The following is a 129,324-nucleotide window of genomic DNA, read 5'->3' as shown; positions in this document are numbered from 1 at the left end:
CATTAGCTAAGAAAGATGGATGCTTTCTCTTTACTCAGTACCCTCGCAATGAAGTAACATGGGTGAGTTTTGAATCACAGCCAGACCTAACTCCCTCTTGCCAACCTGCTTTCTGGTGGGTTAATCCATTCGGCATGTTCCCAGGGTGTTTGTGAGCATCCTTTGCCTCTCTTGAGAAGAAAGTAGAACATACTGTGTTGTAAACACTAGTTTGAAGTTGGAGTTACCGTTCAACAAGCCTGCAGGCTTCTCTTGCCCTGTTATCTGTCTCCAGCAGGTTTTCTTCACATCAGATCACTGTGCTGCAGAGCACTGCTACCGGTACTGCCAAATGCGGCTGCTACTCCCAGAGGAGCTCTCAACAGCCACCCAGCTGCTGGTCCTGCTTCTGCATCAGCAGCATGTCAGGGCAGCAACACCCTAAAATCCTCAGGCAGGTAACAACCAGAGTCTCTCAGCACCACTGGTGTGCTCTGAGGAAGAGATTTCACAGGTTGATGCAACATTTCTAATTCTAAGGCTTCTTTTCTTATCCCTGAGGTTTGAATTGCTCCATGTAGCTATTTCACATCGGAAAAGTGAATCCAAAGGCCTTCTCAGCTGAGATTTCAAGTAAATAAATTGGCAGTTAGGAGAGAATAGTAAATGACCCTTGCTGGAGAAAATGTTGACTTTCTGTTGAGAAATTCAAAGCCAGAAGAAACAAAACAAGGTGGTGGTGAGAGAGAGGAAAGAGGAAAAAAAGTACCCAAGCCCAGTAAACAACTGCCAAACCTGAGAGCTTTTCATTTTATGATGAAAAATATTCCAGTTTCTTCCCATACTTTTGCTGTGAAAATGTTGCAAGGAAGTTGTATATGATCTTCTTCCCATCTTTTTTCAACAGACAGTTTGAAGGAGGTCTGGTACAGGCTGAACAATAGCTATACGTGTTTCCAAGCTGCCATTTGAAAGGTATTTGTACGCTTTGTATGAGAAAAGCCCCATTAGGAAGCCTTCAGAACGTATGCAAGGTAACTAAGCCTTCTCTAGACTTGTATTACCTTGAGTTTTGATGACAAAACGTGTTGAGCCTCAGTCTATTTAAGACACCGCTGCCATTACCTTCTCCAACACATCCAAGCGCGTTCTTCACCTGTTCTCTTTCCCTCTTGTGGGCCATTTGAAGTGTTTTGCCCTCACCTTGACAACTCATCTTCCACCCATTGCTCTGCACATGTTTCTTCACTCAGCTTTCTAGTAACACCTTTGCTGAAGCCTCTTGAGTAGTCACTTCTCACCTCTTCCTAAAGGGTCCTGTGGCCTAAGATACATCTCTGATCCCTTCTGCAAAGCTTTCTGCCATTCATTCTCCATACCTCCCTCTCCATGAGATTTGGCTTTCCAAGATTTTCTCTCAAATTCCTATGAACAAATCCAGCATTCCTCTGCTCCTCCACATACAGACATTATTGAATAGGAATCTACAAAGCCACACATGAAATATGCCCACTCATTCATGTTGCTGTCAGTCTTCTTGCCCCGTTTCAGAGAGCAGACTCTAAACTCCTTGGAACATCTGCCATGGCCTTTTCCTAACTTTAGAAGTTCCTTTTATCATGATAACAAACAAACCAACCAACAAAGAAAAGAAACAAACACCACTTCACCTAGGATGGAGATGAAATCCCCTTTTGGTTTGCAGCAGCAGCTGTTTAACAGTGAACAGCAAAGCTGCATCGCAGCAGGGAAGAACGACAGCAAAAAGCCTGTAGCTGGTTAAAACTACTTTGGAAGGAATTTATGGAGGTGAAATAAATTATCTTTCAAAATGCAAAAATGTAATGAAATTTCATGCTTTTAACTTGCTGGGACACCTTGGGGGGTGCAGGGAGGGATCACAGCTATGAGTCTTGTCAAAACCAAACAAATCAAACCAATCTGCAAACAAAACGTATGACATTTTTTAGTAACTTGGAAGAAATTGAGCACTCGCTCAAAATCCCACTGCTTCCCTCTGTGTATTGCCTGCTGCCACCCCAGCCTTGCTCACAGCCCCTCACCCAGGCAAGCCCTTCTCCCTCTGAAAGTGGGAAAGTGATGGATCCCAGTTAAAAGTCCATTTGCCACTCAACCTCCTTCACCCCTTCCCAGGAAACCTTGATTTTTCCTCTCCAGCACTGGCTTTGGAAGACATGAAGGCTGCACCCAAGGTTATATGAATGAATGGTGCCAGGTCCTTCCTCCGCAGCAAACGAATGATTACAAAGCAGTTGGACTAGAAGGGGAAGAAAAAAGGGTGCATTGCTGGCAACTCTCCTGATCTTATTTTTCCCCTCCCACCCTTTCCTTCTGAGCTATGTAAAACCATCAGGGTAGGCAGAGATTTCACTTAAATTAAGGTTAAATTAGGTTTACAAATAGCCCAGTGAATAGGGAAACGAGCTGCATATGCTGCACGTTAAAGTGTCACCGCCGTGCAGCCAGCCCGGTGCGGCTGGGTTCTGGAACGACGCCGGCTCCTGAAGATGAGGTGCAAAAGCAGCCAGTGTCAGTCAGGAGCCTGCTGGCAGGTTCCTTGGAGCTCGGCTACCGAAGTGCTGGTGGCTGCTGCCCCCCGACGGTCCCTCCCAGGCAGCCGCCTGCATCCCGACGGTCCCAGCGGCCAGGCTGGGGAACCGGAGCCCCGCAGAGGTGACCCTGAAGGAAACCATTGGTTTCGAAGTGTTCAAGTGCAGTCGTGGGCTAGAGGAGAAAGAAGGACATTAAAAATGTCAACTGGATGCTATTTCTTTATTCCCTTCACTGAGATTTATTTACTGTCTAAAGTTTTTCTTTGTTTTTCCAAATGCAGGCTTCATATGGCAGCTGAATATTAAGCTCTGGTTTTTAATACCTTGCAATAGGGGTACCTGTTGACAGTTGAAGCTGTAGCCCTGGAGACGAAAGCCCTCTGTCCACAAGGTGTAGTCTGTTCACACAGTATCAGAATGGTTTCGTTTGGAAGGGACCTTAAAGCTCATCCAGTTCCAGCCCCCTGCCATGGGCAGGGAAACTTCCTACTAGACCAGCTTGCTCAAAGCCCCATCCAACCTGACTAACTTCTTCCAAACACTGGCCAGCTCAGCTCACACTCTTTGTCTACCAACGCTCTGTATCAGCTCACAAGGTCAACCAGTCTCCATGGCCTGCCACATCTCCTTGCATGGGAGATGAAGAACAGGGCTGTTTTCCATTACTTCTTTTATTTACTATCCTTCAGGAATTACATGTGATGTGAAGGTTGCTTTTATCTCCATTTACATCTCTCTAGACGAGGGTTAAGGGAACTTGGATGTAGATTCTCTCATTATTTGCAATATGAGGGGTTGTCATCAGTACCCATGCAGAAGCTTTGCACCCTGAGGCAGGGCAAAAGCCAAGAGATAAGCAGCTGCCTATTACATGGGCAACATTTTCACTAGGAGATGTGCTGCTATCATCACTGATTTACAGAGGAGTGGGCAACACTAAGATGTTCTCTTAAGAGATGGTAGGATGAAGTCATTAGGTACTGATGAAATCATGGCCTCTCCACCTTTACAACCTGCTAGCCAATGGCCTGTGTTCCCTCAGAAACTCACAATGGGGCTAACTGGGCCTCACCACAAAACTGGGAACATTGGAAGACATGGAGCTAGTTGGGAGGAGGCAGAAGATGGACGAACACAGGTAGGATGGAAGAAAGTATGGGAAAGAGAAAGGGAAAAGGAATGGGAAAGGGAACACAAAAGGGAAAGGGAAAAAGAAAAAGGAGCCTACAGCTAGAAGGAAGGAAGAGTTGAAAGCTAGAGAGTGAGGAAAAGGAAACTAGACAAGACGGTTCGGGCTCACAGGCTGGGGGTCAGGACTGAAGAGTGTAGGGGACAGGAAAAAGAAAGGGGTAGGGATCGGAAACAAAGGAATAGCAGAGTCCACAGAGAGGGAACAGAAATATCAGCAGTAGGAGAGGCAAAACAGAGGTGCAGACAAGAGAAAAGTCCTCTGTGAGGCAAACAGCAAGGGAAGGGAGGGAACAGCTCAGAGAGGATATGTGAATGGAAGAGGGGGAGAGATGGAGAAAGCCATAGGGAGTATGTCTGAGAGCAGGAGGCTGAGGGAGTAAGACATTGTGCCTTTGGGACTTGGCTTGAAAAGACAGTTACGTCCCTTCGGCCTTGGGGATGAGGCATATGAGGAGGGACAGCACATAGGAAGACACAGCTGCCCCTGTCCGTGCTGTGGCTGTTGGCTGTCGCTGTTCAAAGGAACTGCACTCACTGTGAAGACTCTCAACAGCTCCACAAACAGCGGCTTTCACCAGCTGTCCTCTGAGCACACTGCCTGGTTGCAAGTAGCCAGCATGTGGGGAAGCTGGAGCAACCCAGGCAACAGAACTGACGCTTCTACTGAAAGCATCCTGAAAGCAAGCTGAACCACCACACAGTGCAGCATTGAGAAAGTCCTCACACCAAATTAGAGGGAACTGGCTTTTGCACTACTCCATAGAGCAGCAATGCTCCTTCAGCCACTGGGGCAAGTCTTAAAACCCAGTGGATGGTCCCTTTTTCAAGGGCACACAACACAGCAACCAAAGCTCTCTGTCTCCTACAGGGAGCACCAGAAACAGGAGACCCATGGCTCCCTCTTTTTCTCAAATTAACAAAAAAGATTTAGTTTTTCATCCAGGTCTGAGGAGGGCTCTTGTGTTAGCTGGGACCCTGCAGCTCCCAGCCATAGCCAGGAGTGACAAGACTAACCATAGCTCTGCCTATGGAGGTAACACACAGCTCTCTGGTGCTTATGGAACACCCCCAGGACTGAGTTTGCTTATTGCTAAGACAAAACCAGCCCCTCATGGCTTTCCTGTCCACTGGATGAAGCTACCAGGTTTGTCAGAGGTGACTGGGACTGAATTATATCTCTTCTTGCATCTCTTAAGAGCTAGTTTGAGTGTGGCTGATTAACTGCTTCAAAGAGCTGGAACCCCAACAGAGCACAGTGAAGGAACCATGTAGTTGTGAAAACACAGGTTAACACTAGGGAAAATCCTAGTCTCTGGTTACAAGGCTACTCCTAGTATACCCTCTCTGCAGCATCTGACAAAGTTAATACCTAGGGCTGGCAATGTGCACATGAAGAAATATGTAGATTATCCTTAAAAAATAAAACTCTTATAAGGCAGTCAAGTCAGAAACAATATTGGAAGCATTCCCTTTAATCCCTCTGCTTAGTAAGACTGTGGAGTCTCTGAGTAGAGATCTTTAAAAAGCAAGTTAACTATCTTTCAGCAAGGGATTAAACATAGTTAAACCTCTTAGGTGGGACCTTATGGGATCTGTGTGCGTACATGCACGTATGTGTAGATTAGGTTGTTTCTTTAAGTATTTCTCAAGCTTGTTCTTTATGATTATATCAGTTTTCCAAGTGGGAACAAAAGTTCCAGAGACACTAAAACTAGTGTTGTCACTCTCAGCCTCCTATGATCAGATTATCCAATGGGTCTGTCTCTGACACGCATTCTAAGAGCCCATCTGTGGTCCCTCATTATGGTATCTGCATCCCTGCTTACCTCAGGTCATGCAGCAAGTCATTGACTAGAGTGAAATCCTGACTAGGATCCCAGCAGCATGTTTGCTGGATCACAAGTGCCCAATGTATTTGTCTTCATTTAAAGTGCTTTTCTTCTACCCACTTGAATAATTTCCTTCCTTTGAAGGATATAAATCACATACCTACAAAGTAAGGAACTACTTAATTCTTTAAATTTATATTTATATTTAATTTTAATTTCATTTCAAAAAGGAGCTTGAATTTAACTCTCTAATGGCTGAGATGCGACTTGGCTTCCCTATATGAAGATGTTTTATGGCTTCAGTACCAGCTGGCCGGCAAACCATTGGTGTTACATTGGTGTGCTACTGTGGGTGAATACCCTTGCTGCAAGTTAACTTAATACTGCCTTCATTCATTTCACCTTAATTGAACTACGCTGCTCTCAGCCCCAAATGCACATGCACACACATTTAGACCTTGCCCTAAGTTAACTCAATCAGTTTAGCAGCTCCATTTCATTGCGTGCTACTCTCAGATGGAGGCAAGGTAACAGAAGTTTCTCTTTACTTCTCTAAGTCACACCACAATTTCCATTTTGATCCTGATCATATTGCTGATAAAGACTAGGGGGGAAATGCAGGAGTGGAGCCATTGCTGTTGACTTCGATAGCATCAATAGCAGCATTAAAGGTAATTTGTTAGCATGAAAAGGGATAATCTTTCTGTTTACTAAGTGTAGCTTCATAGCACAAACACCACCAGAAGCTTTACATGAACAGTGAAAAGGACCTAAAAGAAATTAATAGATCAAGAAAAATAAGTTAATATGTTCTAAACCACCTAGGACCTAATATCTGTTCCCTCGCACTACTTACCTTGTGTAGCAGTTGCATTCGTGAGGGGTGCTCCCTTCCATCTGTGCTTCACTCTGACACGTAATGGATTTGCAACAGCTCTGAATAACACAAGTCTAATGCTGAGACTTAAGTTTGAGAATTGAAATATGATGCAAAGATGCATGGCCATTACATCTAGAAGACAGGCAGTCACTGATAACTTCCAAAAGCCTTTGTAAAAGCAAACAAAACAAAGATCTACAGCCCAAGAATAATCCTTTGTGGCCAACAAAAATCACTTAAAACTGACAGAGACTGATTTGATCAATTTTAATGCAGATCTTGAACTCCATGCTCAGAAATATGACACAGCCATCAGACACTGCAACTCCCTCCCAGGCAGCGGACAAGGAACTTCATGTCAATTGAAGGAAAGGTTAGATGCACTGTGTATCTGGTGTGTGCTGGGGAGAGATGGGGGCACAAGACTTATATTAAAGGCTACAAGAAAAGCCCCATGGGGTCTATGTTTTTGACTTGACTGACAAGAACAGAAATGAGGGCATGGCATGGAAATCCTGATTATAAGCTGTATTTCAAAGGCACACAGTATTTGATGAGTAGCTGAGCTTAGAACTGAGGTTTGGACAGTTTCATAACCAGCTTTTGGTAAACACAGATCTCCCTCTCTGATTTCTAATATCCCAGGACCCCACTGCCTGGGGCTGGAAATGGCTGTGTAAAGTGAAAAGCCTTGGAGTCTTGGTCACGTCCAAACTCTGTCAAGGTCATGTTTCCTGCTTCCCATCCACACATAGCTGAAAAGAAAATCTAGCTTGAGAGGTTTGTCTTTTGAACAAAAGCCTCACCACAGTTGCCTGAGAAAGTACTTTGCATCTTAACTCAAACTCCCAATGTCCTTGATGCTGTAACTGATCTGGTCCCATTATTGAACATGGACATGGGAGCTGCTTTCACAAGGTCACTGAAGCCTTGGATCCCCAGAGCCGGCTGGCAGGCACATGAGACTTAGTTTGCAGGCTCTTCCACTGAGTGCTCTCATAAGCTCTGAAGCATTGCTCCGGTGTGGCGGAGCTACACAACTCAGCCAGACAGCTCTTCTCAACCTCAACAGCAAGGTAGAAGAACAAATCTGAGTCATGTGTAAGCCCACAATAAGTCAGTTCCACTGGTTGATACAGGTAAATAAGGATGCAGCATCTCTTTGCATGGTGTCCCATCTGTTCCCTAGTATTGCACATGTAGCATCCCATTCCCCATGCCTTTGAATCGCAGACCATCATAACAGAAGGAATAACTGTGAAGCTAAAGGCCACGGTGAAAACCATTTGCTTCTGGGGTACAGACAAAGCACTCCAGCCTCTCCACCACTGCACAGCAAACACTACAGTACTACAGACATCCTAAGTAACAGCCGTAGGAGAGAAGAGGAAGAGGTGTTCATACTCAAGGCACAAAGTACTTTATTCTTGGAAGAACCACAAAGACAAGAAACCAACCTACGAGCTATTAAGGAGGTGAAGCCTGGTGCAGACAGGAGCCGATGTAGTTCTTCATCCCTCCAGAGGATGTCATCGTAGAGCCATCAAAAAAAACGAGTTTTGCGACCCAAATCTGGAGACAGTGAATAAATGCCCAGTGCTCAGCCGCTCCCGGGACAATAGCCTCAGAGATTCCTGTTTACATCCCCAGAAGTAACCAACTTACCCTAGGCCAGCGTGCAACATGTGGAAGGACAGGAAAAGCGACAAAACTCATCATGATTTGAGAAACGTGCAACAGGTTAGCCTGGAAAACAAATAGGATGCATGCTCTAGTTGACTGGGCTGACCAAAGGCATAGGGTGTTCACATACCTGACAGCAGGGCCTTGCTTTCAACCTCTGTTGGTGTCCCTGAGCATGGATGAGTGCATGGAGGATGCATTGACACACAAGATGTATGTATACGGAGATTGTGTTCACAGCAGTAACAGACCTCTATGCAGCCATCGAGGAAAGAGGTGGTAGCAGGTCCACATGCCTGTTCACCCTGCTCACCCATTTCTGTGGCTTCTGTCACTAAAAGGTAACCTTCAGGTCTGTGTGTATTTGGCCCAGCAGCAAACCACAGCCAAGAGAAAGAGGCAGTGATGATGTTTGTGGCACATTTCTGTAGCAGCTTTTATCCCTAATGACCTTTGAGAGTCTAAAGCCACACTGGCTTTTCTACTGTTCTAATTCCAGCCTCTGCTGCCTTTGGTCCTTCACGTGGGACACAAGGACCACAAGCCTTTGTCACAAGTCTTGGTCTAAGAAGGCAGGAGATGATCACAAATGAAAATGCTGTACCAGTGACACAGGGCACTAAAAGAGAGTCTCTAAGCTACTGTGCAACCTTAGAAACTGCCACAGTTTAAAGTACAGCTGCTGCAACCCAAAGCACACACATTTTTCCCATCTCAGATGTCCATATGGATAATGACCTGGTGATTGCTATACTCACCTTGCCAAAGTATCATGAGATCCTCTAAGAAGAATAACTACCTAAAAGAAATCCTGCAGTTACTGGTAGCATCCAGGAAACTGGAAGCCAGGCTGTGCAGCTCAGCCCCTGTGCCAGACGCGGTGGGTTAAAAACAAACGAGCTAAACTACAGTGTATCAATTGGAAGCAAGTCTTCATCCCTTCCAAAGTATGAATTGGTAAATCCAAATCTGGGAGCTGACCCAGACTACATCCAGTGCTAAAGAATCACTTACCAGCCAGCTATGGAAGCTGTGTCTTAATCTCCTCTCTTCTTTGCTGCTATTTGTTTCTGGGGTTTTGGTTTTTTACACTGATTAAATTTCCTGCCAACCCACTTTCTCATTCAAACATGTTACAGAGGGAGCGGGGAGAAAGAGGAAATCGGGAACAAATAACAAGTAGCAAATGGTGTTAGAAAGCTTAGTGAAGAGTCTGATCTTTAGCCATGTGCATTTTAGCATGGCCCATTCCTACGCATCAGCAGCACTCTCTAAGGCAAAGGAGCCTCTACCACATAGAGAGAAAAAGTGCTTTTTTAGCTGTCTTTGTCTATAGAAACTCGCTAAAGAAACCATGCCACAGCCCTGGAGTTGGGAAGTTCCAAGGCTACTACATTTCTTCTCCTCTAAACCCCTTCATTTAACAATCCATGCCCAAACCTCTTACCCTGCATTATCTCCCTCTGCCCCTCAGTAACTGTACAGATGAAACCTTTCCCTCTGCTGCTGCTCAGTTGGCAACAAGAGCTCCAGGCTAGTGTCAGGCTCAGGAAATGCCCTGTGTGTGCCCTCTCTTGCTTAGAAAGTTGCAGACCTGGTAATTCTCAGTAACATCCCCCTGGCACTTGCAATGCACGGAGGCAGACATGGAAGAAAGCAGTCTGGAAAAAGCCATAGACCGTCACTCTCCCTGCTTTATAGGCTTGTTTTGTCCCCAGTGTTTACCTAGTGCCCATCTGTGCACAGACATAGCTCAGTGACACTGAATTCGCTTTCTCAGCACCCATATTGCTGATACTTATCACCACATCTTGACTTACTTTCAAGAGCACCACTGTAACAAAGGCATGTTGGAGGAACCCTTGCTTTGCTGTCATCAGGAGAACCAGCTACAGGCAGGATCACAGAATCATAGAATCACAGAATAGTTTGGGTTGGAAAGGACCTTAAGACCATCCAGTTCCAACCCCCCTGCCATGGGCAGTGACATCTCACACTAAACCATGTCACCCAAGGCTCTGTCCAACCTGGCCTTGAACACTGCCAGGGAGCATTCACAGCTTCCCTGGGCAGCCCATTCCAGTGCCTCAGCACCCTTACAGTAAAGAATTTCTTCCTTATACCCAACCTAAACCTCCCCTGTTTAACTTTTAACCCATTACCCCTTGTCCTATCACTACAGTCCCTAATGAAGAGTCCATCCCCAGCATCCCTATAGGCCCCCTTCAGATACTGGAAGGCTGCTATGAGGTCTCCACGCAGCCTTCTCTTCTCCAGGCTGAACAGCCCCAACTTTCTCAGCCTGTCTTCATACGGGAGGTGCTCCAGTCCCCTGATCATCCTTGTGGCCTCCTCTGGACTTCTTCCAACAGATCCATGTCCTTTTTATGTTGAGGACACCAGAACTGCACACAATACTCCAAGTGAGGTCTCATGAGAGCAGAATAAAGGGGCAGGATCACCTCCTTCGACCTGCTGGTCACGCTCCTTTTGATGCAGCCCAGGATACGGTTGCTTTCTGGGCTGCAAGTGCACACTGAAGCTGGCTCATGTTCATTTTCTCATCGACCAGCACCCCCAAGTCCTTCTCCGCAGGGCTGCTCTGAATCTCTTCTCTGCCCAGCCTGTAGCTGTGCCTGGGATTGCTCCAACCCAGGTGTAGGACCTTGCACTTGGCATGGTTAAACTTCATGAGGTTGGCATCTTCCCACCTCACAAGCGTGTCAAGGTCCCTCTGGATGGCATTCCTTCCCTCCAGTGCATCAATCGAACCACACAGCTTGGTGTCACCAGCAAACTTGCTGAGGACGCACTCAATCCCACTGTCCATGTCAGCAATGAAGATGTTAAACAAGACCGGTCCCAACACCGATCCCTGAGGGACACCACTCGTTACTGGTCTCCAGCTGGACATTGAGCCATTGACCACAACCCTTTGCGTGCGGCCATCCAGCCAGTTCTTTATCCACCAAGTGGTCCATCCATTGAATTGATGTCTCTCCAATTTAGAGACAAGGGTATCATGAGGGACAGTGTCAAACATTTTGCACAAATCCAGGTAGATGACATCAACTGCTCTACCCCTGTCCATCAGTTCTGTAGCCCCATCATAGAAGGCCACCAAATTGGTCAGGCAGGATTTCCCCTTAGTGAAGCCATGCTGGCTGTCACCAAGCACCTTGTTGTTTTTCATGTGCCTTAGCATGCCTTCCAGGAGAATGTGCTCCAAGATTTTGCCAGGCACAGAGGTGAGACCCAACTGGTCTGTAGTTCCCTGGGTCATCTGTTTTCCCCTTCTTGAAAATGGGGGTTATATTTCCCTTTTTCCAGTTGTCTGGAACTTCACCTGACTGCCATGATTTTTCAAATGTGATGGACGGTGGCTTAGCAACTTCATTCACCAGGATGGCCAGAAGCACTTGGAAAAAAGCACAGGGAGAATGACAACTCAGTCATCAAGATACCTCATAACTCCTCTGCTCCAGGTATCCCTTTAACAGAGGCCAGATGAGTTAAAAGGACAGCCTGTTGGGTTTACTCTGAAGTTAACACATAAAAGGGATCAGTTTCCCCAGTTTTTCCTGCCCTTTGCCTTAGAAATGTTCAAGACCCTCTTAAGAGGATCTGCTGAACCATTTTGGGTGCACTGGGTGTTGGCACACACATGCAACAGCCTTACCTACCTACAAGTCAACAGCACCATGGATGGGAAGATCCCAGTTAGACACAGAAAGATACTTGTACACCTAAAACAAATGCAGCTGAGACGCAAAATGTTGCTTCCAAGAAAAATCCAGTAACTTGGAAAACTTTACCAATAGGCTTGATGAAACCAGAAATTTATCATGAAAGTTCCCCAATATCTTCCCTTTTAGGGGGGTGTAAAAAAAATCAGTTTAATTTCCTCTGCTGAAATGGATGACCCAGTCGCCTTGGTCTTGAGTGTCATCTGAGACTACCCTGACTTTATGAGAACCTAAACTGTGACATAAGGTGGATTGGTCTCCTGAGCATCTCAGGTCCTTATGGGAAGCCAGGTAGCCTGAGACAGGACACCATCTGTTAGACTGGCTTTCTCTGGAAACTCATCTGTGTTCTGGCAATAGTTTGATGAAGTGCATGTGTCTGGGTAATTTTATTCTTTTTTAGTTCAGATGAATCAGCAGACTTGAGTCCAAAATCTGTATAAGTTAAAAAAAACCCTTCTGTCAGTCTACAGCTTCCAAATGTTTTCAATTGAGTTCTCATCTACACCAACCTCTAAAAAGATCTTGACTTCTAAAGCATAAAGCATCCTCCCATTGTTATTTCTCTGCCTCAATACTCAAATGCACAGTTAATCCTTGTGCTAGAACAAGTTCCCTTCTGGTGTTCTTTGGTGGAAGGTGATATAACCAATAAGTACTGACATTTAAAATAACATAGGTGCCACCCATAGTGGTGGACAATCCCTGTTACTTAGCTGGGGCTGAAAGCTGTCCGCAAACTCAAGCACTTCAGTAGTGATTTCCACTGACAACCATAAAAGCTTGGGTCTTTGTTTTTTTAATGATGAATAGTCACTCTGGAGCATTATCGAGTCATCTAACTGGTATTATTTTTGGCTAGATATTTATGTCGCAGCAATGCCTCACTACATACAATCTGCAGGCTAAAACTCCAGCATCCTGGGTGCTGTACAAGCCTAGTAAACTATCCTGTGTCTTAGGAAATTCTCCTCTAGATCAATAGACAGAGCCATGCAAAAGAATGATCTAAGGGGCAAGCCATGACAAGGAATGAATAGGAGAGCAGAACACTGACAGGGCTATCATGGGAATAAAATACAAAGATGCTATTAATGTCACATCAAGGTTGCACAACCAACAGATGAAAAATGAAACAATAAGATTCCTACAACTTCCCAAGAATGGCAACGCTGTCATCTCATTTACTGTAAGGCCTATAGCTGAAAGCACATTTACAGGGGTATTTGAAACGAGGTGTTGAAAAAAAAAACAAGGAATGAGAATATGATGCATGTGCAGCAGGGCTGAATTATTACTGCTGGTTTATCTGTAGGTTTCTGGTTTTAATAATAATTCTTGGAATATCTGGAGGGTTTTAGAGAAGAAACAAGGAAAATTAAACACAGAAAGAAAAATGCAAAATCTTTGGCAAAACATCAGGTTGCCCTAACTAATAATAACCTTCTGCTAGCAGCTATTGATATGGACTAAGAAGTGAGTGCCTCCCAGTGCCCTTATGGCTTGGAAGTGTGAATCATAGAACCTTTAGGGTTGAAAAGGATCTTAAGATCATTTAGTTCCAACCCCCCTAAGGACAGGGACACCTCACACTAAACCATGTCACCCAAGATGCTCTGACTATGGGAATCAGCACTTCTGTTAGCTTCTTGACAGTTTCCCCCTAACAAAATTATTCAAAAGTCAAAGAAAGTCAGTGAGGACCATCCGGGTGACTGCCTTAGGTTCTGAGTCTGGGATGAACATGCCATGTTTCATATTGGAAACTTAATACATGAGCAAAGTTAGGCAATTTTAAAAGACATTTTCCCACATCACTCAAAGCAGCGAAGGATTTCCCCCCTCCTGCAAATGACGGAAAATTAAACTCACCTTTGTCTAGAGAAGTAGAGACCTTGCAAGCTTGGGAAAATGTACTTTCAAGGGCAATGTGTCAGTCTATTATGAATGAGAAAAACACGACTACAGCACCAGGGTTCACTACCAGACTGGCTGATCTAAGAACATGCAGCTCTTGGTTGCACGATCGCTGCTTACTGCCATTTGTATCAAGGATGAGTATTAACAGCCAAATGGATTGCAGTTACAGAATGAGGTAAAGAGGGTGGAAAAAGCAGCAGAAGGCAGTAAGAAATCCTTTTTTTTTTTTATATGAATAAAGTTTTATTGAATTTTAGACAATTAGAAAGAACAAAGAAAGAGGAGCAAACAGTCTCATGGAGGGTAGGAACCAGAGGAGCTTTCCCAGTAGAGGAGGGGACCTGCTGAGGGCAGTGTTCCTGTAAATGTCACACAGGGGTTGTTACAAGAGCAGAGAGGATGTGTCTGGGCTTTTCTTTGATTGTTTTCCTTTGTGTTTTCCCCTCCCACATTAAGGTTTCTAAAGCCACTCTTCTTCCCCCTTCAATTCTACCACCCAGCAACAAAGTGAGCAGACAGGCAGGAAAGAGGACTGCTCTGGTAGAACGTGTGTAGACACACACAGAGCAACCTCCTGCCTGCACTGCTGCAGGTGTTTGCACCCATTCTGGATGGAGTTGTGTTTTGGGGAAGGAAGGGAGGTTGGATTTCTTTTTTCCCCCCTCCTTTCCCTTTTGTTTTTGTTTTAAGCAAAGAAGGCACAAATTCTCAGCCAAGCTTCAAAGCTAGTGCTGCCTGGGAGCCCCCAACCTCCCAAAGAGCCAGTTTGTCCATGTGGGAACCCAGCCCTCACCTCTCCCCTCCTCTTCTTCAGAGTCTGTGCTTGCATTTGAAAGGTACTGCTGAGGCAAAAGGGCCTGCCCAAGGTTTGTGCACTGCTAGGGAAAGGAAAGCCGCGCCAGGACAAGGAAAGTGGGGATGAGGAGGAGTCTGTTGGCTTAAACAGACCCTTTATCCAATGTGAGAGCTACGGAGAGTCACTTGTGACTCCCCACATTGCTTTTCCAAGAGCAGACTTGGGATGGCTCTGGTGCTTTTGGAGGTGCCCACTGGCTTTACATGTGTAAGGGTTGGTGTTATGCAGGAGGGCTGAGACACCCATCCAGGCACAGTCCTTTTGAGCCAGTGCTCTCTGAGAGGGTAAGTCCCAGCCCTCCAAATAGCACCAGGTTCCTTCAGCAGCTTCAACTCTTGGCTTTTATTAAGGCTATTTAGTTGCAATAGAAAAAGGATAGGTGCCAGCCACAGCCACCTCCCTGCTCCGAGGAGATGGCAGAGCTACTGGCAGATGCCACCAGTACCCTGTCCCGGGACACTGAGGGAAGTAAGGGAGGCAGAGAGATAGCATGTGGGCTTCCACAGGGGTGCCCACTCCGTTAAGCCCCTGCTTTCACTCTTTCTAAGGAGAGATGTGGAAACAAATCCTGCCAACCTCAGCATCTGTGAAGTCTGTGCGCGTGGTAGAGCTGGAAGGAAAACTGTGACGCCTCCTTGTGAGGGCCCCAAGCACAAACACGAAGCCCTGCAGGGGCAGCAGTGCATAGGCTGGCTAAGGAAAACCCACCATGCAAATATCAAAGCTCTGGGATTTGAAGTCACTTGCCCCAAAGCAGAACAACCCAGGCACAGCAGATGGCTCTGGACCTGCCTTGCTGCTCTGCCACACCACCCTGCTCCTCTCTGCCTCCTGAATAACCCCAGCAACAACCAAAACCGAAACCGAAACGAAGCAAGCCCTACAGAAGCAGCAGTAGCAGTGATGCACCCTCACCCTGCACCGAGTGTCTCAGGGGAAGATGCTCGGACAGCTGCATCCTCCACAGCCATGACCAACATGAACCCTGGTGGTACCTCAAGCCAGTGCAGGAAGAACATCCACCCTGAGGAGGACCCGTGTGTGTCTGTGTGGGTTTGTGTGCGTGCTGGGGTGGGGGAAGAACTGCAGAAAATAAACACAAATGTTCCCCAGTCAGTGCCTTCAGCCAGCCATCCCCTTGGCCAGGCTGGTGGCTGTGCCTTCATCTTGCCCCTTCAGCCTGGTCCATACCTCCTGGCCCTGGTGTGCTGCCCTCCCTCATCCAACAGTGGGACTGGGGCCGTGGCGAGAGAGCTGGGGCTGCCATCTTGAGGCATACCCTGCCTCAGCACCTCTCCCTGCCCCGATGCAGGCTGTCGTCCTCTTGAAAATAAAACAGCAACAACAACGGAAAAAAATAATATATATATATATCTCCCCAAACCTCCCTGAAAGACCCAAATGGATGGAATGGATCCCTAGAGGGAAACAAAAGCAAAAGTCCCCCCAAGGTCAGGGCTGGGTGCACATCCCAGCCAGTGCCCCGCAGCTGGGGAGCACATCCCAACATCCCTGCTCCTCCGGCCTTGGCACGTCTGTGGCATCCACCAGCACAAGGAGCTCCAATGCGGCACAGCCGAGGATGTCCCACCAGCCAGCAGCAGCCTCTGGAGGGGAGTGCAGGGGGAGAGGCAAGTGTGTGTGTGTGTCCCCTGCCACCTCGCTGCCTTTCAGGAAGGAGTAGGGTCTCTTTGCCCCCACCAGGTGGGAGAGGTCCCTTGCTTGGCTCTCAGCTGCCGGTATGGCCCTACACAAGGGAGCCAGCGCGGCTCTGAGCGGGCACCATGACAGGGACAGCCCCGATGCGCTCCAGTGTGGCTTGGCTGACAGCATAGGAGCGAGTGTGTGGCAGCCGTGGCTTCCTGCTGACTGAGCCATTGCTGCGCATCACCTCCTGAGGGGACGGTGCTGTGCTGGCCGTCACCACCAGCGTCTTAGGGGGAGCCGGGGATGGGTGGCCGCCGTTGGCATAGACGGGACGGGTGCTCGTGCTCCCTGAGCGGGAGAAAGGGGGCTGGTGGGTGTCGTTGGCGTTGCTGAAGCGGGTGAAGGAGTCCGTGGCATGGTTGGCTTTGGGGTCGTTCCAGTAGCGGCTGTTGTAGGTGTTGGAGGAGGTGAGGGTGTCGTTCTCCGATGAGGATGCATCAGCATGGAATGTCTTCGCAGTAGAGGAACATTTGGGCGGAAGGTCATCTTCCCTGTGAGGGAGAGGGCACATGGAAGATGCTGTCCCACTTGCCCAACACCTCCCCACCACATCCTGCTGGAGTCAACACCATCAATTCCAGGTGAAGGACAGTTCCAACATGAGCTAACACTTCTTCTTGGTCCATTTACGCACCCCTCTTTGCAGGACCCACCTCTTTGCACATTAATTCCTCTGTGTGCCTACCACTGAGGTAAACAATCCACACTTACGTGTCTAGGGGGACAAAACTGGTGGCTGTATCAGCCACTAGTACTTCACAGGTAGTAAGTTTGACTGTACAACCAGTACAATGAAACTGATTCTTAGCAGAGCTTCAGGTAGCCACCAGAGGGAAACACTGGGGCAGTAACACCAGAGAAGATCAAAGTGTTACCTCCAGCACTTTTCAGCTATCACTGGCTGATGTTGTGGTTCTGGATCCCCAACATGTCATTCTTCTACAGAGCTAACACCAAATCAAAGCTCTCAATAGACAATATTGAAAACTAGATCTGTGATTACCATTCTCTATTTGCTCCCTTCATTTTCTGGACACACAAGGACATCATCCCCTGACCCACTGGAACAAACCCAGGATTGGCAAGAGTTCGAGTTCTGATTGCCTTCCTATCAGCTGCTACTTTCGCTGAGCAGTCAGAGATTCCCTGCCACCAGCTTTCCCTGCCTCTTACCTTATCTCATTGGGAATCTCCTCCTCCTCTTCTTCTTTGTGTTTATTTTTCCAGTAAAACAGTGCCACGGCCACCAACACAATGCAAACCACGAGCACAACAGCACCTGTGGCCACTGCTCCTGCAATCAGGCCTATACTCCGGGGATGGGCTGCAGGGACGATTGAACAGAGAATGGAGAAGAAATCAGGGCTGAGTTGTGGCCATCCATGAGCATTTGAAGCTACCGTGTCTTGGAAGGGGAAAAAGGCAATATCCCCTTTCCAGGGCACAACAGTCTTCTGATAGAGAGGCATACGGTGGCTCACAGCAAACATGGTTACATGCTTTACTGTCACAAGGCAGAAGCAGGTAACCAAGCCTCCCTTGGCAGAATACTTACGTGCAATGACTTGCAGGTCCAGAAGGCAAGTGCTGGTTCCAATGGCATTTGAAGCCACACATTGGTAAAGACCTGAGGACACAGTGCTGATATTTCGGAGAGTGACAGTGCCCTGGACTTGGTCTAGTCAGAGAGAAAAGAAGGATTTAAATCCCTCCCCTCCTTGAGGAACACCATGAAAAGGCAAAGCCAGCAAATAGAGAATTTTGATGTGAGAAATAAACCAGGAAACAAGCTTGAGATGGAAGCACTGTGTGTGTGTGTGTGTGCGTGCACACACCACACCTCCCAACCATAGGCAAGATTAGGTCTTAAGGAGCTTACACTAGATGCTTCTTTTTCTTCTGATAGCTGAATTTCTACAAATGAAAGCTTGGGACTCTCAGCACTGCGTGAGAAAAAAGAGGAAGGAGGATATGTTCCATCACCTATACCCAGACTCATCTACCAAGTTCAATCCTGCCCTGCAGAACCCCTGCATGCCCATCCCTGGGCTTCCCACCTCATGCTCTGCCACTTTTCTTCTTTCCTGAATTATGTAAAATGAAAATGCTTGTGTATTCTTAAAATACAGTCAAATAAAGGGCAAAAGTACAGCTATCACTACTTGGTCAGGACACCTAGGCTTAGGAATCTTATGGATGGGATTTGGAGCTGGGCAATACCCAATCTGATCAGAGCCTTTCTTTTAAGTACAAATGAAAGAGAACAGGGATCTTGGTGCGAGAAACTGGCGGTATTTTCTTGGGATGATTCTGCTACCCTTCTCCCAGTTTCCAACCTACGATCCTTTCATTTGGTTTAAAATGCAGGTGAGTCAGCAGCTGAGAACTCCAGCCACATGGCAGCATCTGGCAACCATGTTCTCCCTCTCCCATTCAACCAGATCCTTGTTCCTCAAAGGGGAACATGTTTCAGTATCAAAACCCCATGAAAGTTTAAGTGGCCACTGGAGGGTACCTAGTCCACCATGGGCTCTAGGAATCTTTGTTCCAATAAAGTGACCATGCAAGTGGTAACAAACACTCAATGAGCCATGCCACCTCTGGCAGCTCAGAGAAAGGAAAGCCCAGGCTGTCACTTGGGAAATAAGAGGATAATCAACAGAATGAGCACCTTGTGTGGCAGTTGGGGGTAACTTGGGAATATTGTCCAGTTTCTCCCAGAGGTATGTTGGTCGGGGAATGCCTTCTTCGGAGCTGCAGGTCAGTGTGATATCGCTGCCCACGTCCAGGGACCCCTGGATTCTGCAAAGCGGGGCAGACGGAGGAACTGCGAGAGAAGAGGGGAGGGTGACAGCAGGTCAGGAAATACAACCAGACAGTGGAGTTCAGGCTCTTTCTGGGTAAGGGCTGCTGGGAAAAGCAAGGACACTGGCAAGAGCTGACAAGGGGAAAAGAGGCAGGCAGCAGACAAGTATCCCTTAGGGTCTGCGGCATGACAATTCACAAAGATTCCTAACCCACCAGCCTATCAAGGTTACAGACCACTGCTGACTTTCACAGGACTCAGTTCTCTTAGATCACTCCATAGAGAAAAAGGTGACGTTTCTGTCTTTGAGACAGTAAGGGTGGTGAGAGCTAATAGAGGTTGCTGTGGTCGGGTTTTGCTTTCATATCCCTATAATGGCACAAGCTCTGGAGTACTTAACATCCTAGGGATCATCCAGTATTAACTGCTTTCATGAAAAAGGAAGCAAAGATCTATAGTCATTCTCTTCTTGTCAAAACTCTTATGGTCCCTTCAGCTCTCCAGGATGCCCTCATACTTAATTCATGTTTCTTTGTAACTCCACAAAAGTTTTCTCTTCGCCATATTTTGAAACTCCATTATGTATTACCTACATATGAAGACTGTGTGCCCTACAAACTCCTACAATACCATCCCTCACCACAGGATGCCAATGGGCTTCAACATGTACGCTACCATATTTCTCTGCTATGATGCACTATCATGCACAGAGAATCCTTTGTCCCCCTTTCTCCCATCTTCCCCATAATACCCACAAACGCACCCAAGACAGTAAGTCCAATGACTCCAATATTCCTGACGCCTCGGTCTGGAAGATTGTTGACTAAGCACTGGTATGTGCCAGTATCCGATAGCTGAGTGTTGTTAATGAAGATCGAGGCACTGGTGGTTGGCATTGTCACAGCAAACCCCACTCGCCCATAGAACTGGGGTGCACCACCAAAGATCTGACCCCCTTGGTAGAGAATAACCTGGAAAAGAAAAGAGAGCTCAAACAAAACTGAGTAAGGAGGAAGAACAGCATGCAAAATGTGAGCTTCCAAAGCCAGAAGGACCAGTCCTTTAAAGATCTCTAAATCACCAGACCTCAGTATCTAGTTGTGCAAGGCAGACCCATCCTAGTAGAGGTGTTTTCACTAAAAGAACACACTCTGTGGCCTATTTTATGTCAATAAAGATGTTCACAAAGATAACAGAACAGATAGATACCCTGGTCTTCCATAGCTGGGTTGGCAGCACCAGCCTGCTTTGCGTAATATTCATCACCCACTTGGATAGAATCAATGTAGAGAAGCAGAGATTCTCTGCAGGTCAGTGAGTACTTTGCTGAAAAACACCTCCCCAGTGGACAGTATCATTTGGAGTCTCAGCCAGTAAGGTGCTGCCATGATTTCACACTTACTGTAGATCACTGGGATGAACTGAATGACAGGCAATGAAACCCCTGAACATGCACAGCCTCTACCAGCCAGACGGCTTACATAGCTGTATGTATTCAGACCAAGTCCCTGAGGAGCAAGTACTCCTCAGTGCAGGTTCTCACAACTGAATACCAAATGTGATAAGGGCAGTGTGACCCAAGACAGATGCATTTCAGAGCAATAGCAACCTTCTGCTGTCAGAGTTTGTGGGCAAAAAAACAGATCTCAGCTTCTGATTCTTATGCCCACCACAACACTCTCATTCGCTGATGAATGAGAATGGTGCTTGCATAAGCAACTGACAGTGCAAAAGAAGAGAAGCAAAAGGGGAGAAGAGTCTATGGATTGCGTTATGGCACATTTTACATAGATTTCACCTGTTTAAGTGTGAAGCTGCTTCTAGGTCCTTCAAATCCAATATACAGTGCACCAAAACATGGATTACACCTCCTGTCCTCTTTTGAACAGAAAGGTCCAGGCAGCAATACAGTACCACATACACCTGCCCCAAATGCACTTCCAGCCAAAGTGGCCAAGGACACAGTGTGCATCAGTTAGGAAAGCACTGAAGAAAACAGATTCAAGTAAGATCCAAGGGGCATATTCAGCTATGAAGGGACAATGAGGTTCTGGGACAACCAGAGACTCAACATTGTAAAGCATCTACATCCAGATCAGCATGAAAAGGGTGAAGAAAAGGAAATCCCCAAAGAAATACATGTTTCAGTAAGAAAGGACCTACCTGTTGAGGCTGGTTGGCGTTAGAAAGAGGAATGACCATCCAGATGACATTAAGGTTGGTGAGAGCAGCGTTAGTGGTGAAGGTGCAGGGCAATACTGCTGTCTGGCCTCGTGCAACCTGGATACTCCCTGAACTGACTGACACCTCCAGAGGACTCACCAGACCTGGAAAGAGAAGGACACTCAGTTCAAGCATATCTGGAGAAGGACATCTAATGCAAGCATTGCAAGTGGCCAAATACACTTGCAGGTCGTGACAGCAGCATCCTGGTTTTACACAGTTATACTTCACTGATTATTCCAGGCTAAAAAGAACTCTATTCCTCCTTCAACAGGTCAGGCTGCTCTCATGCAGACCTTTTGCACAGGCAAGTGCAGATAGGTGGCCCTTTTTAGTGACAGCACTCTAGTTTCAGAGCCTCTGAAAACAATAGGTTTTGTTTTGGCAACAGGGAGAGCTGTAGGAGCAGCCAAGCTGTGCCTAAGAGATAACAAAGTATGTTTTCAAACCCGTCAATCTTAATGATACCCAACATCACTGAAACAAAAAAGGGAACTGCACTCCACAAATTTTCACCAAGGAGTAAGAAGAGTTCTTCCCATGCTTCTATGCCCCACAAAGTCCTGCATAAGCAGAAACATTTTAGTGCCACTTTTAAAGAGTTAAAAATGTAAAACTCTTACAGACCAGGTATTACTATCTAGCTGCTGAAAAATGACTACTGACAATGAAGGATCTCATCAAATCTCATTTATTTCCCAGCACTTCCATCATTCAGTTATTTGCATTCCACATAGGCTAGACAAGGGCTCAAAGCTGGATGAGTCCCAGCTTCCCAGCACAGCAGCTAAAAGGCTGAAGGTTTTAGACTGCAAGTCACACAGGGAAATGCCTCCTACTGCCAATATCTTATCAAATGAAACTAACCAAGGATTAACCATCACCATTTTGAATACCACTGGAATTCTTTAAGCTATTTCCCCCCCCAAAAAAAAAAACAAAATATTGACTCCAAAAACCATCTCTCTATGTGACAGCTCACCATCTTCTTGCTAAAAGCATGTCAGAGGCTCTTGGAGGAGAAGGCAAGGAGTTTTCAAGCTCTTAGGTAGCATCAGAACATTGTTAGCACCTAGGTGTAGTCCATGGACCACCTTGACCCCAGGAAAGGCTGCCAGCAAAGCTTCTATTTTCTGCTAAGAGACCCCGGTTTGCTGTAGGTGAAATGCTTCACAAGAATAAGCTTTTATCTGAACTATGAAGAAATAAAACAGGATGATTTCTGAGAAAAAGGTGAGTCTTCTTCCACACACTTGTCTGCTGTGGGATCCTTCCCAGCCTTCCTAATGGAGAGATGGGCTGCTCAGAGCCTGAAGGCACTGAGCTTCAGATGCTACAGGTCCAAAGTCTCTAGCACCTGAGGAGCCTAATATGACGGCCTGGGTTTGAACTTATTGCTCTGTAGCTGCAGTACTCCAGGATGCAGCAAATCCTCAGCAACCTTCATGTCTCCCTCCTCCAATGCCTCAGGTAGTTCAGGGAAGCACAGGAAGTGCTTCAGAACACAGCTAGACAAAATGCTATTTTAATGCCTCCAAGTCAAATTCATTACTTTCTTACTTTGCAGGAAAAAAATACCCTGACTTTCCTCAGAGGCTTCACACATGTTTAAAAGTATGGGACATTTTGGAAAGTCCTAGGGAAATAGCTCATCTCTGGTGCTAACATCTCAGAGAATTAGGTGCCTGGATGAGGAGCAGCTGCTGAAAGCTTAATCCATCAATCTCCTATGCAGGGCTGTCAGCAGCAAGTGGAAGTAAATCATTTGAAGAGCCAGTAATAAGCATCACCTTTATTACAAAGCATCTTCCTTCCAGTTACATCTGTGGTGATCAGACTGGGAATGGTTTTGGACTCCTCAATTGCTTGTTGCTGGCCAAGCAGTGGCAGTAGCCCAGAAGTGATCCATGTCAAGTCTGGAGATGACACTTACTGAATATGACCCTGATGAGGGATCATCTTTTCTGAAGGCCTAGAGTTGAAGGCTACCATGCCATGACTACTCATCCAGTCTAGCATCATCCATGTGCTAAACAGTGTGCAGAGTTACAACAATTTGGACATTTATTGTATTAACTTCTTGTTCCAACATGGTGCAGAAAGCTCTTCTGCCATGTTCAGCACAGATTTAATAAGATGTTGTCCATGAGAGGAAAACCAACTACTCATCTGATTTGGAACAGTGGCACGTATTCTTCAGCCCCTCCAAGAAAACCCCACACATTCAAACTCTTGTCATTCAGAAAAAGTAATGCTTAAGTGTGAGTATTCACTAATATTAAATTCACTGAAAAAGGCAGAGTTTCCAGTTTGCATTGCAAGGTTAGTTACATCAATCACTCCATCATCAAGCTGATGTGATTTTCATACCTCACCACAATCTTGCTACTCCTAATATTTACTATTCGTTGATTGCAAACATCCTGCAGGATAATAAAAACACTAAAATAGAACATGCATAATTTCTTCACTTTATAAATATCTTTTCAATACATTTGGGAATTTCCCAAGCTACTTATAAACACTTTATAAAAAGGAAAGAAATAGATAATATTCCCTTTGCTTTGCTAGTACCTGACTCCCACCCTGCAGCATCCCACAGCCCCATAATCCCCTTCCCCTTTCAAGGGACCACAGCATCCTTTTTAATTTGAATGCCATGAAGTGGTTTCAGGGGAGAAGGGGGTGCACTAAGGAAGAGCTGAGGTTCCTGTCCATTTGCCTTGATAAAGGGAGCTGTTTTGAACCTGACATGCAAGATGAGCACTCCACACAGACCACGCTATCCTGTCTCTGCCTTTGTTAAACCAGCCGGCAAGCCAGCTCCTCAGACTTGCCTTTGCCTCATATATCCCAGGGCTTGTCAGCTGCTCTTTGGCCCTGGATGTGTACGAGGAAGGAGGCTTTTAAAGACAAAGACTCGTTTTGTTAAGCTAAGTGGCACCTGCAGGGCTACAGCTGAGGAAAACACACACAACTGCTTCTGACAAGTAAGCTTAAACAAGGCAATAGGAGAGTCAGGAGACCAAAGGTAGGCAAAGTCCTCTTCCACCATCATAAACAAGGGAAGTAGGTGTGTTAGTACATCACCTTGGGGGCATTACTACAACACAACTCCTCTCTCAGGGAGACAGCTGAAAGACCAAAGATCAAATCCTCCTTAGAAACCATAGTGTCTTTCTTTGTCTCTCAGACTAAGTATTTACATGACTGCATCCTTCCACACCAATACTCATGGCCCAAGACACAGGTGGATGCTCACAAAGACATATACGCTTATAAAACCTGTATGCCCAGGAAGACACCTAGCAGGAAAACTCAACCAAACGATATATGCTTAAACATTCCAAAGTCAGAGGTTGCAAAAACATGGCTTTGCATTAATGCAAAAGGAGGGAGGCAGGGGAGAAAGGGAGGAAGATATCTCAAATTTAGCATATCCATTGGGATGAGGATTTTTCAATGCAGCCTAAGGAATGAGGACTTGAATCCCCTTGGGTAAATATAAATGCAAATATAGACATACGCACACACATACAGCCAATCTACTAAGTAAAATTGCACATAAGAGGTCAGAAAAAACAGGCAAAGGATGTTTTAAAGGATCTCCTTTTGCAAGGGCACACAATTCAGATCTTTTCTAAGCATCCGAAGAAGGTTAACAACTTGTGAGAGACAAGCAGCATTGATCATGACAAATCATCTCTTAGAATTGGATTACAATGGCCATTACACCCTCTCTTGTATGTGCAGACTTCTCCTTACTCAGTAATTAAGCATCCCTGTAAGCAGCATGCCTAGAGGAAGAACAGGGTACACCACTGTCAGCAGAAAGAGGAACGGACCCTTCCTGTACATAGGACACTTTGATCTTAGCTTGATTCAGTAAAGGCTTTCTCCTTTGATCCTGATGCAGGAAGCTCCCATCACTAATTAGAACAGATGCTCCACTTTTGTGTCCCCTATGCGGGACCCAGCCAGCAGAACAATGTTTTGGCTACAGAGGCTCTTTTAGAGTTCGTTCCTGTTTCCAGGACCAAGTAATTATCTAGCAACAGATCACTCTGGTTTCATTTGTGATAGCTCACTGATGGTTTTCCAAGTAAGCACACTTAGCTCCCTCCCCTGCATCCATGAAGGAATCTGTATAGATAGTTCATACATCATGGCACAAGTGTGTAAGGCCCAGTCCCACAACCAGCATTTGCCTCCCTGCTGGGCATGAGGAGGGGAAGGCAGGTGCTGCCACACGTTTACTAGCTTTCCTACAAGGGTTGCAAACCTGAGGGCTTCAGAATACATGAGATGCGGTGAAGCTGAAAGACATGGGCACATCTTAACACTTTGACTAAGCTGACTTAAAATGTTCCTAGCTCCCACTCACTTCCAGTCTCTCTGCTAGAGATTACCAGCAAGACCAGAAAATTACCTTGGCTGACAGTGGGGGAAATGAGGACTTCCACCACCACCACCACTTCACATTAACAGACCAGGTTATAACACGAACAGTCAATGCACAATCACCAGTCCATGTCACCATGATGACAGGCAGTCACAGACCACAAGGACCTCAGAGTCTTTGCCTTCAGGAAGCACTGTGGTCACACTGTTGAAGTTGTGCAAAGGGCATGCCCTCCTCTACTGCTGGATCATCCCCAGCATTTGGTTGTCAGAGGCAACCATGCTCAGTGGGTTATCCCTGGCTGGGTTGCAGTATAGTGCACAGAGAGGGTCTTTCCCCATCATCTTCAGTGCTGATCTCCCAGGACCACAGAAAAAAACCTGAGGTTTCTTTGGAGGATCATTCACACCATGAAAGTCAAGTTCCTGCCTCACTTTCTTCTAGAGGACACTCTCGACTTTGCAAGTGCCCCCAAGAGCTCTTGGCAAATCAGCAGCATTTGCACCTGCTAGCAGCAACCTCCTGATACTTCAGTGGTGTGGAAAGCTGGGCTAGCATGACTTTGCATATGCAGAAGCCAGGGTACAGGTTCACTCTGCAGCGCTGGCAAACCAGGGAAGCAAATGGCCAGGGGGAAAAGGAGAGAGGAAGGTGTGAAAGGGATGAAAAAACTCAGCTGTGTGCATTCTCCATCTCTAGACCTCAAGGGAACACTCACAGAAATGTGTGTGGCTGGGGGGAAATAACAATGAAGCTTCAAGCTGTATCAGCTTGCATCTGAAACCCAGGGAATTGCTCCCCCATCCCTCCTGGTGCAATTAGCAATCCTTCTGCCACCTCCTGGGGAAGATGCCTTTGGCAGTATGACATTTTGGGTCCCTTGTTAGAGAGGCAAAGATGAGGTCACTCAAAATCTTCAACAACAGGGTAGGAACATGGCATACAATCAGGCAACAGAGGGAGAAACTGCAGAAAAGTCTTTTTCCTGAGATAAAAGGAAAACACAAGTCACTGTGCCTTTGGGCATCTCTGAGTCTGGGACCAAAGCTGCCTTCTGTGCTAGAGAGTAGACATATCTCCCACCTCAAACAAGCTGAGATATGTTGCCAACCCAACGCACTGAGAGCAGCAAAATCCATACCCAGGAGTGACTTAGGTGGAGGAGAGAGTAGGTTGCAGGGAATACTTCTGCCACAGGACCTGCTAGTGCAGACACCATTCAAAGGCTCTTGAAGGAGCCGACTTGCAGTTGCAAGCACTGATAACACTGAAGCTATCCGGCCTGATATGACAGTGTCCAAACAGGCTGCTCAACAAGCTGCCTGAATACTGGTCTTGCCTGTTCTCATCAGGAACTGCGTATCCGTCTGTCATTCTAGATGTGTTATCCTTGCTAATTCAGAATCTATCTAACCAAAAGCAGTATTCACCAAGTCTAATAACTGGAGGTAGCCTGCAATACTCTACCCTGCTTGTAGGACCAACATCACCAAGCACAGGTCTGAATTAATGCCCAGCTGGGCTGAATTATTTGCAGTTCACTACAGAAATCCTACCATGGAAAAACTTCCAGCCTCCAAAGGCATTCTGCAGGGCAGGCATCTGGGACAGATGCACATTGCCATAGGAGACTGTACCTACCCCTGGGCCAATGTCCTGGGGAGGATGCTTGGTAGAGACCTACTTGGAACAATTATGCTGGCAGCAATAGTGAGAAGAAGAAATGTTTGCACCACACTATAGCCCTTCTGCTAGCTCACAGCAAGGAGAAGGCAGACTTTGGTCCACACGCATCTGGAGGGTGATTGCATCCATGCCCTAGTTTGTGGGCATCTCTTATACGGGTGAGCCTATTCCCTTTATTTGAACAGGGACAATATCCCAAAATAAGGCTTATGCTGGCTCTTTCTGGCTCACAGGTCTAGCAATGGGGTAGTAATCTGACAAATATCCAACTCTTTCCCTCCTATCCTTGTTGGCCCTGCAGGACAGGCTGGAACAAACAGTGTGAAAACTATCACACCTAGCATAGGTTTAGATCAAGATTTCCATAATACAGGTGTTAAACCTACACTGACACTGGTTTTTCCTCTGAGGTGTGTACATATTACTCTCTCTGTTAAACACAGGTCAAAAGCCAAGTTAACATCTAAGCACCTTTATCACTGCAGAAATCATCAGGCACAACGGTGCTATCTAGTCATCTGTCCAGTATAAAATCTCCCAAGTAAATAATCCACTTTACCACAATAAGAGCAATTCCAGGATTGCAGCCCACCCCGTGGGATATGTGGGCTAGCAAACAATAATCCAGGGAGAAAAGAAATCAGGGTCTTTAACTCAAGCCCTGCAGTGTTTGTTGCCAAGAAGCAGACCAGCTCATCAGGGACACTGGCTACCTGTATATCTGTGCTGATCATACTGACCTCTCTGCCTTATCATTTATAACCTCATCTGGATTAGGCAGACAGCTAACAGTGAAGCTTCCTGCTGACCCACTCTGCCCCAGCCTCCACTGTTGGCCTGGTGAACAGCAGTCCCTACCACCCTTGCCATCCTCACTTTCAGAAATAGGTCTTTCTCTGCAGACCAGCTGTGAGGAGGATTTCAAACAACCGTCTGATTGAGATGACACAAAGCACATTTCCCTGCCACTGCCCTTCCCAACCTGCAGCCATAGGCAGGATGAAAACTGAACTTAAAGACCAGAAATAGGCAGGAAAGATTTTGGCTATATGCACTTCAAGAATGCTGTTAGTTGCCTCCCGTTGATTCCTTTCCAATTTCTGGAAGAGATTCCCTGTGTCCTGCTGTCAATCACCTCCAGGAGGCCAGAGGGTCCCTGTTAGTGTGGGATTTGCTCAGATTTAGACCTCAAGGGTTTGATTTGCTGAACTGCTAAGCATTCAAAGCTGCTAGGGAAATCAAGAGGGGCTGCACTCTCTGTGTAGCAGGGATCAAATGATGTTAAGCTATCTGTGTGACCTGAATGTGGCTCTTCCAACACATCTTAATCCTTGTATTTAATTAGTCACAATCTTCAAATGCAGAAGGGTTAGAGCAGCTTGCTAACAAGAACACAAATCCAGTTTATAGATGCCATGGTGATAGCCCAACGATCCAAAAGTCCTTTCCAGTTCTGGATTTCTGCTGTGCTCCCAGTGCCTTTTCCTGCTCTGTGCCTCTATCCAGCCTGCCTGAAGCTGCCTCCTTTGCATCTCCTGCTAGCTGGGATGGTTGCCTTTCATCTCTGCTGCCTTAGATGCAGTATGCATCCAAGTTAGAGATAAAAAAAAACAACTGCACTGTATTAGAGCAAGATTATAAAAATAGGAAAGAACATCAATAGGAAAAAAAAATAGAATCTACAGTGACATTAGCTAGGATAAAACTAATCAATGGCCGTGCTCTGGGGCATACGTTAATCCCCTCTCCATGGTATAGTGTTGCACAATTAGGGACATTATGGAAAGTTTAACACTTCCCTCCGATGCATGCGGCGTTGGCTGGAGACAGAGACTGCTGTGATCTGAGCAGGCAGTCCTTGAGTTCATAGCATTTGCAGGAGAATCAGGGAGCAGCTGCTCTACTGAGGCTGGGGAATTGTGTGCTTTGGCAGATGAGCAAGACCAGAGGGGACCAGGAATGTAAGTGCTTGCTCATTGCTCCCTGAATTGAAAGAGTGCATGGGGATGCAAGCCTAATTTAGCCCACTTTATAGGACCATTTGGTGTCAACTTTGCCCATTCCTGGCTGTGCCCAGCATCAGAGTCATCAGTGACTCATCCTCCCAGGGCTCAGGTGGGCAAATCAGGAGGAGCATGCAATCTGTCTATAGAAGATGCTGAAGGCCACAGTGAGGCAGCATACCCAAGGTACAAACAGGGTACCCCTGCGTGCTTGCAACTGGAGTGCCAGTCATTTCTTTCCATCCTAAGGTCCTCCAGCGAGGCTTGAAACACCATATTCAAAATCACAGGCAAGGAGGAAAGCGAAGGTTTAGCTGAGCTTAGAAGGGTATCTCCTTATTCTGTGTCTTCTACAAAGCTGAGACTGGCAAATACAGTCCTTCCTCTTTCACCCCTACTGCTGTGATAGATCAGCTGTAGGGAATCCTGCTGCAGTTACTTAAGATGCTGTCATCCTCTGCTTTTTGCCTTGCCACTCAACACAAGGTCATTGTCCCCAGACCAGCAAAAGCAGAAAGGAAGCTGTGCCTCCATCTCACAGCCAAGCATTAATAAACATAACCTGTTGAGGACAGTGTAAGGATGGGCTAACTTGTTTTGCTGTGAAAGAGGAAAACTGCATTGCAGACACACAGTCCTGCTCTGCTCACTGCTACAGTGGAGGCATCATCCAACAGTAATGAACTTCTAGGGGTGGGAATGGTTTAAATGACCATGGACAATTTAGAAGGTTACTTTAGCTGCAGGGACTTGGGAATGAAAGCTTATCAAAGGTTCATGGCAAGTACATTTAAGGTAGGAAGCTCGGCTTAGGTTTGCAAAAAGCCTGCAACAACAGCTCAGAGCTGAAGATTTTCCCATTATCTAGCTCAGATGCCAACATAAACCTCTCACATCCCTCCTCTTAATAATCTCAATGCTTGTCAGTCACATCTGAAAGGAAAATGCACCTTTCACTGCGAAGGTTTGTATCTATGTTTCCTAAAAGAGGGAAAAAACATGGAGTTAACTGATAGCTTCAAAGGTGCGCGTTGCTTAGAGCAGGTTGCAAAACCTCACAGAAGCCAGCTTTTAACATTTGGGAATCACCACCATGGCCAGTCACTGTCTCTGAAAGCATCCTCAAGCATCCCCACGGGTATCTGTAACCACACCTGAGGCCTGCTGAACCCACATCACACAAAGTACAGAATGAGGCTGTGTGGGATAAGAGCTGTGTGCAACTTGCTGACCCCAGAGCAGGAGACTAATTAGAGCTCTCCCCAAAACCTAAAGGGAAAAACAGGCTCGAGTTCCCCCCCCACCCATCCCATTTCATTGCCAGTATCCTCCCAGCACAGCCCAGTCAGCAGAGATGTGTTTCGGTGTGGATCAGTGCCAAGTGCTGGCAACAGCATCTGACATTGCTGACAAGGCAAAGTTGCCTCCTTTGAGACAACAAGGCATCCACTGGTGCCTCTGCAAGAGAAATGGATCTGCTCCCAACACTAGGGAACAGACAGGGTTAGGAAGCTGGAATTAAAACAGGTCCTCAAAGCTCTGCTAAGGCACTCACTTCTATTTTCTGTTTGCTGAGCCATAAAATATACATTAACTGCCCAGCAGCTTTGTAAATGATTTATGGTCAAAAGAATAAATTTCTTCCTTCTCCTCTGGTTTAAGAAAAAAACAAAAAAAGCAACATAGTGATAAACTGCTTAATAAGGGAAAACAACCTGAGGTTTAAATATGCTCAATGCTATATTGAGTGGGAAGGACAGAGGCAATAAGGAATAAGATTAAAGCTGGTACAGGGGAAGGCAGGATGGCTGGGTGAGCAGGCTGGAATACATGATTTGTGTGTGGAGGGGAGAGGCAGGAGCATTGGGTGCAGCTCGATGGGAAAAGAGGTGAGGATGGGGGAAAAAACACTGGTTCATCAGTGACTTTTAACACTTCAACACAAAATACATTGAAAGAGACATGTTCTGCATATATCTCCATCTCCTGCCCCCATTACAGGAAGAAGGTCACTGAAACACAGGCTTCAAACTCACACCTGAGTGGCTTTCCCACATATCTTGACACAGCCATCATTAGTGCAAATAGTCTTGACCTACAGTTGAACTTTTACCCAAAGCATCAAGAGCTATGTTGATCCTTCCCCAAAAGTAGAAAGAGTAGAGGGTGATGGATAAAATAGAGACAGTGCTTGCCCTATGAGGCACAGCATGGGTGAAGATCCAGGGAAACTCTGCTGCATGGCTCCCTCCCTGCAGACACCAGTGACATTCCCTGAGAACCTCAGATGGCTTCTTGATGCTGCTGCACCTTCAAGAAATGATGAGGCAGCAAGAGAACAGGGACACGATGCATCTCCCCACCCAGATGTTGATGAGATCCACCACAAACAGGAGCGCACACATGCAAGGTGCACGTATGACACAAGTCCGCTGAGGCCATGGGAGCAGCATGGGAGCTGGGATTTGGGTTAGGGAAGTGCAGGGGACCATGAATAGAAGGGCATGGGTGTAGGAAATAAACCCTCACAAAATGGCCACACATCTCCAAGCCAAAAGCAGGAGAGGTACGCCAGTGCTTCTTGGGGTACCCCCCTTAGCTGCCTTCCCCTGTTACCAGGATACTCCAGCACCATCATCACCTTGTGGCTGGTTATGATGGGTTGGGTCCCTCAACAAAGGGCTGCCTAATGCAGACCAACATAAAATGAAATAATTTTAAATCAAAGCAACCCCTGAGGAGAAAGAAATCAGACATTTCTGAGAAGTTTTCATTTATAGATTGATCCCATTCTGCTGGAAGTCAGGAAGGACTGTCACCGGAATGAGTCTTAAAGGGTCTGGTCCAGCAACCCACAACTTTCAGCTAAGGCAATACCAACAAGGTGGCTACCTGCTGTCCACCCCAGCTTTGAGTCTCGTAATTGAAATGCTCTCATTTTAGGGAATTCACAAGTTTTGTGAAAGTAGGAGGATATATGGGAGATGTTCTTTGGTTTTCACCATGGCTTTGAGCTCCCATCAAAGTTTTCCTGCTGTGTGAGTCCTATTTCATCTATGCACGGCCAGCAGAGTGCCCACATGCATGGGCTGATTTGGCCACGGATACCCAGCCTGGTTTGATATGCCCGAGCAATTCCACTAAAGGCAGTTAAGTCACTGGAAATATACTTGATGTTTCAGAATTAAGCACATGCTTAAATACCCCTGCCAAATTGGGGCTTAAAGCTCTAATCACATTTGCATCCATTTTGATAACAAAACTCTTGTGGCCCACTGATGTGACAGAGAGCCTTTAAGTGAGAACATGCATCTAAAGCTTCCCTGTCTCATACGTGATGCTCGAAACAAGCCTGATAAAAGCAGTCAAAGACTCTAAAAGCAGTCAGGTTGGAACCAGCTTTCATAGAGATGTTCAAAGACATTAGGCTTCCATATCTTAAATTTTGTTAATCCCAAACTACTTTGGATTTAAAACTATTAACATTATTAAAAACAAACAGAAAACAAACAAACAAAATCAAAAAAAAGGTAGGGTCTTTTTTCATCTAAATTGAAAAGGTAGGAAAAGCCAATTTTTCTTCGGATCTGGCAAATGTCAGGTCAGTAATTGAATGTTTCAGATTATGAGTTGAGCTGTCTAAAAGAGGTTGTAAAAGGACGATTTTCCACTGGAAAAAAAAAAAAAAAGAGAAAAGAATTTTCATTAAAATCAAAATAGGTTGTAAGAATATCCACTTTGATGACATTTTCAGTGAGTGAAGACAAAATGAATTGCTTTGACTTTCCCATTTGATCACGGTAATATTGGTATACTTCAGTTCAATAAGGTAAAAGCACTTTATTTCAATCCATTTAAACTTTTGCCATATATTTAGCTATTACATAAATTCTGACTTTGCATAATTTTATTCAGTGCTGGTACAGTGTTATACACACACATACTTAATATGCTATGGCTTTTGAATATCATGTGAAGAGCATCTTTTCTCAATGGAAATTTCCCCTGGTTTTTTGTTCCACCCACTGAAAGATATGGACTGTCACTGCGATGTGAGACAAAACAGAGAGGATACATCAGTACTTCCTTGGAATAGATGACCAGTTTGTTACCAGCTTTACCTACAAACAATTCCAGCTCAGTTGGAACCAGATGATCTTAAGGTTCTTTCCAAACTTAACACTTCTCTGATCCTATGAATACTCAGAGTTCAGGCGCTATAGGTGTTTGCATGTGAAGTTTGGTTCGGCATCAGGCACACACACTTCCACACACAAGCCACAGGAACACCCTTATTTAAGCACTTTGCAGTCCTTTCCCTGAATGAGACTCTCGTCCTTTTCCCCATCCTCTCCAGCAATTTGGGATAATCATTCCTACATTGTATGGTGGAAACAGGACCAACAGATAAAATGTGAGCAGTCAGATTACTGCAAACCTGCTGCCTGTCTGCTCCATTCCTTTTTGGCATGTGGGTATGTGCCAGCACAGGGCACAAGGGGAAACGAGTCCTAATGCTGGGAGGCTTTCTCTGCTCACAGTGTACCGAGGGTTGAGCCATCTGTAGCTCTAAGCATCCAAGCTAAGGTCATTGAGCCTGTTTTATTCACAAATGCTGATCATCCTCCCCTCCAGCTGGTGACAGACCTCTAGTTGGGTATCCAGCGTCATGCTGAAATACCCAAGTGCAGAAAGCTGCACATGGAGCTCTACAATATGCCAGCAGGTAAGGCACTGGGGCAATGCAGAGAGTCCCCATTTTGCAGTGAGAAAAAACAAAATGGAGAGAAGGTATAACTCACCTACACACCACTCAGCAGGTCAATGGTGAGACAAGAATAGGACTTTGGCATGTGATTCATTGGTCTTGCCCTGCCCATTAATCACGCTCTCCACCACTGTGCCAAGTATTAGTATTGATTTCAAATTAACACACACATTTCTTATCAAGGAGAAAAACATAACCAAGACGGTTCATTACGTTCAGCTCTGTTGGGATCAAACACAACTGTAAGAGCAAATGCTCAAGAGGCCCTGCCCCAAAGCACTGCAGGCAGGGAGGCATGCAGCGCTACCTTGAAGGAAGTGTCAGATGCACACAAAATGCTCCAAAACTCTTAAACAGCTTTTCAAAACACACAGAGTACCACCATAATAATCATACCATCATATGTACCATCATAATTTCCATGAAATGCAGGAAAGAGGCTTTGTGAATGCAGATGCTGTTGTTACTGTATAAGACAATGTGCCTCCTTCCTTATCACCTTCTTCTCTGATGCCAGCAGTTACCCATGGGTGCTAAAGCCCCCCAGCACTTCTGGTTGTACACTTGCCCCCTCTTTCCCCCCTTCCCCATGTCCTAAATTCCCTTTTACAGAACCTGGAACAGGCTTCCTTTGTCTTTTAAAGTTAGAATCTCTGCAAAGCACTTTGCAAACGTTCCCCCCCCGTAACAGATGCAAGAAGCTGCTTGTGCCCAGGCAGCAAAGGACACAACCACTCTGAATGAAGATGGATTCCTGCACAGCTGGCTCAGTTCACACAGATGTTGTCACTTCTGCCAAGGAGCAGCATTAATATAAAAGAGCCCGAGCGGCCACTGGTTTAACAACAAGTTGAGAATTCCCCAAGCACAGCCTGGATGCTGGGTTTTCCCTTTCATTTGTGTTTTTTGCTTTTATGCCCCAAGGCAGGGAAGTAAAATGAAACAAAACCAGAAGAAGCCACTGAAGGATGTCTTACCCTTTTGGGGGTAAATTCCCATCTTGAAATTCAAAATGCACATGTTAATCTTTAATGTTAAACCCTGGATTAAAAATTCATTCCAAAAATCTCACAGTTTGGAACACTTACAAGTCCGTTGCATTATTAAAAGCTCAGATCAGTGCTACTCTGCATAAAGAAGTCTTTCAAAACTCTTTCCTTTCTCTTGAAGCAGGTATTCACTGCTCTCCCCATTTATTCTTCAAGCTCAGAGAAGCCTTCTGTGGTTCCCAAGAGTTGGGAAAGGCTCAGAGCAGGGGTCTCTGGGTCCCGTTTCAGAGTACTGCCCCTCACTCTGTGATCCAGAGCCAGTGGGAATAAGAGGGACACTTCCAAACAGCACTCCCTTCTTTATCTGCAGTTGTGGTTTTTTGCAGCCGGATCTTATTCAAGGGCATCAAAATCATCACTGTCCTTAACATTCATTCAAGTGCCTTAGCAATGCTGGGGAGGCTTTGCACCAAATTCTGCAGGTCAGCCCCAGTGCTGAGCCTGCTAGTGCCCATGAACACCTGCAGCTTTAACAAAGTGATGTGGGATGCACAGCCAAGGAGAAAACAGTCTGTGCCCAATGTGGTCTGGACTGCCGCAGCTCACTGTGGGCAAAGACCTTTTTCAGAGGGCTCACTGAAGTATTTTGCATCATGAAAGGAAGAATTCATAGAATCATGGAATGGTCTGGGTTGGAAAGGACCTTAAGATCATCCAGTTCCAATGCCCCTGCCGTGGGCAGAGATACCTCACACTAGACCATGCCATCCAAGGCTCTGTCCAACCTGGCCTTGAACACAGGGATGGAGCATTCACAACTTCTTTGGGCAACCTATTCCAGCACCTCACCACCCTCACAGTAAAGAACTTCCTCCTTATGTCTAACGTGAACTTCTCCTGTTTCAGTCTAAACCCATCACCCCTTGTCCTATCACTACAATCCGTGATGAAGAGTCCCTCTCCAGCATTATTGCAGGCCCCTTGTTCCCAAACTGCCCTATGCCACATGCTACAAAGGTTGTAATTTAGAAACATGGAGCACAAGGCTGAGCCCCAAGTTCTAGTTACTCTTTTGTGCTCCTTTCTTTTTGCCTGGGGAGGGGGGACTGAGGGACAAGGCAGCATGTGCAGAGGGGTTGTGAATTTTACAATGATTTCTGGAGGCATTTGCTGTCTTACCAGCTGCAATCTTAACAATACTGCAGTGGACCGAGGAGGTTTCCATCTCTACAGTCTGTGATACCACGATGTTTACTCTAAGGGGTAAAACTTCCTTTTTAAGCATCAATGTTTTTAACAGCCACCTCAGCACAGTCGCCTGCCCCCTTTCCTGCACTCACAGGCTTGTTTCCTTCCAAATCCTCCACCTGAGGCCATCCCCAGGAGGCTGCTCTCACCTGCAGCCAGATGGGTCCCCACCAGATGAACCACTGTGCCAGCCAAGGCGAGGGCTGCCCATGCAGCTCCCAGGTGAGGAAGTTGTATGGGTGGCAAGCACAGCTCTTGAAGGTGATGTCCCCCCCATGGAGGTGCTGATGCCTCTCTGACCTTCCCAGATGGCATTAGAGGAGTGGACCTCTCGTCTGCAATGGAGACTGGCACCTGCTGTGTGAAAGGTACTGTATGAGACTGAATACGCTGTGCAATGCAATGGGCAACCCCGACGTCACCAGACTGCAGGGGAAAATGATGCAATCTGTCTCTAGCTTTAAAGCAACACTTGTCATCAAGGAGGTAAATTAAAAACACACAGAAGAGATTAAACACGTACAAGTTGTACTTATCTCTCCCTTGTTTACCGTAACTTTTCCTGCCATATTTGCAAATGGCAATAATAATAATCACTGTAGTAGAATCATGCTTTGGCTTCTTTCCCAGACTCTATTCTTGTTCACCAGGCAGCAAAGCATCACCAAAACTTCACAGAGACCTGGTTTTGTAGGACTGGTCCCACCAACAAAGGTTTTGACAGTTTCCCATGGAAGCTGAGAAAACAGGAGTGGAGGAGAGAGTCTTAGGGACAGATGAGTGATAGGCAGGACAGAAAAAGCTGGCACATCTCCACTATATTTGCCAAGAGCAGAAAGTAAGTAAAGCAACAATCATGAATGAAGATGCAATCCAGCACACAAACAGGCCTGCTCAGGATGCAGATGTGTTCCCCCAGCAGGATCTAAGCACTCCTGGGACCCATGGGAAGCAAGGAGCAATAAGCACAGGTGACTTGCCTGTGCTTATGCAGAGCTAAACGTGAACCCTCACTCTTCAGAGCCCAGCTTGTCGTTCATCTCCTAGATCATGTTTCCTTCCATAGATTCAGCCCTCTACCTTTAAACTCACGTGCCCATCAATTCAGATTACAATTAATACTCTGCAAGTATGGCAAAATATATTCCTGAACATCTGTTTGAATAACTCTGAATTTGCTTCTACAGTATTCACCTGACCTGGTTTCCTTGCCTTCTGCAAGTGCTCACACCAGCTCTCCCTTGTTCAAAGATGTTAACATGAGGGAGATGCTGCTGCAGAGGCTCATATAACCATGAAGATGGTTTTGGCTGCTGGAAGAGGTGTTTCCAGCCTCTGGTATCCAGACCTCTCAGGGGCTGCAGGCTACTCCTGGACTCCATGAAAACCAGATAAGATAAGCCTAAAGTCAGAAGGCTAAAACTTACTGCCTCCATTTGCCTGGCTGTGAACAGGAGCAGTGTCCCCTCACCCCACCAAGGCTTTGTGCTGCTTGGGCATGTGATATTGAGGTAAGACAGGCAAACAAGCAGAGAGACTGATGGAAGGAGCAGAAGCCATACCCCGAGGTCTACATGCAGGTTGAAAGCAATAACTACTCAAAGCAATAGACTGCAAACTAGGATATGACCTTAGGAGAAACACTTCTTGAGAAGCAGAGAGGAATAAATTCAGCCGTATACACCTGAGAGATCATAGAGCTAAATCAGCATGGCTTAAAACCCACACCCCATAGAGACACAGAGGGAAAAGCTGCACATTGGATGCCTCTGCAAGAGCCCTGTATCCCTGCAGAGATTTTGGCTATCTCTAAGCAGGATGTGGGATGGCTAAAGAACAGTACAGCAGGGCAAGAGCTAAAGGACCCAACAGCCTAAGAAAGGTCAGCACTACACTGGATAAACCTTAGAACAACAGCAGCTCAAAAGGAATTGTCTTCTGAGGCTGCCAGAGGGATGTTATTTATGTGCACAGTAAACACAGGCCATATGGAAGGGATTCAGCTTTAATGACAAGGTGGTATTGTGGGAGGCTGTGCTGTACTGAGACTGGCACAATGCTGCTGCCCATCCACGGACAACTTTCATCAGAGGAACAGCTTTTTATAACAGCTTAAGCAGCTTTTGTTATGGTAGGACCTACTGATCTGTATTGCTACACTCGTGTCACAAAATGTCTTTTCCAAGCTCTAAAAAGCAATACAGCATTTCTGCTAGGCCAGAAGACAGTATTGCTTCAGACAGCAGCAACAATCCATAACCACAGAGGACAGATAAAGAATATCCAGCTATCTTTGGAGAGTGGAAGTCTAACAAATAAAAACAACCTTCTGTTAGTCTTGTGACATGAACATCCCTGGATAAATGTAATTAAATGGGTTTGCTTCATACTTTTTCTTTTAATTGATCAAGAGAGATGGTGATGCCACCTCCACAATCCCATTGCACCTCAAATGGTGACTAGCAGCTCAGCACTTCCCTGGTAGAGAGAGAAGAGCATTGAGTATCTGGCTCACCTATTCTGCAGCCCTGTCCATGACACTCACAACTCTCCCCTCCAACACCAGTATTGCCCCCCACTGATAACAGGACATGGCTCCAAGCAGTGTGGTTGTGCCCACCACTGCAACAGCACAATTGCCCATGGCTGTGAGGACAGCAGGAAGGGGCAAATTCGTGCTCCCAAGTTGAAGGCCATCATATGGATCCTCATTCTCCAGGACCTGTGCTCACTTTACCATCCATACCACCAGCTCTGTGCTATAAAAGCACCAAACATAGAGCTGTGGTATGAGGGTTAGCAGAGTGAAAATTCCCTGCCATAACAGCACCCTCCTCTCCAGTGGTACGGAATGGCGGTGCTCACTGGAGCTGACAAGGCCATGCAGCACCGATCCAGTGTTTTGCATCCTCCAAGAAGTGAAAAACAGGAGGTGGCAGGGTGGTTTTCCCCCTGCTTTCTGGATGCTTGCGTTTCTGACAGATTTCTCTGCGAGGGGCTACCCAAAAGCTCCATGGAGCTGGAGTGTCAAACGTTAACACTCAGCACTTAATTTGTGGTGCAAATCCTGTCAAATCCAATTGTGTCTCTTTGCCCCTTCGAGGCATCCCAGGCCCTCTCTGCTTCTGCAGGGGGCTGAGGCTTTAAGGAATGACCAACTGTTAAAGCGAGCCTGCTAAAGCAGCAGGATGCACAGCGTATGCTCCAGCACCAGGCATGTCCTCTCCCCTTTCTTCCCTTCTGCCAGCTCCATGTACTTACAGAGTGGTCAGCAGGGAGTACACCCCAGGAGGCTTAATTAATGAACATATTTGAGAGCTCCAGGCACCACCACGCTAGAAGACATGAGCGATAACATTAGCATCTGAGCATGAGGTTTTGGGGCTGAGAGAGGAGGGAGATGGGGCTGGAGGCACTGGTTGGGAAGCATCCCAGAAGCACAGGACCCCCCGCAGGAATCTGCCGTACTCATCTGTACGAGACACAAAGGTACCAGAGGGAAAGGAGCCTTCTAGCAGTGGGGGATCAGGCAGGATTAAGTGGGAACCCATAACACACAGCAGATGCTTCTTTCTGCCCCCTGTGAAAGGAGAAAATGATCGTCATGGAGGAAGGAAGGTAGGAAATAAAACAGAGATAGATATATCAAAGGGACAGAAAAGAAAGAGAAGACAGATAGAAAAATGCTAAGAGATAAATGTAGTATGGTTTTAATTTGCATGAGAAAAATAGTTCTCTTTTCCCTACCCATCATCTTTATTAGCAACAGAATTTGCAGCGAGGTCTCAGACTAGCTATCTAGCTATGACAACAGCAAAGCTCGGAAACAAACTGCTCCTGGGAGGCTGTGAAAATTCCATGTCAGGCAGATTTCAGAGGCAGGATATAGAGCTGGCTGAGGCTTCACCAGGTACTTTGCCTTAGCAGGACATGGACCAGATCGGTGGTTCCTGTACTTTTGGCCCACTATCCACTACCTGATTTTTGGAGAGCAGCTGCATGAAATCACTGAGTTCCTAAAAGTTGCTATTTAATACAGTTTTTCTACATACCATTCAGCTCAGTCTCAAAGACCACAGACCAGATATCACTGGCCTAAAGTGATACCCCAAGATCTTTCAAGCTTCTGTAGCTCTCTACTTTTGAACATGAAGGAGGCCGCAGGAAAAACAGGATGCGCAGAAGGGGCACTTTGCCCCAGTGACCTACAGCTTGCTCAGCAACAGTACATCTGTGGTAGATAGACACTAGGAAGGGTAATCTTCCAACCCCTTTTCTCAGTCCCACTGCCCACTCTCCACACCAGCACACAATACTGAGCCTGGAGATGGAGCATATCAGGCGCTGAACTGTGTCGTTTCATGCCTATGACCAAGGAAGCCAATGACATGAGAAGAAGTGGGTGGTAAGCAGCTCTTCCTTCGTAACCCTCTTGATGACACTCCAGGGTGAAGGTACATGGGAGAAGATGCCTTCTTGAACATCTTTCTCTGAATATCTGCTGAAATCAGAATTCTGACCTGTAGCCCAGTTATGGGGTTAGATGGGCTTGAGGCATGACCCAGCAAAGCCACTGCTATTAAGAGAATGGAAAAAGCAGTGGCTGATCTCCAGCTGAGAACAATTCTGGCTAAGAACCTCTTGCTGGGAGCACTGGAGCATGACAAAAGGTCTTAAATCTCCCTGCCCAGCATCACTGGCATTTAAAATCCTCACTTCTCAAGCCAGAAGACCCAAAAGGAGATTCCTCCACATGCAGTGATGAAAAGAAAGGGGGAAATCTCCTGCTTCTTTCCAGAAGAGGAGGAGCAGCTCTCCTGGTTTGCCCTACCAGGCTGACACCAGCACAAAGCCCATCCACCCATTCTTGGCTCAGCAGTTTGCAGCTTCAGTGCTCAAGAGGGCACCAGCTTAGCTTGATACCAAGGCACAATTCTACCCGAGTCACTGTGTTTTCTTGCAAGTTCCCTTCCCTACTTTCCATGCAAATATCAGCACTTGTGGCTATTTGTGTCCTCAGGAAAGTGAGTACCTGTGACAAGGGAAACTATGAGAAAGGAACACAAGAACTAAATGGATGAAGATGAAAGCAGTAAGAAAAACAGATGGGAGTTTTCCAGCACCAAAATTGGATGAAAAGCAACAAAAAAGGGTTATCTTTCCTTTCTTCCCTTGACTCCTTTCCAGTCCTCATTTCCCTCCCGTTTCCTCACAGTGAAAATTAAAAGCAGTGTTAGAGAAGAATTAAAAACCACTTGTCCCCACTTCCTCCTCCTCCTCCCCTGACCATTTTCAATAGAAAACACGAAATTAAAAGAAGAATGTAATGGGATGTAATAAAGGAAAAACCTGGACCAGCTCTGCACGACATTCCGAACATACAGGCTAGCTTCAAGCCCACAAATATTTGTGCTCAGCAAAATTCAGACACAGCATGAGCACATGTATCTATAGCAGGTTTAATCCAGCTAGCATGCTAAAACCAGCAGGGATACCATACTGGAAAGGACATTGTGTGCTTTCCCGATAGCAGCTCACAGAAAGATCTGTGCTGCCATATACTCCCTCAGACTCTTACTCATGCTGAACAGAATGGATGCAGCAATGCCATCACACCCTCCATTGCCCAGGCAGACAAAACTCCCTAAATGCACTGATCCAGTGCTATAACCTCCTCCAGCAAGTGTCAGAGGCCCAGCTCCCGGCCAGGAGCAATAGAGCAGTTCATGTACATGGGGCTGCTGTCAAAGGCACATGTCTCTGTGAGGTTTATTGGCTCTTTACCTCCCACTTGCTGGGAGGAAGCCAAAATGCAGGAATTTGGGAACTTGTTAACTCAGTATTTTTGCCTTGCTGGCACAATGTCTGGACACAGTCTACTGGAGAGCCTTATGACCACTTGTTGTTTGCAGAGCCGATGTTTAAGCCCTGTTCTCATGAAACTGTTGCCCCATTGACTCATACGGGTCACAAGGTCTACACTACACATTTGTCAGGGAAAGGCAGCCTGAGAAGCACCCACAGAAGCACAGCCAACAGGCACCAGTGCCAGCCATGGCATTCACACTTGGACACTGAGCAGCTGGGTCGCCGTGCACCACAATGGCTAGCAGGATGAATGCAGGAGGTATGCCAAGCAGAGGTGGGTGCACCAACATTAAAATGGTCCACATGTCCTCAAATAGCTGAATATGTTTGCTCATATAAATGCATAAACAGGGGAATGGCAACTGTTTGCTCTGGACCTTCCCCTAAAGCAGACTGAGGAGAACCAGAGGTGGGCTCTCTCTTTTTTTCAGTGCAGTGGTTCAGCAGGAGGGAGCAGGTGAGGGAAATTGGTACAAGGACACATCTTCCCATGGGAGGGATGATGCATCAAGAACTCTCTGGCCAAAGCACTCTGCTGTTCCCATCTGGGACAAGTACTGCTGCACAGTTAGCTTTGTAACCCCCGCCTCATGCCTCCTGCTCCCTCATAAAAACAATGCTCTTGTAAAAACGTTTACCCACCTCCATTTCTTTTTTTAGGCAGCATTTATTTCATCCATGAAAGCACAAAAGGAAGCTGAGCTCCGATATACCACTGCATCCTTCCCTTTATCCCCATCCTTTTCCTCCGCACAATAGGAAGAGCAATGACCTGAACCAACCCCCAGCTTAAGACAATGGGTGTCTGTGTACTGACTTCAGTGGAATTTGGATTAACATGGGATTGCAAAATCTCCAAAATTAATGCAACTGTAATGCTGTTAAAACAATGGCTCAGAAAGCAGGAGGGACCCGAAGTTAAAGGTTTCCCTTGAAATTAAGTAAGCCACATTGCACATCCTGCATTGTCTATGATTATATCTTCATACAGAGGATGAAACCCAGTGCTGCACATCTGACAACAAAACCCAATAACATAAACCACCGTGCGTGCAAAGTGAACATGAAAAGTAGATAGCTATAGCTATCTACCTCCTCTTTATCCTCCCATTGCTACTGATATCTTGTTTGCTGCAATGCTTTTTGTTCTCATGCTTTCATTGAAAAATTAATAGAACAAAAGTGTTAGGAGACAGTGCACGTAGAACAAACACTGCTCTGACAACAGAGCTCAGAGAGCACCCAACTGTGTGTCAACCTCAGCTCCGTGTAGCCACTTTTGAGCCTGCTTTCCAATTCACCAGAGGTGAGGCAGGGAAGCAAGATGATGTTGAGGAACAGTGACACCTTCATTCAGAGCTTCTCAGGTAATGCCCTTTGTGTGTGTTATTATCCCATCTACACAGAAGAGCAACTGAGCTGCCTGGCTCCAGTTTTAATCAGAGCACCCACTAAACTGTGACTGCTGACAATGATGGATGACCTTTAGGCAGGAGATGTTAACCAGGAGCCATGTACCTGCAGCTCCTGCCCCAGGCATCAAGGGTTGGTGGTTTGAAGTATTCCTTTTTCCGGTCCCTGGAATAATGCCATGTCTCAGTGTGGCCCCACAGCTTCTTCTGCATGCTCCAGTGGAAGTGGGGGGAAATGAATGGAGTCAGGGGGGAAGTAGACACTATTTCCACTATTTGCCCATCTTTTGGGACCTGCCTGTTTTCCCCAAAATTTTCCAGGGAAATCCTGGCTATGTTTATTTTGGCTGGGGTACAATGCTATTTTTAAGGAAACAAGTAAGCAGCTGAAGAGCCATTTTTAATTTTCATTTAGATCTAGGATTTATATTTTATTTGTTAATTTTGCTTTAATCTCCTCGTCCTTTATTACTCCCTGACTTTCACAGTCGGGGAGAGGAGGGACACAAGGAGGAGGGTGAAGAGTAGGACCCTATGGGATCAGTGGTGAGGATGGTACTGAAAGAGGGAAGAGAGTGAGGGGGAAAGAGTATTGTTGACAGCATCTGATCCTCTGATTAATGTATTTCTAAGCAGATTAACCGAATCCCAACTGCTCTGTGCCAGGGTTCTTCTCTAAGCTTCTCTCTCACCCACATAAACAAAAAGGCATTTCCTCTAAGCACACAGCCAACACACTGACCATTGCCCCGGCAGCCTCCCTGCTCTCACAGCACAACACCATGGGGCACAGGAGAAGGGGAGAAGCATGGTTTTATGGGGGTAACCTCTATTTTGAAGCGTATTTTGTGCTCTTTCATCTCCCCAGGACTCTGGGTGACTCCTGACATGTCCATCTTCAGGAAGCATGGCAAAAGTGATGTGGGAAGATGAAGAAGCACTGCCTGGTACTCTTACGGTTCCAGAGGGACATGAGAAGTCGTGATCTTCTTTTACTCTTTGTCTACAGCTTCTCTCCATGGCTCCCCACACAGGGAGGAAGGGAGGGAGAAAGGTAAGAGGATCCCCAAAAGAGGTGACGGGAAGCACTAAACACAATCCACTTCTTCCTGTCCTGTCCCACCAAAGCCTTCACTATAACTCCTTGACAAGATCGCTGTTTTCACCCAGTTTCTTGGTGATTTCATAGTCAGTAGTTTGCCTGACTCCTGCAATAACTGTGTCCCATTTTACAGATGGGGAAACTGAACATGAAAGAGACTTATCTGAGGTTACAGGGAAGCTCAGTGGCACAGCCCCATTCACATGACATGAATTACAGGCATTCTCCAGGTCACAAGATCAGGGTTGGCAGAATAGGCCTTTCCTAACAAGCTCCCAAATTTAGCCTCCAAGTTTGTTTGTTTCAAGACCTCATGGAGTAACTTCTACACCAGTCTCCAGCTTTGTTGTCCAAAAGCAGGCTTGCCATGTCTGCTAGCAACAGCCACGGTTTTCATGGAACATTTCTGCCTACCTAACATGCGGATGGATTTCAAAGACCATGCCTGCCTTCAAGCACGGCAGTGTTGCTAATCCATCATGAAGTGGAGCTTGGAAGGATGGAAGGACCTCCTGCCTCCTCTCCCCTCTTGGAGCCACTCAGTTTTTCAGTCCAGATTTCACCCCTGTGCTTTGCCTTCATAGAATCACAGACTGGTTTGGGTTGGAAAGGACCTTAAGATCATCCAGTTCCAATCCCTTGCCATGGGCAGGGACACCTCACACTAGATAGACCATGTTGCCCAAGGCTCTGTCCAACCTGGCCTTGAACACTGCCAGGGATGGAGCATTCTCTGGGCAACCTGTTCCAGTGCCTCACCACTCTCACAGTAAAGAACTTCCTTACATATAACCTGAACTTCCCCTGTTTCAGTTTGAACCCATCACCCCTTGTCCTATCGCTACAGTCCCTGACGAAGAGTCCCTCTCCAACATCCTTGTAGACCCCTTCAAGTACTGGAAGGCTGCTCTGAGGTCACACACATGACTTGAAATGAAACATTTCAGGTCTTATTGCACTGTACAGCACAGTATTTTCCTACTAATGCCTTTTCATCAAGAAAATCACAAGAAATGTCTTGTGCTGCAAATGGAAGTGGAGATTGTGACTAAACTAGAATGTACAGAGGGGGTTAAGGCTGTAGGGAAAAGATGAGGGCAAGTAGGGAAAAAAGCAAATGAATTTATGTTGCCTAAGGCACTGAAAGGAATAAGAAGGGATTTACAAACTCATCAGAAGCAGAAGCCGCACCAGAAAGCAGGTAGTTTCATTAATAAATGAGGATGAAGATGAAATTAATGGTTGAGAAATGGCTGAGCAGCTTTTTTAAATCTGTCCTTAACCAGAAGAATAAAAAGAGGAAGTTTGGACTGGAAAGAAGGTGGAAAAAAAGCAAATTTAAAAAAAAGCCATAAGCAAAAAGACCTTGAAGAATGATATGTTCACAAACCAAATAAAGCAAATGACATCCTAGAACTTAATCCAAAGAAGACAGAGACATTTATTCAAAGTATTTTTCACTTCAACAGAATTAATACAGGGCTGAACATTAAGCAATCCATACATATAAGCACCTGCATAAATATATGCAGGATCAGGAGCCTAATTTGTTATGGCAAGGCATTGACAAAAGTATTATCCCAGTGACAAATAACCTGACAATTTACATTGAGTTAGGGAGGCTCCACAAAACCAACCCAAAAGCAAATGTAATAAAGATTTTCAATAAGGAATAGAGCTGGCAATATTTAAATTCCAAGTCAGTATCTATAGCTAATGAAATAATGAAATAAATATGAAGGATCATTAAGAATCTAAAAAACAAAAACACGTGCAATACACAAGTAAAAATCTTTTGGATGTAAGGAAGACGTTCCTTACTGTGAGGGTGGTGAGGCACTGGAACAGGTTGCCCAGAGAAGAGGTAAATGCTCCATCCCTTGTCAGTGTTCAAGGCCATGTTGGGGGCAGTCTTGGGTGACATGGTCTAGTGTGAGGCATCCCTTCCCATGGCAGGGGGCTGGAACTGGACATTCTTAAGGTCCTTTCCAACCCAAACCATTCGATGATTCCATGAATACGTATGCACAACTAGCATCCAGATGAAAGGCCAGATGAAAGGAATTTGAAGCTTTGGGAATTTCAAGCTTTATGAATTTGAAGGATTTGACATTGCTCCACTGCATCAGTTTGACCAGAACCAACAGCCTGCTGATCAAAAAGCTGGCCAGACGTAACAAAAGAAAATACACTTTGTTGTACTGGAAAATGATAAATGATATTCCAAAGGGTTTGCACCCATGTTGGTCTTATTAAACCAGTGACACAGGAAACCAGCACTAACTGTCCATGAAATTTGCAGTTGACACCCTACAGAGATATTGCAAATATAATGGAAGACAAAGAAACAGGCCCTTGCTGAATACAGAGCTCCTTAAAATTAGGCATGTGTGTGGGCAATGGTCCGAAAGTTAAAGCAGAGAGTAGCATGAGTGGGACAGAAGATGATTGAATCTGAACTCATCAAAGCCACAAGCTGAACCCAACAAAATAGAAAAATGCAGGTAATGTCCCTGGAGAGCAATAATCCAAAAGATGGATACTCAGCAGGAGGGAGAAAACACAGAAACTGTTTTGTTCTGCGAGACTCGAGGTTACAGCAAACAGCAAATAAATAATCTTGATGTTGCTGTATTAGCAAAACAGGCTCTTATAATTGTGGGTGCTGAACAGAGGAGCATCCCAGCACAGCAACGGGAGGGAGGAAAGACTTTCAGCACCATTTCAGTGCAACCAGCCCAAGGATTCAATTTTGTCCGTTCCATCAGTTTTTCCTCATCAGCAATAAATGAGCAACAAACCAGAAAAAAAATCAGAGGTGATTGATAAACAGGCATGGGAGAATTTATAAAGAAGACTAAGAAGGGTTAAATGTGCACAGCTTATTAAGGAACAACCCTAAGGAAGTAAACTGTAAAATACGCTTGATGTATGTGAATGCTGCAGAGTGGAAGGAGGTAATAACTAGGATTTATGAGATTAAACTAGAAAGAAAAGAAAAATATAGACCTTACACCAGGAAATAAGTTGGCCTGGTTCTGCTTCTGCATCAGTGAAAATTAGAAGTAACTCAAAAGAAATGAAAGAAGGGGCACAGAAAATAGGTACTAAGATCCATCCAGAGAGGTGGAGAGGTTTTGGGAGATCCTTTTCCTCTCCCCCAGTCTTTGCACTGAGATCTCAGCTCTCAGGCTCCAGGAGCAATCTTGGTTGCACTGATTTGTTCCTTCCTTTTAGGAAAAGCAGAGACTTCACTCAGTGTATAAGCCCTAGGCAGAGCTCAAACCTCTGCTGAGGCAAAAAAGCATTGCTGGCTATTGCAGCAGCTCTGGCTAATCTTATGCCCATTAGCAACATGCATAGTTACATAAAAGAGATATTAAGGCTCTAATTCCACTATTCATTACCATTATTAATACAGTGACATACAAATACACTAAAAAGACCTCCTGTCCCTCGGGAGGTCATGTTTCCAGATGCCTGCTGACCACAAGGGCAGGATTGTAGCACAGTTGCTGAACTCCTCTAAGCACTACCATGCAGCACAAACAGACCTGACCTCTTCTCCTGAGCTATGATGAAAATGAATATCCTTTTTCTCTCATTGAAATGTAAGTCAGCCCCAACTGCAGGTACATACACAGAGCACTAAACCCAGAAAGGAATATCCTTGGGGTCCTATGTATTTTCAACAAGACAAATCCAACCCCCCCATCAGGAGACATCCACATCTGTTACTTAAGAGCCAATGAAGGAGAAAACAAGAGTAATGAGTACGCAGCAGCCCCAAGGACCTCCATCTGAGCTGCTGCGAAAGGTCTGTGCTACCGCAGGCACAGGGAAGGACGGATTACACTGGAGAGACAGGTACTGGGAAGTGGTAACTCGTGTAATAAGTCTGGCCACCCGTTACATCCATTACCACAGGATGAAGGAGTGCTGCGATCAGGGCTTTCCAAGGCTTTGTCCACTTACTGAAATAAACAGGCATCACCTGCCTAAGAGGTGTCTTCTGGAGGTTAACACACTTAACATCATTATTATGTTCATTCTTCATGTCCTGATGGCTAAATCCTGGCTTGCCCTGCCTTCATATGCTGTAGTCTCAAGCAGATGGGAGGCATATGTGCACTCCACACCACGTATTTGGGCAGGGCCAGATGTGGCACAGTGTTCAAGCATTCCCAGATAACCCAGTGACAGCAATACCCAGTTGCACCCCATAGTCCCAGAGAAGCAAGCTCAGCTGTTTATGGGAAACTGGAGACCTGCCTTCTTTTAGTGCCTGGCAGAAGCACTTCAAGAACTGCAATGGTTTTATCCAGCAAGCACAAAAGCTTCAATGCAGCTCACTTGCCCCACCCAGAGGCATTTTGTTCTGTGTCCTGCAAATACCAAGTTCTGCAGCCTCCAAGTTCCACAGGAGAGAAGGGTAGAATAACAACCGTACTGCTGAATTAAACCCAAAAGCAGCGATGATGCTAGCGAGGGAACCCTATAGACTTGACAGTTAGGAAGTTCTGGCCCTCTAGAGCCTTTATTCGGGCTCTCAGAGTTGTGGAATTGATCTGGAAACCACTTTATTAATGTTCTTCCTTTTTCTCCCCTTGTCCCCAAGCAGCAGCATCATTTATTAATTTATGATTAAATGAATTATTGATTCTCACTGCACCTGCAGTACTGGCCATTGTCCTTCTTCCCCAGAGAGATTTCTGACTGGTGTGAGAAAGGAAAGATGGCAGAGACACAAAAAGAGGGAGAGAAGGAACTCACCGTGTACAGGACCCGAGATAAGCATGCTCTGCACTAAAGGGCCGAGCAGCAGAGGATGGGTGCAATGCACCAGGACACAGCAACGGTGTCACCTTCTCAGACAGCAATGGGGAAAACAAAGTGCAAAGCCAAATAGGTTCTGATACGGAGGGAATGAGCACACAGCTATTCACAGGCATTCCGCATGTGGAGCGGTATAAAGAAAAGGGAAGGAAGAAAAACATCTGACCCAAAGCAGAAGCTTTGTTTTTATTCAGAGAAGTCAAGCTGCAGTTCTTTGAATACACCACTGAAAAAACCTTCCAGGCTTTTGGCTTTTGCCTTGTGATTACAATCAACAGATGGTGATTATTTCACAGGCTGGGGCATCTGGTCAGCTCCTAGCCAAATATAAAGGCCTTGGCGTGATTTTATCAGGCGTTCTGGGCCAGAAACAAACCCAAGGTTGGGAGCAAAAGAAACAAGGTAAAAGATGTATTTAAAGTTGCCTAGTTGTGGAAGTACTTCCTTTCCAGGTGAAAAGAAGAGTGGTGATTGGAGATGTGGGGAGGGAGCACATACAGTATCTTTACAAGAACATGCCCCTTGCACAAATAATCAGATCTCAGCATTCCTGAAACTGATGGACATTTCTGAGCCAGAATCTCCCTGTCAGGAATTAAACCTAAACCTTGATCCTTTATCCGGGCTTTGCAGGCCAGATAAACCTTCACCCTTCTTTATAGCACCTTTCATGCAGGCATTGTAATGTGCCTCCCCCTAAAAAGTCAGGCAAGTTTTACTCCATTTGAGAATGGGAGGAATGCATCAAGGTACTGCTCCCACTTTTCATCAGGGGAAAAGGACAATGAAGCCACCACGCTGAAACATCCTCTCCCCATTCATCTTTCCTGGCCAGAAGAGCTGCAATACTCTCCATCAACTAACTGCACAGAAAATACACCTCCTGAAACATATCCTTCCTGAAGCACTCACCTCCCCACGAATCACTGCTTGCCCCAACCCCAAGTGATGCATGCTGCCTCTGCAAGCCTACCCATTACCCACAGACTGAACCTAGAGCAGGGAAAGGTCTAATTGCAGAAGACAAATTATCCCTAGGTGGGAGGTGTAGGGCTGTGTTTTAGCAAAAGGAATTCTGGGATGATGCCAAGGAAGAGGTGAATGCTCCATCCCTGGCAGTGTTCAAGGCCAGGTTGGACAGAGCCTTGGGTGACATGGTTTAGCATGAGGTGTCCCTGCCCCTGGCAGGGGGGTTGGAACTGGATGATCTTGAGGTCCTTTCCAAACAGAACTATTCTATGATTCCATGACAGAGGCTTCCAGCATGCCTGTGTGAAACCCCCCGGAAGGAATGCAATGACCACATCTGTTCTTCCCCCAGCACAAATTTGTTGCACTCCATTAGCCTACAACTCCTTTTCATCCTAAGCATAGTATTACAGGTTCTACCTCCAAGCAGCACAGGCACTAAAAACCTCAGGGAGGTAAGCGGATGTTGCTACCTGCATCTCGCCCAGAAAGCCAAGAGATTCCCCCTCTCTTTGCTGCATGTGAAAGCAACTTTTTATCACCTCCCTGCTCTCCCCTTTGCTGTTGGTGGCACTGCAGACCCAGCTGCCCTCATTGGCAGAGAATCTTCAGAACCCTCATTGCTATTGTGCAGTACAGGACAATGGTTGGGAATCAGGAAGGCACACAGCCAGAGAACAATTTTGCTAAGAAGACAAGGTGAACACTTTCTGCTCCTGCCTTACACTTGCCTCTGGGTTACTCAGCCGTTACTTGCTAAATTAAGAGCCCATCCTGTACCAAAGTCACGGCCAACCGTGACTTCCTCATCATCACCGTGGGGCATCATCACTCTCCAGCAGCTTGTGTAGAATCCTTGCCCACTGCTAACGAACACTCAAGCCCTACTCTCAGGGGCAGCATGAGGAAAGAGATAAGGATCTCCTCCAGGTTCCCCACCATCACAGCTTGCATTACGACATCCCGCTAAACAGTTTCGGACTGCCTCCCAGGGAAAATGGGCGGAATTTGGCCATTTCATTACGTGCTCGGCAGGACAACAGGCAATAGCAGAATTAGATGCTTGCTCTCTAGCTGAGGACAAGTGACAGGGACACCCTCCAGCCCAATTTATACAGTAGCATCAGAAGGCAATGGCAAAAAAGGGCCGAAGTGGTGCAGGAGACATGGGTGGGCAATATGGGAGTGAAATCTCTACAGGGAACACACATAGGTCATGGGATGAAGGAAAGAAATAGCATTACACTCTACATGCAAAAGGAGCAAGCTTGGCTCTGAAATAAAAGAGCAGCACGCTACCCAACTGCCTCCTATTAAATTGATGCACTACACGGCTGTGCCCAAGGTTTCTCAAGATAAAAGCACTCATTTCCTTAGAGACAAAGGTTTCGACCTTCACAACCTTACCAGGCCTGTGCTCCTTTACTCATTTCAATTTCAGATTAGCATCTTGCATTGTCAGTACCTAGGGGATTACTGTTTTGTCATGTGCAGCAACTGCAGTTCATAAAGGTATCGGTTACCCTCCCCCTTGTTCACAAAAGCAAGGCAGATCTGACCAGATGGCACATGCTCCTGCGCTCTGTGTCAGGCTGCATTAATTCAGGGGAAATGAACTCTCCTCCAAAACTATATATATTTCAGACACCTCCATGCCCATTTGCTGGGCTGTCCTCAGGAAAACCTGGAGCCAGCTCTTTTCCATGTGCTTAGCAGGATAAAAAGGATGGCAAAGGCCTCCTTCCACAGGGCTTTGAGGAAGTAGCTGTTTTCCTAACCCTCAAAGCATCATGAAACAGGAGGTGCTCCCACTGCACCATCCTGGTGACGTCTTAAGGCAGTGCTACTGCAACAGCTCAGCCTTTTTGGGAAGGTTGCGTTACACTGCCTTGCTAGGGTCAGGAATGTGATTCCTCTGAGCAACAGAGAAAGGTGAAAGCTGTTCTTGTATGGTGGAAGGTGTGCAACTTGAGTCACTATCTAGATCCAGCAACTTGAGAGCTTCTGCAGGGCTTAGGCAAGGCATTCCACCTATTCATAGCTCTGGCCATGCTGCCCATTGATGGCCCCTTTCTTCCACCCTCTGCTGGAATAATTCTCCTCATTGCTGGCGATAGTATAGAGAGTGTAGTAGAAAGGGAGTCTGATTGTGTAAGAAATGCCCTTTGTTCCTCTCTGTAAAATGATATTTACTGTCTTATATAGCACATATAACAACACCTAAGTGCTATACTATAATTAGTAAAATCATGCAGAGAAACTGCTCATGTGGATAATGATACTTTGCGTCCTCCCATGTGGGTAGTTTAAGGTTGAATTAATTCATATTTGCCCAGCTTTGAGAGATCTATGGAAGAAAGGCTATTGTTATGCAAATAATTATTAATAATGACTCCTCCCATGCTGCTCCCCATTAAATGTGCGCAATTTATAAGTCAAAGGGTGTTTTTCTCCTTGCTGCAAGACAAACCGAGTTCTACCAAAGGAAATGTTGGTGTCAATGCACCTGGTGAGGGAGGAAAGCTCTGAAATGAGGGTGCTTTTCTGAAATTGAAGTCTTTGCTTCTGCTTCTTCCTTGCTATGCTACAAGCAATATATGTGACCCTGGAAGTCACTTGGAAGAGCAGTCGCACTGCCTACTCAAACTCAGACACGGTTCAGAGGATCTCAGTACAGAAGCAAGCCCATGCAGAGGGAAATTCAGATCACCAAATACCTTATAATTTGCACAGGGGTGACAAATTATCTTAATTTCACAGGCTGAAGCACAAACACTTTTGTCAGTAAAGCACCTCTTTGTGGTATGACAAGTATAAATACTCCATACATACAATACTCATCCTACACTAAGTAAGGACAGGTGTCTAACAAAGACAGTGTTTAAGAAGACCAGAATCTCAACACAATGCAGGCATAGGGTTTGATATCACAACCACAGATGTGCAAAACTGCTCCACAGCTGGCTGCTAATTTTCCTGAGAGGTCTCCCACTGTGGATGGAGGCAGAACCACACAGAGTAAGTAGATGAGGAATTTCATACTGGATAAGGCTTCTCCCAGGTTGCAAGGTATATAATGAACTACACAGGGATCACACCAACACAGTACCCACTGGACTGCTGCATGACCTGGGCAGGATAGGCTCTGAGAGGTTAATGGGGACCCCCCAAGTCATCACCCTCCACCAATGACATTCATTTTTGCAGGGTTCCCACCGCACCAAAGCTCACAGATGCTCGAGGCAAGACACACAGTCTGAGATGGATGCCTTCCTGCATCTTCAGCAGCTGCAGACACTAGAAAATCTGCAGTCAGAACTTCGCTCAATGGGGGTTTGAGTACCACAAGAAACAGAAATGATGCCTGCTCTTCCTCCTGTGGTTCTGCAGGTGCAATCCAGCTAAGCATCAAGGAAAACTGATTTGTGCCACATGAACGAACAAGTATGAGGTGAAGGCACTCCTGGAACTGATGTGATAGGAAGACTGCTACCCTGCTTTCACAATAGCTGTGATAAATAGATACTAACCATTGCCACAGACAGTGCAGCATTCAGATGTGTGCCCTTCCCTGAGGCCCCTGGAAGAATGCATATTGTGTGTGTTTGCATGAAGAATACAGCTGCCCCCACTGACTGCAGAGGCCTGCAGCTTTGCTCACTCAGTCATCAGGCCAAGGCACAAACACTTGCAGTTCACCTGCAGTTACCCCAAACCTTCAAGGAACAGGCATTACAATATATGCTGGTGTAGCTTCCAGGAAGAAAAGCATGTGCCCTAGGCCCTGCAGAGCAGTGTGTGTAGGATGTGATGTTTAAGGGACTCCCTAGTGATTTCAGCAAGCTGATAAGAAACATCCTAGAAGTATTCCTTGAACTGTAGCATATTTAACCTAAGAAAGCTCTTCCTTGCTCTGTTTCCAGACACCAGGAGTGATGGCTTCATGTTCTGACACACGTGAATCCCTTCAATGTTAACTCCACAAGCAGCAGTAAGCAGAGTGGGCAGTAAGGATGGATACTGCTGACATTTTAGATAGGTCTCAGTAGTTCAATCACATATGGATTTTTATTTCAGCCCTAACAGCTTTTACTTAAGCTGTTTCCCACAAACAGGTTTGCATCACTGGGGTCTGCTGTAGCAAGCCCACTTTGGACAGGATAAGGCAATTCTGATTATGGAGGGCTTGTGTAAATGGACTTCTTTAAGGACTGAGATCAGTCTTTAAAACATCATACCTAGTCACCCCTATAGAACGTAAAGACCACTTTGTGTGGGGTAAAAGTGTCCTAGGACTCAATAAGGAATCCAACTAAATATCTTTAAAGATCAAAACCTGTTACACGTGAGCAAAGTCCTGTTAGCTACACAGATACAGGTCTTTAGCTAGAAACGTGCACCTCTCAGGGGCTTTAAAGGCTTTTAGGTCTTTCTGCCTAGAAGAACTTGTGAAAGCTGCACAGGAGATAGCATTGGGGTGGTAAGTCCAGGCAGGTCACAAAGATTAGAACTTCCTTTTTTAGTTTTCCCTCTCTTGGACCCACTTGCAAGAGACCCACCCAGCACAGAGATATAGGCAACAAATACACTGAATATTTGGAAATGGCAGCAAAAATGCCAAAACTCAGGTGCAACTAGCCTGCAGGTAATGCTCAAGGTTCAGTTTACTATCCCAAGTAAGGATGCTATTCATGATTATGGAACCTGTGTGATCACCATCGTCACAACAGGGCACCTACTTTCTCAGTGCTCTGGTTAAACTTATTCTTTCAAAGAAGAACAAAAGGCTTCTTGAGCAGCAGAACATCTGAAGCCTGATTTCCTACAGCTGTCTGGTCTGTGGCTTCTCAGGTGGCCAGTAACACATCTGAGATCCCACTTCAACAGAACTGAGTAGTATATCTTCCCACCCATCTCCAATAACCACGAGTTCTCTGTCTTTATTCAGTGATTTACTCATGAATGACTGACCCTCAGTGACTTTTTAGCTCTTCATGTAGAAAGCATCTCTTCTGCAGAGGCCTATGTTGCCACTGGGGTATGTTTGCTACCTGGAGTCTGTGGGTTTCACTGGCAGGAGTGGCATGCACATGCAGCTCCCATCAGGGCACAGGCCCAAAGAGAAGCATTCAAGAAGCAGAGCAGCAGGCTCTTTCTTGGATGTGGTTAGTTGTCTGATTGCTCTCTTGTAAGATGGGCCCTGGGGCGTAGTTGTGACATATGACTGCAGTACAAACATTGCAGGTATTCCCTAGCCTGGGAGTTAGGATGTAGTACAACCTTCACGTTACAGATAACATATGAGCAGCATCAGAAGAAACAACACTAATTAGATTACTTATGAACCCTGAAAAGACCAGGCAAGAGGTGAAGTGAGAGGCTCCCTTCCAGACGTAGAGATTAATCACTGACCAGTGAACTGGCACTGGCCTTAGAAGCCATGTCTATCAGCAGCTTGAGACTCATGATGAACTGTAATGGACACCCCCAGCACACATGAAGGTCAGTAATTTCCCATGCCATGTCTGCCAGGCTATGAGAAATGCCAGTACTGTGTGCAGTAGCAGAAGCACAGCCAAGAGATCCTTTCCAGATTTTACAGTTTAGGGATCCTCTAGACCTAGGAAAAATGTATCTGCTCTCTGCAATTTTTGATGGAAAAGGGAAAAAACCTAAAACATCTTCTGCTAGTTCATACATGGAGGAGAGCCCACCACAGCCTGGTTACAGCACATGTCAGAAATGCAGGAATTAATACGATGGCAAGATGTTTTTCGAACAGAGAAATGTGCAGTTTCATCTATTTACAGCAATGCTCCACTCTCCTTTCCTACTCTACCAGCAGCTCAAAAGATGCACAGCCAGCATGAGACAGCTGTTTTGGGATTGGCCTTTATCACAGAAAAGATGCTGGTAATAAAACATAGGCTTGTGAGTTACTCCAGCCAACAGGATACCCCAGTATAACTAAACCCCCATTTTACAGACTGAGGCATGAATCACTGACCTGACCTGCCATGATCCCATAGGCAATGAATGAACAAAGCAGGAGCAGGGGCTCTCCCAAGCAGAGAAGCAGAAATGAAGAAGGCAGATCTGCTTTCTTGCTGCTCTGCATCGTCTTATTGCAATCCCTCCTTCTGCCTGCAGTCTTGGGATGCACACTTAGCACTCACGTCAAACATCCACATACACCATTGATCATGGACCAGGCTGCACAGGATGCTTCCTGCTTGTTTGTTTGCTAATGTACATCATTTTTAAGGGGAAGAGGTAGGGGGGCAGAAGGATGAGTGAAGGCTGTCGCTGTGCTCAGTCTCTATGGAAATAATCCACAATGCTAATACGTCCTAAAATGGTAATAAAGCCTGTGTTCTCTTATGTAATCCCATAGTAAGAAAGAGCTCTGTCGGCTTGCTGACAAATGATATCTCTGTAACCTTGGAGGGGATTACTGCTAAAAAACACAGGGTGGAAAACAAAGCGACACACACACATACAGATGCACACAAATCCATCAGATACAGCAAAAGGACATCCTGTGCATTGGCCCCATGATATTAAGTCTCTGCCATCAAACAGGGAAAGGAGCTCCTGGCAAAGCAGCAGCCCTGTCTTGGCTTCTCCACTCCCTCTGCAGGCACCTCAGCACCAGGAGCAGGCAGAAGGCAGGTTTTCCCCTCTACTGTCCTTCCTCCCTCCCTCCCTCCCCCAAAATGAGCATTCAAAGCCCCGGCAGCTGGCCAAATCCAGTTTGCCTGCGTCACTGATGCACGTGGATTCACATCTGTCCTGCCCAACGGTGATGGAGCCAGGGCTACGTGCGTCCCCGAAGAGGATTCATGCCCCCAGATCCATCAGGTTGTGCACCAACAAGAGGGGAAACACACTTTATCTGGGCTCAGCTGAATGGCACCATAAGTCTTAGAGGTAGAGGAGGTTTGGAGGCACGGGTACACTCATTTTGGAGCTGTCTGAGTTTGGCTGGCAAACCTTAGACCAAAGCCAGGCACCTCTTTTCTGTTGTGCCTCAGGTACAGAACAGAAATAAGGCACCATCAATTAGCCATGCTTCATGAGGGGAACCACAGTGTACGGGTAGCTCTTTCACCACCTCCCTCTACTGCTCTCTCCCTCTCTACAAACAAGGAAAGGGATCCATCAGGCTAACCTGGAAAGCTATCAGAGGCTCAGGTCTAACACAGTAATTGAACAAACACTCGTCCTCATGTGAACCAGCTAGCCCTGAGCTCTCTCCTCCAAGACATGGCAACCAGGCAGTCAGGAGGCTGACCCCAGAACACAACTCACATGCCATCATATGAGCATCAAGCTCTTATCTCAGTGCCAGCAAAGGATGACAACCATTCTGGTGTCTCTTTCCCACAGATGAAAGCATGGGAACACTTAATGGAACAGCAGAAAACTTCCTTGGGAACAAGAGATGACATCAGGCAGTTTCCATGCATGATTAACCATTCACCCTTTCACGATGAGCTGCATTTAAGAGACTTCTAATGTTTTCTCAGACAGCAGGAGATTAATGAATAGGGAGCCTCAAGTTAGAGAAGGTTCCTGAAGGCAGGAGAAAGACAATTCCAAAGGGCAAAAGTCAGCCTTAACAGTTAAAAAGGTGTTATGACACTTGAAAGGTATGTTTAGGGAGCACAGCTTTCACCAGTCAGTGCATGTAGAGAGCTCTAATTCATACTCGATGTATGCAGTGTGACTGCCTGGGAAACAAAGGGTTATGATCATTATTCACAGCAGTCACATTTTTTTAATTAATAACATTGTAATTGGTATCGACTTAAACCAACTGATGACAGTCTTATGATGAGCCATTCCCAGCCAAGCTTCCTACCCATTGCCCTCGGGTCAGGAAAACACTGAACTCCATTATCGGGCAGAAGCTTTCTGCTCCCCACCAGTCTCCTTTGTGGGCCATGGGGAGGTCACCCCATTCAGGAGATACATCCAGCCCTTTCTTGTTAGCACCACAGCTGCACTGAGCCTCTACACTGCTGCAGCCTGGCTCCCACAGCATCTAAAATACAGTGCTTTCTGGTGCAGTGATTTCCCTATAAGGAACTATGATTTAAATAGGTGATCCCACAGTCAGGGCAGCCAGAGCTCCTTCCCAATGCCTCCTTGGTGAAGAAAGCAAAGGCTAATGACATTCATGTCCAGGAAGAAGAAGGAGCAAATCTTGCTTTTCTGTTCAGACACAGGCTCAAGCAGTGGAAGTCCCCCTCCACCAAGTTGTACAAGATATGGCAATTTTGTACATCTCTGACATAAATGCAACACACAGCTTGGACATGCTTCTCTGAAGCAAAAAGGGCAGTGCTGACAAAGGGCAGCGTTGACTCTGAAGCAGCTCAAGCCACAACCTCACCTAAGACAGGTCACAGCTATAACGAGAGCCCTGGGGCAACAACCACTTCTGGCCTGAAGTTCATTTACAGCAAATTTTGGGTGAGATTTACTTCCAGAAAGAAAAGCACAGGTCACCTGGGTACCAAAGGCATCACAGCAGCCCCTCTATAAGGCTCCCCATCCCTGGCTGCAGCAAAAGGCACACCGAGGGATAGGGACGGGAAAACTACAGGTCTGGCAACAGGGTATGGCTAGGGGTATTCCCTAAACCAGTGCCCTGCTTCCTCCCGTCCACAGCAGGGCCGAAAAAATTCCTTCCCCCCACCTAAGCCTCGACAGGGCTTCCTTCATCCTCGGGAGGATGGATCCGCCTCCACTACCCGGGAGCAGCATTAGAGGGCAGTGCGCTGCCTTGGAAACGGGATGCTTGCGTCCCCCCAACCCCGGCCCAGGACCTCAGGCGCACACCGGGCAAGGTGCCCCCCCGGCTGACCCTCAGCATCGCCACTGAAGGAGGACGCCGTCCCTAGAGTCCCCCCATCCCAGGTCCCATCCGTCCATCCCCACCTCGCTGGTGGCAGCAGAGAAATTCTGCAGAGGCTGTGTTTTAATTAGAAAATGCCGGGTTTTAATTAAATAAATGTGAAGCTGACTAATGCAGTCGGGAGAATTGCCTGCGCTCTTTCATTCTGCAGTTCAATCTATTTTGTGCTGTCCCCACACTTTTGGATTCCATGTGCCAAAGATTCTTGCATTGATCACTCGGAGCTGCATTGCAGACTTTGCCAGGGACAAAGCTGGAAGCGCTGGCTGTTGAATAAAGGGCAGTTGGAACTTTTCACAGCTGGGGATGCATCGGAGGCAGCCTCTGTCTGCAGCAGGGGAACTGGGTTTTGAGCACCAAAGTTCCCACTGACCTTAAGTGGAGTTCAAACAGCACTCCTGAAAACTGGGCCAAAGAAGAGGACAAGAAATCATGCTGTCCCAGCTATAACTAGGAATAGAAAGCTAGTAAACGTGCACACACACATGCAAGTGAGCACATAAGAGAGAGTATCTTTGCTCTGCAACCGTGCAAACACTTCATTGATTTCTTGAGCATGCTATTGTTAATTTTAAGGTTCTAGAAACCAGAATTACAAAATAAACCCCAAGATTTTGCTTTCAAAAAGCCACTTCTGGTTGCTAAGTGACTACAATATACTTCTCTATCACATCCTTTGAAAAACCCACGCACTAAGAGCAAGGAAATTGCTAGGTTAGGACATCAGGAATGTGCCTTAGCACGATGATGAATTTTATATAAGTATTTGTACGACAGTAATGCTTAGAGACCCCAGGGAGCTGATGTCTTTAGTGATGTTAACAGTAAAAGATGCTTCCAAAGTCTAAAATAGGGCACAACAAGTTGGTGTAAGAAACCAGAGCACAGACCTGGGAAAAAGGAGGATGAGGAAGCAGCATTATCAAGACTGGAAAGAAAACCCACAACAGACAGAAGTAACTGTAAAGGGAGGTATCTATGGGAAGAACCGGTGTCTGAGGCTGTAATAAACTAATTTGGGATGGAGAGCTGGGGAAAGGGCACAAAAAGAGAAACAGCACAAAAAGGCAAAAGCATGAATAAAGGGATAAAGTAGGAAAGTTTTAAAACTAAGGACGTAAGTTGGAGAGAAAAGGAGACAGCAGAGGAGCATCCTGCAGGAAAAAGATCATAATGCGGGTAGAGATAGAATTACAGGTGAAAATGTGGAGGAAAAAACATGAAACTTTGATAGACTGCAGGCAAAGGTGTAGCAAGAGCTGAACCTATGAGTTGAAGCAGCACAATCAGCAATAACTGCAAGACAGCAGGCACTAGTTCTGGTTACTGGAGCAATATATGCAAAGATGCTCAGACTGAGAGAACCTGATTTCTCTGTGCTTTATCAAGTGCTACATAATGAAAAGTATGAAGTTACTTGACTTCCCATCCCTCATAGCTCTGGAATCCTTGAAAAGGACTATTGGTTTTATTTCCCAAATACTGTTTTCCAGAATGCTTGTCCATAAGAATCATTGTTAGTGAATAAATTCATCAGCTGACTATGCCTGTGAATAGTCTTTCTGCTTGCTGATTCTTAGGAATGCTGGCATCGCTATCTGATATAAAGTCTGCATGTAGCTATAACAAACCCCGTTGTTTTGGAAATACCCTTTTATTCGTGAAAGAGTCCTATGCTTTCCCATACGGCTCCCCTACGTCCCTCTCAAACAGGAATTTCACATGCAGTGCCAAGCAGGGAACAAAGACTAGCAAGCATAAATATTTTGCATTAGACTGTATTCACACACAGGTTCTGTGCCTGGGAAATGGGTCGGGGGCTGGCCCATCAGGACTCTAGCTATGTACAGGCATGATGCTTGGGCTCTTCTCCAAGCCAGAGGAACACATCACTGAGACCTGGGACTCTGGTCTAAGCATAACTGCCCACTAAATACACACCACAGAGAAGCTCAGGAAAGCCCAAGAGAGTTCGCCCAGATAATTCAGAAGGAAAAGTGATAAAACTTGATTGGTAATGAAATTAGAGAGGTGGCCACACTTTAAAGCCAGCAAGCTATGATTACTCTCTATATAAAACATATATATAATCTATATATATACTCTACATATGCAACACTTCTGTCACTTATTGAGCTCACACTGTGAGTTTGTGCGGGTGTATGTCAGTGTTTTGTCACCCACACCGTTTTCAAACCTGCTGGTCAGAAGCTCTAACAAAGCAGTAGATACCTCCCTGATCCAGGTCCCTGTCAGGCTTGTAGCATCGAGGGGATGAGTAAATTCGTGTGGTGACAAACTGTTGTAACAGCTCAACAGACAGCTGCCTGATTTTGCCTGCCTGCAGTTCATCACCACGCATAAATCCCAAAGCCAAGGCCGCGACTTTCCAGACTAGGAAATATCCAAATAGGAAGGAGAAGAGAAAGTGAAGGATATTCCCAGTGGTCACAGAGATGTAAGAAGGAGTTGAGTGCTCCCAGTTGCAGGGTGGGAAGGTGTAGAAAGCCTTGGCAGGGCACAGAGTGCCAGATGATGTGTGGACTCTCTGCAAGTGCTGTGGTGCTTGATCCTGGGGATGCCAATAGAAGAACATGGCATTTCAGGAATGCTGGGGATGCACGACAGGAAAGTGCAGACAGCCAAGCTCCCAAGAGAGCTTTTCTTTTGTGTCAGCAGGTGAAAATACCATTTTCTTTAAAGTTCTACGAAGAAGGAGTAAGTACCAGGTTGGTGCAGCACTGTCCTCATTCACCCAAATGTTACCAGCACTGAGAAATCAGAACAAGCCCAATCTGAATACACTTGCTCATCACATCGCTGCCTCATGTCCTGTCCCTCAGGTAAGGAAATCTCCTGTCTCTATTTCCAAACTGAGCTTCTGTACCCCAGGGACTTATAAAGCGTGTTGAAAACCACTTTGCATCTGAATGACACCTGATCGTTATCTCTGGAAGTATTCAGAACAACTGAGTATCTACAAACGATCTCTGCAACATCCATTACCATCTAGCAGATAAGTTACAGATCTACCAGGCCATCTGTGACTGAAGCTTCGGTCATCCGTGAGCCACAAACCCCCTGCATCCTCAGCCAAAACACTTCACCGTGGCTATTCACACAAGAAACAGATCCATATCCTCTCCTTCACTGCCAAGGAGATGCAGCAGTGGGATGTGATCAGGCAGAGGAATACTTGAACAGATAAACCGCTCTGTGTTCTTTCAGTGCTACAACTTCCTGGTCCTGAACTGATACATACATTTTATCCCTGTAGTTGTCTGGATAAAGAAGTGGCTCATGCAGCCTTACAGGTCCTTGGCTATCCTCTTCCTGCTCCCATCTTGCAGCTCCTGCTCCCCTGCCCCACTACTACATGGCTCCCTGCCAGTAATACTTGAGCATCTCTGGCATGCAGTAACCGGACACGGCTCCTTAGAATAGACATGCTCTCCCCATGGATCCCACTTCGGTAACCCTACCCCAAGGGAACAGGGGCTGGAAGCAGGAAACCAGGGAGGGGGCAGCAAAACAGGAGACACTCAAGACTCCAGGGATTAACTCGATCCAGCAGGCACAACTGCTGCTGCATCCTTACCCCCAGCCCTTCCCCAAATCTTCATGACAGGTGGAGAAAAAGGGGGTGCCCACCACCCTCTCAAGAATCCCCACACACATGCCTAAGGGCTGGATATAGCCAGGTACGGCCAGAGGCATCCTAGCAGAGGGGTGAAGATGGCGAGCCAAATAAAGACATGGAACTCGCCATCCAAGTGGAGATAAAAATACATGGAATTCACCCCTGCCCTGAGCAGAAGGAAACGCTGAGAGCTCACCACCAACCCCAGCGGATTTCATTCTGCCCTTCCTGAACGGTTTCTAAAGAGGCAGCAAATATGGACTCAACTACAACTTGCAAGTCAGGCCAAGCATGCCAGGAGCCCTTCAGCAGCACTGGCAGGCACTGCTTGCATGCATTCCCTGCTGTACGTTCATGGGGTGGGTGACATGCTGCAAGGGCTCCTGTGAGGCCAGCAGAGTCAGTGTTACTCCTGGGACATGGCTCCCAATGGGTAAGATGGGTACCACATCACAGGTAAAGTGAAGCTGAGTGTATATCCACGTGCTCTCAGAGGCTGAGTAGCTGCACAGCACCCCATAAGTCACTGCTGAAGAGCTGAGAGTGAGGAGCTGAGAAGAGCGCAGGGTTAAGGGATGAACATCATGAAGCCTGTGAGCTGGCCAGGCTCCTCAGACAAGCAAGGCTGGAAAAGGAGCTACTTCCCTCAAGCATCCTGCCCCAGACACTCAGCAAAGTCCCATGACCAAGAGGCTGGTCTACATGAAAGCCCAAGGAAGAGCAGGGAGAGAAGCTGTGGGAGAAAATGCAGGAACAAAGGTAAGAGCCCCTGGTTGTGCACAGGCTTGGAGCAGGAGGAATTGGGAGATGGGGGGGGGGGTGACATACATGGAAGGAATGAGTCTCAGAGAAAACTAAAAAGAAGCAACAACTACTAGACAGAAAACACAGATTCCATTTTTCTGCACCACTGAACTGAGTCACTTAGTCTTTTATGAGACCAATGATGTACTAGAAATAAAAACAAGCCACCCTCTGCCTGAGCAGATGAGGCATTTCTAGTGCAGAGCACACAAGAAGAGGTCAAAGAGCTACCCTACATGTATGTCTCACAGCACAGCACCATGATGAGCAAGGCACATGGCAGCACAGTGAGCAAAGTGGCAGGACTAGATAGACCCATCAGGCTTGACACACTGGGGAGAGCTGGTGAAGGTGGCTGAAGTCCTCTATCCTTAGATACAGTAGCTTTAGAACAGTTCAGTATCAAATTTGGGCTTTGGTGCTTATTCACTGGGAGCTCCAAGTATGATGCTGCATCCCATCACGGTTCGGACCATAATCCTGTGTTTCAACTGCTCTGTGGGAGACAGAGCTTACCTGTGGATGCAATCGTTTTGATCCAGCTTTTCTGCATTACCGTGGGACAGAGCACCGATGCAGAAAGAAAGAGACAGCAGCTATAAAGTATAAAGCTTTAAGGAGGTAACTCTAGATATAATTAGTGGGTGATGTACCAGACTCAGAGCAGCAACGGATCTGCTCTACTACCCAGCAGCCGGTGGAGGTCTAACATAACAGAAGGCACTTCGCATGTGTAACAGAGCGATCAAGAAATACAGGGTAACGGGAGAAGAACAAAGCCTGCCAGTAACCTGGAACAGCACAATCAAAGCATCACTTGTGCGGTGCATCTGAGACACGCATCACCCAGTAAAAGGTAGGTATATAGAGGTATTCAGGAACAAAACCCAAGTGGTAATAGCTAATATGGCAATAAACACAATCAATACAGATTGCTGGAGCAATGACACTGTCTAGAGAAACCGATACCTATGGGTATTGTGATCAGTAATGCAGGATTCTTTAAACACCTCAAGAACTGTAGTGGCTCGACTGAGCACCTTTATTTGCTGGCACTGTCTTACTTTGGAGAAACACAGCCCTTTTCATAGATAGGTTTACTGGAAGCAGGATTATGACTGTATTTCACCCGCCGCTTTCCTCAGATGGCTTCAAAGCTTCGCTCTTACAGCTTAAAGGTGCCAAACTGGATCGTGCCAAGCCATTGTACTCTGCAGCAGCGGAGAGCCAGGCACCAAATGTTGACAAGGGCAGCAGCCATGTCAGCTATATGCAAGTTCTCAGCAAACTGAACGCAATGTGAGTCACACGCTCAGGGATGCTGCATCTGCGTTAACTGCTTTTATATAAAACCCACTTTAACTCAGCTCCTTCTCCCTTGTAACTATCAAGGTCTTTGCAAGAAGTCTCTGAAGCAGAGGAGCAGTTAAGAAGCTGTTGCAGCTCAGCATGAGACAACAGGGTGCTTCACACTCCAGCAAGACACTGTAGGCAGATCAGAATTGCAGTATCACACATTTACTGGATATTATTGCTCAATGATCAAGGAGTTAACTACACCAGCAGTTACATTTTGGGGTTTAGGTCAGCCCTCCCTGGACTAACTGATCTGCTCACCCCTTAGAGAACAACTGCAGCAAATGGACTTTGCAACTCATTGCAGAAAGCCTTGGGAGCCCCCCACCACATCTTCAAACATCCAGCTCTGTCTCTGATATATGCTTGAAAGGAAAGGGGGAAAAAGCCTAAGAGGAGCTGAGATTTGCCAGTCTTGCTAAAACTCTGAGAGGCCGGTGGCAGCTAGGATCGTAAGGATGGCATCTGAGAGGAGACCAGGTAATGGCCTAATGGGAGCAGAAGGAAGATGACAGCTGATATTAGAGGAGATAGAGGGAAGCAAAACCAAGCACAAAGCAGAGTATAGTAAAAGATCTTGTCTGGGAGTATCATCTGCACTGGCAATAGTAAACCCTCAGAGGAGACAAGAAATACATGTCCCGAAAGGTGTGCTGACATGCTCTTATTGGGTAAAGGAGTCTCTCCAATAAAACCATTTCCACCCTCAGCCCGCTCTGACCACAGAATAAACACCCAGCTTCAGCAACAAAGTGGTGCAGCAACCAGCTGGGAGGACTCATGATGAGAAAGAGATGACATGCACAAATCAACACGTACACATACACAAACACAGTATGGAGGAACTTCCTTAGCAATGTACTGCTTCTAAACCTTCTCCAAGCAAATGAAGAAAGCTTTGCCCACCTCTGTCTGGTCTGTAACGGGATGCTCAATGCTCTCACATAGAGGAGGACAAGCCTCTGTTTCTACCCAGTGCTGACTGTGAACTATCCCCAGAGGACAGTCATATCCCTTTTTGGGGAGGGAAATATTAATAACTTTTGTACAAAGCAAAATAGCCCAAGGATATGACTCCAAGATGCTGAAGTGTGAGAGAGAGATCCTGTAGAGGGACAGCAGCATAGGGCAAAGAGCTTTTACCATCACAGACACGGAAGGCTGCATGTTGGACTACCCACTTTAGCACTTCAGTGCCCAGGCTCAGTAGCTGAGCTGCTTAGGAGAGCCCAGTGTCCCTCACCTCCCTCCAAACCAGTACCTTCACTGCAGAGTTATCCTCAGCTCTTCCATGGCTGTTGCCCCAGCTCTCACACACACACCCCTTTTGGACCTGGCATGTGAGCTCAGTCCTTGCTAGAGGCCCAAGTTAAAACCCAAGTGCTAGTCCACTCCTGCAGATAACCCCTACCTCCTCAGCAGCATGGGCAAGGGGTCCTCCTGGTCCTGCCCGTAACTCCATGAAGATGACACCTCTGTGTCTTACCTACATACTCCAGCGTATCCATCATCACCTCCAAGCCCATAGTCTTACAGAATCATAGAATCTTCCCTCAGATCAGCCTTTAAAGACCACATTTTGCCCTCCTGCTCCTGCATCAATACTTCACTTCCAGAGCAGCAGGCAATAGAAGCCGATGGGAAATCACCACCCATATTCATTACCACCACCATCACCATATCCTGTACTGGAGCCAGGGACCTGTTGAACTCACAGTCTAGGGCCAGGAAGGCCTTTAGCTTGGAGATTTGCACTTAAATCTGCCACTATACAATGACTTCGCCCAAGCCAGGTTTCCAACAGGATTTCAGGCCAGGAAAAATTCAAAGCCCTCAAGCTATGTATCACAAAGACAAAAGATCATATCCTTCATCCTCAGCATTTACAAATCATGTCCCAGACTCAGCAGCAACTTCCAGCTGGGAGACTGACTGATGACCTGCAATGAGGACAAAGGCACCTGAGAAATCACCCAGAGCATGAGCCACAACATGCAACCATCCCTCAACTGCTGTTGATTCAGGAAAACCATCATTTGGGGCAAGCAAGTTTCACTTCAGCAAAATTCCCTGTACTACGGGAAATCTCTACACCCAGCAGGTAGCGATTTACACAAGTTTTCAGCTTCACTAGGTGAAGGAGTTGGACTACATGGTTTCCAGAGGTCCCTTCCAACCCTAACAATGACAAATCGTGATCTGCCATTCAGATCAACAGCCCATGCAGCTCTCGAGGGCAATTTATGTTGCACTTTGGGTGTAGACAGGATCTGGGAATTTAACCTTCTGAGTTATTCCTACCTCTCCCAGTTCAATACCCACTTCCCTGCTAGCTGTGTTGCTGCACAGACACTGGCAAAACCAGTTGGCTAGCGGTCCTCCAAAGCCCAAGTGTCCAACAAGAGCAGCTCTATACCCTGCAGCACAGAGACAGCAGTGCAGTAAGAAATGCCATGCGGTTATGAGGCCAATCTAATACACATCCCTTTGCAAAGCAGGAGCAGCAAGATTCATGCAGAGATGCTTCTGAGTCTCAACTGCCACTGCAGCATCCATCCCCGCAGCGCACAGATGCTGGGTTTGAGTTGTGCAGGTGCTTTCCTGTGTCGATGGCATTGCAGAGTGCACATTCTGATTCTGAACTGCCCAACTCTGATCTGACCTGTGAGTTATGTAATCGCCAGAGGGAAAACAGGGTTTGTTTGTTTGCTTTTTGCTTTAATAGAAGTCATGTAATCACTTTAGGTTTAAGCTCCAGCCCAAATCGGACTATTTTTACATTGCAGGCTTGATCTCTCTGGAAAGAGGATGAGTCCTTTTGCCTGGCTTACTGAGTTGTGATAACAGTGAGTGCTAGAGGACCGCATGCAAAACAGTGTTTCCCTTCTCATCCTGAGCCCTGGGAGTGCACTCGCTTGTTGCTCACCCCTCAGCTCCCAGGTAGAGATCCCTGGGACCTGAATACTCTTTCACATTTGCTCTAATGTTTTTGCACCTACAACATCCCACTGCCATCTCCCCAGAAGTAACTCCTCCTGCATTTCATCCCAAGTTTTGTGCTCATCACATTGTGCAGCATTTCTGTCTGAAATCCATCAGCCCTTGATTTTATGATCCTTCCCCTGACATTAAGCTGTCAGTGGGCATGCTACCTACCACTGAAATATTGAGGTGGTAAGTTTCAACCAAAGGAACTGACAGAAAGATTTGCACACTAACAAATCATACCTTTCATTACACGGGTGTTACTTTGCACACAGACCAAGTGGAATAAACCAGGCTTTCCCACTACACTTTGCCTGTTATCCCCCTTTGCAGCAGAATCTGCCTTCTACTGAAAACAGTCCACATTTTAGAGGTGCTTCAACCTCAGCCCACAGCCACCATAGAAACAAAATCAATGTATAGACCTTCCTCAAGGTGCAGGGTATTTTACAAACCAATTTATTGCCCCAGGCCCCATCAGAAGCTGTTTTTTGCTCCTTGTCAAATGATTTGGATTTCACTCCACACTTCTGAGGCAGAAACGCCCATCATGTTGGCAATAGGATTAGAATGGCATGTGAGCCAGCCAGGGTGAAAATGTCCCCGTTAATTTTGCATCTTTCCTCAGGCAACTCTGCCTATAGATCTACACAGGTATCGAGACAGCGCTGTCAACTAAGACCATTACCTCATCTTCCTCCTGCATCCCCAGCGAACAGCCAGCAGAGCTGCTGGTCCAGCTGTGGAAGGCAGTGATTCTTCAGGAGTGGCTGTGCCACTGCCACACTGTGGGGTCTGGGGCACCCATCAAACCCTGGGACAGATCCTCATAGACTGAATATACCATTTCAGTCATTCTCCTTCCACTGCACCCCTAATGCTGGCTGGAGACTGTTTCCCATGATGCATGTAACCCCTTGCGTGAGCTACCACTGGGCAGCCATCACTTTGAAGCAAAAGTGCTCACACAGCCTAGAGCATCCCTCCACTGCACACTCACTCCTCAGTGGGGCCCACAGAGGTCAGACCATGCTGAGGAATCACATCTCTGTGAATGGGCATCACACCAGGAAAAACCAAGATCCTCCCGTGCTATGCCCCAGAGCTCTTGCAGACAGCAGCAGGGGTGATCTGACAGGTTCACAGAGCTGCTTTGCTCCAGCCTATACTCAGTCCCCTCTCCTCTGACATTGTGTCGCCATTCAGCCCTCCCCAAAAAGGCACTGAAAAAGATTGCAGAAGCATATTTTACTGTAGCCACCCTTACTTAACAGCCTTGATAGAGCCTGGCCTCCCACTGATTCTGCTCCCATATTTACTGAGCCTGAATGGGCAAAATCCTACAGCAAAGCAAGGAGACCTTCATGGTGGTAAAATCCAAAATGCTCCCCAAGGTGAGCTGTCAGCAGGTTGTTTTCTCTGCCAATCCCAGGCTGGGAAAGTGGCCTCTCCCATAGGATATCCATTCTGTTAGAGACCCAGGCTTTCAGGCCAGATGTAAAGCTAAGGGACCAGACCACTTATAGCCATTAGAGATCCTGGGGTCCTTTTGATTCTGTTTTTGATAAGATTAGAAGTGATAAGACCAGTGTCATGGCTAAATGCCAGCTCAGGTGATTACATGCTCCCTATCTTAATCCCCCTTACCCCTCCACAGGTCTGGCTAGACGGCATAACAACAAGCCAATACCAGCTCGATTACTCACATTAATTTTACAGAGAAGGCAGAGCAAAACCAGCAAGCCAAGCTGAGGGAAGACTCTGTTCAGAGGCATTTCAAGCCAAAGAGACTCTGACAAATGCAGATAAGCAAAAAAGTATTTTAACTGTCTAGCAGGCAGAATGTTCTCTTTAAAAGCTGACGAGAAACTTAGAGATTTGTATGCATTTGATTGCATGTCTGATCATACGTCTTATTGCTATAGACCCATTCATAAAATATTGCTAAGGATGCAGCCTTACAATACATACTCGATGTGAGGACCATTAACAATGAGAACTACGTAAGTACCAGACTTGACCAGATGGCAAAAGTATTTCTGCATTTTCTCCTCAGACATTTACTGATGGCTCTGCACCATCATCAGAACAGCTTTGTCCTCCAGCTCTAGAGCCATAATTGCATTTTATTGTTGTATTTCATCGCCATTGAGTGCTATGCACAGCTCTCAAAATGGTTGCTTTTGTTCCATGTAGGACCCTTCCCTCTTCATGCTGCCTGTTGGGACAATATGTTTATCTTCTCTAATGTTTGTTTAACCTTCTTTATCCCATCTATTTTCCTTGACATACATTTTTAATTAGGTGTACTCCCTTCATTGCCTGCTAACGCATTCATTTAGGAAGCGCAGCGCTCACTATTGCTGCAAATCTCTGCTGTATGCTTAAAAGGTCAAGTCTATTTCTTGAAATAACCTTTGTCTGGCCACGTTGCCAGTCATATATCACAGATAAGACGGCCCCTAAGGAAACTACTTGTATTCAAAATGTATTAAAATACTTTTCCTTTGGTGATAAGGATTCATAAACAGCAACAGAGGGATAACAGCATCACACCAGTACAGCAATGATTTTTTACTTTCAGAGAGAACATACCTTTTGCAAGGGCCATTCTTCCTTCTGACTCATGGTACACTTGAAACCTATGGAGATTTTGGCCAACACATTGGTTTTCTCTTTGAACTGGCACACACAGTCAAGCCCCTGAGCCTCCAAGCTTCCTATGGGCAGAAAGCTCACTCGGCCTCTGCATTTCTCTGAAATTCCTCAGGAAACTGGGAAGCACTGGAGCCACCTCATTCAGTGCTCCACCAGGCATACTCAGTTCCCATTTGTTTTTCCCAAGCTCATACTTAGAATGAGGTGCAGAAGAGAAAGCAACAGTAGTGAGAAGTGAGCGCTCCTCCTCCAGCCCTGTGACTGGGACAGGGAACCACAATGTGTCTGGGTTGCTGCAGGGACAGCTTCAGCACTGCAAAACAAGGCAAAGTACCAAGTTTGTGTAGCCAATTGGAAAGCTTTTTTCACTCCTCCAGGGTGGTCACAAGCAGCCCTGTGTATGTGCCTCCACATACAAGGAAAACAGCACTTCTGAGCTAAGGAGACCGAGAGGTGACCTGCCTTCACCCAGGTTAGTGGCACAGCTGGAGCCAGGATTTAAGCTGGGAAAAGAAATCAAACCCAGACTTATTCATGCCTTGCTACCACTTCCTTCACATCAGTCCCAGTGACTGTGCAGCTATCTAAAGAGTCAGTTCTGGCGTGCAACTGCAAATGCCAGGACAGGATGGGCAGGCAGAGGGTTGTAGCACAGCCTCAACACAGCTTACACCAACCAGACCCACACCTTGCGCATCCTTGCCTCTCAACCTCATGCATTTGTTACCCCCTCAGGTATACAGCAGTTGGGTGCCTATTGCAAGCCAAGTAACTGGACCACTTCCAAGATAAGCCAGGCTCTCCTCAGCACTGCTGTAATTAATTTACCAGCCTTTCCCTTTCCCCTCCCTGCGCCAGGTCAGCAAATTCACTGTAATGCCAGTTACTAAAACTGTTTCTCGCTCGCTCTGACAGTTTATCAATTTTATTGGCATGAATATGTCTTCCCCAGACAGCCCTCTGAAGTAAATGTATGTAGAACAAACAGCTGAAAGACTGCAAGACAGACAGAGCAAAAAGCTTATGTGATACATGGTGCAGGAGGCTAGGAGAGTGATGCTGAGAAGGAAGCATGCCTGAGCAGAGGGGAGACATTCTTACCCAAAGAACCTATGGAACTGCTCCTTTGGGATCAAGGGAAGGCAACACTGGTGCTGCTTGTGCTCACAGCCATGTAGTATCTCACAGGACCCAGGGCAAGCCATGCAACAGGGACGGCTTCCACAAAGCCTCTCGAAGCACTTGCTTCTTGCAATGAGACATTGCTGGTTCCTGGGATGCTATGGGAAGCCTACTGAGAAACATGACAAAATAAGATGCATCCAGGCTGCCTGCGAGTTACCAGGTACAAGAAGCACTCCTGCATGTTGGAAAACAAGTGGCTAAAATAGAGATATCAGCTCTCCAGCTGTGTAAGCAGGGGTCCTCACTGTGAAGGCACATGTATACCAGCCTTCTCTGCTTTCAGAATGCTCCTCAGATTCCACTGCCATCTCAAAGCTAATTATATTTACCCTCCAGGTATTGTCTGCATTGTATTTTAATAATCTGCCCACCTGTTATTATTTTCTCTCCCAAATCTGTCACTCTTCAGCAGTGCTGTAATTTAACTCCAGCTGAAGGATGCTTGGGTTTGGATGACAACAGCTTTTCTATCAGTGCCTGCCAGAGACAAAGCTGAAGCTCATCAAATGATAAACAATCATAACTGCCTTTTGCTCTGAGATTTATTTAGATTGTGATGCAGAGGGAGGAAAAAGCTGAAAAGCATTTGATTGTCACAGCCCCAAAGGTTGGTCTGCAATCATGACGTGACCTACCAGGCAGGGATGTCCATTAGCCTTAGGGGTTTTCTAGTGCCAGTTGTGGCACCATCATACATGCAGTGTGCTATTTTCCCCCCATCTCCTCTCTTCCATTTCAGGGGAAGGTGAAAAATCAAGATCAGATGCTGTTTTCTCTAACCCTAACCCAAAATGGTCACCACATGGTCTGTGATGTCCAGGTATTGAAAGAGAGGGCAACATCCTGCTCTGTTACACCAAAGTTAATCTGATCCTTGTGAAAATGCAGTGCACACACCACTCCACTACTGAACGTAAACGTACATGGGAGGAAGGAAAACTCCTCCCTGGATTTTGTGGGTGACCAGTTGAAGCCACAAAAGCAAAATTACCTCTAAAACAGGCTGACTCCAGAAAGCCAAGGTCCTGCTTCCCTGAAAACACACATTCAAGTAGCTCTTCTGTGCTTGCTTCCTATTTCCCTTGGCCAGCATCTCTTTCAGCTGCGCAACACAACATTTTACATACCAAGCAACACCAGTCCAGATCTGTAGCATCTCCTCCCCAAGAGGAAAGCTGGGGGGGGGGGATAAAGTATCATTGCACTAAAGTAATTCTGCTCTGGCCTGGGGGCATATTATGATGAAGCTTCACTCTCTGGTATGCTTCCAGACGTTCCCATTTCGTCCCTGTCACTTCCTCTCGGGTACACTCGCCTTCACTGTTAGCACAGCTGTCAAGCACACTGGGGATGCCACAGACTGACAGCAGCTCACACAACTACACCATCCAGCAGCACAACCCTTCTGCCTGGCCCCACAGCCCTGCCACCTCCTTTACAATGGTGTGACACCAGCCACCAACCTGCTCCATACATCTGAAGCTGCCTGCAAGGACTTGTTTCTTGCCCTGGCAGGGAAAGAAGAGCAGGACCACCTATGGGCATGGGTTTGTTCCCAGGTACAGAGCCAGTCCAGGGTTGCACCTTTGCTGGCACATTCACATCTACACCAGTGATGTGACTGGCATCATCAAGACAGCAGTCGATGGCTGAGTTCACATCGGCCCAAGCCCATGAGGGAGAGAGGGAGACACAGAGAGGGAGGACTACTCTTGCTCTGCACTGCCTGTCAGCCAACAAGCTGCTGTCTCACACTGTCCCAGAAGAACATGTGGGTTTGGGATAACTTCAAAGAAGGGTCTCAACCATTGTCTGGACAAGAACTTTAGACTTCAGTGCGGTACCACGATCCTTTGCTCTTTAGAAAAGCATCTGCCTTCTCTCATAGAGACACAATGACCAGCAAGCTGCTTTTCTCTAGACCCTGCCAGACAGGGAAGGGAAGGCCCAGTAATGAGACCCACCCGAATTTTATCCAGGCCAGTTGACTGAGAGGTTCATTGAGCACTGCTGGAACCAGGCTTAGCAGCTCAATTGCATGTCCTGAATCAAGCTAAGACCAGACCGCACTAGAACTGGTCCATAAGGCAGAGAGAGGGAGCTTCCCAGCCCAACAGGGCAGCTGCAAGTCAGCAAACTTTACACTGTCTAGCCAGTAGGTGCTGGCTGTGAAAGAGCTGATACAGCTCTACTTGAAAGATGCCTCCAGCTCATCAAGACACCTGATCTCAAAACTTGAATGTCTGTGTCAGTGTCATGCGACAGACACTGATATTCTGCATTCTGTCTTAGTCTGCAGTTATTCAGACTTGACTGCCTATGGGAAAGAGGCGAAGGATCAACCCTGCAGTTGCCATTGGTTGCATTGCTCGTTTCTACCGTCAGTATCTGTCTGCAGCAGGATTTTCTTCTCTAGAGGTGTCTGGATATTTTCCAGGATGAAAGCTTCTATTTCATAGCTGGTGCTGTTCCTTCCCTGGAAAGAAAAGGATGCACAACTGCCGGTGATCGCTGAGGTGACAGCGGCTGTCAGAGCCTAGCAGAAAAGGTGAACATAGCCGTTGAAAGAAACTTGCTATTATGATGTCAGGAAAAACGTCTATGTGAATGCTGAAACATCCCAGTGCAGCTTGACTGCTCTCCTGTCAGTCTTGTTAGGAGCTCAGTTTATTACGGTTTGTTATTGCTAGGCTGAATTCATTTTGGGGCCTCTTAATTACACCGCAGTCTGCTTCGGAAATAAAACCTGCAACAGTGTCTGCAAGCAGAGCAGAGGATTGTACCAGGCAAGCTAAGAAAAACTATGTTAGAGGCAAACCTTCAGCTGTAAAGGTCTCCAGTTTACGGCCAAGCAGGTTACTGCAGGGGCACTCCAGCCAAGTCACTCTGTGTTAGGATGACAAAGACAAGGAGCAGCTGCCCCAGGTAAGAGCCATGGTGGAGCACAGGCACAACATCACTGTATTTGCCATGCTAATACCTGTTGCCATGACCTCTGGAGAGCTGGCATGCAAAACAGGGACATGTTTAGGGGGGCATCATGCAGGTCTGGAGAGAAAGGTAGAAAGGAGAAGGAGAGCAGATGAGGTACAAGGTAAGGAATTTGTGTGCATTACAGAGAGGTTCCCACAGGCAGCTGTAAACTTGGTAAACGCATTATGTTCTGGAGATTAATGAAGTGAGATGCTTGCAATGGGACCCTGTTCTAGGCTATGCCTTCTGCCAGCAAAAACTCTGCAAGCTCTATGGAAAACATGCAGGCAGCTGCAGGGGGATGTGTAAGCATATGGAGAGAATCAACTGTACACAGGGAGGAGTTCCCAGCAGTGTACAGGCAGGCTTAATGCTGAAGGGTGAAGGGTGGTGGGGTGTATTTTTAATGAGTCAGAAGGCTGCAGCACAGCCATCACTAGAAGCACTCAAGTAGATGCTGCACCCCTGCCCGTGGCAGGGGGTTGGAAGTGGATGATCTTCAGGTCCTAACAAACCATTCTGTGTCTGTCAAGAAAGTGATGTGACCTTTTCTGCATGGACACAACTCTGGAACAATAAAGGACCAATGTCATAGGTGGCCATCACTCTGCTCCAGCCACGGTCCTTCCGAACACCTCTAACAACATAAGCTGAGTGTACAAACCCCTCATAAGAAAACTCTGATCCCTCCCTGCCCAAGGTAAGGGAGAACCTCCCCACACTGCAGCTGAGGCTCTGCTATCCAAAACACAGGTCTGCAACTTTTAAGCTTTATTTAAAAGCAGAGTGCAAGCCCAGCAGCATGATGGGCACCCCAGTTCAGCAGTGCAAACAAAGCGGCACCTGCAACATCAACATGGGCATGCTCTGAAGCTTTTCTATCTTCATGCAACTCCATACCACCCATGCTCCCCCTATTTGACCAAGGACAATTGCTCTCTGCAAAGTCCAGGGATAAAAGTGCTGCCGCCAATCTCCACCAGATCCTCCCCAGACTTTCTCAAAGGTACATGAGGACTGACACCGCAGTGCAGTTTGACAGCAGGCAGATTTAACAGTGACAGCGTGGGGTAAAGCGTTACTGCAAAGTGTCACATTTGCAACACCTCCCCACTGAAAATCACAAGAAGTCCTGGTGCTGTCTGCTTCTTCATATGAAACGTGTGGAGTAGGGGACAAAATGTTTGTGTGGTTTCAGGCAGCCCGGTCCTGGCTGGGCCAAACCATTTACTCCAGCATTTTCCTGTCTGTATAGATGTGCCCCAAACAGTGATGTTCTTACCATTGTCACTCATCAGCCAGACCAAAAAAAATGACTATTAGGAGCTTCTTTCAATATTCCACCTACATTTCTCTCCCTTAGCTTTACCACATCAATCCTCCTTGTATACCCCTGCTACCCTTCCGAGCAGCACCTCTTCCTGAAGCTCACACCCTTCAAATTACAGAAGACAGTTGTGTTCCCTTCTTAATCACCAATTACCCATTATAAACGCATTTAGTTGCTTTAATCTTTCCTCATACCTCAGCTCCCCTAGAGCACCCGCGTCATTATTGTTATTCTTTGTACTCCTTCTGACATGACAACAAGATGCAAGCAGCGAGGTTTGGGTGGGATCTGAGCAAAGCTGCATGCTAATTTCACCGTTAGTCAGATTAGGTGCCTCTGGCAGGATGCTGGTGTTTGCTCATTCGCACATCTCATTGCTCATAGCGCTGCTGTCCTCCAGCCGGCTGCAGTTCCCTTCTCCCGCTATCATTTGTTGGGTTTATTTAACCAAGGGATTAAAAGCTTTCAGGACAGTAATTACAATGATCGCTTGAGTGCCATCTCTGGAGCCTGATAGCACGCCAGGCGTCCCCCAGTGCTGCATGGCATGTCCTATGGCTTGGGAAGTACCCGCAGAGATGGATCGGAGTGTTCCCACACACAGCCTCTGCGAGCGATCTCAATCCATGGCAAACTGAGCCCAACGCTAGAATGCTGTGGCCACAGGCATATGTAAGAACTTGGTGCCATCGGAAACATAGGGCACTGCCTTGCCACGGCCAGTCCTGCTAGGGAAGACTGCCTGTGCACATGTTCAGTAGCTCTATCCGCAAACACAGACTGAATCTAGGGCAGGAAAGGAAGCTAGGGATGCTCTGAAGTGGCAACTGCAACCTTTAGCTGTCAAGGAAAAAGAGGCAGCATAAAAGCCACCCACACACGACTGTAGAGTCACTCGAGCATATTAGAGCCAGAATGAAAAGAGTATCTGGTGATACATAACCACAGTATTGAATGATAGCCCAAGACTGAAGCACTTGTTCCCAGAACACAGGCTGGGAAGCATCCTACAGGTAGACTTACCCTTGCACTTTGCCCACTGGGCAGAAACACAGGGATGTCATATATCTCCAATTTGTTAGCTTTCTGCATATATTCCAGAAACAAATCCCCATAAAACAGAGCTAATGAGTCTTGCCTGGTTTGAGACATGGATCTGAAAAGCCCTTCACATAAGGAACAAGCAGTATTAATAATACACTAGACTTCTCTGCAACACCGTTCTCATAGCTGGGAACATACAGGACCCTGTGTAAACTTCATCATCTCCCATTTCTGTGCCTTGGGGTTTCAGAGTAATTTCAAACTTTGGAAGTCCTCCCCTCCACTTGCTCCAGTTTCTGTTATTCCTAGAGAGCTGCCCAAATTTCACATAACCTGAGCAAAAGATAAATAAAAATTGCCTCAGCCATAGAGGAGAAATCTAGGTTAATTATGTTGATAACTTAACCCCCGGGCTAATCTCTAGTCCATTAAGGTAAGCAGATGGTCAGCTCACTGCAGGGAAGGGGAAGAGAGGACGGAGTAGCAGCTCCCATTCACAACATGCAGGACCAGACACATCCCCGAGAGGGTGGGCATTCCCAACCTGCTTCCTCCTGACATGGACAGGTTTCTTTGCATCTATGTCTGGCAAGGTAACCTGGAAAGGGAAGCACAGATTCGACAGGAGACAAACAAAAGCCCACACAAGGAGGGGGTTTTTGTGACTCAAGTAATCAGTGGACTAGCACAGACTGAGAGCAGGGAGGAATAGGGACTGGGAGGTACATGTGGATGGGTCTTGCATGCTGGCATACCTGAAATGGAGTGGTTAGGCAATATATCCGTGTGAAATAAAGCTCAGACACAGTATGCCATTGCATGAACAGAGAAGCATTGCAAAGAAGTCTCCTGATCAAAGCAGATGCTGAAAGTCCCCCCAGGAGCACTACTGTGGGCTATGTCTCTCCAGGGTACAGGGACCCTGTGGTCAGTGCACAGGGCTAAGAATAGGTATCCCAGCTCCTATCTCTAATGCTCTCAATGACAAATACATCAAACAGGAGCAAGGCATTTTGACAGTTTCTCCATCTGTGAAGAATTCCTCTACTCCTTGCAGGAGGATTTTGTAAAGCTTAAATGCCTGTAAAATGCTTTTTCACCTCTGTTAGCAGTCACACCATTTCTTCAGTACAGAGACAGGGATGCCAGAAACTGCTCTGCCTGCCTAATTGCTCCCTGGCTTCCACTGAAATCATGCAAAAGTCTTAATTTGCTCTCCTCTGTAGAAACAGCAAGTCCCAGGAGGAGAATAGATGTTGTACAACCAGGTTTATGTGCAAACAGCTGCAGGTACAGAAGGAAATCTCCAAACTACCCATTTCGGGGATCACTTATCAGGGCAAAACTGCCTCATCCCAACTTCATCCTCCAACCAGTGTAGCAAGTGACTTCTCAAATGCTGGCCCTCTACAGACTACCTGCTAGGACACCAAAGGTCTCCACAGCTTGGGAATAGCCAAGTTTACAGGGAAACAGAAATTGGGAGCTTCAGACTATTATTTTTAAAGGTACAATTTAAGGTTAATGTTCATCCTGCAAAGTTGCATTGTGATATGTGAGATCCCTGTGTGAACTCATCACAGGATCAAACCACAACATTAACTGTTGAGTGGACAGACTAGCATGCAACATGCACATTAATTATATCTGAAGGAGATGGGACCAGCTGGTGCACATTAGAGTCATTTGGTTTATGCAGGGGACAGCCTAAGCTGCCTTCCCTTAAACATGCACTTAGAGGTGAGCTGCACTTTGGGAAAAGCAGGGGTTGGAACAAGATGGCATCAGTAGAGCCATGGGTACATTTACAGTGTATTGCAGGCAGAAGCAAACCCTGACCATCCTGTGAGCAGATAAAGCTCCATAGCTGTGGTTAGCATGCTGAGATTCAAGATGCATTAGCTTATACTGAGCATTGCACTGAAGCAGTTTCATGGCTTTCAGACCAGCACTGGCTTGCATCTATCAGCTCGAATGGAAGGGCAAGGGAACTTACTGCAATGTCACGCAGGCATTGCCCACATCACCTCCCTGTGAGCCTGCAAGTTCTCTACTCTTCATCTTTCCTTTTCTCCCCCCCTCTAAGCCCTCTTTCTGTAGTGCAGGTTCTTTGGGATGCAGGGACTGATGACACTAATGTACACACACATAGAGGGATGGTTCACAGAAGAAACCACTGCTTCCCTGAGGAAACGACACATGGCTACTCCAAGCAGTCATCCTTTTCCTGCTGCATCTTACAGGAGCAGCAACAGAAGCACAGCTTCTGTCAGAAAAATGACTGTTAGCAAAGAAGGATCCCTTCTCACTGCTGAGACCTGCTGCCTCTCTGTGTGCACCCACATGCCCAGCTCTCCTCACCCAGATACATTTTAATGCCTCCTTAATCCTGCAGGTACTGCATAACCAACTGAGCTGTTCCTCTTGTGGTTCAAGTTTCAGTATTAATAAAACATTCTATGATAATAGCTACAACCAGCAGCACAAGCCCCTTACGCTATACTGCTGTCTCATGCTGGCATGAGGAACTAGGCATCTCCCCAGGTCCTCCAACCTAAATGGCTCATCACCTCCTTCCCTGCCATCCCATGCCAACTTCTTTGTGCTGTGCCCCTTGTCATGACAGCACTTCCGTAGGCAGGTAAGTCTCAGAACCTTAGTGCCACTGACAGACATTTGAGCCACATCCTATTCCAGATACAACTGGGAAACGTCAAGGAAGGAAAAGCCTACAGCACTCACCCTGCTAAAAGTGGTATTACCAGCAATGGGATGAAAGCAGGAAAGACGCCCTCTTGCATTTCAGAGCCCTGCATGAATTGGTGCACAAAGGCACTAGTTCTGCCCCAGTGGCTGGGTGACATCAGCAACACAGTACATCAACCAGCTCTGCACTGAGCCTTGCCACCCTGCTTTGTGTCCCCTGCAGAAAGACTGACATCAGTGCTGGAAAAAGGAAGGAGATGTTTTAAGTAGCAAGGAGACATCTGACAATGGTAGAAGATGTCAACATGGCAGCTGGCAACCCTGTAGGACCCTGAGGAAGAGCAGAAAGACATCACATTTCCGCAAGGCTTTCCTTGCCCGAGTCACTTGAAGGAGGAACCCGGCTTCGGATTCAGTCCAGCCTTTCTCAGTGATAACTTCTAATCCATCAGATGAAGGATTACAGAAAGTTAGAGGAGACAGATGGTGCTGCAAAGACAGAGAAGTCTTATTGCTTGGATGCAGCCTGTACTTCCTGAGGTTACAGACAGGATTTCGGAAAGCTTCATCCTCCATATAAGTGGCCCACAGACAGCCTCATACCATTGAGATGCTGGCTCAGTGTGGGGAACAGTAGAACCTGCTGGCACGAAGGTTTGCAATTGGGCTGCAAGGAAGAGGGATCTCTCCTCTGCACAGCCTCAGGGCTTTTGATTTGCATCCAGACAGGGAATAAGGATATGTTACATCCATCCAGCACTTTGCAATGGCGCAAGCACAACCCCCATTGCTTCCCTGTACCACAAAACCCCTGTCATTCTTCCCAGTTTTACCTGCCAGAAAATGAGACACACAAATTTTACAGCCAGTCAGTGGCAGAGGCTGGGACAAAGGGACAGGAGCTGCTCCCTGCAGCCTGCTCTGCTCTCATCCCAGAGTACTCAAACCCACCTCACCCTACCCACATCCGCAGCCCAGCCAGGGCATTACAGTCACACAGTGATGTGGCAGAAAGGCTGCAAGAGAAGGATGCTTTGGCCATTGGATTTCTGTTTTAATGAGTTTGCAAAAATCTGCAGTGAAAACTCATGCATGAATGGGGTTTTTCTGCATCTGCTTTTTTAATTTGAAGACACATTAGAAATATTAGATCTCAGCCTCCTCATTTTTGCCAAAGACATCTCCAGTGAACCAATGAAAGTCACGCCATAAACAGAACCGAAGGCTGAGCCAAGAAACTGGAAGAACCATTGAAAACTCACCCTCTGCTTTATGTTAACACATATTTAAACCAGTTACCCAACAAATCATAGAATACTTAGGGTTGGAAAGGACCTTAAGATCATCTAGTTCCAACCCCTCTGCTTGTAAGAATAAACTGTTATCCTGAAAGCCAGTGCAATTTTCAGACAAGGATGAAGAAACTTCACCATACACCTTCCTGATCTTTCCAGAAGCCCTCCAGGAAAACCTGGGAGACACCTTCCCAATATTTCCAATGAGAACAAGTAGAGAACAGTAACCAAATCAGATCCAGGGTATTTCAGACACCTGCAGATAACTGCACAGTCATCAGCAGCACTGCAGTAACCTCCAGCAATGGATCAGTGAAACGTGCATAAGTTCTGACAGAAGAAACATCTCTGCTTGTAATAGTGGTACATTTCTTCTTTTTATGGGACACCTTTAAAAGAAGGCAAAGTGAACAAACCTGAGTCACAGCACTCGGTTCTGCTCTTGGCTGCACGAACCTCAGCAAAACCTCTCCCTTTCCCATGCCCTAAGCCTCGCCCGCCACCAAACAAGGATCTCTGGGACATTCCCAAAGCCTACAGATGAAAATGTACATTGGCAAGTCCAGGAGGAATAAGCAGCACCCCCTGATTTCACACTGGCACAGCCAGGACACAGGTTGTCCTTCCTGCCCACCCCGTTACATCCAGGACAGGGGGGGCAGAGTCTCCTTGAACATCCCCAAGCAGTTGCAAACTGACCATGCATCTATGCGTTCTGTTAATAAATAAAACTCAGGAAAGCCCACACCGTGCTTCCTCCCCCCTTTTAAGATTAAACCACCTAAAGCTCAGTGGACCAAAATCCCAGTGGTGAACCTGAGTGTGGTCCAAAGGCAGGCAGCACTTTTTACCTCCATCTTCTGCTTCAGTGGAATGTGTTGTGGGCGCTATTTACAGCAGAGGCATTGTTGCACACCAGTTACTCTTTCTCTGGGAGCTGTGGAGGCTGCAGGAATAATGAGATAATTATCCCCTTTATTCCCAGCAATGGTGGGAATGAGACCGCCTTTGTCCCATGCTCCAGACTGCACCAGCTCAGGCGTTTTGTTCTACCTTTGTGGAGGCTCCCCGGGACATTTCAGCTGAGGCAGCACTTGGTTGCACATGAGGGGGCACAAAGACCACAATAGACACAGCAGAAATCCTCCCACTGTGTGTCCCTGTTCCCCTCAAAACACAGGCTGTGCCCTACTTGGGTCAGGAAATGCAGACAGCAGATGGGAGGGAATTAAACTCAGATTGAGGAGAGACTTGGGTCTCCTAGAATTGAGACTTATTCCTGGCAACGCACAGCTGAAAAGCACTTAGATTATCAGCGGTCCTTGTTAATTCACCAGAGGGTATTATCCAAGCTTGTTACAAGATTGATGTTCACTGTGGCACAATCATTCATAGTTACCCTCAGCACTTGGCCTGGATAGGGATGCAAAATCTAGTGGCCAGAAGCTGCTTCTCTTCCTCACTTGATCATTTTGCTGATCCCTTGACCTGAGCATAATGACCAGATTAGAAGGTTTTTGGGCTGGTTTGGGGTTTTTTTTTGGCTTATTAGTCTCCTTAAACTAAATTCACACTTCTGTGGGCCACTTGTCATCACTGCCAGGATCATTAGAGTCAATAAGAACCTGCGTGAGCTGCTGTGGCACAAAAACAGCACCGTGGAGAAGCAGAGACTCCAGCAGAAGGCTTGCACCAACAGAGCAGACACCTTTCCCTGATGGCCCAACACATGCAATGGCTCCACACGCAGTCAAGAGACTGCTGGAAAGCAAGAGAAAGGTACAGCAGACACCAAGCCTGATGGCAAAACCAGAGCAGAAAGTCTTCAATGCAAAGTTACGTGCTGCACTGCTCTGCCTGTGGGTGAGCTAGATGGGCCCTTCCACCCTAATCCTTTTCACCACCCTGTATTTCAGGGAAGACGCAGGGCTGCAGGCTTCATAGACTGCAAAAACCATCCTTAAGCACCAATATTCTTATTTCAGCAAGCACAATGGGTTGCTGCTCTCCTATAGCAGCCCGGCAGCCCGCACAGCTACAGGGTTATGTGTAAAGGATCATCATCTTTTGCTCCTACTCCATCACCATGTCTTCTGGCTTTCACCAGAGAAGGCTCCTGTGGCTCAATGGCTGTGTGGGGATGTGCACAATGGAGCTGGTCATTGCACACAACAGTTGCATTTACAGAGGTGGTGCCTGTGACTGGTCGAGGCCATTTCAGATGGAAAACAAAAAGCCTTTATTCTTCCCAACCCCTTGTTTTTCAATGGGCACCAGGCACGTGAGAGTGGCACAGCTCTGCACGCAGCTGTAGCACCCACATCCCACACCACCAGCAGCAGGAAAGCCTCTCACTGCAGCAGGCACTTAGCTATGGAGGCATGCAGCCCATTTACACCCTCAGCTATGCAGAAAAGGGGCAAATATTCTGCCCTTCCCTGCCTGCTCACTGGGGAAAGCTGCCAGGCACCAAGGTCCCATGACTCCCATTCCTGGGGCAGCAGAGGAAGGGAAGTAAGAGCTGTGTGGCAGTAAAAGGGAAGCAGAAGTCTTGTATTTTTGGCAAATAGAGAGTGCAAGTAGCAAACCTGGACAAAGCATGAAGAAGAAGAAAAGGCAAGACTACCAGTACCAAATTATTCCCCTTGCCTTACCCGGGTGTCCACGTTCCTCTCCTCCCAGATAACTCTAAAAAGTAGATCAGTTTTTTATTACATCCAGGTGGTAATTTGTCCATGAAGGAAAGAAGCAGAGAGGTTATGGATGCCAGAGCCAACACAGCAGTTGAAACTCAGAGCTTTGTTTCCATTCCACTTCCCCCCCCCCTCTCTGCCAGCATCTGATGCCCAGGTAAAAGCAAAAGACCCTCTCCTTGCGGTAAGGCACATCCCCTTCCTGACCTCTCTCTTTCCAACCAGGTAAAAGGAGTCAGTCTTCCAGCTTGATCCTGGCAGGAAAATCCAGCCTCTGTGCCAGGAAAGTGTTGGCGAGGGCATCTCTTCCCTGCCGAAACCCTCTGCCCCAGCCCACGGCCGCGCTAGCCATGTGCTGACCTTTTCCTGGCACAAGCCTCCCCACACATTTCATAAGGGGACTGTTGTTTTCTTGTGGGTTACACGTTTAAGGCCATTATATTTGGAGCATGGATAGAAAGGATCTATTGAACCAGATCTTTTATTCCCCCTCTCACCTACATGTACACACTTGCTGCTCCCCCACGGCCAGCTCTCATGTGCATACTCGCCACCATGCATGCCTTTTGGCTGCCTCCATCACATGAGGTTTAACTAAACACCCTCAAGACTTGCTTTCAAACCTAGATTATTGACAGATTATTATGTCTGTAATGATTCATGCCCTGACTGTGGCAATTCAGATCCAAAGTGAGGTGAACAAAAAGATTCAAAGGGAAGAGAAGGGGAAGCACAGCCATGCTCAAATCTGGGCAGCACAGGTTGCACTTAGAGCAGGATGCGGGAAAACATAGCATCAGTCCCCTAGGAAGTCCAATCTCCAACACAGACTATGAGTAGTCCTCAGTGAATCCCATCCCGGTCACTAGGAAGGAAGGACTGGAGGCACCATGGAATTGCTTATGGTGTGCAATGGGCATTTTGATACAGAAAGGTCCCACAAAGAATGACTTCAACCCTCTTCCCCTGACAACACAAGACCCAAAACTGTAACACCACAGTGCCCAGGAACAGGAGGGCAGGGGAAGTGCTCCACTAATACCTTGAAATGCGTCTTCACCCTTAGGAGGGATTTATGGTGCAAAAATGCCCAGAAATTTGAAAGAATGGAGCATTCCCCAAAGTACAGAAGGGGAAAAAACCCCAACTAGATGACAGCAGATCCTGCTATGCTCATCAGAGGAAGATACGCCCTACAGATGACCAACAGTCTGAGACATGAGATTAAAGCATGTGCAAGGAAGGCTAAGGTTAGGATCATTGTCCAGGTAAACTGAGAAAGCCTAGAAGAAAATCCCCCCATGGATGCCAGCACTCACACTGGAAGAACCCTTTCAACTGCAGTCGGTGCAGGCTTCCCTGCCTAACTGAGGCTCCGGTTTCCAGGACACCTAATGCAAATGACAATGAGATGAACTGGGTGGTTTTTTTTGGAGTAAATAATACAGCCAGGATTCATGCCAGCTGCTCATCTTCATGCTGGATCCAAATCCAAACCCCCTACCATTGCCAACCCTGAAACAACAGAAAGGTTTTAATGCTGAATATATGGGAGAGCTCACACCATCCCTGCAAAGACACAGAGGAACAAGGATAGGTGGGGGAGAAAAAGGGAACCCCCAGCCTAATTTTGCAGTGCTGGGTATTAGTGTAGCAGGAAAAGTGCTTCCTTCCCATGCAAAGGGGCAGGTGAGGAGGAAGATGCAGCTTGCTGGGGCCAAGCCAACATGCAATGAATGCAAGTAGTCCGAATGCTGTAAAGAGAGGGAGATAGCCAGGAGTCTGCTCCTCCTCTGCCCATCCTATGAGTCCACAAGTGTGACCACGCTTGCTCTGCCAGCTTGTAGCATACTTGTCCTACTTCCTGCATTTCTTGCCAGGCTTAACTCAGCACCTGCAATGGCCCATGATGAAAAGCACTGTCTAAAGCAGCGCTAAGTACTGCATGCACTGGTTTCTGACACTTGCCAACTGTTTCAATGCATCGCACAGCAGATAAAGGCTCACTACACACAGCATGGAGACTCAGTCTCAGCCCAGTCCAGCACCCATGGCAACCAAAGTCCTGTGCCTGAGTTGACGCTGGTTTTAGGGACTAGGGACTGTCCTCAGGCAGTCTTCTTGCTCCTGCCACTCCTCCAGGGAACACACCTCTGCCACATGGTTTCATGCCTTGAAATAAGGATGGCTTCATTAAGCACCAGCACAAGTCAGAAGCAGCATCAACTCATAGTGTGGGCTAAACAGCGTCTGTGGGACCTGAGACAGGGCCAGAAGGAGCATCTCATCTTACCCCTCAAAGCTGAGCAGAAGACCTCTCATTGCCATTAGGGTTACCCAATAGATTAGTCCGCAGTTGCTTGTCTTTGATGAGAGGGAAGGCAGGCACGTGAGCCAGTTCAGCATATAGGGTACCCTCTGTCAATCAAAGTACTGAAAGTTGCTGTAATCAGGGCCAGAAAGTGCCTCACCTGAGCTGAGCTATAACTGGTAACTACAAAACCCACAACATTCCTGCTTTCTTGTGCCTAATAATCCATCCAAGTTTACATTAGAGACCTTCTTTCCCCCAGTGTGGTTATTAATTTGGTTTCCTTCCTTAATTTGGTTGTACGTTTTGATGAATTCTGGCAAATGCAGTATTCTGGAGACTACCAAAACATCAGGCAAAAAGGTACAAAGCTATAAGGATGAAGCAGGCAGTGCAACGTCACAGTTCCTCTCCCAGTGCAACTAGGCTAAAAATGGATCCTGCAAGTGCGCTGTTTAGCTACTGCACCAAGAAAAACTCAAGAGCCTCCAATCCTGTCTGAAATGCACAGTTTGGGCTAAACAGCCCTTTCCATTCTTAGCTTCATTTAGGCAATAGATCTTTCAGGACTTTTAAGCATTTGAAGTGAACTGTACAAGAGATTATTAATGTCCCTTTCTTTACCTCCCTTAACTCCTGAACCCTTCCTGCCCATCCCAGGATACACACAACCATTAGGAGGTGGGAATGTAGGTGAGAATGGAAGCACTGCAGTGGCATACAGAGGTACCACTCCCCACCAAAACCCCTATGTACAAACCCAGGTTTAGGCTGAGGCTGGTGCCTGGGCTGTAATGCCAGCTCCTTCATTGAGCAAACCCATGCCATCAGGTTCATTCCTAGTCAGGCACTCAACCCATTCCTCCTTCTTGGTTGCAGCGGGGTTGTGCCAGATCACTCCTGCAGCCACCACGCAGCCAGGGATCAGCTCCCATGACGGCTACATGAAGCATCCCCGCTTAAGCTTCTTCCACTGGAGTTCTTAGGCCTGCTCAGGATGAGCTGGGATTCAGGGTCAAAGTGTCATTGTTCCTTGGTGAGCATCCAAGTGCTCCAGGAGGACCAGTATGCAGAACCTGGCACCATTCCTCCACGCTGCCCAGCAGCCACTTCTTGATGCCCAGCTACTTCACAAGCCCCACTGATTTGCCCAGCGAGGTAAAACCCCAAAGGACAGAGGCTTAGCAAGCTGAAAGTCAGAGCTAGACTATCCCATGCCTGACTTCACTGGGACAGAGAGCAACCACACACACACATGGCACAAGCACACTGCTCCATGGGGCATCAGCAGGGAAAAAAGGGCAACCTCCTGGCAGGGAGCAGGAACTTCAGCCCCAAACCTCACACTGCTCCTCTTCCCTTCTGAGGTTAGAGCACAGACACAGCACCCTGTCACGGTGTAGGCACAGAGGCGGAGGTGGAGGCAAAGAGCAGAAACTATTTCAGGTTCTGTGACCCCATCTCCACCAAATAGGATTAGCAGACACAATCCAATTGGCTGAGGTGGGTCACAGTGCTGAAAATAGTGCTGTACTCTTGCCCTCTTAGCTGGTAACTAGCTTTCAGCCCCCAAAAATGCTGAGCTGCGCTATGCAGTGGTGGAAAGAGCTTGCACACAGGAGTGAGACAGCTCGAGGAGGAGGAAGGAGAAACCTGGGCACCGGGTGAAATGCTGCTGTGGCATATTCAGGTCAAAAGGACACCCTGGAAGGAAGCATTAAAGAACAGAAAAAGGAAAGAAAACAGAAGAAATGAGTTTGAAGATGAAACTTTAAGTAGTTTGCAATGATGATTTCTATTTAGGTGCATCTCATGCATAAAGCCCGCATGGTTAATGTGGGACTAGGAACATAGGAAGTGACGTAGGACGCAACGTATTAGCACACAGAGTCTGGCCCCTGTCACATAATCCCTTTCACAGACAGATTGAGAGTCATCTTAAAGACTGTACTGGAGTTCTGCTTCTGCTACTCTGCTTGGAAGCTTCTTCCCAAACTTCCCCAAGAGTTCAGAACTCTGCTTTAATTCCCAGACCAGGTGACCTAGCAGATTTGCTATTGCCAGCACCTTCCTTTAGTCTTAAAAAGCTCTTCCCCCATTGCACTCTTTACCTGTTGGCACACTCACAGAGCACTCTCACACCCCCCCTTCCATTGCCCTCAGGCTAATCAGCCCAAGCTCCCCTTGCAGGACAAGCTTTCCATTGCCTCATCATCCTGACAGGCACCAGCTTCAGCACAAGTGCAGCTTCTACTTAGCAACATCAGCCAAGAGCAACTCCCTCCACCCAAAGGGGGAGACTGCAATGGGAGACTGCAGTTTAGTTGTTGATTCTCCTTTCTTGTTGGCTTGGGGGTGTTTGTTTTAGGTGGGAGGGTGGCCTTTTTCATTTAAAAGGCAAAGCTTTCTCCCTTTGTGTTTTGGTCACTAGAATTTTCAGTGTCACCACTTTGGTCTTCTCTGATCCCAGGGGAGTTGAATTCTTTAAGCTTGTTAAAAGCTGCCTGCACTCAGCTGTCAGGATAGCCCCATGTACAGCTCATCACTTGCCTGTCCCCCGATGGGAAGGAGGAGCTGATGCTGGAACAGTTTCATTTCTGCTCTCTGGCACAGGTGATACAAACAGCAATGCCAAGTGTGCACACAGCGATACCAAACTCACCAGGATGGAGAGGCAAGTGGGGCTCAGAAGAGCTGTCGCCTTTCTCCTGCCCCTGCTCCACCTTGCAGGAGGACACTGATAGCACTCACTCCCTCCTGCTCTATTTCCATTGCATGTGATGATGCACCTAGACTTTCACTGCAGTTGGCTGAGGAACACTGCTGTCCAAACTGATGAAACAGCAATTCAGCAGAGGATGCAGGAGGCACTTTAGAGAAGTGGCAGTGACACCAGATGAGCTTTCAGCACATTTATCAAAGTGCCTGCAGATTCCATTTCAAGGCGGGAGCAACGCTTATAAATAATGAGCAGGGCTGCTCTGCATCTAGAGCATTTTAATAAATAAAAGCGTAAAAAAGCAGCCTAAACAGCACAGTTAGTTCTGCTTCTGCAACACTTTTGGTCTTTCAGCAATACATATCAATGATTTCCTCCTTTGCAGTCCCTGAAAGCGTGACTCTCCCTGGGTGATGCCCCTTTGGCATAGTGATGATCTTTCATATACAGAGGCTACCACGCTGTTACTGACAAATGCAGAGCTCTACGTGTGTGAACACATGTGCACATGGGTATGTGATTTCATTCACCAACTGCTTGCTCCAGCTTCAGGCACAGAATAAGCCAGCCCAGCTCTTCCCTGTATACTGACTTTATGCATGTCCTCTTCCTTGCAGTCACTACGGGTTTGAGGACGGCATCTGGGGGAATCTGTTTGCTATTTCACCCCATTTAAATCCTGACAAAAGGGAAAAGCAGGAAAATGTTTCCCAAGACCAAGCTCTGCCAATGTCCCCCTTTCCCACCCCACAGCATCCCTACTGCCCTGCCCTTGAGCCAATTTAAAGCACAGATGACAAAATACTTAGCAGTCTTCCAACACAGCTTCAGAGGGCAATGTGGAGCCTACTCCGAGCATCAAAGCAACCTTGCCAACACCACATTTCCTTATGCACCATTAAAACACAGCCTGACCAAGCAGGACAGCAGGATCACAACACACATATCACAGCAGCACAGGCACACGCACACTGCCCAAATCACATCCCTTCTCTTCAAGGATGCTCTGCAGAGGACTCACGTCTCTGAAGGTCCTGCAGAGCTCTGGCAGTCCATCCTGTGATCGGGCTCAAACAAGGTGCACTACTATGAGCATTGTGCTTCATCCAGCCTCTGCAAGTCTCGGGGAGCAAAGTCAGGATGGCTCGGTCCCTGCTGCACACCCTTCAGTGCCTGCCCTTTCGCACCCAGCTTGAGTGATGTCCACCGTATGGCACAGTAAGCATGCCCTCTCTGCTAATGTGATTCACAGCCTAATTAAACCCCTGCAGAAAGAAGACATTTCCTCTGTGTCTTGCTGTGAGCAATCTGCACGCACTTGCAGAGATGCAGCAGTGCTTGCTGCCACAGCATCCTCTTTGCAAAAGAGACAGGAAAGTGCCGTGGGGAAGGAAATGGCTTCTACTGGAATCATTCACTTTGCTGATGAATACTTGGAAGTGCCAGGCCACCAGAGCTTCCTGGTCCCCCCTCCAGCATGGCTGACAGTGTGAGGCATGGGTTTGCTGGAGAAATACATCTGATGCGCTGGTAGGAACCCACCTCTCCCGGCCAGGCCGTTCAGGCAAACATATGTGAATCTAAAGCAAGGGGTGCACTGTTACTGAGACCATGAAACCCTAACAAGCATAAGCAGCTCATTCTACCCTGGCCACCCATTCACAATAGTAGTCATTGCAGGTCACACCAGAAAGTGAAAAGAGGGCAAACAAACAGTTCTCAGGAGCCTTGATGGGTCCAAAGGGGAAGGGAAAAACCCCAAACAAACAAAACAAGAAGAAAACCCCTGATCAGATCAGACACAAATGTTGCAAAAATTAAGAATGAATAAAAAAAGGGATACAAATACATAATGAGACCAAGTGGCCCAGTATTATTGTGCAGCTGAAGAGTCTGCTCCTCTTGGGAAGGGTTCCCTTTCATAGTGAGTGTGTCCTGCTGAATTACACATTGATGCTAGTGAAAGGATGCTCCCTTCCCAGCAGGGGAACAGCAGATTCAAAGAATTAAGAATTCAAAATGCAGTTATGAGAGAAAACACTGAGCTGTTTCCAGGACAATATTTATAGCTAGATTTAGGGGGGTTCTATACAGTATTTAAAGCTACTGATGGGTTTGGGTTTCTTGGAGGGTGACTTCTACTTTTCCTTTTACTTAATTGTGAGTCATGCATGATAACCATGTGCAGATTGGTTCATAAAACTGAAATGCAACAGGCTGAACTATCAGCACAGTCTCCTACCTAAACACTCCTAATCTGGAAATGAAATGCTGAAGGTTCTCATAGTAACATTATCTCAGTGCTTTACATACCCAGCATCCAGCAAAACGGTCTTTGAAAAAAACCACAGGGAAACATTCATACTGAAAATACAATCTTCTCCAAATGCAATAAAGACGAGATAACATTTCCCAAATGTCACAATTTAGAAATCTATCCATCTGAGACATTAATGTTACAGTAACATAAGCATCTATTTTTCTCTCCTTGAATTCCCTGACATCCACTGTTAAAATATAAAGGATTGGCTGAGTTATATGCTGCCAGTTATGTATAAGTGGAGTTGCTCAGCTTGAACAGGCCACACCAGCATAAACCCTGTCAGAGGGAATGCAGCATATAAAAGCTGTCTGGAAAGAAGGTCCCCTCCTGCAGAGCTTATACACCCATAAAAGTACAAAGATGGAAACAATCTGTTTGCTGTGTTAAAACTTGCCTAAAGTTTCCAAACTTAAGATTGTCACAGGAGCTCAAGAATTCCAGTGGGATTTAACTCCCCCGGGGTCCCTTGCACTTCATTAGTTGGTAATGTTAACACAAGGCCTGATCTTGCTGGGCTTTGAGCATCCACAGCACATCCACATGGGCTGTCAGCTATCACAGCTGTACTCAAGCGCTGAGCATAACAGTGCACCAGGCCCTATAGCCTCAAACATCACCGAGTGCTCAGCCTCCTTGAAACATACTGCTACTAATGCTAATTCTATTCAGTTTGGTTTCTATTCCTTTTTTCTTCCTCACAGCAAAGACCAAGAAACGTCCTCCTAATAAAGAAAATGTAACTATGAGTTTCTATGTACTTTTGTTACTTTCATATTAAAAATAGCCCTGCCCCAAAGGTAGAAATAAAGGCACTATCCTTCACAATCCACAGCACTTTCTCCTCAGAGCATAGTGATATTGTGCCTTCATAAAGACACGCACAAAACACTGCCAAACCGACAACCAGAAATCCCCTCCCTCCTCTAGGCTGAGCCCAAACTGAGAGACTCCATCCCAGAAAGGAACCCAGTCTTACTAGTCACTAGAGGATGAAAGTTGAGGGTACAATGAGGTTTCCAGCACTGATATAGGCAGCAGAGGACTGCTTGGAAGAGGAAGGAGTCATCCTGCAATGATGCCACCAAGCTGGGAAGGTGGTACCACCAAACCGGTATCTCTCCCACGTACCGCCACCAATTTGCTTGAAGTGTCTGCTGTTTATGTCCAGGTGCTGGGAATATTTCAGTGTCCAATTCCTGATGAAGTCAGTGGGTGCTAGGACAACAGCTAGGAGCCTTCACATGTCTTAGGTCTGTCTCTTACTCTTCATTTTGCCCCCTTACCCATGGGCACACGCAAGCAGCCTCAGCAGCCTTTCCTTCACATAAGGCTGTCTCCATAGCAAGAGAATTGGGATAAGCAAAGAGCATCACACTGGTCACCTATCCCCAGAGCCTGGGGAATAAGAAATGCTGGATTTGCAGTGCTTCCATTGACAATAGAGAAGCAATCACCAATCAGGTCCAAGTCTCCATCACCAACCTGAGCTTCACACTGCTTGCAGGATTCACCACCATCTTCACACCACCAGTGCCGGGGTGGAAGTGGAGGGGATGAAAGCAACATCCCCAGGCCCCTGTACACTCCTGCTCCACCATTTGCATGCTGCAGAGGGGTGTAGCTCACTTGAATTAATGTCTCCATTAAGAAGAGGAAAACAGAACTGCAAGAGCTCAGCGTGAGAGGGTGCCAGCAGAAGCAAATTAAAAGTACTTGGAAAAACCCAAGAAAGGTAATAAAAGGTGCAGCTAAATTAAAACTTTAAGTGACCAGAAACAAGCATTTCCTTTCTGTATCAGCAATTTGCCCGTACTGACAGAAGAGAAAGGTTTCTCATTCTCATCTGCTGTGAACTAGCGATTTAACACATTGGACCTGGGTTTAGTGGGCTTTGTTTGCTGCCAGCCTTGGCAGAGGTCTGCCTGGCCTCATCACTGTCCCCACGCTCCAGCTGGCTCTTCCTACAGCAGCAGAGAGGGAAGCCTGCTCTGCTGCTGCCCCTTCTGTGCCTGCTCTGCAGAATGCAAATGCCATCGGTGTGACACTATTTGGGGAGAAACACAAACAAACCTGGAGTCCCTTACATCTACCCACAGCAGAAAACCAATAAAGAAGTAAAGTGGCTCAGAAAGCAGCACATCACAAAGCCGGGAGCTCCACTGTGGCTTTCCAGTTGGGACTCCTCGTGCCAACAGCAGAAGTAGCCAAGTTATCCCAGACTCAAAAGGAGCTTTCCCATGGCAGAGACCAGTCCATCGTGACACCTTCAGCAGCAGCATCTGGGGGGCAAACTCAAAACACATTAGCAGAGGGTGCTGTCAGCCCTCATCTGCATCTGGCTGCGGTAATTAATGAGACTCTGATGCTTCAAACCCAACAGGAAGGGTCATGCCTATCGACCTTTAGTCCTGCCTAGGCCTCTTCATTAGAGACTGGATTCTTCATTAGGGACTGTAGTGACAGGACAAGGGGTAACGGGTTCAAACTTAAACAAGGGAAGTTCAGGTTAGATGTAAGGCAGAATTTCTTTACTGTGAGGGTTTGAGGCACTGGAATGGGTTGCCCAAGGAAACTGCGAATGCTCCATCCCTGGCAGTGTTCAAGGCCAGGTTGGACAGAGCCTTGGGTAACATGGTTTGGTGGGAGGTGTCCTTGCCCGTGGCAGGGGGTTGGAAGTGGATGATCTTAAGGTCCTTCCCAGCCCTCAATATTCTATGATTCTATGACCTGCTCAGCATGCTGGGATGGGGCCAGAAGGTTTGGTTTGCCCAAGTTCCAACACCCTAGGGCAGTCTCTACCCTGTCTTTACCGCACAACCCTGGAGATGGGGAGGTGCAGCCTCATGTCTGGAACAAATACCAATGCAGAAAGCTACCTGCCTGACAGGATATGTTTTTTAGATAAACATCAGGGATGAGGCATAGTTTGCCTTTGACCTGAGGCATCAGCATGAACTCACTAGACAGCAGCCCTGGGCATGAGGTGTGCTCTCTGACATGCATCATTCAAGTCTTTGGCAAAGGATTCCATCTCATCCCCCATTCCCTGTTGCCATTTCAGTTTGACTTATCCCTCCCTTTCTTACTGCCTCGGCACTGCACGAAAACCATCTGCGAGTCAAACAAGCCTCTGATAGACCAGAAAGTCCTAAGTGGGGGCACGCTGGGGCTGCTTAGAGTGAGTGGCATGTTGCCCAGGGCCAGGAGCCTGTCCCCCACCAGCCCGGCGCCCCGGCCTTCAGCAGAGGGGCTGAAAAGCCGCATTGAGGACAGCGGGACGTCAGGGCTGGCTGAACATCCCGTCTGCAAACAGTGGGCTCCTTGTTCACCGGCCTGGGCGGTGGGGAAGCCTCAGCAGAAAGCCTGCTATTGAAATGGAAATCAGGGCCATGTACCCAGCCAAGAGGAGGATTGCGGGCTCCTCCCATAAAACAAGGTCAATGGGGGAAAGGATGGGGGGGGGAAGGGGATGGAGGAAGAGGATGCAATCTCCAACAGATACATTGCACAAGCAGATGCTGGAAGAGTAAAGAACCAAAACTCCTTTGGGGGAACAAAGGGAACCCAGCCTCTCTGGTGAGGGCAAGGAAGGTGCTCGATGTGAACACTTCCAGGGACAGCGATCCTAAAAGCTCAAACACAAGTGACCCACATTACACACGGAGAAATAACAGCCTCAAGGAGTAAGGCCACATGTCCATGCACTTGTGGCAGAGATTTGCTGACAACCCCCTGGAAAAACTATTATCATGTCTTAGGAAATTTCTTCAAACAGCAATCCAACCCTTCCTTCTCACTTTTCTTCCCACTGGTGGAGGGGTGGAACAAGGCAAGAGGATGGGATGAGTATCATCAGTAACTTGTGGTGGATCATTACATGATCACATTCCTTTCCAGGCTGCAAGAAAATGCAGTGGCTCTTCACTCAAGCTGTCTGAGCAAGCAATTCAGCAGTGGAATAAATCAAGGCAAACCCTCAATAAATTAAACCTGAATTAAATTAATTAAGAGGAGACATTATGACTTCAATCACAGGAAATTCTACAAGCAGACCTGTGGCTTCAATTTCACAGCTGTGCTTGTGCTACCCTGTGGTGCTATCAGTCTAAATTAATCCTTGGTAGAATCATAGAATGGTTTGGGTTGAAGGGACCTTAAAGCTACTCCAGTTCCAACCCCTGCCACGGGCAGGGGCACCTTCCACTAGAGCAGGTTACTCCAAACCCTGTCCAACCTGGCCTTGAACACTGCCAGGGATGGGGCAGCCACAGCTTCTCTGGGCACCCTGTGCCAGTGCCTCAGCACCCTCACAGGGAAGAACTTCTGCCTAAGAGCTCACCTCAATCTCCTCTTTGTCCATTTAAAGCCATTCCCCCTTGTCCTGTCCCTACATGCCCTTGTTAAAAGTCCCTCTCCACATTTCTTATAGGCCCCCTTTTGGGTATTCGAAGGCTGCTATTACACCACCCTTAAGCCTTCTCCAGGATGAACTACCCCAACAACAGCCTGCCAGACTGGCCGCCCCACAGAGCCCAGAAACTGAGGTCCAGATCTCTCTCCTTATCCTGAGTCTCCATCCTGGATCAGGCATGAACACATACGGAGAAATTACTCTGATGGCACCCCTTTTCCCATGCACAGTTTCTCTGGGCAAGGCACTGGGAAAAGACAAAGCCTAAAACTGACTTTTAGTTTGCATTTCTTAGGCTGGAGCAAAACCAAAAAGCAAAAAGGTGGGGTGGGTTTTTTTGCCTTCAGTATTGGTAACGGGATAACAGAGAGGCAGTTTCAGAGTAATTCGCTGGGACCTCATCCAAAGTTTAATTACTGCAGGACATGATCACAGGCCACAGGAAAGGAGAAATGATACACTGAACTCTGGTCTTTAACTGGGCTTGCCAGGAAGCCCTGACAAATCATTCACAGGAAAGATATTCATGATGAAGAGCAGAAAGCAAGAATCAAAAGAACAAATGAAACATGTGTCCTGCCCACCTTCACCCTCCACTTTAGAAACTAATTGCTCCCATCTGTTTTGTTTCTTAAGTACCTAATAGACAACAGGAACATCCTTGGAATTGAAGCTATAGAGAAACACAGGGAAGGCTCCATTTGCCCAGAAATCTGGCAGTCTCCAAACTCCTTTCTTTGTTTGAGAAAGGTAAGAAAGCCTTTCTGACAACAAAACATAGAGTGCCATGGATAGACACAATAGAAATACATCTTTTCAAGGCCCAAGGTGGAAGGGAGATTGCTTGATGGAAAAGCTACATTTCCACATTGGGAAAGACTAATGTGTTCTGCAGAGTCATGAAGCCTCACTGAGGAATTAAGAGCCACTATCTGTGGGTTTCTCCCAGCACCAGTCCCTCTCATACTTTCAACAACGACTCACTCCTGCACACCAGAGGGCAAGGAAGTATGTTCTATTGTTGCCATTGATTTTGGTAGGAGAATGTGGTTCAGTTAGTCTCCAGGTAATGCCTGGCACCCATCTGAGCCCTCTTACTATCTGTGATTTCTGCACAACGCATGGTTTAAAAAGTTACTCTCCACTTACAATTGGTTTGAAAATGATTTACTCTCAATTGACAACCACTTGGTGAATGATTTAAGGGAAAATAAAGCCAAAACGTTCCATTTGAGAGAGGGTCAGCTTGCACTAGCTCTTTGTGTGACTGGTAACCTGGATCACGGGGTGCTGGGTCTTGACACAGTCTGAGAGCAAGAGATTAGAAAAACTGAATAGAAACTTTCCTTGCTTGCTCCCAGGAATGCCCATGCCATGAACAGCCATTTCCCAGGTACTTACACAACTGAACCTGTCTGCATGAAGGATTAGGAGCAAGCAGATAAGGAAAGCCACCAAACCCCACACACTAAGGGGTATTTACAAACCCCACTCAACTCATTGGAGCTGATAACATTTGGTGATCTCAGCATATGTTTCATTGGCCTTGGCCCCTTTTCTCTATGATGGAGAAGTGGGGAGGGAGGGAGAATACCACACCACCAACTGTTACCAGCACTGTGTTTGATCAGCTTTCCCTCTCACTTCAATCTACCTGCTGTACAAATTGCTCTGTGCCCAAGCCCTGAAAAAACACCTGCACCTATCTTACTTCTGAGCAAAGGCCCACTACATCAGGGGCCTGATTTCAGGTAGTGGAACATTTCCATGTGAATCTGACCAACCCTGTTCTCTTTTTGAGGTCACAAAAGAAGGGACCCCCAAGGCTCTAGATCAAGTCTTCAGCAGGACCAAACTTCTTCAGGACCTGCTCTGGGACTACACCTGAGCCTCTCAAGCAGCTCACCACTTCAAAGAGGAAGTGACTGTTTCTGATGTGCCTTAATACAAATGTAAGCATCCAGCTTTAGGCACCTAAGTATGGTGTATTTGGCCTAACTGAACTGGCAGGAGTTCCGCTGTCTGCCTTTGCAAAAGGCTAGGACAGCCTCCACAAAACACACATGACATCCAGCCAAGAGATGGTTTTGTTCCCAACTTCCACTCTTCTGAATAAGAACAAAAGCAGGGAAGAGCAGTAATTCCCAAGGAGCATCTTTCGGCTGCTGCCAAGGGAAGCAGCATCCCCATTTCACGCAGTGGCTCCTCTTCCTCAGATGCTGCAGCACTGGGGGAGAGACTAGAAGTTCAGTAACATGGCATATGTGAGCTCTCCCACCACTTTTGGCAGCCCTTGCTCCACCTGGGTAACAAGCACATGCTGCCCAGCACGTGGAGAAATCCAGTACCTATCCCTTTCACATCTTTCACATCATCAACTGAAGCCATTTACATTAGTCATCTCTCCCCTTTTCCTTCCCAGTTTCTTCCTGAAGAAACCGACTCTACCCATACTGTGAGCAATGATGATGAAATACTTGTACTGCAGAGGTCCCACAACATGTTTGGCTGGATAATCCCTGCACCACAACTCTTCTCTTGTTAAACTGGACAGCAGCAAACCTCAAGCAGGTAGTGAATGACAACCATATCAGTGAGTTCTCAGCAGAGAAGTGACAGGAGAAAGGAAAGGATGAAAGGGGCAGTCTACTCGGCAGAGATTTAAACACCCCAGGTTTTAAATTCATTGCTCTTAACTGTTATTAATATAACAATTATTATAAATTACCTTTTCATTACATTAATTCATCTGCTTTTTAACACCTATTGTGCGAGCGCATCCTTCACAAAGGTAATTTATAAGCAAACTGTCAAACCACTCAGGTATCAACACAGCTCAGATATTCAGCTAGGCTCTGCTAGAAAAGCAACAGCACCAATGGCACTGCTGAAATATAGCTAAGTACTAAATCAAACTAATAAATATCACATACTTCGGTTTGTTCCTGTTTCCTTCAACCTCCAGGATAGACAGAAACTGAGCATATATTTAGCCTCCTGTTTTACTGACTTTGCACTGAACGTGTGACTGCAGCTTTTATTTGTGGTATACCTTCAAGGCCCAGCCAGCAGATTGACTTACTGAGTCCCTGTGGAGGTTTTCAGGGTGCTCAGTGGTATAGCATCCCACAGTTCCTCTGGGATGGGGCGCTGCAGGGCCGCTTGCTCCTCCATCACCTCCAAGTATGACAAAGGAGGTCCCCTGAGCAGGTAAGAAGGCACAGCCCCGCATCCTCCTCCTACTGCCGGGGGCCAGCCCTAGCTCAGCTCATGAAAGAGAGGTCTGAGTTTGTCCTGGTACCTGCTCAGCATGGTCTGCATGCTGCGGGGGAGCATAAGGCACAGTCCCATCACTCGCAGAGGGTGAAGAGTCAGGGCCTTTTTCCTTGCTAACTTCTGGGGTGCCCCTGCTGAGCAAATGAATGACCAGATTTGATCTTAGGGCTTTTTCCCTAGCCAAATTCAGGTAGATTTTCTCAAAGGTGGCAGAAAGCACACTGGTATCACACAGACCACCCTCCTGCTGTGTTTCAAGGTCTGGCTGCACAGCATTGTGAAAAGAATTCAAAAGAAAGCAGCTTCTTCTTCAAACAATAGGAACCCATTTTCCCCCTAATCTTATTGTCAGAAATAGGACAGAGGTGGCTAAAATTTTCCATACAAAGTCAGTTTGAGCTAGAATCCAGAAATGCTTCAGCCCATCCCTTTAAAACCCAGCAAGAGAGTTAAGTGTCTCTAAGCAAAGAGAGGATAACAGCAATACCCATCAGTTACTCAGGGGGCAGCAATTGTTGTCGGGAGGAGCGTTAACCCCATTCACCAAGAGTGAAACCAAGGCAAGAAAAGATGAAAAGTATCACTAAAAAGACCAGTTATTAACACAAGCAGCACAACCAGCCTCCCTATGTCCTAAAGATACCGTTATCATCTCCAGGCTGCAGATTCACCATGCTGTTGGTGCAGAATAGAGACGCTTCCCATCAGAGTTACCATAGGTCCTGCTGGCTGAGTAGCCCTGGCTCTAGCAGCATGAATGAGAGGCTGCTGCAAGAGGCAGATCAAGCACAGAGTGGCTCAAAGCCTGAGTGAGGCATCTCTGCCAAGCAGGCAGCACATGGAGCCAGCATGGGTATATGCCTGCATCCCTGAGATGCTGCTGGTAAGGAAGTCTCCAGCGCACAGCACAGAGATGCTTGAGTGACCGTGTGCGGTGCCAGCCAGGTTTGATACAGCGGCTCGTGAATCAGAGTGAATACACCGTGCCAAAGCTTCTCCTGCAAAGCCAATTAGGTGTCCCTCTGCTGTGATCCCTTATATGCAGTATATGGGAGAGCTTATCCTGAGTCCTAAGCAAACAGCTCAGGTCTGGCGCTGCAGGCAGGCTGTAAAGCCCTCTCCTGACCTAGGCTCTAAGGAACACAGTGCAAATGCGAGCATGCTGCCAGCAAGGCTTCCTATTAGTTGAAGAACCCCCACAATGCCAAACACACACTGTTTCCAGGTTTCCAGATAAGCTTTCCCTTATCTAGCCACTATCTATAGCACCTGGGTGCTTCATGATGCAGACAATGCTACTCTGCATGACCTGGGTGTAACAACAGCACTGTCTGAAAAGACCATGGGCAACAATTCCCTGTGCAGCATCCCTCAGGAAACCACCAGCTTCATCCGGCTGCCCCAAGGAAGGATTTCCTGCAGCTCTGTCACGCTGCCAGCTGCTGGCTGAGCCTGTTCCACACCTTCTTCCACTGTGGGAACTTGCCTAACAGCCTCCTCCATCCGTTGTCAACCCCTCCTGCATGCAGGAGACCTCCAAGGAAGATTCAGCTGCCATAGAAGTCAATGGTATGTATGGCACTCTGGTGTCTGGGATTAAGGTTGCAACTGTTTGGATTCCTGCAGGAGAGCATGAGCACACAAGCCCTGGGACCTTCAATAAACCACGTGCTATCCTTACATGGAGAGCAGCCCATAAGATAAACAATCTCTTCACAGTGCCTCTGAAGTCTTACACATTGTGTGTATGTACGTCTACACTGATGGTAGTGTAGATGCAGCCACAGAGCCCCACACACCCTTGTATGTAATGACATGAGAAAAACATTGTAGTTCTGCTTGGCTGGGCCCCAAGCCAGTGCAGTTTTGCTGCAAACCTTTACCCTTGTTATACATCTTTGGTAGTATTAACACAGCACCAACATAAAAGTTTCTCCTTGCCAGCACCCTTAGAAACAAGCCCCTGCCTGTCATTCCCTTCTAGAGGAGGGGAAAGCAAGACCCACGGTGCAAGTAACAGGGCAGGGGTAAAACACATTGCCTCATGCTCACTTCATGCTCCTCTACCTCATTCTTCAGGCAGGATCTCCTCCTGCCTCCTGCTCCCATGGCTGGTCAGAGAATAAAAGCCTGAGAAAAGCTGTAAAAGTTTAGTCCCAGGACAAGAAAAAGCAATCTGGAAGGTGAATCTGTGGATGTTTTTCATGTGGGGAAACAAATTTCCCCTAACCCAAGTCCTCATTACAGCAGGAGTCCAAAAATATCACACAAAGCACTGCTTTGCTGCTGCTTTATTGGTGTCAACCACTGCAGGACAGAAAGGACCAGGATATTTGGGCACAGCCAGCCCAATACCAGCAGTTATCCCTTTGATCTCTCTGCACACTGCATAAGAACACAAGTGAGGACATGATAAAAGCAGGGCCCACACCTTTCTACCTCTTCCTGCTTGCGCAATGAGAGCCAAAATAGCTGCAAACTCCTGCAGTGACTTGAAGTACAGCTGCCCCATCTATTTACCAACCCATCTGCAGGAGGAGGCAAGGACATGCAGTTCTTACCCATTGTCTTCTTGGTGCTTCTTTACTCTGTATCTGCATAACCATGGACAGGGTTTGAAATAAAACCCTTCTCATGCGTGCACATATACATATTCCCCTGCCTCACTTAGAGGACGGCTTCAATCCCGGTCAGTCCCCAAACTTCCAATGGGATAAAGCACGTGTGGGCAGGATGAGGGGAACAGTCATGAGCAGAAGCTGTGATCTGGCTCTGTCAGCAGATGACTTCTATTTGCACTCGTTAGCACTGCCCTAGCATGAGCTAACACCACCCCCTCGGGTAATTTAAATTTATATACAAAAAATAGAGGAGAAGGGAAAAAAAAAAGCCTACATTTCTATATTTAGGAGGTTGGGATAATCAGGGTGGAAGAGCCCATCTGTTTGACGCTCACTCCAGCTGCTGTGGATGCAGAAATTTGTCTATTTTCTTTCCTTTTGCCTGTTTCGACTTGTCCTGGCTGATTGCGACAGGCACACAGAGAGAGCCTGATATATGGCCATGGTCATTTAGGTCTCAAACTGTGCACTGTCCCACAGGAGTCATTGCAGAACCAGTTGGCACAACCAGGATCTTTCCCAAGGGAGTGTAAACCAGTTAATTATTATATTGTTATTCCTACTATAATAGATCTGTGTTTATAACACTGAAGAGAGTGACATAAAGGCAGAAGACATGAGAAGACACATCTTACACCTCTGTAGAAGTCAGTTTCAGGAAGGTAACCTCCCCTCTGCCACTTCCTCAATTTGGGGATATTTCCCCCTATATAAAGCTGATTTTCTGTGGTAGGCTAATTCCTCCCCAGTAGCACTAGCCACTGGATGGAGACATAGCCACGCTTCTCTTCAAACTAACCTGTTCTGCCATTTTCATCCCAAGGCTCCATGAAAGTGAGCCCAAGCTAAATTCAGAAGTGGCCCTTTGATCTCCCACCTTCCTGAGCTGACCAGGCTCTGGTCCCAAAATAACAAGGATGCAATTGCCTCAAGCAGCCTCTCGATGCTGTTCCTGTCATAGATCTGAGTGCCCACAGCCCTTGCAAGATATAGCATCACTGTCCCTGTAAACCTAATGCAGCCCTTCATATTTTGCTACCAAAGGCGCCCTTGTAGTGTGTAGGGACACATGGCACAACCATTAGGCCCATTTGCTGTTTATCTCATTTGGTATAGGTGATTGCTTTTTAATTTCACAGTGTTCATCACTGGGGTTATTGGAAGTGTTGGGGATGAGCATAAGCCTGGATAAATGTTAAGCAATTAATGTTCTAAAAGCCTTATAAATAAGAGAGGAAACTACCAGTGCAAAATCCAGGAATTCCAGCTTTTCCAGTTCTGGAGCTGGAATCACAGAAGAGGACATGAGCAGCACTGATGATAAACAGGAATACATCAGTCCAGGGACTCCCCACTCCTCCCTGCAGCACACACTGCCAATCCAGCTCCAGCACTCTGCTGCCTGATAAACATTCCCTCACCTTCCCAACCACAAAGAGCTGCCCCATTGATTTCCATGCCCTTTAAGGTGCTAAAGTAAATCATGCCTGTTCCTTAGACCCAGAGAAAGCACTCCTTTCTGTGAAGGTCTCTATGGTCAAGCATTTAGTATTAATGAATTAGCTTTTTTCTTAGAGAGATAAACCAATAAAAGCACATGGAAAATAATCTGAAATCTGAGAAATCAGGAAAGATGAAACTAGAAATAAAATAGTAAAATTAATGGCTGGGAGCTTTTTCCATTCATGATGTTTCCCTCAGTTTTCAAGGAGGAAAAAACACATGTGGGAAACTTCAGATTAAGTGTCTTGTATTTGATGGAATCAGAAATACTGCAAGTGAGTGCAATATATACAACACTGCCTCCTCCACCCCATCTGAAAGATGTACTACCCCATAATTGCAGATGAAGAAATAAAAGTCTTTCATATGTTCACTTTCATGGAAGATAGATCTGTTTTGTTCTACATTTTGGGCCCTAATTCAGCAAACCACTTCAGCATATGCTCAAGTTCATCATTTGCCACTCTACCACTTCTGCATCTACTCAAGAAGATGCCTGAAGTCAAGCATATGCGCAGCTCGCTGCTGACTGTGGTCCTTGCATCCTTCTGCTTGTTTCTGCAAGTATTCTTAGTGACGTGAACGTGCAAGGAAGTAACACATCTCAAGCAATTATAGCACATGCTGGCAAAAGAGGAATTTTAACTTGCTTCTCCATATAAATAATCTGAAGGACTAAAAGGTACCTTTAGAAACAGCATATTTCTAGCTATTACTTTAAGCTGTCAGGAGAGTGAAATACGATGGTGCGAACTTTTGCTCTGTATCAGTACTGAACAACCAAACCTGAAGCTGAAATACTGCTTCCCCACCAAAGGAAACAAAGAACAACCCTGCTCCTAGGCATGCAGTATGTCACATATTATTTGTAGAAGCTATTCAGTAAGTAATTTCAAATAAGGAAAAGGCAAAGAAACCACAGGATGTTCACAAGCTATTTGCAAATAGAAATGGAAGAGGAATTCATTAAATAAATTATTTGCTATAAATTATTCACCTCCCTTTAATCTTACTACCACTTAGACTATAAAATTCATGCCATAAAAGATACAGGATACATAACAAGGCATCATTAACTTATGCATTTCCCAGTGCTGCTTTATTTTGACTGTCCAGTTCTATTACTGTATTAAGACAGCCGTTTGTCTTTAATGGACTTGGAGTGTAATACATTTTTGTTCTAAGCGCTGAGCTAAGGAGACCTGGTCTGACTTTAGACTGTGATTTGATTTTGAGCTCCAAGGCTGAATAACTCTTAAAATCTGAGAGAAGAATCCAAGCTGTTCCTTGAGCAAAACCAAAACAAATGGAAATCAGCCAAAACAGTTGGGTAATTTCATCACATCTCCACAATTTGGGTCCATTTCACATACATTCATATTGACGGGCAGGCATTTTCATGTGTCCATCAAGCCACATAGTCAAAACTTTCACAAAGGTGAGAGATGTGGGAGGCATGCATCAGACAGACAAGGAGTAAGGGGGAGCTAGGCGTATATCACAGGCAGGGCATGACAGTGGGTCTCTGGGACCCACTGGCTCTGCACTGGGTGATGAGGGTCAGCAGCACCCCCAGCTGAGCTGCTTTCCCCCTCTTGCAGCTACAAAATAAGCTGCTTACTGTCCCCTGGCTATATGGCCCAAGGAAGAAATCCCAGAAAGAAACTTAAAATAGAGTATATAATTCCTTTTAACCATGAAAACAAAATCCCAGAAAGGGTTCTCACTCATAGCCAAGGATGAAGGCAGCTTTTTCATTCTGTTGACTTATAATCATAGAATAGTTAGGGTTGGAAAGGACCTTAAGATCATCAAGTTCCAACCCCCCTGCCATGGGCAGGGACACCTTGCTCTAAACCATATTACCCAAGGCCTCGTCCAACCTAGCCTTGAACACTGCCAGGGATGAAGCACTCACAACCTCCCTGGACAACCTGTTCCAGTGCCTCACTACCCTAACAGGAAAGAATTTCCTCCTTATATCCAATCTAGACTTCCCCTGTTTAAGTTTTAACCCATTACCCCTTGTCCTATCACTACAGTCCCTAATGAAGAGTCCCTCCCCAGCATCCCTATAGGCCCCCTTCAGATACTGGAAGGCTGCTATGAGGTCTCCATGCAGCCTTCTCTTCTCCAGGCTATCTTCTTCTAAGTGACAGCTGTATTCCAACACTCGTTTGGTCTCTCAGTCATTTTATATCTTTTTACACCATATTTGTTTTCTTTTAGTTAAAACTATGATAATTACAACTGAATTTCTCCATGGAAAACGGATGCAAACTGGTTATTTGGTTATGGAGGAGTGGAAAACCAGGTTCTTGCAGTTGTCAAAGTAAGCTCTCAATTGTCTCCAGAGCGAATGCTGTCTCTGCTGGTGCAAAGGTTGAGATTAAAGGCTACACCTCATCATCCATATACATCTTTACTCTTTGGAAGTGAAAGGAAAAGTTGGTCTTGCAGAGCTTCATCATCCTGACTGACTCATAGCAGGCTTAGTCCTTGGCGCAGTGGATATCAGGTACATTTATCAAGCCATAGCACAGTCTTTACATAAAGTGTTATTACACACTAGTATTTCCACTGCACTTATCAGGGCTTTAAAAGACCCTCACATAGGGCCACAGGAGGCAAGCTGGTATCACAGACCTCTTGAAGACTCTGGTACTAGCTCCTGACCCACAGACCTTAAAAGCCAAATAAGCCTTATTGCAGCATTTGCTATATCAAACACTGGGAGAATACCTATGGCACTGCTGACAGGACTGTTTCTTCCCCTTGCTTATTTTCAACATAAATCCACCTCATCTAGGCTGTTCTAAGTAACCCAAGGGAATTGAGTGCTCAATTCCCATAAGTACCTTATCAAGTCCCAGTCCTAACAGACAACACTATTTTTTCTCCTTTTGCAGAGTGAAGACACAGCATCATTAGAGAATGGATGAGGAGGAAGGGCTGCATTCGGACAGATGGAGACTAACATTCCTTTGGGCAATGAAGCAGTGCCCATGCAGATCATCCGTGGCAAGGCTCACACAGAAACACAAACTGAAAGCAGACCAGTCATACAGCACACTGGCCTGCACCTCTGTCCTGGGTTCAGCAGTAGCAGTCACTTTTTCTCCTTCTTCTTAGCTGGTGCAGTGCTGTGGTTTTGACTTTTGGCCTGGGAACAGCGCTGATAACACCGATGGTTTTAGTTACTGCTCAAATGTTTAGTCTGACCAAGGACTTTCTGAGCCTCATGTTCTGCCAGGGAGGAGGGGAAACCGGGAGGAAGCAGAGACAGGACACCTGATCCAAGCTAGCCAAAGAGGTATTCCATACCACAGCACCTCATGCCCAGGATGTAGAACTGGGGGAAGTTACCCGGAAGGGCTAGATCACTGCTGGGGTCAAGCTGGGTATCAGTTGGCAGGTGGTGAGCGGTTGTATTCTCTTCCCTTGTTATTTCCCTTATCATTATTGTTATTGGTGGTAGCAGCAGTGATTTGTATTATACCTCAGTTACTGGACTGCTCTTATCTCAACCCATGGGAGTTGCATTCTTTCGATTCTCCTCCCCATCCCTCTGGGAGCAGAGGGAGGAAGGGTGGGGGGGAGTGAGCGAGGACTGCATGGCTGATTTGCGACTGAGTTTAAACCACAACAGCCTCTCAAGCCAAGCCTAAGCACTAAGCTATCCCCAGCTGATCTCACAGCAGAACCCAGTGGGGCAAGACTTCCTCCAAAACACCCTCAAGCCACAGATGGTCGAAGATTGACTTTTTCAAGCTGAAACAGGGGATGTTCAGGTTAGAGGTGAGAAAAAAGTTCTTTACTGTGAGAATGGTGAGACACTGGAACAGGTTGCCAAAGGAAGTTGTGAATGCTCCACCCCTGGCAGTGTTCAAGGCCAGGTTGAACAGGGCTTGGAGCAACCTGGTCTAGTGTGAGGTGTCCCTGCCCATGGCAGGGGATTGGAACTGTATGATCTTAAGGTCCTTTCCAACCTAAACCATTCTGTGATTCTATGATTGCCATCAGCTCTGCAGACTGCACCCAGTAGCAGCAACAGAACAGGCAGCAAGCCGGAGGGAAGGAGAACGGACATCCTGCATACACAACTTTCATTGTGGAGGTGGCCAAGGCAATGATGAGAGAAGAACCACATTGAATTGAATCACTGCAGATTAAAGACTCAAAGTCAGTATCCATCCAGGAACCACTGCCATGAAGACTCTGGAAGGAAAGATATTCAAGCAGGCTAAACTGCCTCAACTGCCATGGAGAAGGCGTAGGCTGGTAGTCAGGAAATGCAGGCTCCAACCCCACTCTGACCATAAGAATCCTGCATCTCTGGGCCTCAGTTTTCCCCATCAGCTGCATGATGCTGTAGATAACACAGCTTTTACCTAAGTCAGTGGAGAGGAAGATTATACAAAGCATTAGAAACTCAGGTGGGTGGTGCATAAATACAAAAGGTTTCTGAGAAATATGTGGGCATCTTTCTTCATGTCCCTCATCTTCTACGGAGTGGTTACTCAAAGCAAAAATAATATACCCTTCCTACAAAGCCAGCACACAGACACATATATTTAGATCACTGTGCAAACAATTACTAACTGTCTCTGAGGCAGGAGAATTGTATTCTGTGCTACAAGAGGGGGACAAAAAGACATCCGAAGTCACCCTGGAGCAAAGAGAGGATCCAGGTCTCTGGGACAGATTCAGCTCTGGCATAAGCATTGATGCTAGCCACGCTCAGGAAGGTCAGGAGTAAATGACAAAGCTGTCACGAGCCTGACCTGGAGGTCCATAAGGTGCTGGATCTATATAGGACAAGCACTCATCTTCCTGCATGTCAAACAAGTAATTTCAAACTCCTAAACAAACGGTAGGACACTGCAGCAGAAGCAACCCGCAGCAAGGACAAGCCAAAACACCTCTTCAGTCATTTTATTCTGCAGCTTTTTTGGCTTTCTCAGCTGTCCCTCCATTGCTTGGCTAAGGCTGTCACTAGCTCCCTTTTCCTCACCCATCTGTCACTAGGGGCACTCACTTGTCCCCGACAATCCCTTTTATGTGTTTTCTACCCCTTCTACTCACTCAGAGCATGGAAATGGCAGCACAGAGCCAGTGGCAGCAGGTGGGAATGGAGCCCACATCCTCTAAACCTTAGTGCTCACAGCCAAAACAAAGACATAAAAAGAAAGATCTCCCTCCACATCCTCCCTGTTTTTCCCTTCCATGCATAGCATCACCGCGCTGTATTGCAGCTTCAGGAAGAGGTAAGAAAGAGGCCCAAAAGGCAGCCAGGAAACCCACCATCCATTGGCTTCCCTCCACACGAGGCGAGCGGGCTCCTTCTGCTGCAGTGACTTGGCAAGCACACCTCGCTCTGACTCAGCACCTCGCCGGCACCTCCTGTCAATTATTCCCACAAACTGCTGACGCCGGAAGGGCTATTTGCAATTAGGATGCAACACAAGCCGGTGGCTGCAGGATGCTGCAGCTCCCCCTCATCCCTTCACCTGAAGCGATCCCTTCCACTTCAGACCTCTGGCTCCGGGCTGGAGCAACCAGGGAGGTTGAAGGAGGTAAGGGGTAGTGAAAAAGGGCTGGAGGATGGGGATCAGGGTGGGCTGGGGGAAGCCTGTCTGTGTTATAGCTACTCTGTGGATAAATAGAAAACTGCTGTCAATGTGGCAGGCAAAATGCAGTCTTACGGAAACAAAAAAGCAGCCACTGGGAATAGGGACAAGAGCAGCAAGAACAGATGAGACTATGCAAAAAAAAAAAAAGCTACATGGAGCATTCCCTGAAGAACAAGCAAAACACAGCCTTGCTGCAACGCCATGCAGCTGAGAAACACAAGCCTGTGCTCTGTGTCCGAGGCATTTTCAGTGCAGAGGCGCTGATTGCGGATGAGTCCCATAATAGGAGCCCAGGGCACACCAGCTGTTTCAGGGGCAAAAGGAAAGGCTGCCCTTGACAAACCAAGGACATGGCCATTCTGCAGGCAGACTGAGGCTATTCTGTTCCTCTGCCAAGTAGCCAAGGTCCTGTCAACCTCTCTGAGCCACTAGCTCCAAATACACAGCAGGCTTGCAGCTTAGCAGCTCCGCAACTAAAACAGACGTTCCAACATCAAACCCCATCAGACAGCAAAGTTCAAACATGCTCAGCTGTGGAAGTAGCCCCAGAGTGCACACAAGCTCAGCAGCACCCTACAGAAGCACTCTGGAACCTTCTCTCACAGGGCTTCACTGAAACAACAGGGTCTGCCATCCACCCCTCCCTCTTTCCACAAGGGTCGAGATTCAGGCCCCCCATCTCAGGCAGCAGAGCAAGCAATGCACAGGGATGCAGAGCATTCCCTGCAGGAGTACCCAGGGACCTTCTAACTGAGGAGCATGGCTATTTTCTGAGATATTACTTCAAAACCAAACATCTCAGAGTATAGCTGATGAGAACACAGGTTAGAGCCAGAAGTGTGAAGCTGGAGCAGAAGGCTCCAAGGAACACTTCAGGTTTGAAGCTGAAGCCTGCAGCAAGCTATTCCCTACAGGATGCAGCAGCTGCCTTATACAGTGCAGGAAAGGGGTGAAATAGCTATGTTAATAGTTAAAGCATCCAACATGTCTTGCCATCCATGGGCCCACAAATGCAGAATTCACCACAGATCAAATCCAATGCAGGCAGAGACATCAAACTGCAAGATGAGTAATGCGCAGATCCCATGTAGATAGTCAAGGCTGAAGAGAGAGAAAGGTCAACTAAAAACCAAATCTCACTACAGCAACCTGGATTTACCAACAGCCTCCTGATCAGGAAAGGGAACATCTACTACACAGCATGCAATGAGAGCAAAGGAACCACAAAGCCAAAACAGCAAAACCCAGTGACTTCAGCAACACGGGCAGGAACTAAGTGTCACAGCAGGTTACAGTTCTGCAGCGCCTTAAAGCACGTAGGTAAAGCTTGGAACAGTGAGTCCCAGGGCACTCAGAAGCTAAAGCACTGCAATTGATGCAAGGAGCAATGAGTTACAAAGTACTGGTGACCGCACATAATCAAATCTAACATCATTGTGAGAAAAACAGTACCCAAACTTTGCATCACACCTCTTAAACATTATAAAAGACAATTATAAGCAAAAATTGGCTGGAACAACCCCCAAAATCAGGGGGATTACAGTTGTTATACTCTATATAGTGGTGGTGTTGAAGCAGCCCCGGCATTGTCACTGAAAAGGTACTCGGTGCCCCTGAACAAAAAAAGCTGCCGAGAAGCAAGAAAGTACATTGTATGGTCAAACAAAAGGAGCAAGAAGTCATTCAATGTGAGCATTTGTTTCATAAGACGGTAGCTAAGAGGGCCGAGAACAAAATTGAAGGCCAAATTGCAGAAGTCAAAAAAACAAACAATCATTTCAATGTATTCAAAGGACACGTCCAGAAGTGCTGAACAGTAAGGGAATGGCATTTCTTAAGTGGCTGTGCTGCCAGCAAAGACGTGCAAGCTTTTGCTAAGTCAGAGGGTTCTTCAAGTTCGTAATGCTTTTCCTGCAAGAGTGCACAAGCTAACCTCGGAGTTGCAGTAGGAATTGGTTAAGTGAAACTCTTTAAGCCCCTAAAAGTACCCAACACGAGACAAACCAGCTTGGTCTCTGCTCAGAGGAACTTGTGGCCTTTCAATCCACTCAAATTCTGGGAAGGGCAGGATTAAGTGATTCATTTTCAGTCACTTCCAAGTACATCTGCTAAACCATTCCGAGTGGGATGCTAGTTCCGTGCCAGCCTCATCCCTAACTGCCTGGAGTTGGGTTCCACTTTTCCCTATTCCTCTCCCCCAAATGGGGTACACGCCACTTGGATTCAGGCTGAGTCCAGAGCTGCTGCCCCACAGCTCAGTGCCCAGGCTCAGAGGCATGGGAGGCCCTCTCCCCCTGCCCTCCCTCTGGCCCCAATTACAAGGGATTATCTCCAGGTTTCATACCAGCTCTGGGGTGGTTTAATCTATTCCTTAATATCTGGAAGAGAGACAGGGGGCTGAAAAAGTGATTTGGGCTGGCTGAGACAAAAGAAGATTGAGGGAGACTTCCCAGGGATCTGACAAAACTCAGCAAGCGGGCAGCATAATGCCAGATGAAAGTCAGCATTGCCAAACGGACAGTAATAAGAACTTGAGAGAATAATCTGAACTACTCATATACCATGGGGCTTCTAATTCAGATGTAATCACTTGAAGAAAAGATCTTGGTATCACTGTGAATGGCTCAATGAAAACATCTGTTCAATGCGCAACAGTGGTCAAAAAAGCAAGCAAGCTGTTAGGATGTCTAAAGGTGGAGGCTGGAAAGGATGCTGGAAGTAGTCAAATGCCAGTGGGACCACTGACAGGGTAGGGATTGCTGCAGTTACTTCTGGGCAGCACACCTGGAGATAGGGAATGCACAGAAAGGTTTCATCCATCACCAGCCAACAGCACTTACTGGTCAAGCACAATTAAAACTGAGACAACTTAATCTGGAGAGAAGCTAGGTGGAAAGAAGCTATCAAATGGGCATGAAGTGAAACAGGAGTTTCTATGGGTTTTTGTTTGGTTGGTTTAGTTTGTGGGTTTTGGTGATTTTCTTTTGGATTTTGTGGAGGCCTTTATTGTTGGTCTGGAGTTTAAGAGAAAGACAAAAGGTTGTTCAATACAGCTGAAGAGCACAAAATGTGAGCACACATAAGGAAACTATTATGATTTCCCTTTCTTTTCTGTTTTCACTTTTTCTGCTTATTCTAAGCACAGCCTATAATTAACAGCCAGGAATGATTAGTCCGTGTATTTGTAAAGTCAAGAGCTCAGCAGAGGTCTGAGGCCTGTGCATTTATAAAGATACTGGGAACATCCATCGATAAAGAGCGTAGAATGAAGAAAAAGAAGAAAGCATAGCACCACTACACCCTCATGCTTCCAGGCATTAGCCAACTTCTAATTAACAAAGATTAGGAAGTAATCTCCCCACTGGACATGCAGAGAGGTTGTACCACCCCCCTTGTTCCTGGCAGACACTGTTAATATGCCAGGCATGGGAAGAGCTGGGCCTGGGAGAGCTCACCCACTGCCCATGCTGTTTGGAAGGCCGAGTTCTGGGTGCCCAGGGGGACTGCATACACGCACCATTAACTAAAGGGGAGGCTCTGAAACCCCACAAGTCTTCCCAGAAAGGGAATTTCTGCATCAGTTGCTTTGCAAGCAGGGGGGGATTCCCTGAGGAAAGGAGAAGGGATGGACATTTTATTCACTCTGTGTTGGTGGCAGCAATACGTATGACTTAGTTCATTTGATGTTCATCCATCATTGGCCACGCCATCCCAGGCCAGCGGTCTGACCTGGTCTAGCGCTGCCCAGACAAGCCACTGCAGGAATGCACCACATATTGCAAACAGTGTGTCCTTTCCCCCACAGATGACATTCCTGTCTTCAGCATCAAGTAAAACCAAGCCCAGAGCTGACAAAATGGAGCTTCCATCGGCTTTCTCCAGCTGTTGCTTCTGCAACCCAACCTACCTCATGTTCTCATGGCTGGGTTGACTTACAAGTAGGTAAAAAACAGCACAAGTTTTTACCCTTAAGTAAGCAATATGATTAATCTAATGCCAAAATTACACTGGAAATTAACATCATGCAGATATACAAATGCACCAGTACCGCTGTGCTGCAAGGAGCTCTGCACATGTACATAGGAGGCTGAGCTCTATCTACTACTCCTGTTCTGATTTCTCCAGCAACTCCTCCAGAAGGGGAAGCAAAGATCAACAAAGAGGCTGTATTTATTAAACAAAAACTTGTCTTAGTTTGTACACTGTATTCTGCTTCTTTTGGTGTAAACAGCATTCTACTGCACAATGAATAAGGTAAAGGACACAGGAAATGCCACACACATATCTGGTGTTTATATGTATGTGTCAAGATGGCAAAAGTAATGGACAGAGACTGCGCACAGATATCACAAGTTGCTGCAAGTTGGTTTTTATCACTGTCTTTGAATGCCCCATAGAAATAAGAAATAGCAATCACTAAGAATTTTACTGTAGATACTTCCAATAACCCAAACTTTATCAAACATGGGATGTTTTGTAAAATCATAACTGTGTTTCAAAAGAAAAACGGGGGAAAATTGTCTGAAATACAGAAGCATACAACCTAATCATCTTTGGGTTGAAAAGTTTTGGCTTCTCACATTGTCCTGGTTTCAGCTGGGACAGAGTTAATTTTCTTCTCAATAGCTGGTGCAGGGCTGTGTTTTGGCTTTTCTCTGAGAACAATGCCGATAACACACTGATGTTTTAGTTGTTGCTAAGTAGCACTTACCCTGATCAAGGACTTTCAGTCTCTCATGCTCTTGTGCACCTCCTCACTAGCAGAAGCTGCGAGGAAGCATGGCCAGGACAGCTGACCCAAACTAGCCAAAAGGATATTCCATCCCACAGAACATCATGCCCAGTATAGAAACTGGGGGGAGGTAGCTGGAAGGCTCTGTTGACTGCTCAGGCACAGGCTGGATATTGGTCGGCGGGCGGTGAGCAATCGTATTGTACATCACTGTTGATTGGGGTAGGGGAAGTGGTGTTTTATCTTTTTTGTTACTGTTGTTACTTGCCTTCTAATTATTCTTGGTACTAAATTGTACTTTAATTGTTAAGCTTTTCTTATACCAACCCACAGCTTTTACCTTTTTTCATGTTCTCCTCCCCATTCCACTGGTGAGGGCAATGAGCAGCTGTGTGGTACCTAGTTGTTGTCTGGGGTTAAACCACAACACCCAAAGTTCTGTCTAGGATATTTTCTTGTATTGCAATAATACAGTGTCACAAGGAAACACAGCATTGGTTGTCCTAAGGTGGAATTTCTCTCAAAAAATTTCCTTTTCAAACCAAAGCATCCAACTTCTATTTCCATTCAGAATGAAGCCAAATCAAACCTGATGAAACAGAGCATTTGTCCTCATCCCAGCTCAAGCAATAAAAGAAAAGCAGGAGTCATAAGGGACACAAGTGACCTCCAAAACCAAAGAGATGTAAACATTTAGGGGGAAAAAAATAACCCAAAACCACAACAGTTCACTGTGCATACTTAATAACATTGTGTTTTCTCCCTGGTGCATAAAACATGAAGCATTTCAGTGAGAGAAGTGGGTGACATATGACTAGGAGCCCTTTAACTGTGACTTCTCTAACGGCAGATGTCCCACCTGACAGCAAATCCTTTCACCTCTGTACACTTCAGTTTCCCATGCTAGAAATCAAGCTGACTGCCCCCACAAAGGAAAGTTTGGAGACTCTCAGTTACTTAATGCGTGCAAATGACTGTGCGAACACAAGGTAGTATTAACCAGGGAACTGTCTTTGTTACACTACTGTCTGTTAAACAACCAGGAGCTAAATTTCTCTCTGAACATTTACAAAGGGGAAAGACAGCATTAAGGCTCCACAAGGAGAAAACTACAAAGAACATGTTTTCAGTGCATGCACTTCTCCTTGAAACAAACCATGTTAAAAGCACTTTACTTAAAAAGCACAATGATAGTAGCATCCTGCTAAATATAGATGACTCACCACAATTTAGTAGTGAACATCCCTAAAGAGTACCATTACAATATTGCTTAACTTGACGCATAAATTCAAGCATTCTCCTGTGGCTAGAGTTTGGACCAAGACACTACTCAAGACTACTACCAGCATCTGCTGACCTTCAGTAGGTCACAAAACCTCTCTGAGCCTCACTTTCTCCATCTCTACTATTGGTATAATAATAAAAACACATCTCCCCACTGGAGGTAGGAAAATGATTTCTAAGTTCCTTAACAAGTTGTTTACACCATATTTTGTATGTCCATACTACTACTGAGCAGCTAAATATAGCTGTTCTCGAGGCACTTTGAGATCCCTTGGAGAAGGGAACCTTACAAAAGAAAACTGGAGTTTAAGCAATACAGAAAAAACAGAGAAAGAATCAATTCCCAAACTAAGGAAAGGATGGCCACTCCAGAGGCGCAAGAAGTAGTTAATGCATCTGTGCCTACTGCTGAGGACCAAGGTCAGGTTGTGACGATTTATCTACACGTCACAAAACCACACAGCTTGACACAAATGGCAATCTGTTCCAAGGAAAGAAAACAAAATAAGGAAAGCAGAAGTATGGAAGAGCAAGGGACTGCCAGAGTCATCCTTTGCTAGGGCTGAGAAGGATATGTGAGCTAGCACAAGGGTGCTGGAAGGCCAAAACTGCTCAGTTTCAGCTGTGATAACCCTTGACTGGCAGGAGGGTGACTTGAGGTGAGGACTAGGAAAGTAGCGTGTAACCTGCAGCCCTGCTGTTGCACTGATGCACTACCTCCAGGCATACACAGCTCCTACCCTCACCTTGCTGCAGCGACTGTAGCACACCAACATCTCACCTGTTGTGATACTACATCACAGGATCCAAACACCATGCAGTTAAAGTCAGTTCTGCGGTTTAGCTGTACCCAATGTGTGATTTCTAACACATTTAACAATTTGCAGCATGCTATTTCTGGCCACAGAGCAAGATTGATTTGCAATCGCAGGTTTGGTTTCCAAGCTCTAAACAGAATTCCCTCCTATCTTTCCTTAAGCTTCTCTAGGGAGCCTGACAAAATGTTATTTCCTCTAAAGTTATTACTTTCATAATGCTTTAGAGGGAAAACACAGGCGCTGCCCCTGCCCCAGAAGCATTCAGTGTGGGTATTATAGTCCTGGACAAAGCAGACAGTTAAAGAGAATCACTGCTATTCAACAAATTGCAAAGCCAAGTAAGAAAATGAGACTATAATGTTTGATTGACATTTCACTACAAAGCCTGACTGTATTTTGTCATAGGCAGGAAGTGTGAGAACGATGAAACCACCTCCAAGATCAATTTTTCCCTACCACTTCTCGTTTGTTTCACATCAAGTATTTCTTCTGATTATACACTCTTACAGTTTCTGATCCTTTAACTTTTCAACCTTTCACCTTTCACTTTTGTGTCACTTTGCATATGATCCCATCTTTTTTCTTCTCTATCCTCTGAACCAATCTAAAGCCTCATAAAAGGGAATAAACTCACTCTTCCTAACCAGACTTGGCAACCCAGAGCAGAAATACACTTACTGGTCTTCTGCAAGTGGTGTTTAGAAAAAACTCTCCCAATTTTATTTCATCTTTCATGTGTTCCTTATACTTTATCTGGGTTTTATTTCCTAATTCAAGAGCCACCAATGAGACAGCCATACCACATAACACAGGAGTAACTGTGTACTGCAGCTATTTTCATCTACCACCATCTTCTAAAGACTTTTCCTAAGGCAAAAAGGAAAATAAACCCCCAAACTTGAGACACAAGTGGTTCATTCAGGTAATTTTGAAGCCCTAAAGGGCAAGGAACAGCATTACACTATTGCACTTAAACATTTCATGGGAAGTGTATCTCTGTGCTAGCTCTCTCAGTTGTCATTGTCCCTGCATGCCCTCGACCAAACCCAAGAAATTAAACATAGAATCAATCTTTTTGCCTAAAGAGGTAATTAAATGCCCCTTTAGTTTTAACCTGAAAGCTGATTACTGTCACATGTTTTTGCAGAGATATCACACCAACACTCCATCACTTACATGCCTCTCACTGCAGTAGGCACACTAACTTTCTACACAAGTTACACCTTTGCAATGGCTGCAGACAAATTGTGGCCTTGAGAAACTCAAAGTCACTGAACTCGCTTTCCTAACCAGGAAAAGTACATGAAAAGTGAACAAATAAGATGAAGCATGGAACATGCTCGGATTATTTCTTTCCACTAAAAGCTAACAAACTATTTGTTTTTGTAATTCATCTCTTTGAAATCAGCAGGTGCCGTTGGCAGTTAATGGAGGTGAATCAGACTCCCAAATGTGCTCTGAGGACAGAACTCAGAGTGCTTTTGGGGCTGAGACTCGTGTGAAAGTTCTTGTCCATAATAAAACGTTTCTCAGTGGATCCCAGGCAGAGGGAAACTAACTGCTGCACCTCACAGGACACTGAGAGCCAGGCACATCTACCCAAGCTGCATCTCCATCCAAACGCAGACTGCGAGGAAGTTTCATCCAGGCTTTACTGAGACATCTCTGGTATTCTAGTGGGAGAGTCTGTCATTTCCTACTATCCTCCTGCTCCATGCGGGATCATTTGTAGCAGATTTCCCAGCAGCAGAGCTGTGTACCTCAGTGTAAATGAGTAGACCTTAAGAAAACTGTCTTGTAGACCTCAGTAAAACACAGCTGAGCAGGCCTGCTCTGAAGTTTGGCATGACTTGAATGAAGGCATTGCCACCTGATCAACAGATGAGTCTGAACACTCTACGCTTTGTAATTCCTGCTGTTGCCCCGATCACAGCACCTCCTGGTGCTCTCCAACAGTGCACTATGTGATGCTAACAGCATCTGTCACATGCCATTTGTTTCTCACTCCACACAGAGGACCAGGGCACACACCTTATTTCGGAAGGGCTTTTGGAGGTGGGAACGGATGGAGTGGTTTGGGTCTGTCCACATGCTATGGGGCAGGCACTTCAGCTAAACCCTAGGAGAAGGAGGCAGAGGAGGACACGGAGGGCTCCAGGAATCTCTGCACAAAGTTCCCTGGCTGCCTCAGGGCCTGAAGGATAGACCCAGACTTTTCCACCTAGGTGAGCTTATCACAGGGGCTAGGCCCAGGCAACGCGAAGCCCAGCTTTAAAGCAACTTTCACAGCACCGCAAGAATAAATCGGATACTAGTATAAGGATGGTGCAGTGGAAGAAGCAGCAAAAGGAGGCACCGAGCGGAGCAGCGCTCCTTCCCCAAGCCTGCCTGCAAAAGCACTCACCCACCGCCGCATTTCCGAGCATCACCGGTGGGACCGCAACCAAAACTTGGTTCGCTCCCAACCGGCCCAGCGGACGGGGCATCGCGGTGGGGTCGGCGACGGGGATGGGGCGGGCGGCCGCCCGCCCCATCCCCGTCGCCGACCCCACCGCGATGCCCCGTCCGTGGGTACCGCGCCGCATCTCCCCCCGAGCAGCACTCACCTCGCAGGGCCAGGAGCGCGGCCAAGGCTACCGGCACCCACCTCCCTCCGCCGCCGGGGCGCCGCCGCGTCATGCCGGGCCGGGCGAGGGGCGCCGAGCGGGCGGCCGAGCCCTGCCTCTCCCCGCAGCCGCAGGTGCTGGTGCCGATGGTGCCACCGCCGCCGCCGTCCCGGGACCGCCCGCTCCGCCGTGCCCCGAGCCCCGGTCGCCCGCCCGGGGAGGGCGGCAGGAGCGGCGGCCGGACCGAGAGCGCAGCCTGGCGGCCCCGAGCTGCCCCAGCAACCCGCCGGGCTGCGGCTGTCACCCCCCGTCCCGGTACACGGCGGCACATCCGCTACACTCCTGCTCTGTGGCGCGGGCCACCCACAGATTGGGATGTGTCCATCGCCGCCAACCCGGTACCGCTGCATCCGCAGGGATGCTACACGGGCCAGCTTCTGCTGCTGAGCATCTTCTCCTCCAGGGCCTGCCTATAGCTGCATGGAAAGAGAGAGCGGCAGCGCACAGCAAATTTGGGATGCATGGGACCAGGCATTGCTGCAGCACACACAGTGTAAACATTGCTGGCTCAGCGTATGAGCCACCTTAACCCTGCTATTCCAGTATCTGAAGGAGATCTACAAGGATGCCGGAGAGAGACTCTTCATCAGGGACTGTAGCAATAGGACAAAGGCTGATGGGTTCAAGCTGAAACAGAAGAGATTTAGGTTGGATATAAGGAAGAAGCTTTTTATTATGAGGGTGATGAGGAGCTGGCACAGGTTGTCAAGAAGAGGTGTGACTGCCCCATCCCTGGCAGTGTTCACGGCCAGGTTGGATGGGGCTTGGGGAAACCTGGTCTAGTGGAAGGTGTCCCTGCATATGGTAGGGGGTTGGAATTGGATGAGTTAAGGTCCCTTCCAACCCAACCATTCTAGGATTCTGCTCAAGTGACTGAGAGGTCCAAGTGTTCAGCACACCCCAAAATCAGACCAAGACCTCTCTGAAGGGAGTAAGGCAGCTCTTGAAGCTGGGGCCCCACAATGACATTTAACACAACAATCATCAACAAGTTGTCATTAGCTTAACTAATTACAGTCCTCAAGGCTGCACATAACCATCAATCAATCAAAAACAAGTGCATGTAGGGGGTGGGAAGGGAGGAAAGGAGTCTTTTAGAAGCTTAGGGTGGTTATCCAGGGAACTGATCAACGCAAAGAGCTTGTATTGACTGACTCCTTGCACATGGCCGGCTCCCTGTCCAAGTCTGACCATGTTAGCTTTACTCCCCTACCTGAAGCTTCCCCTGCCACTGAAGCACAGCCATGCAGCCTTCACACCCTGCAATGCTTCTCCCTACCTCCTTCCCAGCAGAGGACCTGGGAGCATCCCCATGCTCAGCACCTCTCAGGTCTCTGCTGCCTCAGTTGTCTTGAACACAGCACTGGCTGCACTTCCACTGTAAAGGGGAGAGCTTCACCTGGGAGCAAAGATGACAAGGAAAAGCATCTGGGGTAGCAGAAATCACTCTTAGCAATATGAAAAGTTGATGTCCATGAAAACAGTAAGTGAGAAACTAGCTACCATCTAACCAGTCCAGGTAAAGCTCTGCCTTGCCCAATATCAAGCTTTGGCACCCTTCTACCAAAGGGTTAAGTAAAAACGTCACTCCAGTAGTCCAGGTTTACTGGTTTTTCTTCGTTCTGGGAAAAACCCACCAACTATTAATAAGGAGCAATGCCAGACCTGCCTTTATCAGGCACTAAAGCTCCTGCTGATTCCACTTGGGCTGGGATTCCACTCAATGAGTGGTGGTACAATGGGGTGAGAAGGCACCATGTTCAGGAGATGTAGCCCCAGTCTCTTTCCAGGTCTATACGGTACTTGCTGCACGTCCTCAGGCATCAAACCTGGCAATGTGAACAGTTCCATAGGTGTCATGCGGTTGCAAAACACCCTCTACTCCAGCCCTGCCATGGGCAGGCAGGCTAAGAGGTAGTTTTGCTCCACTAAGGAGCCAGCTCTTGGCAAAGGCTCAAGCAGATGAAGCAAAACACCTCAGAAAAGCATCAAACGGGGAGTCGTGGCGCACCGTTTCCCCCATTCTCCAGCAGTATGGGGCTGGAGCTTCCCGATTCCCTTAGACAGCTTCCCTTTCCTTCAGCTGACCTGCTGCTTGTTCACCTAGAAAGAGGAGAGAGGAAGGTGATGTTCTTACTGATCAGCAGCAGCTCCAGGAGGCTCCCATCCTCACAGGTACATACAGTGGCTGCCTGGAGGAATGCAACGGTTATGCCCATGCTCCTAACTACAATGGAAGCCCATGAATGTCTCTTGTAAAAATAGCCTCCTTCAAAGTCAAAGGCAGAAAGCACAGAACACATTGGGCACAGCGTCCTGCCACTACCCTCACTCCTTCAGATAACTTCTGGGGATGAAAAGATGCAAAGACAAATCAAGTAAAAGCCAGAATTGCATTTTCTCCCTACCACTGCCGCACTGCTTTCCTGATCTGCCAAGGCCTGGAAGCTCTCTCGACCTAATGGAGAATAAGTGTGTTTTTTAGTATAAGGACATACTGCATTTGGCAATGCCATCCCTTGGACTGTTCCTTGAATCCTGCTGTGCATCAGCTGGCAAGTAAACAGCAAAGATCAGTTCACCCTGTACAGTGGCTGAATTAATGTGCTTCCTAAAGAGCGCAGTGAGAATGTGAATCTCTGGTGGTCAGAGAAAGCATTTCTGCCCCAGATGGACCCAAATGACTCTTCTGACCCAAGCTGGTAGGGACAGGGAGTATTTCATTCACCTTTAGGATGTGGTCACCACAGCAGACCCTGAGACCTGCAAACCACAGTGACACAGCAAGAACAATCTGTGGCCACAGTCCAGAAGGACGGAGCAGCCACAGGGAATAATAATCTTCAGATGCACCAGGCAGTGCTCTCACCCTGGCTCCCTCCCCACCTTGCCACAACCTCCAAAAATAGCTGCAGATTGTGCAGAAAGGATGTGGACAAGGAGATGCTGTTCCTGGAACTCTGAATTTCTACTTGAGTTGCCCTTGAGCCTTCCTTAAAACAATAGGCTTACACCAACCATTTATTCAATGAGTGCAGCATACTCCAGCCGGTTGGCTGCTAGAGCTAGGAGTAGACACACTTGCTGCTGCAGCAGTCTATTTTCCCACCAGTGAGCATCTATACCTCTTGCTTGGCACTGATGGAACAGCACATCATGGATAGGAGACAGAAGTTTGCAATATCCCAGCCATCAGATGCTGGCAGGTGAAGCACTGCAGGACTCTGTTGTGTTACATTGCTCGCAAGAGCAGACATGGGATCCTTCAACTAAATGGCCAAGATATTTGCCAAGGCTTTACATGCTAGGCTGGGCAAGGACAGAAAGATAAAAGTGAAACCACTCCCACCTTTTCCTTTTGAAAAAATTATGATAAGTAATGTAATTCTCATGTCTTGGGGAAAAACATCTTTCTGAATCAAATTGGAAGAAGGCTTTCTTCCAGGACGATGCTTTTTCTTCTTCCTTCCCTTAACATGGCTCTAAATTCCCTCCAAAACAACAGTGGGGATGCAGCTAGGTTCAAGAGATGCCAAGTCTTACATCACCTCTGCTGTCCTCCAGCTTGTTACTGGGTTATCTATTGTCAGGCAGGAATTTATTGAAGGTGACATAGCTTACAAAGTGATCAAAATCAGCTTCAGTGAAGTGTCCTTCCAAGGTATAAAGAGATGGATAAAATTCACTCGCTCAATCATTAATAACCTCAGTCTGTGGAATTGGTTATCTCTTTTTGACAGAGGAAAGAGAGTTTGCAGACTGAACTCTTTTAATCCTATCTGAGAAGAAATATGACAGACCTTCAGAGACACACCCAATCAACTCTCTTCTCTACCTTCTCAATAGAAACATTAAAACAAACCTTAGATTTATTTTGCTGAGTACCTGTCACTAACCAGAAGAAGAAATAGCAATACTCCTGTCAACTCCTCTATACGGGGATGGTTATGTGGGAATCCTGTCCCAAGCACAAAGGTTTGTGGGTTTGAAAGCCTGTGTACTGGAATCAGCTGGAGCCTCAAGCCTGGGAAGGGTGGGTATTTACTAGTTTACTCTCATCTGCCCCCACTGTCACAACTCTGATGCAGTCCATTACAGGCACCATGAGTTCAATGCATTGCCAACTGTAGGCTTTCAGGCCTCTGCTTGTACACTGGCCATGCAGACTTTGCAACCCAAGCCATAGACTGGTTTGAGTTGGAAAGGACCTTAAGACCATCCAGTTCCAACCTCCCCGCCACGAACAGGAACGTCTCTTACTTGACCACACCACTCAAGGTTCTGTCCAACCTGGCCTTGGACCTTGGGAATATCCAAGTGAAACCAGACCCAAAACAACAGGCAATTTCCCACATTCCTTCGATACCAGATGGCACAAGTGGATGTGTCCATGGAAACCCGGGTAGATTCAACATACTTTCAAGCTGCTTGGCGCTGAAATAGACCACCACACTGTTTCTTTATCCAAGGTCATTTTGACCCACCCCTTGACAGCAGTATTACTCTGCCTGTCCCCACTTCATGGAAAGGGAGCCATCAAGCCCAGCTTTTCAGGCACCAAGGAACTAGGCTGAGGCATTGCTACCACTAGACTTTTCCACCCTTGTGGGCACACCAGTTTGTCTGGTTTCATCATCACGGGTATATAAGGTACCTACAACATACCAGCTTTGCTTACTGCATTGCCAAATGCTCCTTTCCTCAGTAGCACAGGGAATAAATGCAATTCTATCACCCTTGTGATTTCTGACCACCCTGGAGCATCCCAGTGTGCTCTGAGTTAATCCTCAGTGTTGCCAGTGTCTCCCCATCTTTTCTACATCTTTTGAAAACCTCCATCTCTTCCATTCCACTCCCCCAAACCCCATCCACACAGACATGTTGGGAACACACTGCTCCCCAAGGCTTCAGCTAAATCTTTCCTTTGTATGTGTTATGGTTAACAGCTGTCCATTGTACCCCATCAGCCACACAATACCACCCCTGTCAGCAAACAGTGGATGCTGCATCCACATAAAAGTATTTCATGATGCTGCCATTTCCATAATAACTTTCTAAGTTCTACATCAACAGATTTCCCCAAATCATTAGAGTAAGGGAATTAAATCTTCCACTAAACACCAGCAAACGGTGCTAATGACAAGTCTTCTAAGTAGCACATCCCATAAAGCTCATAAAATGGAAATCAATCACTTTCTCCCCCCCCAACAGCTGAAAGGCACAGCTGTGACAAAACAAATAGATGACCAAATTCAGAAATACACTGAAGTTAAGACTCATGTGGACATATTCTTGCAGTTGCAATACAAAAATGGGTCTTCAAGAACCTTGTTTAATAGCAACGTTGCTGTAGCTAAGATGGTCTAAAGATGTGAGGTACAGTAACTCCTATGGAGAAGCAGCAAGTTTTACTGGACCAACTGATATAGCTGAAAGATACCAACACGCCTTCAGGCACACTGACCTGAAGAAGGGCTTCCATGCTTGAAAACTCATGTGTTTTATCCTATTATATCCACCATCCTAATAAAAAGATAATTGCAGCTTTCTGCATTTCTTATCCGTTTGATGTTCATTGGCAACTAGTAACCACATTATATTTTTCAGCCACATACATGCTTTCTCCTATTGGGAATAAAGAGTCCAGAAAACAAGAGGCTAAAATCCTGCACTAGTGAACATTCTGCCACTTAATCTTAGTGTCACTAATGGTGCCTGTATCAATAACTTGCAAAAATAACTTCTAATCCAGTAAGTTACCTAGAAAGGCCAGAGATAGCGCAGCTAATGGAGATGGTGGTTATGTATTACTGGCCTAAAGGTCAATCTGGACAAGGTTTCCCATCCATAAACCACAATGCCACTTATTACCACCACACTGAAGTGACTGCTGAATTTTGGAGAGCATGCACCTTACCCCTGTCTGACAGTGCTTTCATGGGGCAAGTGCTCAGCATCTTCTGGGTCTGAATTGATCCTCCAAAACAGGGAGACAACCACATCCAAAGGGTCAGTCCCTCAAAAGCTAGGCAGCTACATGCCAACAAATGAAGTCTTCTGTTCAGAAGCAACGGGAGAATGATGCAATAGGACTAAAATACAAGCTTGCACTTTAACACGACCTGCTGTTTAACATTTTAGCTGCTCATACTCCGCTTCAGACTCAAACTTCTCCTTCTAGCAGCATTTACTGTGCTGCTGGGAAGCTGCCCAGAGCCCATGCCAGCTGATCTGTTCTGGAAGGAGCCTAAACCACCCTGTAAATTACTGCTGACAAGAATGCAAGCTTCTGAGCTATTACTGACAGTATTGCCTGCTGCAGTGTTAGCCATGGGCCACACAGTATTTGTCAGGGTACATGGCACCTGAGGAGTTGAGAGTATCTTGGATGTGCACAAATTTAGCTCTGCTGAATATACTGCTTTGGCATAACATGCCACAGTTTCCTATGCAGGGCAGGGTGTGCATAGTTCACATTAGCCTGGGCCAGAAGGAGTTTGTTTCATAGCAGAGAGACAGTGAAGAACTGTCTTTTCTTAGAGACCTTACCATGCTCACTCCATAATGGAAGAGTTGTCAGGCGAGTCTACCAGGGCCAAGATTTAAGCCAAAGGAAGAAGTCATCAGGGCTAATTTAAGGACAGCAGGAAGGATTAAACTCATCAAAACTCCAGAGCCAGGAGGTGCTGAGAGCCCGAACCAGCAACCACTGCTGGGGAGGAGAGCAATAGCTCTACGTATATAGCACAAGGCAGATTTGCATCTCCCACCATGGTCACACAACAAAAGGTGTATTTTCAAAACATGTTCACCAATGCTCTTTCAAATGCCCATTCAGGGATTACAATTCTAGGGTCCACATCTAACATGGGGCAGAGTACAGCATCTCCATTTTGCACTAGGGCTCTTAAGTTGGCAGGTAGGATTGCAAGCACTCTTTTTCATGCTTACATAGGTAGCCTAGATAACGTAGTCCAAAGCAAAGATAATGTTAACTGCCAGAAGGTTTTGCTCTTGAATCTACTCCCAACCAATTTTTGCTTCCCTTTATGTATATAGCAAGACATTTTCTTTTCCCTCCATTGCACAAAATGGTCATTATGGCTGCAATTACAGCACCAGCACTAAAAACTCAACAGGCTCATAGAAGGTAGTGTCCTTTCAGTCCAAATCATGCTTTCTACAGGTCAGCAGAGGAACGCAGCTCTAGTCCCACTGTTTGCCTTTAACTGTGATCGTAGGGCTTCAGTCTCCAGTGCAGAGTTGTCAGCCCTGCACCTTCCCTCACCCCTGCCTTCATTTAATGGTGCTTAAAAATGTATGCTTAAAAAGCAAAGTTGAATGTCTAAGAGCAAAGGAAAGCCTCTTCATTAGCACTCAGTGGGGAAATGAAGGAAAAGCATAAAGTGATTTAACATTTTCAAGTGTTTTTCCTGGACCTTTCCCCCACCTCCTTTATAATGAATCTACCAAGACGACAGCCCCTTTGGACTGAAGAGCTCTGTGTGTAAAGCACTACATTGGGACTGCCAGTTCATTTCACCCTGATGGCGCTGATTTATGCTAGTGCCTGGACAAGGATTAAGCCCTCTAAATTCTAACAGCCCCTTGTTCCTTTAACAGTCCGATTTCAAGCAGGAACCCTTCTTGGACCCTGGATGTCTCTATGGTAACACAACAAGATCGTTTTGTTCTAGCTCGCAGCGTTGTGTGCATATTGAAAAGCACAGCGAAGATATTTTGAAGTGGAGAGTCCAGATCAGCCAATTCTGAAGCCTTGCAAGAAAAATGATTATGCAAATTCAACTCCTAAAGGTGAATGGCAATGAATGCTTTCGGCAACAATACAGTTACAGTGTGAGAAATGAGAGCGGGGTCTCAGCAAGGTGCTCACGCAGCACTACAAAACCCACTACACCAGTTGCCTTACTTTTTGCTTATCTTAGCAAAACGAGGACAGAACGGGTCACAGCAACAAAAGCATTCCTTGGTTTTGAAGCTGTTGCTGCAGCACAGCCAAGGCTAAGCATAACCATTGCATGCACAAGTCAACTCTCAAGGAATCATAACAGGGTCTCTCTCACATTAGTAGGAAATAAAGATGCAGCAAGCGCAGGCTTGAGTTCAAGACTGGACTAGCAGAGGAAGTAATTTAAGTGTCTGCTTCTCCCCAGCCTTAGGAAAACTGCACCTTACATGCAGGGGCTTTTTCAGCCTGGAGAAGGCTCCAGAAAGACTTTATAACTGTATTGTAATACCTAAAGGGGGCTTGAGGAAATATGGAGAGGGGCTTTTTACAGGGCATCTAGTGACAGGACAAGGGGAAATGGCTTGAAAGAGACAGAGGGAGGATTTAGATTAGACGGTAGGAAAAAAGTTCCTTATTATGAGGGTGCTGAGGTACTGGCACAGGGTGCCCAGAGAAGCTGTGGCTGCCCCATCCCTGGCAGTGTTCAAGGCCAGGTTGGACACAGGGGCTTGGAGCAACCGGGTCTAGTGGAAGGTGTCCCTGCCCGTGGTAGGGGGTTGGAACTGGATGAGCTTTAAGGTCTCTTCCAACCCAAACCATTCTGTGATTCTATGACATATTCCCCTAGTGCTATCAGACTTGGGGTTGGCAGAACTCTGTGGGATCCCTCACTTGCTAGTTTCTCCAGCAAATATCACAACAGGAGCTTGGTCTCATGGAATACTGCAGGTTGGAAGGGCAGGAGAACATCTCATGCCAGAGGGAACAAAGCTAAGCCCAAGGAAGTTATTACCTCTTCTGGCCATTGTCTCAGTTTCTCATTGTTATCACTCATCTGCTGAGTGCCACTGTTGCACTACCTTGTCTATAATAAATTCTTATTATAGACAATGTGGAAACAGACTTTATATGCAAACCCAAAAATTTACTGTTAGTGTAATTGAAACCTTAAGAATTCAAATAAATTTTATTTGCCTAATTCATTAGAAGAAAGATTAAAGAAAGACTATTATCTGGAAAAAGCCTGAGTAATAATACAGTTGAGATTGTTTTCTGTGCTTCCTGGCAATCATCCCATCTTCCTCTCAGCAGGAAAGAACACGGTATTGATGTATTCTTCCTCCTCCACCTATGGTACATATGGAGCTAGGTTTATACATTTTTCTAGCAAGATTTTACATCTCCCTTCTTCTGCCTTGTTTTGAAAGTCCACACCACATCCAGATTTACCACATATGGTGAACTTCTAAATATATTGGATTTTGTTCTTTTTAATCTTTAATACTGGTTTTGCCCAGCTGTCACATCCACTTTTCTGTATTTGATCACTGGTGAAGTGTTCCTAGAGCTGGGGTTTGCACTGGTACCCTGCACTTCTTCTCACCACCCTATGCCTGTTCTCTGCACTGCATCCTCTGTTACCTCTTTCAAGGGCTCTTATCACACCATGCCTGCATTCCTCCATATCATTATCAGAATGAGCAGGGAACATGTGTGACCTCCACTGCAGTTGCCTATTTGAAAACACGAGGCTCCCAAAAACATAAGGTAGTAGCACTTGAGTGTTGGTCAGCCAGAGAGAGCATGTTCTGCTAAGGGAACACACATACTTCATCAGCCCCAGATGGAGAAGTAGAGGATTCGGCTTCAAAAACAACTGGAGTTTTTAGTTTGGTAGCACAGACTCAACTCAATTTAGCTCAATTAGGCCCTTCATAATAAATTCACTTTTTTCTTCATTTACATGCTCTTCAAAGGCATGTGCTGGACCAACCTAGGGGGGGGCTTTATTACCAGTAGGCCTCTTGGGTGCAACTGGTACATGAATATGAAATAAATCTGAGAAGGCCTAGTTACCACCCCCATTATAATTCATTCTGTCTAGACACAGCTAAAACTGATCACAAGCCAGATCCAAGTTTTTCAACTGGATTTTTACCAGAAGCGTTTTTCTTCACGTTGCCTCTTTTTTGTTAAGATATTCTAGGTTGATCTTCTCAAACACCGAAAAGGTTTGAAAGGTTTTTTTTCCCTCCTTAAAGCTTTGTATTCAAAGAGTTGCCAATGAGGCAACTAAGTTGGGGAAAAAAATAAGTAACCTGAAAGAATTCTTATTTCAAAAAAATAATGAGCAAATTAAACCATTTCAGCCAGATCAGCATTCAATTCAGACCAGGTTACACAGGGCTTTGACCAGTCAGTTCCTCAAAGCCTCCAACGACACAGACTCAACTCCTCTGAGCTCCCTATTCCAGTGATTAATTATCCTGAGCAAAAAAGTCCTGCTTCCATCTTCTTGATGACTTCCACATATGCATTGGAAGGCAGGTGTTTGCTCCCCTGACCCTGCTCTTCTCCTAAAGATTCACAGGATGGTTTGGGTTGGAAAGGATCTTAAGATCATCCAGTTCCAACGCCCTGCCATGGGCACAGATGACTTACACCAGACAATGTCACCCAAGGCTCTGTCCAACCTGGCCTTGAGCACTGACAGGGGTGGAACATTCGCCACTTCTTTGGGCACCCTGTTCCAGTGCCTCACCACCCTCACAGTAAAGAACTTCTTCCCTATATCTAACCTGAACTTCCCCTGTTTCAGTTTGAACCCATCACCCCTTGCCCTATCATTACAGTCCCTGATGAAAAGTCTGTGTCCAGCATCCTCGTAGGCCCCCTTCAGATACTGGAAGCCCAAATTCCTCAGCTTATCCTTGTTTTCACATGTGGTAGTGAATCAAAGCCCCTAAATTACTGCAACAGAACTTGATTTCAGTCCAATGTACTCAGCAG

At 46.6% G+C, this 129,324-nt stretch overlaps 1 protein-coding gene across 2 annotated transcripts; it reads right to left on the bottom strand.

The window, feature by feature from the left end:
- Nucleotides 1–16,007: 16,007 nt before the first annotated feature.
- Nucleotides 16,008–118,943, bottom strand: IGSF11 (immunoglobulin superfamily member 11). 2 transcript variants are annotated; one of them, XM_061365595.1, is made up of 7 exons: nucleotides 118,506–118,943; nucleotides 21,334–21,497; nucleotides 19,934–20,141; nucleotides 19,036–19,191; nucleotides 17,920–18,042; nucleotides 17,538–17,688; nucleotides 16,008–16,855 (listed from the first exon to the last, which is right to left on the bottom strand). In XM_061365595.1, exons 1-7 carry the CDS (start codon nucleotides 118,834–118,836, stop codon nucleotides 16,405–16,407), a joined length of 1,584 nt encoding a protein of 527 aa, XP_061221579.1. In that variant the 5' UTR covers nucleotides 118,837–118,943; the 3' UTR covers nucleotides 16,008–16,404. The 2 variants fall into 2 exon arrangements, with proteins under 2 accessions (XP_061221579.1, XP_061221580.1); XM_061365596.1 differs by lacking the exon at nucleotides 118,506–118,943 and adding an exon at nucleotides 41,321–41,341.
- Between the last annotated feature and the right edge of the window lie 10,381 nt (nucleotides 118,944–129,324).

Source organism: Neopsephotus bourkii, unplaced genomic scaffold (genome assembly GCF_033783945.1).
Source record: "Neopsephotus bourkii isolate Nb327-2 ecotype Australia unplaced genomic scaffold, CSIRO-AGI_Nbou_v1 NB_1287, whole genome shotgun sequence".
Taxonomy (NCBI): domain Eukaryota; kingdom Metazoa; phylum Chordata; class Aves; order Psittaciformes; family Psittacidae; genus Neopsephotus; species Neopsephotus bourkii.
Note: the sequence above shows the minus strand (reverse complement) of the source record. Positions and strands in the feature narration are given on the sequence as shown.

What these genes read in the sequence shown, in the direction of transcription:
- IGSF11 (XM_061365595.1), bottom strand. Translation starts at nt 118,836, where the DNA reads ATGTGCCGCCGTGTACCGGGACGGGGGGTGACAGCCGCAGCCCGGCGG. An exon ending in CATTGGACTTACTGTCTTGG is followed by an intron (nt 19,192 to 19,933) that starts GTGCGTTTGTGG and finishes CTTCTCTCGCAG; the next exon opens with TTCCTCCGTCTGCCCCGCTT. An exon ending in GAGATTCCCAATGAGATAAG is followed by an intron (nt 16,856 to 17,537) that starts GTAAGAGGCAGG and finishes TCTCCCTCACAG; the next exon opens with GGAAGATGACCTTCCGCCCA.